We start from the raw sequence: 134,003 nt of genomic DNA on the forward strand, positions 1-134,003 counted from the left end.
AGGGTTTTGGGAAGGACCTGGCACTCCTGACCTGCCAAGGCCCTGCACACCTGCAGATCTCAGCAAAAAGCCAGGCTGGGGGAGGCAAACCAGGGGCTGTCCTTAGCCCTGGGCATCGGGGCACCACGGCCCCAGGGGCACCCTGGGCAGGGACCACCAGAGCCTTCCCTGAGCCCTGCACAGCCCATTCCACCTCCCGCTCCGCACTGGGGATTCACAGATGGGAAACGTCCAACAAACACGACATCCCCTTGGCAGCACGGGGGAGCTGGGCAGGGCTGGCTCCCGGATTTCTGTCACACACACACACACACGCATGCACGGAGCGTGGAAGGCAGGAAAATGTCCTCTGCCTGCGGCTCCGAGCCCCATCCTCCGGCACCGCACGGGAGAGCGGCAGCGGCGCATCCCGGCCCCGTTCCCGAGGAAACTCCCTGCCCGCGGGGCTGGGCAGCGCCCGCCGCACCGGCACCGGCAGCGGCCCCGGCACCGCACCGGCAATGCACCGGCAATGCACCGGCAGCGGCACCGGCAGCGCCCGCCGCACCGGCACCGCACCGGCACCGGCACCGGCAGCGCACCGAGCACCGGGAACGATGCACCGGCTGCGGGCACGATGCACCTGAGCTGCCATCGCCCCGGCACTGCCATCGCCCCGGCACTGCCATCACCCGGGCACTGCCGCCGCGCCGGGCGCTGTCCCCGCACCGGGCGCTGTCCCCGCACGGCCGCTGCCCATCCCCGCGTCCCCGCGGCCGTTCGGCCTTACCCAGGTGGTGACCCGGAGCAGGGTCTGCGGCTGCTTGAGGAATTCCACGGGGTCGATGGCCGCCCCCGCCCGGCCCGCTCCGAAGGACGCTCCTTCCATCTTCCCCCGCTCCGCGCCCAGCCGAGCCCCGCCGCGCGCGCCCCGCGCCGGCCGCGCGCCCGCCCGGCCCCCCCCGCGCCCCTCCCTCGTGGGCTCGTCCGCAGCGCCGCGTGCGGGCGGCGGGAGGAACCACCCGTGGGGTGGGGGGGGGGGGGGGGGGGGGGAGAGGGGGTGGTGGTGGGCACGGGCAGGTGCGCGCGGCCGGCGCGGGGCGCGCTCCCGGGACAGGCACTGTCACCGAGCTGTGGGCACGGGGCAATGTGACAGCGGGACAGGCACTCTCACCGAGCTGTGGGCACTGTGACACTGGCACAGGCACTCTCACCGAGCTGTGGGCACGGGCACTGTGACAGCGGGACAGCCACTGTCACCGAGCTGTGGGCATGGCCACCACAGCAGAGCTGTGAGCACTGTGGATAGCCAGTGTCACTGTGCTGTGGCCATGGTCGCCATGCTGTGGCCGTGTCACTGTGCCATGGCTGGGGACACCACAGAACAGCCAGGACACCTTGCCACTGCCAGGGTCACTGTGCTGTTCCAAGAATTACCATCCTGTGGTCACTGTGCTGCCTCTGGGGATAGCATGCCGTGGGCAGGGGTGGGGTGTCCTTGCACGGGTCCCTGTGCCATGCCAGTGTCACCAGGCAATGGCGAAGGCTCCCTGTGAGCAGCCGGGCTGTTGGCAGGAGGGCGATGCCATGGCCTGGAGCACAGGGAGGTCACCAACGCTGCTCAGCTCACCTCTGCTGTGGGCACTGACCCTAAAATAAACACCCCTGCTGTGCCCAGACCCCCAGAAAGGGCGGCTGTCACCCTTTGGGGACCCTCAGAGGCCCTGCAGCCGGGAGGGCTCTCAGACCTGGCGCTCACCGGGGCCAGGGGCCCAGAGCAGAGGGTGAGGTTTGGCTGGTTTTGCTCTTTGCTGTTGCACATTCAGAGCTGCTGCAAGAAAAGGGAAGTGAAAATGGATGGGGCTGACGACCTCTTGCTTTCCTCACGCACGGAAGGAGCCACCCAGAGCTGCCCTGGGACGGGAGGAGGCCAAGCCCCATCCCTGCTCCCTCCCCATGGAGAGCAGGAAGGAGGAAAAGGAAGAAGCTTAGAGGGAAACCCTCGATCAGTGCGCAGGGAGTTCCCCCCGCGGCTCCAGGCCCGTGTCCCGAGCCGGTTTTGAGCACGGCTGCGATGCTGATCCCGGTTCCATAGATACCGATGCCATGACAACCCTGACATCATCCCTGCCCCGGACGGGAGCCGCAGGGGAAGGCGCAGCCAGGAGGAGCCCGCCCGCCCTGCTGGCACCGGCCTGTGGGGCTGTGGGGGCTTCTCCCGGCCCCACAGAGCTGCCCTGCCCCTCTGCAGCCCCATTCCCGCGGCTGACAGGGACCCTGTCACTGCCACAGCACACGGGGTACCTGCGGGGCAGGTGTGTCACACCCCTCACACACAGGATGCAGCCACAGAGCCAAGGATTCCCGGCTGCTGGATCCTGTCCCCAGCTCCTTTTGGCCTTTTGCTGTTTTGTCAGTGTGTTCTCTCTGGCAGGCTGGAATCAGGATTTAACTGTTGAAGCTCATAATGGTGCCACGCAGTTTTTCTCAATTACAGGTGAGTCATCATCTCTCCAGGTCTATTTCTGACTCCCAGCAGGAAAAGCAAAATTCAGCCCTTCATTCCTCAATGTCACCAGCTCAGGGACCGGCACATTTTTCTAGGCAAAACCGAAATGGCCATGAAGAAAATGACAGGTTGGTCCCTCCTGCTTTCTGCTGGCAGGATGGCTCGTGGAGCTGGCCAGGGATGGAACCCCAGTGCCAAGAGCATCGCTGCCAGCTCATCCCTGAATTGCAGGTCAGGAACAAAGACCAAATTAACTTGAAGGGATTACCCGAGGTGGGGTTTTCAGTCAGCTTCAGCAGTTTAGAAGCAGCTGTTTCAGCATCCTCAAAAATCCTTTTCATGCTTTGGGCACAAACCAAGCCCATCAGCCCAGAGTTCCTGGGATGGCACAGGCTGCCCTGCTCCTCCAGGGTGGCCAGTGCCAGGGAGGCAGCGTGTCCCAGGGATGCTGCACAGGGAATCACCTCTGGGCTCTGCTCCTGGTTTTCTGATAATGTTGGGAAAACCACTTCTTTCTCTCTCTTTCTAACCTGTCTTGCTCAGCTCATCTGTCCCAGCTGGAATTTTTTGGACAATGCAGAGCACAAGGGAGCAGAACACTGCCTGAATCTTTGAGATATTACCCTAGAAAAAATCATGGCCATTTCCAGACAGGTACGGGCTTTATACCCTTCCAGGCATGACCTGCACTGAAATCTCTGCTCCTAAGCTTGTCCTTTCTTTGGGGTTCATCCCCCAACTTCTGCAGTGTGCAGTGTTTATACAAGCATTGCCCACATCGTGGGGTGCCAGTTTTCTCCCCCTGCTCCAGCTCAGATAGAGCACAGGAGGTATCTCCAGCCCACATACAAACTGTCTTTCTGTCTTGCTTCCTATTGCTGCAGATCAACAGATACACAGAGCCAGCCAATAATGGGGAAGGATATTGCACCTGCCATATTTTCCCCATCAAAGGGAGAACAGCAGCGTTTGGAAATGGCACTTCCCAGAGTGTTTGTTTGATTTGAACAAGTTTTGTCTCTATTTATCATTCCCATTAGATTTCAGGGACAGGGAACAAGGACAGGAAGCAAACAGAGCAGCACACAGACAATTGCCCAAGAGCTGCCCATGTCTTTATTTTACATGAGTTTAATTAAAGGTAGTGGAAAACCTCTATTTGCTTTCTGCTTCTTCTGGTCAAGCCAACTTCTTACCTTTGTCTCGATCATAAAAAAAAACCATCAGGTTTTCTCAGGGCTAAGTGTGTGGACATGACAACCTGGAGGAGACAAGATGTGGAGTTTTCTCCTTCTTCAAAACCTGTTCCAGACAGCCCAATACCCTTTAGGTACTGGGAGGGGCTCCAAGGTCTCCTGAGATCCTTCTCTTCTCCAGGCTGGACACCCCCAGCCCTCCCAGCCTGGCTGCAGAGCAGAGGGGCTCCAGCCCTGGGAGCAGTGACCTCAACAGATCCACGTTTTCCTCGTGTGTGGGCCCCCAGAGCTGGACAGAGAGCTCCAGGTGGGAAAAGCAAGGTGAACCTGCCTTGCTCTGGGAGCAGCTGCCCCAGTGTGTGTTTGGAGGGAAGCAATCCCAGCATGCAGGACACAGCCTGGCTGCAGACCCTGGACAAGGGAGCTGGGCAGGCTCCGGGCACAGATTCCAGCCACGACTTCAGCAGCTCCCCGTGGTCTGAGCCGGCCCTGGCAGGGGCGTGGGTGGGAAAACAGCTTGTGCTTCACATTCCCCGGGCAGCAGGCTTGCAGCAGCACTTTGAGAGATGCTTAGCTGTTGCTCTGAAATGCTTTGCTTGCCCTTCATCAGAGCTTGGCTGATGCTGCTTTCAGCCATCCAATGAGAAAATGAAAATGAGAGTTGATGGGAGAATTAAGAAGAACTTAGAAGCCCATAGGGCCCAGGGGCAGAGAGAAGGGGCTTCCTGATGAGCAGTACCTTAGCCCACTGTCACAGAAAGCTCCTCATGCTTTCCACACTAAGAGATCCAAAACTATCTGGAAGATCATTTATTAGCTGGTTACTCATCTGCTTGTGAAATGGTTCTCAGGTGGGATTCAGCACTTACTGTACGTGGATAAACCCAGGATAAGTGTGCCAGAAAAAACTGTGGAAAACTTTGCTGACTGAAATCACTGAGGGAAGGTTGGGATAACAGAGCTCAGTGAGCTGAGGTAGCACTGGTTTTGAGCAGGGCAGTTGGTATCTCAGTGCTTGTGTAAAACCCAAACTGAACCCAGCCCCAAAGGGTTTCAAAACTCCTCTCAGCAGTGCAGCCATGGCCTCAACGGCTCAGGAGGGAACTCAGCCTCTGCTCCTCCAGATACCTCACAGCATGAAAATTTCGGGGCTTTTGGCAAACCAGAATCTAATCTGATCCAGCCGCTGCTCCCCAGCTTGGGGGGAGCTTGGAAAAGGGGAACAAGGTCTCTGCTGTTCCAAACTGGCCTCCCTAGGAGCACACCAGCAGGTCAGACCGCGCTGAGGACGTGCCAACCAACAGCTGACATTGGTGCCTGTCACCTGCAGCTGTGGCACAGGTGAGCAGAGCTGACAGGCACAAGGACATGGGGCAGCTCAAGCCACACTGGACGTGAAGAGCATCCGCAGCTACATCAAGGTTTGCTGCAAAAATACGCTGAAAATAAGAAAAGCTTTGTTTCTTAACCGAACGCAACCCCAACAGGTCCTCAGATTCACGAGCAGGATGCAACCTGATGGAAAAGAGATTTGTGAGATGGATGGAGACGAGGGATTTTATAAGTGTGAACGCTCTCAGGCCCAGGCTTGTGCAGCACAAGCCCATTAAAACACCCTCTCTGAAAGATTTTCATCTAAACAGGAAATACGGGCGAAGGCTGCCCTAACAGATATTTTTACCCCCCTTATGCAGAAGTGAAAGTGGAGCTGCAGAAGATGAAGTGACTTACCTGGTGTCTAGCAAGAAGCTTATGACTAAAAAAGAACTGAATTTTGATCTCTAGAGCCTCCAACCATGTGCTCTGGCCACAAGGGCATTGTCTTTTATTCCTTGTATATATCTTTCACACCATCTAAGCAGCAGCACATGAGGCACAGTCACAGAATCCACTTTCTTTTTTATTTTTTTATGCACACCTGGATGGAAAAGGCAGGGAAGGCCCAGCTTTGCCTAACCATTTCCGGAACTGGTAATGTCTCCATCCAGAGCAAGTCTCCATCCAACAGTGGGACTTGAGCTTAGAACTAAAACTTGGTGTTCTGGGAAACATGGAAAGTTTTAGGGGCTGTATTAAATGCCTGGTGGTACAGACATTAAATTAACTGGAAGCAGCATTTTATTCTGCTTCCAAGTGCAGATTTTAGCTGCAGGCAGAGGAATAACACATCCCTCGTTTTGGTAATTACACAAGAGGCTTGCACACTCGTTTGAAAAGTAACTGAAGGCACCAAAATCTCCTCCCAAAGTCACAGGAAAGGGACGAGGATGAGGTAAAACATTCGGTATCTGGAGCAGTCTTGTTCCAGAGATGGGTAAGAGGTGGAAAAGTCAAGGAAGTGCAAGGAAGTGCAAGGAAATACATGGCAATACAAGGAAATACATGGCAATACATAGAAATACATGGAAATACATGGAAATACATGGCAATACATAGAAATACATGGAAATACATGGAAATACATGGCAATACAAGGAAATACATGGCAATACAAGGAAATACATGGCAATACATAGAAATACATGGAAATACATGGAAATACAAGGAAATACATGGCAATACAAGGAAATACATGGCAATACATAGAAATATATGGCAATACATAGAAATACATGGCACTACAGCCTCTGTTGCCCTCTACTGTTGGCTTGGTCAGATGTGGAGGGAATTTTCCCGTAGCTCTCCGTAGGAAGCACACTGCAGCCAGGAACAGAAGCCAAGGGGAATCACGGGATGTGCTGGATCGGAGGGAAAACTGGGACCAGGATGGGGCTTCTGGATTTGGAGAGCCCGAGAGGAAAAGCATCAGCCTGCACTAGCACAGCACCTTGTGGGTGCTTGTGGGAGTGGAGGGCACCTTTGCATAGGAAGCAAGGGCAGAACTGGGCAGGTCCCAGGGCCAGGGATCCCGTCAGGGTGCCAGCCCGTGCCAGGTGCTGAGCCCAGAGAAATGCCAGCAGAACCTCCTGGGCTGGATCAGCCACCCCTCAGCAGGACTGCCACACGCCAAGGGCAACACGGCTTGGCAAAGGCTGGTGTGGCTCATCAGAGCTGGTCCCTGTGGGTCCCTTCTGACTGAGGATATTCTGTGATTCTACTTGTGGAAATCTTAACAGCAGTTACAAATATTCAGAAATGACAGAAAAATCAGCTCCATCTGGGTTGGGGGTTATTTTACACGCATCAGCACAGAGAAGGGCACCAAACCCCATTTATCCTCAGCAAACAGCCTTTGTTCACAGTTTTGCAGAAGATGCCAACCACCGTCATCCCTCAGCTCCCTGCACTGTGATTAACACCTGAACTGAGGGCTGGCCAGCCTGGAACCAAGCTCTGCTGTTCATCAACACTTCCCTGTGGGACTGACCCAGAGCAGTGCCCCAGCTGGTCCCAAGGCTGACCCTCACCCCCTTGGATTACAATTTAACTGATTTGTCTCTGTGCCATTATTTGTGGTTTGCTTTCCATGTTTCATTACTTTTCCCACTACCCTACAAAATGAAGAGTTGACTTTACATCACCTTGTTGGCTGTGCTTAATCCTGACTTCAAATAATAGTGGACAGCTCCTCTCCATCCTTCAGACAAAAATCCTCAGCAGCCATTCCAGGAATGGCATAAAACCCCAACAAAATCAGGGCTTAGAGGGAAAGGAAAGAAAATCCTAAAAAATCCAAACCCTTCCCTCTCCAAGCCTGTAAAACTCCAACAGGAAGGATCTCCCACACTGCCTGGAACAGACTGAAGCAGAAGACACGAGAAAACAAAGCAACTCTTGGGAATCCTTCTGTAAACAGGATTTTACACCCAACGCACTGCAAAGGAACAGCTAATCCCTGGAAAAATGTCAAAGGCACAGCGCTGCTTCTGCCAGCATCTGCAAGGCTGCCTGCCATCCATGGAACAGATGATTCCCCCAGGGCTCCCTGCTCTTTGCTTTTGGAGAGGGAATAAAAACAAAAAGGGGGGAAAAAGCAAAGTATGGTTTGAATGCAAACCAGCCCATGGAAACAGAGGAATTTGGGAAGCTGCAAGGTTGGTTAGTCAGGTTCCTGTCACACAGCAGCAGCTCTTGAGCAAGGTCCCACAAGCTCCTCAGGCAGCACCTGCTCCTGGCTCTGCTCTTCCTCACAAGGGCTCCTTGCATGGAGAGGAAGCAGCTTCCCCATTCCAGGAAATGGGATTGCAAACGCTGCCCCTCAGGGATGCCTCCCTGCTCCAAACCAGCAAGAGCTGAGCTGCTCCCAGCTCTGATGCTGCCCCTCACGCTGTCAGCAAGTCAAAAAAATCACTGGGGTCCCATAAAATTCCCACTGTTCCTCATATAAAAGCAAATTCTGACGTGACAGGACCTGCTGTACAAATTCCTGCATTTTTGTAGGGCCAACAGAGAACTGCATCAATTCAAGAGCACAAGAGGAAAGGACCAGGAGCAGCCCCACCTTGTCTGATCAATCCACAGAGAATCACACAATGTACCTGAGCCACCAAACTACAATATACACATATATAACTATATTTTTATATATATATATATATATATATATCTTGTTTTATATGTATAACAGTAGCATCTTGGCATGCAGAGGTTAGACCCACCAGCACAGCATGACCCCTTTTCCTAAGATCCCATGCAGTAGGACTGAGCCAGAAGTGAACTCAGTTGCTTTATTATTTTTACATCAACAGGAAATACAATCTGAATACAGAGATTTTTAAAACTAGATTTAATCAAGTGCAATTAGTAAAGAAGTCACAATTTTCTGTACACAAGTATGAGGACCTCCAATGGAAATTCCTTACCCAAGACTAAAACTTGTGGTACAAACGAGCAGCAGAACAAATTCCCCCAATCCTCACATGGTCAAGTCCACAGAGGTGAGGATATGCCTGAGAAACAACTACATCAGAGCTCTTCTGCCAAGCCAAAACAATGAGAGAACAAAGTGCAAGCACAGATTTTATCAAATGGCCACCTGGTAAAGATAGAAACTGCCCTAAAAGCATCCTGGCTACAGCTGGTGGCCTCATTTTTGGGCAGGATTTGCTAAAGACAGACACAGCTTGAAGGCTGTTCCCAAGCCCTGCCAGGACAGGACAGGCTTTTCCTCCTGCACTGCACCACCACCTCCCTGGAGCACACAAAGTGACCAGAGTGTGTTGGATACACCCTCAGCTCCCCCTCTGCACTCAGGGAGTGACCAGGTGTCCCTGCTGGCCCCTGAGCCTGGCCAGGTACAGAGCAGTGCAACACCCCAGGCTGGGCCCCTGGCAGATGAAGGTGACCAAGGATGGGACAGATGTTTCACCAACCTGCTCGTTTACACTGAAACAAAAGAGGGAGAAAATTCATCATCTGCTCTGTGGGCGAGGACACTGTCACACAGAACAGTGGAGGGCAGATTGGAATGGAGGAACACAGAATTCCTGCTTTAGCACAGCCAAACCCACAGGGAGACGCCTGCCCACACGTCCCTCTGCTAAAAGTGTCCTGACAGAACTGAGTCAGATGGGTCCTACCTGCAAAAAAATTGAGGGCTGCCCTTCTGTCGGTCCTCTAGTGGAGCCCAATGGGCTTCGTTTTGGGGGCTGAGTTTATTACCAAACACAAAACTCAAGAGCTGGGGTTTATTTGTTCTAAGAACCTCAACATGCTGATAGGGAAATTTTCTGAGCACTTTTAATAGCCTGAGTGACACCTTCAATCAGACTCTTCATGCAGTACCTTGTTATCAGTTCATTTGGGTTTGTGTTTAGAAATGTTACGACATACAAAGTTCAGAAATCATTAGTCCATAAAAGTCTTACATTCATTTAACACACCTGACTTGAAAGGACTTGACTGTGCCAGAAAATATCAAAATGTGTTTCCAAAGGTGTTCCTGGTTCTCTAACCACTAAGGAGCCCACAGAGTGGTGTGAGGACCAAAGGCTCAGATAAGAGGTGCCTCTGCCCTAATTACAGCAGCACCATTAACCTTTCCAGTCAAAACTTGCCAAAAAAACCCCAAGGGTAAATTCACAGGTGTGCTGTAGGGCACAACATAAGGAAGCTCAATAAAACAGACAAGAAAACCTCAGCAGGAAGCAGGGAAGGAAAAAAAACTGTTGCTGTCAGGGTTTGTGCAAACCTCTCCCAGTCAGGAGTGCAGGAAGGGATGAGATCACCACCTACGTGAAGAACTTGAAATTATTTTGACTCTATTTTGTCCTCTGACGTGTTCAGTTGAAACACAAAACCAAATTGAGAAATCTGGGCTCCATACTTTAGTGTTTAAATTAAATGTACTTGCCCTCAGGACTTTTACCAGAGGAATTGGACACATGAGTAACAACAAATGTTGGACATGCTGGAAAGAGAAATCCAGGGGTACAGACTTGGCACAAAACCCAGCATGAATTTTCTCTTATCAGAACAACAAAAATGAAAGTGGCAATTAATCAGATGCATTTTCTAAGGCATCAGGCAATGCCTTGGAGAACACCACTGTCTTCAGGGAAAATTAGCCACAGAAATAAGCAAATGCCCCCAGAATCAAGAAATGTCATCATGAAATGAGTTTGTCAGTGACCCAATCTCAGAGGTTTCTGGCAGCCTCAACCCCTCAGGTACCGCTACTTATCGAAATATCATTGGGATAGATTTTCAGTTCTCCTTTTGGCATTAGTTCAGCTCTGAATCAGTCCCACACAAACAGAGTTATCGACTCCCTCTGTCCCTGCAGCAACTCCACAGGGACTGCACTGCTGTGCTGGATTCCCAGAGCACTCCCTGTGGGTTAATCACAGCTCCCATCCTTCCAGCCATCCCTCCAGCGCTCATCCACACGGGAGCAGTCGAATTCCGACTTGCCCAGCTTCCTGTTCACTTCGTTGTGGAGCAGACACAGCCACCGGGAGAAGTTTTTCCTGGTGCTCGTGTCGGGTTGGTTTGTCCGTAATCTGCAAACAGGGAATGGGAAACAAATTAGTGGAAACTTCTGAGAAAGGAGCTGAGAACAGAAGGAAAACTTTACCACAGAATCCCAGAATGGTTTGGGTTGGAATGGACTTTGAAGATCATCTCATCCCAAACCAAATCAAACGCCTGAGCCCATTTCAGTCCTTGCCAATACAGGGCATTTTAGAGGGTAGAAGAACACTTGTCTCCTGAAAACCAAACTATCCCAGTCTAATTCCATAACTGTTCACAAGCCCATTTTGAACCAGAAAACTCCAAAATCGCCTCAGGGAAGCCTTGGAGGCAGCACAGAATCCAACAGCATGAGGACAGGTGTTTGTTTTTTGAGTAAGTATATCTGGGATTGATGCAATAATGGAAGAAACCAGTTCAGGTAGCTACAAACTCCAAGTGCAGGAAGAGCTGCTGATATGCAAACTAGCTGCTGCAGCCCAGCACTTCTGGCAAGCCCCTCCAACACAAAGAGCTGCTCAGGTTACTTACCTTTCCCTCAGATCTTCAAAAAACCCACTGAGGAAACTCACCTTTCCCTCAGATCCTCAAAAAACCTGCTGAGGCCACTCACCTGTCCTTCAGAGCCTCAAAAAACCCACTGAGGAAACTCACCTCTCCCCAGATCCTGAAAAAACCCTCTGAGGGTTTTCCCACTCACCTCTCCCTCAGGTCCTCTGCGCAGTGCTTGCAGGGGTAGAACTTGGAGAAGAGGTTGATGAAGTCCCTCATCTCCTTCTGCTGTGTCCCGGAGGGCCGGTCGGGGTAGTAGGCAGCCATGGTGTGCAGGAAGGCCCAGGTGCTGCGGCCCAGCTGCTCGCTGTCCAGGGGACAGTCCTGAGGGGGCTCCTTCGCCTCCTGCAGAGGGACAGAGGGGTGTGAGGGGACACCGGGGTGGGTGGGGACACAGCCCTTTTGTGCTGGCTGGGAAGGTGAGGTGGGGGAACAGGTCCTTCACATCCTTTCTGAGGTCATGGCAGAGCCCCCCACACCTTCTGAGGGGACACGGCAAAGCCTCTCTCACACCTTCTGTGAGACAAGGCAGAGCTCTGCTCATACCGTCTGTAGGTCAAGGCAATGATCATTTCACACCCTCACGGGACATGGCAGAGCCCCCCTTACACCCTCAGCGGGAGCAATGGCAGCGCCCCTCACCCCCAGGGAGAAGATGGGGACTCCCTTCCCATTCCCACCCAAGGGAGCCCTGTCCCCGGCTCCTTCACACCCTGAAGGGAACACGCAGCCTCGTCCCACTTGCGGGGGAAGGACGGAGGACGGAGGGAGCGCTGCAGGGACTGGGGGTCACCGGGGGCTCCAGGGAGGGCTCCCGCCGCGCCTCACCGCGGTGCCCGGGACCGCCTGCTTCCTCTGGTCGCGGAACCAGCTCTTGAAATCCATGCAGGCTCGGCATGGCTTCTTGGGTGTCTCTTCCGCCTCACCCTGCGGGACGGCGAAGGAGAAGGAGCCGCCGTCGGTGCCTGGGAAGGGCTCGTACCCCCGACCCGCACGGCCCTCGCTGGGCGCCGCCATGATGGCGCCGCGGTGCAGGACGGGCCGGGGCGGCGCCATTCCCGGCCGGGCGGCGTGAGGGGGCTGGCACCCGGCACGCGCCCGAGTGCCATTCCTGGTGTATTTTTACCAAAAACAGCAGCAAACTCTGTCTTTAAATGTCGTAGGTGAGGAGAACACGACACTCCCGTCTGTGCATCCTCGATTTTCGCTTCACATCGCCCATGGGGTGTGGTGGAGCTGTGCTCACCCACAGAGGGAGTCTCCCTCTGCTTCCCCTCTGTGTGAGGGGACTCGGCCATGATCCCCCCGAGGGTGTGAGGGGCTCGGGCTCGGCCATGTCCCTTCAGTAGGTGTCAAAGAGCAGTTCCCCTCCTATAACTCTCCCAAATGAGCACAAAAATACGTATAAATACGTGTTTCTATGCGGTCTGGAGTATCTCTTTGATGAGGAGAGACTGCAGGAGCTGGTTAGTCTGGAGAAGGGATCCCATCAATCCATACAAATCCCTCCCAGAGTGTCAGAGGATGGTGCCAGACTCTGTTCGGTGACAGGATGAGGAGCAGTGGCCAGAAACTAAAACACAACAAGTTCCACCCTGACATGAGGAAGAACCTCTTTCCATGATAGAGGAAAGAGCAGAGCCCTGACATGGCAGAGCCCAGGGAGGGTGTGGAGCTTCCCTCAGGAGACATCCCAAACCCACCCGGACATGTTCCTGTGTCACCTGCTCCAGGTGACCCTGCCTGGCCAGGGGCTGCACTGGATGATCTCTTCCAAACTCCACTATTCTGGGATTCTGGGATGTGTAGATAATGTGTGTGGCAGAGCCCATGGCACACAGCAGCTCTCCTTCGTGCCAGAGGTGCTGACGGGAACCTCAGTGTTATCTCCAGCGGACTCATACAATCAACGGGGTGATTTTATGGACAAACAAGTGGATAACTCCATTCATCTCATGCTCCTTTATAGCAACATGCCCATACGAAGTTCTCCGTGTTTTTAACACCTGTCACATGCTTGTAAATCCATACTGAGGGAGTATTTTCCTCTTTCTGGGAGTGTTGGCATGTGTCACACCAGGACAGGCTGGGAGTGACAGCCTGGGAGTGGCTGGGCTCTTTGGGATGATGGAGACCCAGACCTGGTCTCAGGTCCTTGGTCTGGAGTGGACATTTAGCATTTTTTCTTTTATTCCCAAAGAGCCACAGGCTTGTGAGCACATGAGGGTGGTAACCTGGCCAACTGTCCAGCCTGGCATCAGACTTTGGAGCTTGCTCTTTCACCCCTGGGAAATATTAGCTGTGGCATTACAAAACTCTTAATAGAGGTCAGAGAGTGAAAACTTGGAGAGCAGCACAGACTTGCTCTCGTCCTTTTTGGCTTCATTCTGTCATGCTCTTAAAGGTTTGAGAGCCACAAGTCTCCTACCATAAGCAATGTGAATTTTGTATCCAGTTCAAGTTTTCTCAAGTGAAAAATATGACTATTTTGTTTAATGCAAACAAATGTATGTCCAGGATGGAGCTGGACCAAAATGTCACCTTATATAAAAAAAATATATATGTGATTTATTGAACACAGTGTGGTGTAAAATGTGTATTAGAAAAAACATCATTTTAGAGAAATACCTCAAAGACTTGCCCTCAAAAATACTTCAACATTTGGTGTGTTTCATGTGGAAATGGCTGAGCTGTTTCTGCTCTGTGGAGCACTGAGCTGATGGTCTGGATCTCCATTTTGGGGTCTCTATTTACCAGTGCTCCTTTATTTTTATTTATTTGCAATTTCCTGGGAATATTTACTTGCTGATTTTTGTTAGGGAGGGAGAAGAGATGTGAGTAACTGGTAGGAACTGCTGGAATGGCTTTGTTTAAAGTTGTAGACAACTGTAAAGATAAATTTCGCACGTAAAGGAAAGATCAAGTAGGGACAGCGACATTTTTATGTCTGTTTTCCTTGCCCACCAATAAATGTTTTAACTGATGCTCGTGACCTCATTAATTTTTGTAAAGTCAGGAAAAAAGAGAATGAGATACTGAGGGAATTTCCTCTAGAACTTTATTGTTTGGTCTTCAAGCAATTAAACAGGTAGAGAGATGTTTCCAAGTCACAGCAATCTCCTGGTTTGACCGTTAGCAGACTTTGCTTCCTTGATTGTGATTTAATTTATGGATTCAGTTAAAACATCAGCACTTTTATTGAAAAGGAAAAGCCTTGAAGGAGGCTGTTGGTTACAGAGGTTTGTGCTCCACGTTGCTCCCCTTGCCCATTTCCTGCTCAGCTCTAGGAGCAGAGCTGGCTCTTTAGGAAAAGGTCCTCCCAATTTTCTCCACTTGCCTCCAGGTCCAGCATCATCTTGGATTTCAAAGTTTAAAAAATGGAGAAATGCTCCAATTCAAGTCAGAGCAAGGAAATTCAATTTACTGTCTCTAATAGAACCCAAGTGCAGACCCAAATTATTTCCACCCAAAGGAAGGAATGTGGTGCAGAGCCGAGGAAGGATCAGGGAATATTCCCTCCTTCTCCCCTTTGGACAGCCCTAACCCACCCAACCCTCTGCTCCCAGCACTGATTTAGGAGCTGGAGTGTGCTAGAGCCTGTTACCAAACAAACTCCTCACACAAATTCAGTTCTGGGGAGGAATCCTTCCCCGTTAGGGTGGGCAGGCCCTGGCACAGGGTGCCCAGAGCAGCTGTGGCTGTCCCTGGATCCCTGGCAGTGCCCAAGGCCAGGCTGGACAGGGCTTGGAGCAGCCTGGATTGTATTCCTGCAATAGAGCAGGAAGCTGTCTTGTATTTACAGGTAAGAATATGAGCCAAAAGTCTGATAAAGCAGCACCAGGAATTAGTCATAGACTTGTTTGAAAAATTACAGCCCACTAGGAAATAGCAACAGCAACAAAAAAATACATTTATTTCTAGGTAAGTGAATCATATTGATCCTCTCTGCCTGTGCATAAGAACTTTATCACCTGCAAAATTTCCCAAAAGTATGAATTTATCCCCCAGATATCAGGAAGAAGCCTGCAGCCCCCCTGCCTGGGAGTGGGTGAGATGTGTCAGATCAGATCCATCCAGAACTGTTGAAATGTGTTCAGAACAGTCTGAAGTGCAGGACAGCACAAGACACTGCCTTGCTCAAATCTGGGCACCTACACCCGACACTGAGTTTGTTCTTTTAAAGTTGGTGCCATTTTTATGTGTGGATCCTTTTGCTGATTAAAATGAGAATCCATGAGTAATGGTGATGGCAGGGGCAGGGAGAAAACCAAAGTATTTCTGCAGGTTGGTTTAGGTGGCTCTGTTTGTGTCATGCTCCAATCTATCTCCTCCTTCCCAGACCCACCCCGAGCATCCCTGGAATCAGTTCATCCATTCTGAGGATAAACACAGCAAAACTGGGGGTTCCTTTTGTGCTCTTGAAAAACAAAGTCTTCAGTGAGCAGCTCCTGTTCTCTTGGCTTTGCAAAAGGAGAGTGGCCCCTGATTTGGGATTATTCCTTTTTTCCAGAAGAAGGTCAAAGGAATTCTACAGGAAGTCTCCTTCAGTGGAAGAGGTTTTCCTCAGGTAACAGTTGCTATGTTTGGACTCATTGAGAATCAAACATAAATGAAAGAACAATTCCTTCCACATTACTCTTCTCCCCCCAGGCTTTTGAGTGAAGATTAGATCTGGTTTTCCCTGAAGGGGCCAAGGAACACAAGTTGCAGTCTTTGCTCTGAAATACAGGTGGACTTTTAGCCAGAGCTCCTGGTGCTGGTGAAATCCCCAGGAGAGATAAGGCTTTGTATACTCTGCTCCTCGATGGCCGTGGGGAATGAGGAAAGAGTGGGATGAGCATCTCTGACTAATCTGGAAGGAACACAACAGTCTTGTCTCCGATCAATTTACTATATTTAGCATGATGCAAGAACAGATTTTCCCCAAGTGAAAACAGTATTTCTCCATGTTCACTCGTGCTTGCTGCCCTTGCTGTTGGCTGTACTGGTGTTGCTGGGATTTTCTCTCACCGGATTTCGGAATGTGTAGAGCAGGCTGAGCACTGCAGAGCCTCAAACCTCCTTGGAAACTCCACCCTGCTTTTCTTCTGCCTTCACATCTCATGCCTGGGTCACAGCACATCCACAAAGCTCTGGTCTCATGCTATGCACTCATCAAACACTGCTTTTTCCTGAGAAAATAATTCAGGGAACCTCCTCTTGTTGAAGCAGCTTAAGTTACATTCTCACCCTTTCTGGAAGATTCCTTCTTGAATCGTGCTTTTGTATTTTGCATAACTGTAGGAAACCATGTCACTTTTATGAAAGAACTATGAAATTATTTCAACAAGTGCTTGGTAAACAAGAGCCCGTCCGCTGTGCGTGCCCCAGGCAGCCAGCAAAGCTCCTGGGACGGGCAGAGCTCTCCCTGGGCTGGGCGGGGCCATCCCAAGGGCTTTGCAAAGAAAATGACGCCTCGGGAGTTTGATGCGATGCTGTGATTTTGGATCCTATATATAATAATATATAATAATAAATAAAGCTGCTGTGAGGAGTGAGTGAGCCCCTGCACTGAAGAGGGACAAGCACCTTGGGAAGCTCCTGTGATGGAGTGAAAAAGGCTGAGCTGCTCCCTGGGCTCAGAGAGTCCCTGAATTGGGTCTGCCACAGAGAAATGCTTTAGTGCCTGCAGCAGCTGCTGGAATTAGGATAAAATGAAATACTTTCTTCTGGATTAGTTACTGCAAAATCTCTCATCCCAGCCTGTGTGAAAGTTCAACTGCTCCCTTTGTTCATGATGTGAAGGAGACTTTTGTCAACTCCAGTGTCTGGGTTTTCATTATTCTTTTTAAATAAAGGTCTTTTTCTCTATTTATTAAAAGTCTAAAACCTCTTTGTACTTTTAAAATCGGCTTTTAGCATCTGGGCTTTTCATTAAAGGTGCTGATAGGTCATGTGTCATCACAGGTGACCTTCAAGAACAGTGAAGGGCAGGTTTTGATCCTGAAGGTGAGCAAAGGAAAGATGAAGCTTTTCCACCAGCTTTGTTCCAGGCCCCCCTTGGCTGTGCCCACAGCTCCTTTCTGTATCTCTTCCTTGCAGCTGCAGTGTCCTGAGGGTGGTTTGAAGACTTTTCCTCTCTTTGCCTCTCCTGTGCCGGCCACAGAAGGAGAAATCCCTGATGCACAGTCCCACACATCGTCAGCCATGAGGGGCACAGGTCACTCAGCAGCCCAGACACAACCTGTGTATGTGTGAAAGTTGTTCAGGACACAGCTGCTCCTCTCCAAGCATTTGGGACGAGGCTGTTTCTTGTTGGACCTGGAGAATGGCTCAGGAGGAGCTGGAGAGGAGCTGCCTTTGGCTGCCCCTGAGCATCTGTGCACTCAGATTCTGCTTCTACTGAAGTTACTCCTCATCCACCCTGAAATGAATAGAAAAGCAGAGCATCAGTGTTTATTTGTCATGGAAGAGAGGCTGATCAGTGGGACAGCCCTGGTGACTCTGGGACCTTCCTCTGGAGCCTCTGGGTGACCTCCTTCATCTTCCCAGCATGGGCAGTCTGGGGCAGGCAGCCTGGTGTGACTCCCTGTGACACTGCCTTAGTCACCTACTGTGACATAAACATGTTTCTGTCCCCAGAGGAGCACTTTGTGGCTGGAGTGATGCTCCTTGAGTGGCAGAGCTGCACCTTGGTGGGGTGCAGGGGGCTCTCTTGGAGCAGACTGCAAAATTATGGGAGTCATTATGGAAAAATCCGTGTTTCCTGTATCTTGGCAAAGCTGGGGAGGGCAGTCCTGCATATTGCCTGTTAATTTATGATCTCTTTGGTACCTTGTAAAACAACAAAAGGAGAATTAACTGCTGCCCTCAGAGCTGTGTAAATAAATATCAATGATGAAACAGCAGCATCCAGTAATTCCTGCTGAGTATCACTTTTTCTGAGCAGACCCTCCTCCCCTCCCCTGCCATTAATTATTACTCATGAGAGGCACTGATTTATGGCAAGATGACATGGAAACTGTAGAGGACACAAAGTAAACTTGATAATGCTGGAAAAAACAATGTTTGCCTTGTTTTTTATGAGTCCAAATGCATCCAGCAGAGCAGTGGAGTTATGGCCTCTGCTGGTGGCTGACCCATCCTTGCCAACAGCAATGGCCCTGCCATGGCTGGGAGTTGTGGAGAGCTTTGAGGAGCACTGTGCCCATCCAAGGGTCATCTGGCCCAGCCTCCTTGCAGTTTCGTAGGCGCTGTCACTGCAGAGGTGAGGTGGCTCCTGAGGTCATTCTGGAGCTGACAGTTTCGTGACATCACACTTGACACCACTGGGACACTGATACCGCTGTGGCAGCTGCAGAGCTGGAGCTGAGCCCTGCAGGTGACTCCAGAGGTGTTGGTGTCTCAGAGGAGTGGCAGGCTTTTCCCCTCCCTCCCTGCACCTCAGTTCTGGGTCACAGAGACCTTCACTTGCACAAAACATTTTCTCAATAGGCAATTATTGAGTTTTGAGCAGTTTTGCTCATATTTGGATTTACACAACACCGCAGTCCCCAGCAAGCTCCCAGTCAGTCCAATCTTTTCCAGAAGATCAGCTCTCCAAGCTACAGGGCTGGTCCTTCTGCCTCGGGTGACTTGTAAACCCCTGTGGAGCTTCACCTTCCTGTTGTAACATTCCATTAGATGTTTTCCACACCCCCTTTCTGCTTGAATTCTCTGAGAATGATGAAACGCAGCAAAACCAAGGCTATTTCCTACTCTTCTGGTTTTTATGGCATCCTCAGATCAAGGTGCTCTCTGAGCCTCCCCAGCTGCCTCCTCGTCCTGCAGCTCCTCCAGGGCTTTCCTTGTCTTTGGCTTTTCCCAGTCAGGATAAACACGTTTGAACCTTTGTGTTCTTGGAAATACATCATGGTTTGTGTTTGCTCTGGGACAGGAAACCAAGCCAAGGTTGGTTTCACCGGGAGTCTTGGTCCCAGATATTTCCAGGAGCCACTTAACGGAGCCATGTGAGGGTGAGCTTGGCCCTGGCTGGGCTGCCAAGGAGAAGCCAAGGAGTGCAGGTTTGAGGACATGGAGTGAGCAAGGGGTTTTGGCACCTCAGAGACTAGAACTTTCTAAATAAATCTGCTGGATGAAGTGATTTCCTCTCACTCCATAAAATCTTCACTCTTTGATCCAGGGAGATTTACCAGCACATGGTTTGGCTGGAGGATTTGTAACAAAGGATGGAGGGTCTCATTCCAGGGCTGTGGAGGGCAGGGAGCTGCTCCAGATCCCTTTTCCACAGGGCAGGTCCTGTGCAGCTTCCTGAGCCAGGAAATGCCTTGGAGATGCTGTGGGAGAGATTTTCTCTCCAAAATCCACACCGAACCAAAGTGCTCTTTGGATAACTTTCCCTTTTTAATGCAGGACAGATATCCAGCAGCAATAAATCCAACTGCAATAAACCTGCTTTCTTTGTCTCCAGAAACTGCTGCCCTGCTGAGTGGGAGCAGCCTCCCTTGCTCATGGATCACAAACCAAGACCCTCCTGACTGTATTTTACAAAAGGAATCTGGTTTGGCTCCCTGATCCACTTCTGGGGGATTTTTGGTAGATGAAAAATCACCTGCAGCCATTGCTGAGGATGTGAGGCACCAGGTGTAGCTGAGAAATGAAAGGGAGGCACGGCTGAGCCTCTCAGTTTGGGTTCCAATAATGATAATGATAAAGATAATTATAGTGATAATGGTTCAACTGAGGCTTTATCAAAGGAGAGGCGCTTTGATCACTCGGTGCCCATCAGCCCTGAGGTTCAGGGGAAGGACAGGCTGGCCAAGGCTGGAATTATCTCTGCTGCTGAGCCTCTGGGCAATGGAGCTGCTCCTTAGGAAGAGCTGCTGGCTGCCCTGGGAGGGTGTGGACACCTGGCTGGACACAGGGCAGAGCACTCAGAGCTGAATTTCCATCGCATATTTACACCTGAGGAGCTTTCAGTCTCTTAGTTCCATCCTGGGGATGTGTCTGTTCACTACATCGGTATCTCATTGGAGATGCTGATAAAAGTGTCAGGATCTATTTAAAGTAACTCGGCGGGTGGGACAAAGCAGGAAAAAAATATTTGCCACAAATATTACTCACGTTTAATGGTGACTGATCTGTGTTTTACAACCCACGCTCTAAATGAGCCTTTGGGGCTGGAGTGAGCTCAGCCCGAGCTGCAGTTCGTGTAATGCAGCCATAAAAACCTCACCTGCCTCCCGGAACCATCCGGGGCAGGTGCTGCAGCCCCTGACCTACTCTAACCCAGCGCTGGCAAACAGCCCCGCTCCCTTCCCTTCCTTCCCGACACCGGCTCGTAAGGATGTGATAAAAGAGCGTGCTTTGCCTCCCGGCTACCTGAACTATGCCCCGCCTGCCCCCGGCAGCATTTGCATGTTAAAAGCGGGGCGAAAGGGAAAAGGCACGCGGCACTTTAGCAAATCGCGGAATTTCTGCCCGGGCGCTGGGCGGAGGAGGAAGCTCGGGAACACCTCTGCCCTGCCTCCTGCTCCTGGCATTTAAATTCGGCAGTCGGGCTGGAGCTGCACCTCTGCTCCTCCAGCTCTCATCCCTCCAGCTCCCATCCTTCCCTCTCCCATCCTTGTGGCTCCCTGCGAAGGAGGAGCAGCAGCCGTGGGGAGGATGAGCTGTGACAGGTATCCCGTGGATGTGAAGGCTGTTGGCTTCATGCAGTGCAGAAAACAGAAGGTACTTTATTTTTTATTCTTTTTTTTTTTTTTTTTTTGGCTTTGTTTTCTTCCTTAAATATAATTTACAAACTGGCAGACCTAGAGGATTTTGAGTTACTCTTCCAGGGATATGTTTGCTTATTCCCCATAGTATTGGGATTGGAGCCTAGGGGTCTGGATAAGGGGACTTGGTTTTTAATGAGCTTTATATCTTGGGGTTTGCTCTCTTTTTGTCACAGCACCATAAAATTCTCCTGGCTTCAGCAATCATTACCCATTTGGGACTATGAAATTAAAAACATATTTTTGTAGGTTTAATGCTTTATTTATTTTTTTAATGTGGCATTAAAAGCCTCAACTAAACCACAGCAAATGCTGATTGCCTGGAAGCATCCAAAATTGAACATTGTGATTAAACTGCTTTTCTTTTCCCTTTTCTTTTCCCAGAACTACATGATGTTTGTGTCCTGGTCAGATCAGAACAACATTCTCATTTACAGGACGTTTGAAGACTTTAAGAAATTCCATGTAAGTGAATTTTCAATTCCTTAAATGTCAAGGTTCCTGTCCTGCGGAGGGGAAGGAGCCTGGCCATGTGTCAGCTGTGAGAAATCACTGTTCTCTCCTTCTCCTTGATTTTAGAAAGAGCTGAAGAGAAAATTCCCCACTGAGAGTGGGTCACTGAGGAGTTTACCCAGGTTTAAAGGTAAGGACAAATCTCTGATGGACCAACAAACCCAAGAGTGATCAGGGACAGCCATAACCCATGACAGAGACTCAAGTCTCTGAGCCTGACCTCCTCTGGAACTGATCAGGGGCTCACTCCTGCTCCTGCCATGGCACCACTGGCTCACATCATCACGTTTGAGTCTAGTACAGACTTCAAATGAACCAGAACAGCTTTGTAAATAGAGAGCTCCGCTTGGCAAATTAATGCTACACTTCAAATATTGACCTAGAGCTTCTTGAAACTTTATATGTGAAAAAAAAAAGAGAAATTTTACATGTTAAAAAATCCTATCAGGAACTGTTAAAAATGACAGTTTGGGCTTGGGCAGGAAGGGTGGTGGCTGAGGGCACCCACTGTTCAGGGAAAAGATGCTGCTCCCAGGGATCCAGATCCATTGCTGTCCTATCCCAGCTGTGCCCTTGTTATTTTGAAGGAATAACTATGCAGCAGAGGAAGGGTGGGAAGCTGAACAGGTGCCTGGAGATCCTGAAACTGCTGGAAACATATTCCCGGGAGCTGCTGAAAACAGATGTGAAAATCTCCCGGGGTGAAGAGGTGAATCAGTTTTTCAAGGCACAGACTCAAGACCTTGATCCCTCCTTCCCTGAAAACAGGTGTGAAATATGAATTGTATTTTTTTGTTTGTTGGTGAAACAGAAATGTCATGGGATATGGGTAGAAGGGAAACACCAGTTACACTCTAGGGCAGCTTAGCTGGGTGCTTTTAATTTTCTTTCTGATGCCTGAAGCTTTTCTCAGCCTACTGCAGAAATGATTTTACTAAAATCAATACTAAACTCAACGTTTCACGTGAGTTTTTGACGTGCACCTTCCCTTTCCAGTGCTGTGATCATGCCATCAGTATTCAGAAGGGAGAAGAGCCCCCAGCCCCTGTCCATCACCCTCCCTCAGGCGTCGCAGAGCTACCGCTGCCTCGAGGCCTTTGAAACCAAAGACACAAAGAACAAACCCTTCACAGTGGCTCAGAAGGAGATTGTGGAAGTGCTCATCAAGGACATGACTGGTAGGTCTGAGAGGATTCAGTGCTGGGCTGGATTGGCAGATGGATTCATAGCTAGGCAAATGCTGAGGTAGTGTCAGGGGTTCAGGTGTTTGCACTTGTGTGCTTACCTGGGGGGGCAGTGAATGTCCCTCCTGTCCCTCGTGTCCCCTACCCAGGGATTATTGTCTTGTCTTGACTTGCAGGCTGTTAAAATCCAGGTATTTTTCCTCTTTGTAGGCTGGTGGCTGGTGGAAAATGCAGACAAACAGATAGCCTGGTTCCCAGCCTCATACCTGGAAGAGCTTGATGCCTGTGAGGACATCCAGCATGCCTTCAGCTCAGACGAGGAGGGTGAGTCTGTTCCTCCTTCAAAACATGAGTTCTGCAAACCCCCACCACTTTACCACTGCCTGGAGTCCCTGCCTGGACTCTGACCTACCTCTGACTCTTCTGGTTGGCTCTGCCACCACCTGTGGGTCATGGAACCATGGAGTGGTTTGTGTTGGGAGCTTAAAGCCCATCCAGTGCCACCCCTGCCATGGCAGGGACACCTTCCACTGTCCCAGGCTGCTCCAAGGCCTGTCCAGCCTGGCCTTAGACACTTGCAGGGATCCAGGGGCAGCCACAGCTTCTCTGGGCAACCTCTTCCAGGGCCTCCACACCCTTTTTGTGAAAAACTTCTTCTTTATATTTAATTAAATGGATCAGATGGGGGTCCCTGAGCAAACCAGTCACTCTCAGGGACAGCTGCCCTGCAGCTGGGCTGGTCTCTCACAGGGAGCAGAGCATTTTCTCCACAAGGCAAATCCAACTGTCCCTCTCTCTGCAGGCAGCCTGTACTTTGTGGTGCAGGCCTACGAGGCTCAGAAGGCAGACGAGCTCTCGCTGAACCAGGGGGTGGTCGTGGAGGTGCTCAGGACATCCCACAATGGCTGGTGGCTGATCCGGTGAGGAGGCTTTCCCTGAGCCCTGGCTCCCCGAGGGAGCTGCTTGCTGTTCCTCCCGTGTGGGATGCACAGGAGCCCCCAGAGCTGGATGTCCTTGGCTGGGGATGCTCTCCCTGTCCTCACACCCCGTGTACAGCACTGACCTGCTCCCTAAGTGCTCCCTCCCCTTGGCCCGAGGTGCTGGAAGGGTTTGCTCAGTGTTCTTTCCATCCCTGCCCTCAGGTACAACGGCTGCACTGGCTACATGCCCTCGCTGTGCCTCCGGCCCTACCAGAACCCTCACCACAAGCTCCAGAGCATCCTGAGCTGCAGCCTGCACGCCTGCACCCCGAGCCTCAGCTCCCGGGAGGAGCACAGCAGCTCTGCCAGGAGCAGATCCCACTCTCTGCCCCAGGCCAGCTCCACCCCACAGCTGGGGTTGGGGTTGGACAGCTCCTCGCTGAGCTCGGGCAGCAGCAGCGCTGGGGCCACCCGGCTGGCCTGGAAACCCGAATTATCTCGGTCCCTGCCCGAGGTGAAGCCGGCCAGGAGCTCTCCTGGCCTGAGCCACGAGCTGGCCACGCACAGCAGCAAATCCCCACAGCTCAGTGCCAGGGACAGGAACGACTCCGGCTTCGTGGAGTCCTGTGCAGCCGAGCTGCCCCTTGCTGCCCCTGAGCCGGCCGCGGGTGTCCCCAAGGTGCCAGCCCGGCCCTCAGCCCAGGAGATCCTGCAGCGCTGCAGCACCGTCACCAAGCGCGCCGTGCAGCACTCGGCCCCCCGGCCGGCCCTCCCGGACCCCTGCCAGCAGTAGTGGCCCTGGGCAGGGGACACGGGGACAGCCCTGACAGCCTGGAGTCCCCTGGGAGCCATGAGCAGCGGCTCCGGAGCAGCAGGGCTTGGGACTGTCCCCTCCCGAGGGACACGCACACCTCTATCACCCCTGGAGTGCCAGGGCTTGGGACTGTCCCCTCCCGAGGGACACACGCACATCCATCACCCCAGGAGTGTCAGGGCTTGGGAATGTCCCCTCCCGAGGGACACGCACACCTCCATCACCCCTGGAGTGCCAGGGCTTGGGAATGTCCCCTCCCGAGGGACACACACACATCCGTCAGGGGAGTCACAGCTTGTGTCCCACCTGGGAATGGAAAAAGAGGTCACCTTTATGGACAGAACATTCCTCTTTCCAGGGGACTGGCGGGTTACTGAGACTCACAACAATTCTAATCCTCAACTCATTTGCTAGAAATGAGTTAGAAAAAGAGTTACAGGAAAATCAAGACTTTTCTCTACACTAATGGCTTTAATTGTACTTATTCTCCCAGGTATCTGTTAATATTTTTATAATGAAGTGTGTGTTTTTGTGAGGTGTTTGTGTTGTTTGAATTTTATACTTTTTTTTTTCCTATGAAATAAAATACATGTAAATGTCTCTGAAGCCTGCTTGTGTTTTATGCTTTAAAAATTTGCTATTTGGGGAATTTAAATTGTGCTTCTCTTCCTCCTAGGTGCTCAATTTTGGGTGGGCACAGGTGAGACCCCTGCTTGGTCCAGGCTGCTTTGCCCAAGAAAGATCTCAGCCCCATCAACCCTTTAAATCCCAACTGCTTGTTGGGATTCTGCCTTTTTTAATCCCAAACTGCCTGCTCTTTGTGAAAATTCAGGGTGTGAGAACACAAACCCCAGCTTGGCCAAAGAAACGACCTTTTCCTTTCATTCATCCCTGAGGAGACTGGATGTTAGACTTGGTTTAGAAATGAAAACATTTATTATAAAATACAGGAACTAAAAATCCTGGTGGGAAAGAGCAAGTGGTGGGAGGAGGGGGTTCACAGAGTCCCCTGGTCCTGCTGGGCCACATCTGCCAGCCTCATGTTGTGCCACATGAACTCGATGAAGGTGGAGGCCTGGAGCAGGCGGCTCAGCCTCTGGAAGTGGCGCTCTGCAAGGAGGGCAGGGCTCAGGGCACAGGGAAACCAGGCTGGGAGAGCTGGGAATGCCCAGCCTGGAGAAGGGAACACTCCAGGGAGACCTCCAGGGCCTGAAGGGGCTCCAGGAGAGCTGCAGAGGGACTGGGACAAGGGATGGAGGGACAGGACACAGGGAATGGCTCCCAGTGCCAGAGGGCAGGGCTGGATGGGAGATTGGGAATGAGGAATTGTTCCCTGGCAGGGTGGGCAGGCCCTGGAACAGGGTGCCCAGAGCAGCTGGGGCTGCCCCTGCATCCCTGGCAGTGCCCCAGGCCAGGCTGGACACTGGGGCTTGGGATGGGGATCCCACCCTGGGATGGTGGCCTGGGATGGAGATCGCACCCTGGGATGGTGGCCTGGGATGGGGATCCCACCCTGGGATGGTGGCCTGGGATGGAGATCCCACCCTGGGATGGTGGCCTGGGATGGAGATCCCACCCTGGGATGGTGGCCTGGGATGGGGATCCCACCCTGGGATGGTGGCCTGGGATGGGGATCCCACCCTGGGATGGTGGGAGGTGTCCCTGCCATGGCAGAGGTGGATTACCTGACCCACCCCTTCCACCCCAAACCATTCCATGATCCCTGACCCAAGCCAGCCCCTCCTGCCCCCACAGGGCCTCACCCGTGTAGGGCAGCAGGGACTCCACGGCAGATTTGATTCCTGAGAACTGCAGGAGGGTGTCGGGGGCCTCGTGCCTCAGGAGCGTCTCCAGGACAGCCTGGGCCTCGTGGCAGTTGCGGGAGTTGGTGTTCCACGTCACCAGGAACGCCAGCACGGCCTCTGTGGGGAACAAAGCCTGGCCAGGCTGGCACACAGCACAGCCCACGCTGGAAAACACCCCTGGGCTCTCACTGAGGTTCAGGTCCTACACGGGGACGCTCCCCATCCCTGCAATTGCACAAAACCAAGTCCTGGTCTACTCCCTGCCCATGGCAAAAAGGTAAAACTGAACACTCTCCCAGCCCGAACCATTCAGGATTGTAGGATTCCAATTTCAGTGACAAAAAAGCCTCTGCCCTGGAAGCTTTCAGCACTTGAGTTGTGCCACAAACCTTTCTGATCCTTGCGGAGCCAAACAATGTTCTCGTCCAGGTGCCTCCTCCCCTCGGGCTCCCTGAGGATGGCTGGGGAGAGAAACCACAGCAGGGACACCCTGGGTGATGGCACTCAGGGAAAACTCAGGCTTTCAGACTAATTCTTGGACTTTGAAGCCTTGAACGAGCTGGAAGAGGTGTCCAGGAAAGGAGGGAGGGCAGGAAATGCCCTCAGAGCACGCTCTGGACTCACCCTTGACCACGGTCAACACCGTGTGCGGCCGGTCCAGGGAGATGGCCAGGCGCAGAGCTTTGAGGTACCTTTTCTCATGGAGAAGGTTAGAAAGCTCTTGCTCTCTGGAAAACAAATCAGGGGCGAGAGTGAGACAAATCCTCGGGTGCTGAAAAAAATAAAACTACAGAAAAAGCAGCAGATTTGGCAATAACAGTTAAGGAGTTTGTGGTGCTCGTCAATAAATGCCCTCACTCCAATATTGGGATCAGGTGGAGCTGGATGGCTCCAGGTGTGGACAGCTCCACTGCACAGTTTGCCTTTCTCTGCTCTTTATGGCAACTCACTTCATAATCTGCTCCTCCTGTTTAGCCTGTGCTTCTTTCTCCTCAATTTCAGTTACATCCTATAAAAGAAAACAGGTTAAACCTTTATCAAATCCTGCTTTAATACAGAAGGGTTTTGATTTGGCCATCAAGTGATAAGGAGACCCATTTCTGCAGAAAAATTTGGGGTCAAGTAATTTAAATGTTAAATTTCCAACTTCCCTCCAAAGCTCCGGTGCTGGAGCCCATCTCCTGCTCTGGGGACATACAGAATGGCCAAAAAATACCCCCAAACCCTAAGGTCAGCCTTGCTGACCTAATTTCAAACTGCAGACAAGGAAAACACATGAAAAACAAGCCACTGAGACCCTGAGCTCTCCAATTACCCTGATTATTAACCCAGGGAGGAAGCAGCCCCCTGCTGTACCTGCCACAGGGTGATGCAGGAGTCGCTGGAGGCTGTCACGACCATGTCATCTTTCTTGTTGGAGTGAAGGCCCCAGATTTTATCCTCATGACCATCTAATGTTTTCACACACTCGTTTGTTTTAATTGTCCAGAGTTTTAAGAGACCATCAGATCCACTTTTGGAAGAGAAACACAACAGAAAGAATCACTGGACAGATCCATTCTTGCTCTGTCCCACCTCAAATATCACCTTGAATGAATTGAACAAATATCCCAATTCCTTCGAAACAGGAGCAGAGTTAACCAAAAATGTGGAGGGCAAGATGCACCCTTAGCCTTGTCTACTGTGTTTATCCCAACCCAGCAATGCCAATGCAGCCACATGGAATTCATGGGACACCTGGAGAGAAGGAAGATTAAAATAACCTCTACAGAAAGCCTGGCCTAAACATGGCATCTTCCTATAAACCTGTCCAAAGATTCTTTGGACACAAGAGTGTTTCCTCTTGGTGCTGCTGATGAGCTCACACATTCCCTGAACTCTGGAATCAGGCACAAACCTGCTGAGCAGCTGAGCCCCTCGGCTCACAAAGATGATCTTCAGCACTGAGGCATCGTGGCCTTCAAAGGTCTGCAAAACAGAAAGGAAGCTCAGCACTGCCAGGCCTCAGGAGAGACCCCAAAGGATCCCATTTACTCCCAAAGCCCAAAGGAGTAAGCCCCCAGTTTTGGAAGGATCCTTCAGGAACCCCAAGGTTTTACCCAGGGCAAGAGGCAAAGCTCTCATCACCTTCAGACAGCTGAAATCCCGAAGTCCCCAAAGCTTCAGGGTCCCATCAGCCGAGGAGGTGGCCAGGACCTGGTCCACAGGGGAGAACTGCACACACCAGATTCCACGTTTGTGGCCAGAGAAAACCCCCAGGAGGGAGCAGTCGGAGCAGGACCAGAGCTTGGCCAGCCGGTCCTGCGAGCCTGTGGCCAGCAGCTTGTCATTGGGGGACACTGCCACGCTGTTGATGTCCTGGGGAAGCCACAAGAGGAGGAGGAGGAGGAAGAGGGTCAGGCCTGGCTCTGGCTGTGGGACACTGAATAAGGCTGAAGCACTGAAAGATCAGGTGGAGCTGTACCTTGTTATGGCCCCTCTCAGTGACCCTGGCATGGAGGGGCTTTGGACTGGAGATCAAGGCTGCTTTTGCTTTGGAAGTGAGGGATTCCGGGATGTTCCAGATCTTGATGGTGCAGTCCTGGCTGCTGGTCACTACAAAGCTTTCCTTCAGCCTGAGAGCAGTGAAACCATCAAGGGCAGGGAAACAATTCTGTGGTTTCTCCTCCCTGACTGGGATCCCCACACTCAGCCACTGCTGGGCATGGAAAAGTGGTTTCATGGCTTCCCAAACTCTTTCAGAGGGACTCCCCCATCCATCCCTGGGAGTATCCAGGGCCAGGCTGGACAGGAGCAGTGTCCCTGCCCATGGCAGGGGGTGGCAGGGGATGACACCTGAGGCCCCTTCCCACCCAAACCATCCCATGACCCCTTCCCACTCAGGCACCAGGAGAAGATGGGAGCAGGGGTGAGAAGCAGCACAGCTGGGAGGGGGGCAGCACCCAGCAGGACATTCCCCTCCCTCAGTCAGCGTTACCTGGAGCAGGCGACAGCGCCCACGCCGTGGGCATGGCCCAGGCCCTGTGCCACACAGGTGACCCTGCCAGCCCTGCCCATGCGCCACAGCCGCACGCTCCTGTCCTGGGGGAGGACAGAAATGCCTCAGCTGCCTGGCCATCAGCAGCTCCCTGTGCTTTCCCCACACCCCTGAGCCCCACTGGTCTCTGCTGTTCCAGCCTGAACCTTCCTCTCTGTCACAGCAAAATCAGCCCCCACTCGGGAGCTCCAGCAGGGAGGGTTATTTCTGGTTGTTTCAGAGCTTTGGTTTTGGGTCTGTTAGGGCTCTTGGGACCTTTTCCCTCATCAGTCTCACACTAACAGCCTTTCTGAACTCTTAACACCAGACTAGGATGTTTGGAGAAGGAAATATCTCCTTCAGGCCAATAAAATACAACCAATTTTCCCAGGGACAATGTTAAAAAGGGATACTGGGAGAAACTATTTGGGTCATGCAGCAGACAGGGATTATATGAACAAAAAGCTCTTTCTGGAGTTCCAAAAGTAACAATTTTGCCCACAAGGATCACTGGGAATAAAGAGTTTCATGAAATGGAGAACAGTGACACACCTTGGCACAGGTGACAAACATCCGGCCTTTCCTGAAGACGTCCAAAGCCAGGATTGTTTCTAAACAAAAGGAATAAAAGCTGGTGGGTGCAGAGCAATGCTGAGATGGGACAACAGAAAGGGAGGAGTTAATGAGCCCAGTGCTTAATGAGCCCAGTTAAGGAGCCAGGGGACAGGTCTGGGACACGACTGGTCCCTGAGGACTGAGCCTGTCACACACCTGCCCCTTCAGCTCCAGTTTAAACTGATCTCACTGCCAGGGACAGGGACAAAGGGACACATCTTCTCTCCACACCACTCCCAAACCTGCTGTGGTGCTGCTCCACCAAGAACTCAAGGACTGGTCTGCACCAGAGCTCCAGGAGAAGCTGGATCAAGGCAGAGCTGCCCAGCTCCCCCAGGCAGGGCTGTCACCCACCTGTGTGCCCATACAGGATCTGGCAGTGGGACGTTGCCAGCTCAAACACTTTCAGCTGGGGGCTGTTGGTGGCCACCACAATGTGAGAGTCACCAGGGCCCAGGAACTTCACATCCAGCACCTCCTCATTGTATCCTGCAAGCTGCAGTGGAAACAGCCCAAGAGGGAAATGGAGCTGAAGGAGAGCTGGGAGTGACTGGTTTTCATGTCATACTGGGTGTAATTTCTACACACAGGAGGCATTTCTGGCTAAGTCTGTTCTGCTTTCTCCTTCCTGAGCTGGTCTCTGGGCAACATTCCCCCAAAGCAGTGGAATTCCCTGGCCCATGGAACAATCCCAGAACAGGCTGGAGCCAAGGGCGCCCTTGGTGCCTCTTCCAGGAGCAGAGCTGGTCCTGGAGCACGGACAGAGGGACAGGGAGGCTGGGGGCTGTCACCTGCTTCCTGAGCTGCAGGCTTTGAGCATCATAGAAGAGGATGTTGTGCTCCATGGACACGGTGAGGATCTCGTTCCTGGCGGGCACAAACTGGCACTGGGAGAGGCTGCGCTCGCTCGGCTCCTCCTGCAGCGCGAAGGGCACGGCCTGGCTGTGCACACAGGCAGCTGTGGCCACCTCCCACACCCTCAGGATGCCTGGGAAACACCAGAAACCATGGCAGAGCCACTGCTTCACACAGGGAACAGCCTGGCTGTGCACACAGGCAGCTGTGGCCACCTCCCACACCCTCAGGATGCCTGGGAAACACCAGAAACCATGGCAGAGCCACTGCTTCCCACAGTGGATGTCCAGGGAACATCACCCAAAGCACAGTGGGAAAAGCCACACAGCTCCAAGGCAAGACTGGGCAGGATGCAGTGGCTGGAAAAGCCTCAAGGTTTTGGTATTTCACTCAAACTCATCGAGTTTGAAAACAGAGATAAATGTGTTTGAGTAGTAAATGGATCTGTGCCCGTTCCATCCTGCTCATCCACCCTGCCCAAGGAACTCGGGAGCAGGCTCTGGTCTCCACCCAAGGCTCCTGCAATGGAGAACACACAGCCCAGGAATAACAGCAGTGAAGTGACTCAAGTGCCACCCTTCAGTGACACTCACCTTTGCTGCCAGCTGTGACAAAGTGCAGCCCTTGTTTCTTCACACCCAGCTGAGAGAAATCTCCCTCCTTAGGCAACAGCACAGCCGCTTCCACAGTCTGAAAGAGTCAGAGAGGCACAGACTGAGCTGAAAACCCCTGGGAAGGGGGAGAAACCTGATTTCACAACAGGCAGACCCTAAAGAGGGAGACCATGGCCTAGAACTCCAGAGGGCCTCAAAGGAAGGAACAAAAAGCAGTTTCACCTCGTAGACAGGGACAGTTCGTTTGCTCTGCCTGGTCTCCAGGTCCCAGACCATGCAGATCTTGTCACGGCCAGAGCTGCAAAGGAAAAGCTCAGTTTTAGTGCTAAACCTGTTCAGCTTGGCTCTGGGTGCAAATTTAGCACTGTGGGAGCTTAACACCTCTCTGGAGAGGCCATGGGAGAGAGCAGCAGCATTCCCTGTGCCATCACAGGATATTCCCAGGAACAAAGGCAGGTGGGATGGGGCTTGGAGCACCCTGGCACAGTGGAAGGTGTCCCTGCCCATGGCAGGGTGGCACTGAATGGGCTTTAAGGTCCCTTCCAACCCAAACCATTCCATTATTCCAATGCACACCCACTGAGCACTTGCACCACTCCTTTCCCTCACAGCAGAACCCTCCAGAGCCTCCAGGAGGTGAAAGGATGGAGGTGCAAGCCCTGCCAGGAGCTACCTGAGGAGGCTGTTCCCATCTGCAAAGGCCAGTGAGGTGACAGCACTGAAGTGTCCCTCCAGCACTGCCACGCACTTGCTGGAGCGCAGGTCCCAGATGCGGATCTTGTAATCGATGGAGGAGGAGAAGAGCTGCAGGCGGGAGGTGTCGGGGTGGAACTCCACCAGGCTGGGCAGGAGCAGAGAACAGCACAGGAATCAACCCCCAGCCTGTAAATAATGCACATCCCACAGCAGCACAGCTTGGGTGGGCCCAGAGCATCCTGGCCTACTGGGAGGTGTCCCTGCCCAACAATTCTGGGATTCCATGAAAATTCTTGACCAAACAGTTTCCTCTCTGGGCAGAGTCAGCCATAACCCTGCTCTCAAACAGCAGGAAGAGCCCAGAACCTGCTGGGAATGGACCTTCCCTGTTCCATTAACTCCAGAATTGCACCTCAGTTGCAATATCCCAGCACAGCAGGGACTGACAAACAGCACTGGTCCTTACTGTACTACTCCAGAGGATCCTTTCAGGTTGTGTGTGCAGTAGTGTTTGATCATATCCCAGACCTTGATGGTGCTGTCACAGCCACCTGGGAAGAGAAGGACACCTGAGCTCTGGAGGAGAGAGCCAGAGGAGAGAGCCGTGGGAGCTGCAGCAAAAACCAGGCTGGACACAGCTCTGAGCCTCTGCTGCCCTGCCCCAGGAGGCTCCCCAGGAGCAGGACACCCCCTGTGACAGGGGTGGCTCGTACCTGTGGCCAGCAGAGTGGCCGTGGGGTCAAAGGCCATGGTGGCCACGGGCGCGGTGTGCACGGCTCGCCAGCTGCGCTCACAGCTGGGCTCCCTCCAGCGCCAGCAGCGCAGCAGCAGCGCCCTGCTGCCTGTCACCAACACCTGGGGACATGGGGACAGCCTGAGCCACGGGTAACAGAGCCCTGCTGCCTGTCACCAGCACCTGGAGACATGGGGACAGCCTGAGCCACGGGTAACAGAGCCCTGCTGCCTATCACCAGCACCTGGGGACATGGGGACAGCCTGAGCCACGGGTAACAGAGCCCTGCTGCCTGTCACCAGCACCTGGGGACATGGGGACAGCCTAAACCACGGGTAACAGCGCCCTGCTGCCTGTCACCAGCACCTGGGGACATGGGGACAGCCTAAACCATGGGTAACAGAGCCCTGCTGCCTGTCACCAGCACCTGGGGACATGGGGACAGCCTAAACCACAGGTAACAGCGCCCTGCTGCCTGTCACCAGCACCTGGGGACATGGGGACAGCCTGAGCCACGGGTAACAGAGCCCTGCTGCCTGTCACCAGCACCTGGGGACATGGGGACAGCCTAAACCACAGGTAACAGTGCCCTGCTGCCTGTCACCAGCACCTGGGGACATGGGGACAGCCTAAACCATGGGTAACAGAGCCCTGCTGCCTGTCACCAGCACCTGGGGACATGGGGACAGCCTAAACCACGGGTAACAGAGCCCTGCTGCCTGTCACCAGCACCTGGGGACATGGGGACAGCCTAAACCACGGGTAACAGAGCCCTGCTGCCTGTCACCAGCACCTGGGGACATAGGGACAGCCTGAGCCACAGGTAACAGCGCCCTGCTGCCTATCACCAGCACCTGGGGACATGGGGACAGCCTGAGCCACGGGTAACAGCGCCCTGCTGCCTATCACCAGCACCTGGGGACATGGGGACAGCCTGAACCACGGGTAACAGCGCCCTGCTGCCTGTCACCAGCACCTGGGGACATGGGGACAGCCTGAGCCACGGGTAACAGCGCCCTGCTGCCTATCACCAGCACCTGGGGACATGGGGACAGCCTGAGCACAGGCTGGGTTTGGGCTCCTGTCAGTGCCACATGGCACAGGGAGCTGCTGGGGAGCTCAGGCTCTGGGCAGTGCTGAGTGTGAGCCACAGGTGTGAGTGTGAGCCAGGGCTCTGACTGTGACCCACGGCCTCCAGGAGATCTCAGGAAGCACACAGAGCATGGAATGGAACCATGGAACATCCCCAGCAGGAAGGGATGCACAAGGATCATCGAGTCCAAGCCCTGGCCCTGCATGGACATCCTAGAATTCCCCCCATTCCTGGCTCAGCCTGTCCCAGGCTGCTCACAGCCCCCAGCACAAACCCACCTCGTCATCAGGGCTCAGCACGAATGCTGTGACATCCTCTTCCTCATCCTGGGAAAACAGAGGAGAAATGCCACAGTTAAACCATCCCTGCAGAGCTCCCTTCTCCAAGGGCTCTGCTGACCCCGAGCACAGCTCGGGACCACCCAAAACCTGTGTTTGGTTCGTTCCCACCCTCCCTGCACTCCTCACTCCCGGGAGCTTTGTATCCACAGCGAGAAACCCCCCCCGGGAGCCTCGCAAACCGCTCAGGAGAGGCCGATCCTGGTCACCTGCTGGAGGCTGTGCAGCACCGCTCCCGTTTCCACATCGATGACGTTGACTTTGCTCCCACAGGGGCAGAACATGAACTTCCCATCCCGGCTGATCTGGAGAAAGGGATCGGGAACGTTAGAGCCGGGAGGCGCGGCATTCCCAGCTGTCCCTCCAGAGCCGGGATTACCTGGATTCTCCCTCCTTTATAGAACGGCTCGATCTTCCGCGTCGCAGCGTAGCTGGAAGGGAAAGAGACGCGCCGGGAGGCTCCGTTAAAGCGGAGCGGCGGCGGCCCGGGGGCTCCGGTCCCAGCCCGACCCGGCCCGGCCCCTGACTCGCCCTCGCAGCCCCAGCCCAGTCCGGTCCCGCGCGTTCCTCACTTGCTCTTGAAGCGCACGGGAGCGGCGGCGGCGGCGGCCGGGTCCGAGTCCGCCATGGCCGCGGCCCACGTGCTTCCGGCTGCTACTTCCGGGAAGTGAGGGAGCACTTCCGGCCCCCTCCAGTGACGCAAGCGAGGGGCGCCACCGGCACCACGCGGGGATCGCTCCGGAGAACGGGATAATTCCCCGTTGCCCCGGGCCAGCGGCCACAGCCCGGCCCCGAGCGGCCCCTGCGGTGCATTTCTCCGCCATCCGGAGCGTTCTCCAGCACAACCACCCCTCCCCGCCCCTAAGAAGCGTAAAGTAGAACTCCCTGACCACAGCCTAAAGTAGAACTTTTGACAATTAGAAAGAAGAGAGACGCTCCATCTTTTCATCATTTCATTTTTTATTGCACATCAAAATACAAAACCGAATCGCTCCCTGCTGTGACTCCCGTGTCGCCGTCCATCACGGCAACCCCGCGCTCTTCACAGCTCCTCCGGGGACGGGATCGCCGCGAAACGCCAGCCCAGCCCATGGCGGGGCCGCGCTCCCAGCGGCCAGGAACGGCACCTGGAACAGAGAACAAAACTCAGAAACAGCCCCACAATCCCTCCGTGCCGGTACCCACCGGGCACAGGGCTTATGGGAACATGGGTTTCATTCCCCACACACAACCGTGGGCAATAAGCTTAATGTTCCCGATGCTCTGGGCGCCGTTATCTCACCCGGGGCCACCGCAGACCCCGAATGATTTTCAGACCGCGCCGGGCGCTACCGCGGCCCCCGGAGCGCCTTCCCGGGCCGCTCCCTGCCCCCGGCCGGCTGGGCTGCGGCTCGGGCAGCACCATACCCATTTCCCAGCAGAGTTTTACAGAGGCTGAAGGCGCAGGGGAGGAGGGAGGTGCGGCAGTGCCCTCCTGCCCGCCCGCACCCACAGCTCCTCACCTCCGGCCGCCGCGCCGCACTGTGCGCGCTCCGCCCGTGCGCGCCCCTAGACCCCGGGAGCCGCGCCCGCCCCGCGCTCTGTATAAATAACAACAAACCGCCCATTCCAGCCCGCGGTTATTCCTCATCCAGCGCGCAGGGCTGGTTGGCGCGGCTCTCGCGAGATGCCCGCGCCCTATAAATAGCGCGCGGTGCCACGGCGCGGCCTTCTACGCTGAGGGATCACGTAAGTATGGCGGGAGCGGCGGCGGCGGCACCGGGCGGCCCGGCCCGGCCATCCGGCCCCATCCGCGCCCGCCGCCGCCCGCCTGATGTCCCGCTTTGTTCCAGCAAATGGCGGACGACGCCGGTGCTGCGGGAGGAGCGGGAGCGGCCCGCGGGGGCTTCCGCGGTGGATTCGGGACCGGGCTGCGGGGCCGCGGGCGCGGCCGCGGGAGGGGCCGCGGGAGAGGCCGCGGAGCCCGCGGAGGGAAAGCCGAGGATAAGGAGGTGAGTGGGGAGCGGGGACGGAGGCGCTGCCAGCCCCCGGGATGGGGCAGCAGAGCTCGGTCCCGGCCGGCGCTGGCTCCTGGTGACTCTTGCCCCTGGGTTTCTCTTACCAGTGGATTCCTGTCACCAAACTCGGTCGCCTGGTCAAGGATATGAAGATCAAGTCTCTTGAGGAGATTTATCTCTTCTCGCTTCCCATCAAGGTGAGCTGCTGCGGACATGGAAGTGATGGGTCAGGGAGATGCTCCAAGGGGAGGAGCCAGGCACGGAGAGCAGGGGTTGCTCATCTGGGGAAGGGAAGGCAAGGCTCCGGGGGCACCTCAGAGCCTAAAGGGGCTCCAGGAGAGCTGGAGAAGGGCTTGGGATGGGATACTGGGAAGGAATTGTTCCCCATAAAGATGGTGAGGCCGTGGCACAGATTCCTAGAGAAGCCGTGGCTGCCCCTGGTTCCCTGGAAGTGTCCAAGGCCAGGCTGGATGGGGCTTGGAGCACCCTGGGACATTAGAAGTCCCTGCCCTTGGGAGGGGGTTGGATTCGCTGACCTTTGACGTCCCTGTCAGCCCAGACCATCCCAGGATTCTGTGATTCCTGTGTGCTCAGTGCTGACTCTTGCAGGAGTCGGAGATCATCGATTTCTTCCTGGGCTCCTCGCTGAAGGATGAGGTGCTGAAGATTATGCCTGTGCAGAAACAAACCCGTGCTGGGCAGCGCACCAGGTTCAAGGTAATCCCCTTTTTCTGGAGCCTCCTGCTCACAACTTCCCTTGCGGCACTTTTAGTGTCATTTTAATCACTCCAAATCTCTTTTACTGTCACATCTAGTAAATAAGTATTTTGCTGTGAGGACCAGTAGTAGTTTGTTAAGTGTATTAACTTTAAAGTGTCAGTGATGTGTGTAGATGTTCCTTGAAGCAGCACTGGCCCAAAAGTTGGGCTGCAAGACTTTCAAACTTCTTTTTAAGAAAACTTTTCTGACACTGCAAAATTCAGTTGTTCTTGCACAGCAGCGTTGGGTTTTTAGGGAGAAGTTTTGGGTATAATGAGAGCTGTGTGTAAGGTTTGGGGGTGAGCTGTGAGTTCCTGCTGAGCACACGCGACCATGGCATAGCCCTGGCTGGAGCAGTGAAAACTCCTCCTCTGCTGCAGGCCTTTGTCGCCATCGGGGACTACAACGGCCACGTGGGGCTGGGGGTGAAGTGCTCCAAGGAGGTGGCCACGGCCATCCGCGGGGCCATCATCCTGGCCAAGCTGTCCATCGTGCCCGTGCGACGCGGCTACTGGGGCAACAAGATCGGCAAGCCACACACGGTGCCCTGCAAGGTGAGCTGAGCGTCCTGCCGGCCTGGCCCTGGGGCTGCTCGGGGCTGTGCTCTGGGGCTGACCCCGCTGTGTCCCTGTGCTCTGGGGCCGACCCCGCTGTGTCCCCCTGCTCTGGGGCTGCCCCTGCTGTGTCCCTGTGCTCTGGGGCCGACCCCGCTGTGTCCCCCTGCTCTGGGGCTGCCGCTGCTGTGTCCCTGTGCTTCAGGGCTGACCCTGCTGTGTCCCTGTGCTCCGGGCTGACCCCACTGTGTCCCTGTGCTCTGGGGCTGACCCACTGTGTCCCTATGCTCGGGACTGACCCCACTGTGTCCCTGTGCGCTGGGGCTGACCCCGCTGTGTCCCTGTGCTCTGGGGCTGACCCGCTGTGTCCCTGTGCTCTGGGGCTGACCCCACTGTGTCCCTGTGCTCCGGGCTGACCCGCTGTGTCCCTGTGCTCTGGGGCTGACCCCACTGTGTCCCTGTGCTCCGGGCTGACCCCACTGTGTCCCTGTGCTCTGGGCTGACCCCACTGTGTCCCCCTGCTCTGGGACTGACCCCACTGTGTCCCTGTGCGCTGGGGCTGACCCCGCTGTGTCCCTGCAGGTCACCGGGCGCTGTGGCTCCGTGCTGGTGCGCCTGATCCCGGCCCCCCGTGGCACTGGGATCGTGTCCGCCCCTGTCCCCAAGAAGCTGCTGATGATGGCCGGCATCGATGACTGCTACACGTCAGCGCGGGGCTGCACGGCCACCCTCGGCAACTTCGGTGAGCTCTGGGGCCGCCACGGGGCTCGGGGACAGTTCTGTCACTGATGGGGCACAGCAGCTCCGTTTTACAGCAGTTTGTGCTGACAGAGCAGTCAGTCCTGCTGCAGGTTCTGTCAGAGTTAGTGACACAAATGTGGGGTTCAACACTCCTGGATCTCCCAATCTGCGCGATTGCACTTGTGTACCGTGGTGTAATCGTCGTAACTGGAGAGAGAGAGCAACCTGAGCTTTGTGGGTTCATCAGAGAGGCCCTTCCTGGTCTCCCTGGTCCTTTCAAAATTCTACATTTTTGTAACTGGGGGTATTTTGGAGCTGTGGGTTGATGAGCAGGCTGGTTCTGCAGCCATTGGCGGGCCCTGTGTGACAGTGTGTGACATCTCTGCAGCTAAAGCCACCTTCGATGCCATCTCCAAAACCTACAGCTACCTGACTCCTGACCTCTGGAAAGAGACTGTCTTCACCAAGTCTCCCTACCAGGTAAGAGCCTTATGGTAACTCACAACTCAAAATTGCCCCTAAAATTCAGATTTCTGGACCCAAAGGTTTGGTAGCTGTAAAGCTGAGCCACCCCAGCCCCAGTGCCACGAGGGATGGGAGTGGTGCTGAGGAACCCGTGAGGGCTTTGGGGGAATAACCCCGTTGGTGTTTCTTGCAGGAGTTCACTGATCATCTGGCCAAGACCCACACCAGAGTGTCGGTGCAGAGGACCCAGGCAGCCGCTGTGGCCACCACCTAAGGGGTTTTGTAGGACAATAAAGTGATCAGAGAACCAGGAATCTGCTTGGTGTGATTGGGGTTGGGGCAGGTGGGTTAAACCACGGAATGGGGTGGGTTGGGAAGGGCCTGGAAGCTCATCCAGTTCCACCTTCCAGCAAACAACGCTGCTCCAAGCTCTGTCCAGCCTGGCCTTGGGCACTTCATCTTCATCCAATGAGGGAATTCAGAGCCAGGGCAGGGCAGCACACACAGGAGGCTCATGAAGGAGAGGAAAAAGTCCAGAGGGCAAACCCCAACAGTGGCAGCAGCCCCAAGTGCCTGGAGCTGAGGGCTTGCAGAGCTCTTCAAAGAATGAATACAGAGCCCAACTGTACAGATGTCTGTTTATTGTGGAGGCCAAGGAAGCAACATGCACTTGGATACCAGCACCATGGAGGGAGGAACTGTTTCAGCTCTACTGATTTTCTTGTGCTGCTTTCCTCTCCTCCATCATCCTGTGCTTCTGCTTCATCAGGCATGTCCGTGCATTGCCATGGAAACCCAGATCACCGTCTGAAAAAGAAAGGAGATGCCTGAGCAGTGCCTCCCACGAGCCTGTGTTCCATGTTGAATGTGGGATGTGATTTCAGAGCCGGTGCCCTGTGTGCTGCTGCCACACTCACATCTGTCCTGGTAGGCCTTGGTGACCTGTGCCAGCAGCTCCATCTCCTTGGCACAGTTCTGGAACTGGTTGGGCCCCTCCCTCTGCTTGCACGCAGCCATCCTTTCCCGGACTATCTCCACGATCTCCTGATCAACCATCCTGCGGGAACACAGACAGAAGAGCTGAACCAAGGGCTGAGGATACCCTGTGGAATGTCAGCTCTGGGATTTTCAGCGTCCTGGTCCCTAACACCACCATGCCCACAAGTGCAGCAGGCACAGCAGGACACAGATGTGTAAAGGGTGGGCTGGAGGTGGTGCCTCAGCACCCCAGCATCCCCAAAATGCTGCAGGTCCCAGAGCTGTGTGCTCTGCTGTGAGCTGGCCTGGGGACAGCCCAGGGGCAGCCATACCTGTCCCTCCTCCACTGAGCCTCGGCCTCGTAGTAGCACAGGTAGTCACCCTCCAGGCACTGGCTCAGGTCGGGCACACGGCGGAACTTCTGGTGGTAGTAGTAGAACTTGTTCCTGTTCTGCCACCGCTCGATCCAGTCTGCAGGGACAGCCCGGTCACACACCCGGCCCAGCTCCGAGGGCAGCACAGCCCACACAGGGCTGGCACTGCCCGGTGCCACCTTCCCCAGCAGCAGCAGTGGGTCCACACTGTGTCCAGCTCGTGCCCAGCTGTGTGTCTGCCCCTCTGTCCTGTGTCCTGTGTCACTGTGTCCCTGTATCCCCTGCACTCTCCCAGTGTCCGAGCCGTGTCCTGATGTCCCTGTATCTGTCACAGTGTCCACACTGTCTCTCATGTCCCTGTCCCACTACCAATATTGTGCTCTTGTCTGTCCCATGTTCCCATGTCTGTGCAGTGTCCCATGTCCCTGTGTCCATGCTGTGTTCTACTGCGTCCCTTGTCCATGTCTGCCCGTGTCCATGTTGTGTCTCGTGTCCCTCTGTCCAGGCCATGTATTTATCTGTGTCCCTGTGTCCATGCTGTGTTCTTGTCAATGTCCCGTGTCCCAGTGTCCTGTGGCTCTGCCCGTGCCGGTACTGTCAGGACCAGTATCCCTGTGTCCTTGCGCGTGCCCTTTGCCTGTCCAGGTGCCCGTGTCCTCACGCCTTTGCCCCGTTCCCCTGTGTGCCCATCCCGGTGTCCCCATCCCCGAGCCGCTGCTCGACTCCCACGGGAAAGGGGACGGGGATGAGGGGAGGATGTCCTGTCCCGCCGCTACCTCGGATGAAGGTGACGGGCGCGTCGAGGACATAGTTGAAGGCGCTCTGGAAGTAGTCAACGGGATTGGGCACCGAGGTGGTCCTCTCGGAGACGGGGGTGCGGGTCGGCGGCACCTTGTAGGCCTCCCAGTCGTGATCCTCCGGCATCGCGGCGACGGCGGCAGCGAAAGATGGCGGCGACCCCTGAGGGGGCGGGAACGCGGGAACATGGCGGCGACCCCGAGGGGCTGGGCACGGGAATATGGCGGCGGCCCCGGGGCACGCCGGGAGTTGTAGTGCGGGTGTGCCTGCTCCGTGAGGGGAGCCCGGCATGGGACGGGCCGGCAGAGCCCACAGCGTGTCCCGACTGTCCCCTCACTGCTCCCTGCTCCCAGAGCCATCCCAACTGTCCCATCCCTGCTCCCAGGGCCATCCCGACTGTCTCCATCCCTGCTCCCAGGGCCATCCCGACTGTCCTGCTTACTGTTCACAGGGCCATCCCAACTGTCCCCATCCCTGCTCACAGGGCCATCCCTTCTGTCCCCATCCCTGCTCCCTGCTCACAGGATCATCCCCACTGTCCCCTCCCTGCTCACAGGGCCATCCCTTCTGTCCCCATCCCTGCTCACAGGGCCGTCCCGACTGTCCCCCTCTATGAAAAATGTGTATTTTATGATTGCCTTTTTGCAAATATTAAAATGAATATTATATGTGTTATGTTAGAAAGTTATGCTGTATTAATTTTCTTAAGTAGTGTGTTAAATATAGTTTTAGGTTATAACATAATGTTAAAATAGAAACTATGCTATGTAGGATACTTTTTTTTAAGAAAGAACTCACACTGAGAGAGCAGCCACAGGACACCTAAATCTTTCAGAGAAAAATAATTTATTGCCCCATTATCAGAAGAAACGAATTTCTTCCTGCCTCGCTCAGCCCGCTGAAGACACCGTCAGGATTCAGAGGAAGAAGCTGACACTGCCCAGCCAGAATCCTGTGTTTGAATGGAATTTATGCATCATGTATGAGATGTATGAATATGCAACAGGCTGTTGCTTTTAAGGGTTAATCCTCTGTTAACGTGAGTCCTTTTTCAGGCTTATTTTGCCCAGAAAAGGTAACCGGACTGTCTGTAACTCTTTGTTTTTATTGTCTCATATTGCCCTAATCCTAATTGTCCAAATTTTTATTACTCTAATTATATTACTATTTTAATAACCATTTTATTACTATTAAACTTTTAAAAGTCTAAAAACAAGTGATTGGCGTTTTTCACAGGGAGCCTCCACACTCTCTGTGGGATCTGTGCTCGGTCACTGCACAGGGATAAAGCTCTGCCTCGTGTCCAGGCAGAACTGCCTGGGATCAGCTCCTGCCTGTGATTCTGGTGCCATTGCCACTGGGTCCCTGCTCTGCCCTCCCTGCACACAGGGACACCTGGGCTGAGAGCCCCTCTCAGCCATGGAAGGTGTCCCACCCATGGCAGGAGTTGGCACTGGATGATTTTTAAGGTCCTTTCCAATCCAAACTGCTCTGTGATTCTGAGATGTATTGTCTCAATCTCTTTTCCAGCCAGGATCACAATCCTGGGCTGACAGATTCTCAGCCTGTGCTGGGGGTTCCTGGTGCAGGTGTTCACAGCTCTGGGTGTGTGGTACCCCTTTTGGAAACTGCCCTAATTCAGGAAACTGCCCCAATTCCTGCCATTCACATCAGAGCTGTTCAGGAGGGAGAAGTGTAAACTGAGCCAGCAGCAAGTGACCTTTATCACACCACAACTGTCGTGTCCAACCTGCCAGGAATGAAATGAATATCGCGGCGGGTGAAGCGAGCGGCTAAATTTGTGTCTTCAGACCCATTCCCATCTCAAGTATTAATCCGGGGAGGCACCTCCTGACAGCCTCTCTCTGCTGCTGCCCCGGCCTGAAGACGTGCTATGGTTGGTACAGCTCTGCTGTGTGTGCGAGGGTCGGCGAGCAGGGCTGGGTTGTGCTCCTGGCGGTGCCACAGGAATGGGGGCAGAATCCTCAGAGCCCCACTGAGGCTGGAAAAGGAGCTTGGTGGAAAGCACAGCCGGGCACTGGGACTGATCTGAGCTAGGAAGGAGCTGCAGTGGGTGCAGGACTAACCCTTTGCTGCTTGTGGTTGAGGTTTATGTGTTTATCTCTTCTCACCTGGCTTTCAAGGGGCCTTTAGAACCTGTGCATGTCCCTGTTGCCCATTCCTCTGGGCATTCTTCCCCCTGTTTTCCCAGTCCTTGGCTTTGCTTGTTTTGTGCCATTTGCCTTGATGACACGAAGCCCAGGAATTCCAAGCAGGCCTTTTTGGTGCTACAGGATACAAAATAATTTGTTATAACTAAGAGCACAGAAAGACAGACCTAGTAAAGAATGTATTTCTTCTTCAAAGTCCTTCAGAAGAAGCTGGAGGAGGGAGATGATGTTAAGTTTTTTATTTAAGTGGCATCATTTGTCCAGAAATTTAGTAAATTCACAATGACAGGCAGTAGATTTAGAATGGGTGTTAGGAAGAAATCCTTTCCCTGTGAGGTGAGTAGGCCCTGGCACAGGTGCCCAGATCAGCTGTGGCTGCCCCTGGATCCCTGGCAGTGCCCAAGGCCAGGCTGGATGGGGCTTGGAGCCCCCTGGGACAGTGGAAGTGTCCCTGCCATGGCAGAGGTGGCACTGGATGGGCCTTAAGGTCCCTTCCACCCCAAACCAATCCAGGACTCTATGCCATTTTCCATGTCCGCAACAGAAGCTTGAACAAAACCCTGCCCTGTTAGGACTCAGTGCAGAGCCCTCTGTGGCATTCCCATCTGAAAGGAGGGCATTTTTGTTGTGTTTTTGCCATGTTTCCCATCTCCCCATTTCCCTGGGCTGAGAGTGCAGCTCCCTTTGTGGTTCCCTCCGCAGTCCCACCGCAAGTTCTCGGCTCCCAGGCACGGCCACCTGGGCTTCCTGCCCCACAAGCGCAGCCGCCGGCACCGGGGCAAGGTGAAGGCCTGGCCCAAGGATGACCCCAGCAAACCAGTGCACCTGACAGCTTTCCTGGGCTACAAGGCTGGCATGACCCACACCGTGCGCGAGGTGCACCGGCCCGGGCTCAGTAAGGCTGGGCTGCACGGGGAGGCAAAGGAAAAGGGGGAGTGGGCTCCTGGGGAAAGAAAGGCTCTTTATGGAAAGGGTGGTGGAGTGTGGTGGTTTTTGCAGGGGTCCCAGGACAAGAGAAGAGAATCTTGACTCCATGTTTCAGAAGGCTAATTTATTGTTTTATGATATATATAATATATTGTATTAAAATATATTAAAATATTAAATATATAAAATATATTATAAATATATTAAAATATATCATATAAAATTATATAAAAATATATAACATAAATTGATATATTATATATATTAAGTATATATAGTATATTATGTTAAATGTATTATATTAAAAGAAAATTATATATTAAAACTATACTAAAAGAATAGAAGAAAGGATTTCATCAGAAGGCTAGCAAGGAATAGAAAGAAAGGAATAATAATAAAATCTTGTGACTGACCATATTATTATTTTATGATATATATAATATATTTTAATATATTAAAATATATATTATTATATAGTATTATATATTATTAATATAAAATATATTATTTTATATTTTTATATATTAAATATATATTAAAATATAAATATATATTATAATATAATAATATATTATATTAAAAGAAAATTATATATTAAAACTATACTAAAATAATAGAAGAAAGGATTTCATCAGAAGGCTAGCAAGGAACAGAAAGGAAAGGAATAATAATAAAATCTTGTGACTGACCAGAGAGTCCAAGCCAGCTGACTGTGATTGGCCATTAATTAAAAACAACTACCTGAGACCAATCACAGATCCACCTGTTGCATTCCACAGCAGCAGATAATCATTGTTTGCATTTCGTTTCTGAGGCCCCTCGGCTTCTCAGGAGAAAAAATCCCAGCAAAAGGATTTTTCTTAAAATATGTCCTTGACAGTGGAGCCCACAGCTCTGGGTTAAATCCTGGCTGTCCACATCTTGGATGGTCAAAGGCCAGCTCAGCATGGGCTGAGTGTGGAACTCTCCCCGCTGGGATGGTGAGTTTGGGAGGTGGGGAGGCTGTGGCTGGCTGACATCAAACACAACCTGGCCGCCAGCACTCCCTGTGACAGCTGGAATCCTCCAGGGAATGATCCCAGAGGGTGCCAGGCACCCCTTCCCTTTGCTGCCTTGCAGAGGTGTCCAAGCGGGAGGAGGTGGAGGCCGTGACCATCATCGAGACGCCCCCGATGGTGGTGGTGGGGGTCGTGGGCTACATCGAGACCCCCAAGGGCCTGAGGAATTTCAAGACTGTTTTTGCTGAGCACATCAGCGATGAGTGCCGCCGGCGCTTCTACAAGAACTGGTACGGGCTCCCAAAAAGGGTCACCAAACACTGGGGCTGCCCTGGGAGGGGGTAGAGGTGTCCAAGGCAGCCCTGGATGTGGCACTCAGCGCCCTGGGCTGGGGGATGAGGTGGGGATCACTCACAGGTTGGACTGGATGATCTGGGAGGGCTTTTCCATCCTAGGATCCCCAGAGTGGGGGTCTCCTGGGGGGCTGCCTGTGAGGGATCCCTGGCAGGAATTCCACAGGCTCTCCAGGATGCCCAAACAGCTCAGCTCCTGTGGACTGAAACTGCTGCCTATTTAGTCATGCACAGGGACACTGCAGACAGCGCAGTGCTGGGGAGCAGCATTTGCATATGTAAATTTATTCTAATAGCTGAACCAAGTTAGCTCTCTCCACAATATCGTGTGGCAGGTTCCTTTTCCCTCCTGTAGCTCGGGCTCCTCAGCTCCCCACTTAACCAGAATCCTTGAGCTGGACTGAAACCAGATTTGCCAGGGGGGAAATTGATGCAGAATGTGGCCCCAGACCCTCATAAATATCAACACCCCCTCAGCAGAGAGGGAAGCTGGAACACGAATTTCCTCGTTGTGGGAATTGCGTCTCCTGTCACAGCGCCATGGAGAGCCACCCACCCACCACAGCCTCTGGTCCCTGTTTGCTCCTGTCAGCCCTTTTCATGGCTTATCCCTCTTCCCACCCGAGCCCCTGGCAGTCAGGTGAGGCTCAGGTACCCACAGGTAGCCGGGAAATGATTTCCTGGCTGCAGGAATCCCCTGTAAGTGCCATGAAGACGCACCCACCCCAAGGCTCTGATCCCTGCTTTCTCCTGCCTCTGATTTTGCGCCTGTTCTGACGGTGCTGAGTCAGTCAGTGACAGACAGCTGCATTCCTCATGCAGAAAGGTTTGAATTACCCTTGAAGGAGACCTTTTCACGGCTCGTTATCCACCTCCCTCTTCCCACCTCAAGGTCCTGACAGTCAGGTGAGGCTCAGGTATCCACAGGTTCCTTGTGCCTCGGAGAAGGTGGCTGCCAGGGTGACCTGTCCCCTCTCTGTGCTGTCACCAGCCCTTTATCAGCTCTGATGGGTGTTCAACCACTGCTGTCCCTAGGCACAAGAGCAAGAAGAAGGCGTTCACCAAGTACTGCAAAAAATGGCAGGATGAGGCTGGGAAAAGGCAGCTGGAGAAGGATTTTGCAGCCATGAAGAAGTACTGCAAGGTCATCCGTGTCATTATGCACACACAGGTCAGAGCCTCCCCCTGGCATGGGCAGGGGGCTCGGGGGCTTCCTCAGCCTCGGGGGATCCCTGGGGAGCCCCCACACCCCAATGGGAACCCACACACCCCATGGAGGAGAGCAGGAGCAGGGCAGAGCCCGGGCAGGTCCTGAGTCCTGTGTCAGCAAGGGACCTCATGATCACCTCAAATTAGCAACTGGTGTCAAATGTTTTTGGCAAAAATAACCCCACGGGCAGGCACAGTTTTGCCAGATGCTGATTGCTGGATACACGTGGGGCCCATTTTAATGCTGATCCCTGGAGTTAAGGGCTGCTTTGGGGTCTTGGGGAGAGCTAAGCTGGCTCGAGGCCAGGCAGGGTCTCTGGGCTCAAGGACAAGGAGTTGGCTCCATAAAATCCCAGATATAAAGAGCTGCTGACCCAGGGCTGCTATGAAAGGGGGCAACTGTGGCAGAGAGGTGAAGCAGTGGCTCTGCTCACCCCTGTGCCCCTCACAAATTGTGAGGGACCCATCCCTGCTGCACCCTCCTGTCTGTGGGGTGAGGAGCCACCCTTAAAGCACAGTGTGCTGCAGATGAGGCTGCTCCCCCTGAGGCAGAAGAAGGCCCACATCATGGAGATCCAGCTGAATGGGGGCACAGTGGCTGAGAAGGTCGACTGGGTGCGGGAGAGGCTGGAGAAGCAGATCTCTGTGCACAGTGTCTTCAGCCAGAACGAGATGATCGATGTCATCGGTGTCACCAAGGGCCACGGCATGAAAGGTACAGGGCTCAGGGGCTGTGCTCCTCACAGGTGCTTTTGGGGTAGGAGAGTGTTCACCACGCTGGGAACCCCTAACTTTCTGTGGAGGGAGTAGCAAAAAGCCTCAGGATCTTAAGCATGACATCCAGTTCTGTTGTGGCAGGGCTCGGTTTCCTTAATCTCAGGGATTCCAGCAAGGGAAAAATTCGACAGGGGCACCTCTGGTGTAGATACAGAGGAGCTGACAAGGTAATCTCTGTTGGAAAGATTTTCCCTGAGATTAAGGCCAGTGAAGGCCTCCTCCCAGGAGGCTCAGAGGCACTGTGAGTACATATAGCAACCAGGTCTAATGGGAGGTATCCCTGCCCATGGCAGGGGCTGGAACTGGAAAGTCTTTATGGTCCCTTCCAATCCAAACCATTCTGTGATGGTGTGAATGTCTCAAACCCCACATGTGCAGGGGTGTGGGCGTCCCATGTAGACACCTCCTGGTCTGATCAGAGCCCTGGGAAGTGAGAACAGCTCCTGATCTCCTCCCAATAAGGCCTCCTCTGAGAACTGCAGGAGAGCCATGGGACTGTCCCTCAGGAGAGCCATGGGATTGTCCTTCAGGGAATGTCCTTCAGGAGAGCCAGGGAACTGTCCCTCATGAACTATCCCTTAGGAAATCCATGGGACTGTCCCTCAGGGACTGTCCTTCCCCAGCCCCAGCTGGCCCTGCTGACTGTCCCCACGCTCCCAGGGGTGACCAGCCGCTGGCACACCAAGAAGCTGCCCAGGAAGACGCACAAGGGCCTGCGGAAGGTGGCCTGCATCGGGGCCTGGCACCCAGCCCGCGTGGGCTACTCCATCGCCCGGGCCGGCCAGAAGGGCTACCACCACCGCACCGAGATCAACAAGAAGGTATGGCCAGGGGGCTCCCCAGGCCTCCCATCCCGTCACACCCTCCTCCCCACGCTGCCCTCAGCTCCCTGCATCCTCATGGATGCTCCCCTGGACATCTCCATGTCCTTCCTGGTGATTTTCTGCTGCTCGAGGGCATGCCGTGGTGAAAACCTGTAGGGGAATTCAGTATGGGTAAATGAAGGTGGTATAGAAGGTAATCTTATCCCCTAAAGAGTTGTAGCTGAACCAATTATTGAAGGTTAGGAGCAGGCCTGATGTTAACAGGCCACACCTGTAGCCAATAAGAACCGTCTTATAAAAGAGTGGATTGGTTGGTTGAGGGGGAACTGAGAACTGGAGTTAGTTGGCTGCTGTGAGGACAAGGCAGAGTTAGTGCCCAGAGGAGCTGCCTACAAGAAACATCAAGGAGGTGTGAAATTCTAGCAATATGGAACCCTTGCAATGTTCTGATAATAGAACTTCTGCAATATAATGATAACAAAAACTATGTGATTCTGTGGGGGATTCTGGCACCCTGTAAGGCTCCTCAGCAAGGGGCAGGAGAATCTCCACCCCCCTGCCTGTGTGTTCCCAGATTTACCGCATTGGCCACGGGATCCACGTGGAGGATGGCAAAGTGGTGAGGAACAACGCCTCGACGCACTACGACATCACTGAGAAAACCATCACGCCCATGGTGAGGGCTGACAGGGCTGTGCCCCCCTGACCCTCCCAGCCAGCTCTCCTGCCCACCAACCTCTCTGCTCTCCCCACAGGGTGGTTTCCCTCACTATGGGGAGGTCAACAATGATTTCCTCATGCTGAAGGGCTGCGTGGTGGGCACCAGGAAGCGCGTGCTCACCCTGCGCAAGGTAAGAGCATCTGGGATGGGCTGCAGCTCCCCAGGAGCTTATTCCCCACATGGAGAACTCTCCAAGTGCTGGGCAGGGACGCTGGCTGGGTCCTTGGTGCAGTGGATGGAGCTGGAGAGCTTCAGAGCTCTGAGGGCTGTGGTTCATTTCAGAAACGAAACCTTGGGTTGTCACAGAAAGGTGAGTGGGCACTGGAATGGGCTGCCCAGGGATGGGGTGGTGGAGTCCCTGCTGTTTAAGGACAGACTGGATGTGGCACTCGGTGCCATGGTCTGGGTGGCAAGGTGGTGTCAGGTCATAGGTTGGACTTGGTGATCTCAGAGGTCTTTTCCAGCCTGGTTGATTCTGTGCAATGCTGAGCAAAGAGCAGCTCTGCAAGCTCTCCACCACCTGAGCCCCAGGGTGTCGCTCTGAGAACACAGATTTCTGAGGGGATATTTGTTTAGAGGATATTCCAGCCCTGCTTCCATGAGCCCAGCTGTTCTGTGATGATTCCCCTGCTGTTGTGGCTGTTCTTTCCCAGTCCCTCCTGGTGCACACGAGCCGCCGGGCCCACGAAGCCATCGAGCTCAAATTCATTGATACCACTTCCAAATTCGGCCACGGCCGCTTCCAGACAGCTCAGGAGAAGAGAGCTTTCATGGTGAGTTCCTTGGGCTGCCACAGCAACTGTCTGACTCCAGCCAAGCACCTTCCATGGGCAGGGAGGTGGAACTGGATGAGTTTTGTGTCCCTTCCGACCCAAACCATCCCAGGATCCTACGATTCCATGATTCTGTGGTGTGTTCCTTGATACAACAACAGCCAAGAGCCAATGTTTGAGGCTCTCTTGCCTAAAGGCAGCCATGAATTAGGTTCACACAGCAGAAATGATGCTAAGGAAGAACAGGATGGTTGTGTGAGTGATCCAAGACAACTCAACCAGCAAATAAAAGACCATATGCACAACCAGTTCCCATTCACCATGGGAAGTTTTAAGCCAGCAGTTAACTTGGCAGGCACTGTCTTGGCCATATGGTGCCTTTCACTCGGAATTGTGCACTGCTTTGATTTGTTTGGAATGATTTATAGCTTTAATGTACTCAGAGGAAAAAAAGTTTGGGTCAAATTCAGATGCAGATTTGTGGTGCTTTTGTCAGAAGCTTTCAAGAAGGCCAAGCAGTGTATTTTTCTTAAACCCGGGGCAAAAAATAATATAATTAAATAATCCAAACACAGCAGTTTCCTGAATAGCTTTGCAGCCTTCACCAGGCTGGTGTGAGTCTGAGTCTGAAGCGGAGGAAGCACTGAGTAAACCAGGAGAAGGAAAAGGGAAAGAAACAAGTGCCTGTGTCCCACGCAGACGTAAACTGGGTCTGGATCTGGCCTGTCAGCCAGAAATGCCATGTGAAGCTGGCTAAGCCTCCTTAGTGCTGGCAGGGGGATTGGTGAGGCACTGCCTTTGCAGGGCTCTTTAGAGGTTAAGCTGATTGCCTTCAGCTCAGTGTCAGGAGCCTGTTGTGTCACTGCCAGCCCTGAGCTGCTGTGATGAGGAGCACGGTGACAGGAGGAGGAGGCCTGACCTGGCTGCAGCTCTTTTCTTTGCCATTTTGCCCCATGGATTCTGTGGTAAAACATGACATTTGTCTGGAAGTTGAGGGACATAAGTAATTCCTGCCACCAACTCCCATAGGATTGATTTGCTGTGGGATAACCCCATTTGTCAGTTGCTGGCCCGAGCTGCCTTTCTTTCAGACACAGCCGTGCAGGCCAGGTCTGTGTGTCCCTAAATCCAAATCTCCTCTCTGCTCTCTTCCAGGGCCCTCAGAAGAAACATTTGGTGAAGGAGAAGCCAGGTGTGCAGGAAGAGCTCTAAGGACAGAGATCCAACCTGCCTGACTGGGCACTTGCAATAAAGGGGCTCCAAGCCATGCTTGCTCCTCTCTCCTTCTGGAGGGGTCTCTTGCCTGTTCTCAGGCTCCTCAGCAGGTGGGGATGGGAAAAGTGGCATTTGGGACTGGCCCATGTGGACAGGGACTAACTGGGGCAGCCAAGTGTCTGCTCTGCCCTCTGGATCCTCCCTTTCCTTTCCTCCCAGTGAATTTTTCCCTCTCACCCAAATCACCACGAGGTCTCTCCCCCCTCTCATCCAGCAGAGAACCTTCCAGCACTTCTGCACCAGTTTCCACTGGGAATACTGGGCCAGCCCATGGCCTGCCTCTGCCCAGGATCCCTGCCTGTCCCCTCATGCCTCTCCCACACACTCCAGCACCGCTTTTGCTGTGCTGAAAGTGCAACCTGGGGGCTTTTCCCTGCTCAAAGCCCCCTGATCCTGGCAGGGACCCTGGCAGAGGTGGGAATTTGTGCACAACAAGAGGGCTGCCAGGCAGGGCTGGGCAGAGATGGATTTATTCTCCTGGGAGCCTTTCCCACCCATGCTGTCCTTGCAGCCCAGCTGCCTGTGGGGAGGGGGGATGCCCCAGAGCTGGGAATTCTGGATCAGCAATGATCCCAACTCCTTCAGTGCCGTGATCCAGGTGTCCTGCACCCTCTTTGGAAGCAGACAGTGGGAAGCCCAGCCCTCCACTGCCCAGAGCTGCCTGCTTGACCAGGAGTCCTGGAGCGTGGCTGTGGAATCCCTGGGTCTCCAGCAGCCTGGCTGGGCCCTGAATGTGTGCTTGCAGGATCTGAGGAGGCTCATCTGCACAAGCAGAGCATGAGGATGAATCCAGGCACAGCCCTGGCTGCAGGCAGCGGCCAGGCCCGGCTGTCCCACGTCCCAGCAAGGTCCCTGAGCTCTGGGCAGTGTCCCTGCCCCTGGGTTGTGCTTCAGAGCCTCCTGTCCCCCGTGGCTGGTGGGTCCTGGGGCAGTCCCGTGCTGCGGGGCCAAGGATCCAGGCCAGAGCACATGATGGGCATGATGAGATCGTCCATGTTTGGCATCACCAGAATTTTCTACAAAGAGGAAGCCAGAGTAACAAATCAGTGGGTTTGAACACCATGGGGACACTCCTGGAGGTGGCTTGGCAGGAGGTATGTGGGGATAAACTGGAGGTTCTGGGCTCCCACCCCCACAGCAGCAGCCCCAGGAGGGTCCCAGCTCTGGATATCAGGGTGGGCACAAGCAGGGACAGTTTTTCTTTGCCCTGGCCACCTCAATGACTGCAGGGGTGGTCACAGCAGAGGGGAGGGACCAGCATTTTGAAACCATCCACAATGGGTGGCTTTTGGGAGACCCTAACTATCTGTGGGGACATTTCTGCTCTTTGAGCAGAGGTGAGAGGCTGAACACAAACCCTTAGGAAGGCAAATCTCCCAAACATCCCCAAACCAGAATGGACAGGTGGATTCATCTCTTCTGGGGCTGAACCCTCCCTGCTTGGGGCAGGGCTGCAAATGATGGGAGGAAATCACTTTTCCTCAGCCCTTGAGCTCATTATTTGGGTTCTGTATCTTCACTGCTCCAAGCTGGCCAGACCAGACCGGTGCTGGCTTTTTGCAGAAACAACTGCCCTGAACTGAGGCTGCCTCTCCCTGATGGCAGCAACGCCCAAGGCCCAGCAGGGTTTGCTGAGGCCCTGAACAGCAGCCCAGGCACCTGGAACTCGTGCTTCAGCTTCTTCTCGATCCACTCTGTGACGTGCAGGAATGTCACCTCCCGCTCGCCCAGCTTGGGGCGCACCTTCAGCTCCAGCTGCGGGGGCACTCGGAAGCTGTACCTGGGAGGGGAAAGGAAACGGGCAGAAAGCATCACCTGCCACAGGTGTGGCACAGGCCAGGCAGCCTCACTGAAGGGTTTTAGGGAGGAGGTGACAGCTCAGGGTGCCCAGATCTGTGCTGGCCTGGGTGCAGACTCAGAGGAATAAGCCTGAGGTCTGTGAGCCCCTTTGGGGAGCAGCCTGGGGCTGTTGGTGCCAAGATGAGCCCAGGGCCCTGGGGTTGGCTCCTTGCAGGGAGCAAGGGGTGCTGGCAGTGGGATGTGAGCCCCTTTGCGGAGCAGCCTGGGGCTGTTGGTGCCAAGATGAGCCCAGAGCCCTGGGGCTGGCTCCTTGCAGGGAGCAAGGGGTGCTGGCAGTGGGATGTGATGTGGGGGAAGGAGAGCTGGTACCAGACACGGTCGGTGGGTGGCGGGGGGATGTTCACAGCCAGGGTTCCTGCCAGCTCCTGCACCTCCACCGTCAGCAGCAGTGGCGTGTTGGACACCTCCTCCATCTTCTTCTTGATGAACTCGTTCTCCGTGGCCTTCTGGAAGTACTTGGACTTGGCGATCTTATCCACGAAGCGCAGGATCTTCCTGCTTGTGCTGTTCCCACTGACGTGCCTAAAGCAGGAGGGGCCCCAGCTCAGCCCTGCTGGCTTTGGGGGTCCCCCAGCCCTCTGCCACAGCACAGAGAAGGACAGAGGACAGGGACAGAGTCCCCTTTGGAAGCTGCCACGATGAGCTGTGTGTGTTCTGCCAGGGACACCGTCCCCATGCCCCTGTGCTGCTGTGGCACTGTGTGCCCCCATCCCTTCCCCGTGCCCCCCGTGGCACAGACAGACCCCCAGCACCCCCGTACCCCTCGGTGCCGGGTGGGGGGAGCCGCTCCCCTGGGGCTCCCACGGGCTCTGCACTGGTGGCATCGTCCTCGTCGGAGGAGCCGGCGCTGGAGGACTCGGCGTCGCTGTCTGCCAGCAGGATCAGCCGCGGCCGGGCCCTGCCAGCCCAGGAGGTCACAGCCTGCTCGGGGACAGCGGCCTCGCCTCGCCGGGGCAGGAGGAGCAGAATGAGCCCCTCCATGGGCAGGTTCCTTACCCCTCTCTGCCTGCCTCTGCAGGGCCGCTCTCCTCTGCAGAGCTCTCCTTCCCCAGCTTGCTGAGGTTCATCTTTGTCTCCAGTGTCATCTGCAAGGAGCCGCTGTAGGTGACCTCCATGTCCACCCAGAGCCCTGCCAGGGAGAGGGACAGGGCAGATCAGGTCAGCACCACAGGGGTCAGAGCTGCTTGTGTACTGCCAAGCCCTCCCAGCTCTGGGCTGGCAGCTCTGTAAAGCCATCCTGGAGGCAGCATTGGGATCCCTGTGCCTCTGTGGGGCTCTTACCTCGCTCGTTGATGGTGGGGCTGGAGGCACTGAGCACTGAGGGGATGGATGTGCCCATGTCCAGCTCTGTCAGCGTCAGCTCGTTCATGAAATACGGGAGCTGATGGAGGAAAACCCCCATGGGGACAGTCACCACTCACCATGGGGCCTTGGGAACAGGGCTTCCCCGAGTGATGCTCCTGCCTCTCACCTTGATCTTGCTCAGCTTCTTCTGGATCTTGTTGGACACCTGCTCTGCCCAGTACTGCTCCCTCAGGAAGTCCCAGAAGATGCGTCCCACCAGGGCGTTCATCCAGGCCATGCTGGCCGTGTCCTCCTGGGGGGGGACAGCAGCCACCAGCCCCTGCAGCGAGGTGGCTCTGTGAGCAGTGGCACCTGCTGTCTGTGCTCCCTGCCCCAGGGCCTGGCTGCTCAAACAAGCCACACCCTGGAAGCGTGGCTCCATCAGCCTCCAGCCCCACTCCCAGTGCTGGGTTTGTCCCTCTCACCTTTGTGGGTGTGGGGCTGCCCAGAGCTCCGTGAGAGGGGCTCCTCTCCGGGCTGGCTGCCCCCTGTGCTGGCACAAATCGGGCCATGTAGGTGCTGTAGTCCAGGTAAATCTCCTCAGTGCTTCCTGACACATCCCTGGAGGGATCCGTGGATGGGATGTCCTCAGTGCTGTCCCCGCTGCTGCTGCCGCTGCTCTGCGGGGCCCATCCCGTGCCTGGGGATGTGGAATCACAGAATCCCTGAGCTTGGAAAACCCCTCTAATGTCATCAATCTACTCCCCAGCACCACCCAGGCCAGCACCAACCCGTGTCCCCAAGTGCCACATCCGCATGGCTTTAACCCCCTTCAGGGATGGGCACTCCACCCCTGCCCTGGGCCTAGACAGCCCTTGCAGTGAAAGAATTGTTCCCAATATCCAATATTCACTAATATCCAATATTCCTAATATCCAGTCTGTTCACTCAGGATGGCATCAGCTGTGACATGATGCCTGTCCGTGACACCAGTGACATGCCCCCCACCTGAACCCTCCTGGCTACACTTTGGGCTCCTCCACATCCCTCCACGCTCCCTGCTGCCCACCAAGGCATTGTGTTCCTGCCCCTCACCTGCCCTGGTGTCACCGTGGCCGCTGGCTGTCCCACGGGAGGCTTGCACGAGGTGCTGGTACCACTCCTCCTTCTCCCGCCCCGTCCTCCCAAACAGGTACAGGCACCTGTCCCTGCTGTCCCCCGGGGCGTCCTGCCCAGCCAGGGGCCCCCTCCTGCTGCCCTCCTCCCCCTGCGGCTCTGTGTCCTGCTGCTCCTCGCTGCCCTCTCCCTCGGCCGGCTCGGGGAGCAGCACGCAGATGGGATATTTCTTGTTCCACGTCCGCTTTCGGGCCAGGCTGGGGGGGCACAGGAACACCTGCAGCACCGAGAGTGGGGTGAGCCCAAACCAGACTGGGGGGCTCAGGAACACCTGCAGCACCGAGAGTGGGGTGAGCCCGGGCCTGGCTGGGGGGGGGTCCCCGTGGGAGGGAGGCTCCTGGGGACCCCCGGGCCCACCTTGGCATCTGTCAGGTCATAGCAGCGGTGGCTGACAAACACGGCGTCCAGGATCTCCTCCTCGAAGGTGGCTCGGCGCGGGATGTTGCTCTTGGGGTAGGACAGCTTGAGGGTGGCCCCGTCCAGCACGGCGAGCACCGAGTGCGTGAGCGAAGGGTGGAAGAGCTCGGGGTCGTACACGTGCAACTGGTTCATCCAGCCCTGGAGAACGGGGAGGAGGGAGCCGGCTGCTTCCACTCCCCACGGACACCTCCGGCCCCTCATCCCGGAGCACCCCGCTCCTACCTGCAGGTGGGGGGCTTCCCGCGGCTCCCCCGGGAGCAGCTTGGGGCGCAGGCGGCCCCAGGGTCCCCGAGCGGCCGGCGGAGCCTTGGGCACGAGGAGGAGGATGGCGAGGAAGCCCAGCAGCAGCCCGCAGAGCAGCCCCAGGCAGAGCCCGGCGGCGTAGGGCGGCAGCGGCAGCACCAGGTAGCCGTAGGCCACGAGGGCGATGCCGGCGAGAGCCCGGCCCGGCACGGAGCCCCCGGGCCGCGCCGCCGGCGCCTCCTCGGCCGCTGGGACCGGCGGGGGCTCCGTGTCCCTCTGCGCCACCTCCACCACCTGGATCACGTCCCCGTAGGAGCAGATCTCGTAGCGGCAGTTCTGGGTGGGCTCCCAGGGCGTCCAGTCCCGCAGCCGGCGGCCCCCGGCCCCGCGGCCGCCCCCGGGGCTGCCCCCCGGCTCCTTGGGGCCGCTCTCCTCGGCCATCAGGCGGCTCAGGCGGCTCAGGGGCTCCTGCACGGCCTCCGACAGCCGCCTCCTCGTGTCCTCCAGCCTGGCGTCGCGCAGCCGGAGCAGCGCGGCTCGGCTCTCCGATGGTGACACGCTGGGCGACGGCGGAGCCGTGCGAGACCGGGCTGGGCTCAGCCGGGGCTGGGGGGCCCGCGGGAGCTCGGCCAGGAGCATCCCCTCGGGCTGGGGCGAGGGGGGACGCTTCGTGTCCCCGTCGGCCGTGGGAAGGAGCCCGCAGCCGTCCCGGCCGCCTCCGTCCTCCCCGGTGCCGCCGGCGTGCGGCGTCGGTGCCTCCATGTCCCCGGGCCGAGGGGAGCCCGGGCACGGTGCCAGGGCTGGAGAGGCGTCTGCTGCCACCGCAGCCGGGTCTGCCATCGCTCGCATCGCCGACGGCGCTGCCGAGGGGCAGGGGAGCGGCTGTCAGAGCTGGAAGGGTCCGTGTCACCGCGGGGCACAGAACATCCAGCCCTGCTCCGCTCCTGCCTCCCCCGGCCCTCACACCGGGCTGGGCCCCTGCCAGCCTGTTCCCCCAAAGGCTGCGTGTGGGAACCCGCTCGGCCGAGGAGGATAAACCCCAGCCAGGCAATTATCCACGGGGCTGGGAGAGCCAGGAGCTGCCAGCCAGGGCTGCAGCCAAACAGGGGGATTTTCCACACCAGGATATTCCACTGCTCCCAGCGCCAGCCCAGGGCTGCCGGGCCAGCGGGAAGGACTCCCTGACTCCTCTGAAAGTTGTTCATGGTTTGGCCCCTGCTTCGAGCACCGCATGGATCCAAACTGGAGCCAGCCCAAGCTGCAGCCCCGGTGCCCAGTCAGCAACCTCTGCCTTTACTGGGGGTGCAGAGGACAAAAGTTTTTCTGACACGAAGTTTCCATTGTCCTGAGGGGGCCCATGGCCTCAGGGAAGGGCTGTCCTGTCCCCACCACCCCTCACTGCTGCTCTCCACGGGCTGGCCTCCCTGAGCCGTGTCCCCTCGGTGATTTTGGGAGGGAGAAGGGATCTGCAGGACGGGCTCTGCAGGGCCACCGCGGTGCTGAGTCAGCTCCCAGCGGGTCCCTGGAGTGCTCGGCCCCTCCCTGCCCCTTTCCCCTCACAGCAGCCCTGCAGCAGCAGCAGCAGGAACGCATCCCAGGGACCCTGGGGCTGCCTCATCCTCACACTGCACCGCCCTGGATCTTCAGAGCTCCTCGGTGCCAGGAATTAATCATAGCCTGTGCCGCAGCTGCCTCCAGCCCCCTTTATATAATCTCAGCTCTTGCTTTGCTTCTCCTTTGCAGGAGCCACTTGTTAACCCCAGATCATCCACGGGTGATTGTCCTGCTGGTCCCAGCTCCCGGCAGAGCCTGGAGGGTGCTGGTGGCACTGCTGGCACCTCTGGCAAGGCACCAAAACAGCCAAATGAGGAGTGAGCAGGGCAAATGAGCAGTGGGGCTGGGCTGAGAGGGGCCCTGCTCTAGGGAAGGTGCCCCTGTCCATGGCAGGAATGGCCTTTAAGGTCCCTTCCCTCTTAAAGTCCCATCTAGCCCAAAGCATTCTATGGTTCTGTGGTTCCAAGGGATCCCTGCCCTGACCCTGCCCTGTCTCCTTCCCACCCAGCACTGCTGCCCCCTGCCCTCACCATGCAGGGCTCTCATGGGCCCATCCCAGCCACTCCCAGTATGCCCAGTATGCCCAGTGCTGCCCACCACCCCTGGCTGCTCCTACCAGAACACCCCTGGGCTGGTCCCTGGAGGGTCCTGGCCGGTCCCTGCTCCGTGTCCCTGCCAGGTCAGGGGACAGTGTCTCCCTGTGCTGGCCTCGGTGCTCCTTGTGCTCACTCCACCGTGCCCAGCTCTCCGTTCCCACCGCTCCCGTACTCGTGGGTTTCAAAAGCTAAAGAAAAAAAAAAAAAAAGAAGTCTGTTTCCTGAGAGACCATTAGCACGGTGGAAGACAGAGATAATAATAGCCTGGGTTTGTATGGGAGCTCTCCTCTGGCAGGGAGGGTGAGTACAGAGGGGGCTACGCTGCTGCTGCTGCTGCAGCCAGCTCTGGGGAGGGTTGGGGCAGCAGGACAGACCCTGCTGGGTGTCCTGGCTGCACCAGCAGCACCCCAGAGGGAGGTACAGCCCTGGGGGAGGCTTTGCTGCTGCCTCAGGCTCCAGAGAGCCAGCACTGAGTGTGGAGGTGCCCCAGCACTGGCCCCCTCCCAGCCTGCAGCTCATCCCCAGGCTGTGGCCCTGCAGGATCAGGGGGATCTTTGTGCTCTTTGCAGGATAAATTGGACATGAAGGTCCTTGCAGGGGTTGTCATGGGGGCAGCTGGGTGGGCTCATGGGGTCACAGGGCAGTGGGGTGATGGTGGCTTTGGAGGTGCCAGCAAACAGCTCCTGGGGTGATCCCACCCCTTCCAGGACATCCCTGAGAAGGCTGGGGCTGAGGGGGATGTCTGCTGAGTGGGACACCCAGCCCAGGATGGTCACACCGTGCAGGGCAGGGACACAAGACCCCTAATGACAGTGTCCCCCCTCGCTGTGTGAGGGCACACCAAGGCCATGACATCAGTGAGCCTCTCCCTGGATTCCAGCCCCAAAATTCCACCCCTTGCTCCCAGCTTTGGTTCAAATGCAGGGCCTGACAGAGACAGGCTGTGGCCCAGCTTGGGCTGGTGTCCTGGAGTGTGTCCCCCTGCAACACTCCCTGACGTGGCCAGGGCAGCAGAGGTGTCCTGGCACAGCCTGGCAGGGTGGCAGCTCCGGGTGGGCACCGCCTGCTTGGTGTTTGCTCTGGCTGTAGGATCAGGGAGTTAATTGAAATATCAACTTCATTAACTTCCCTCAGTCCTCTGTGGTTAATTAGGGTGGCAGTGGCGCTGCTGGCGGGGACGTGGCACCACAGCAGCGCTTTCCTCACGCAGCCAAAGGAGCTGGAAATCCCTCTCTGATTATCTGCACAAAGCACCGTGACAGAGCCCGGCTGTCCCTGCATTATCCCGGGATCAGGGAGCACTGGGGTGCCTCTGAGGGAATTCTGCAAGCTCAGAGGTAACTTTGGCCAGCAGGCTGGGCAGTGTGGGATCCCAGCTCCATCCCCTGCCCCCAGTTCCACATCACATCGCTGCTTCTCAGGGGTTTTACTGGAGGATACTGGGGTGGGTTTTGTGCTGCTGGGGGGAGCAAGGAGCCAGGTGGGCTTTGGAATGCCTGAGAGCCTGCCAGCCCCAGGATCCACTCCCAAAGCGTCTCCAGCACCCTGGGCATCCCAGGGCTGGAGCCTGGCCCTGCCTCTCTCTGGGCTCTGCCTCACTCCTGGGTCTCAGCCATTCATTCCCAATTTCCACTGGTCTTCCTGAGCTGCGTGGCCCCTGCAGCTCCCAGGGGCTCTCAGCCGCGGGGAAGGATCCAGCCGCTTCCCACATCCATCCCATTCCCGCCGGCACAGCCTCGCCGCAGGAATTGCAGGGAGCAATTATCCGACGGATGATGCTGCCGGGAGCTTCTGGCAGCTGCAGCTCCTTCCACCGCCTGCAGATCCACATCGCTGAGGTGTGCGGGGCCCTGGAGTCTATTTGGAGCTTTCCCTGACATCCCGCTCCTCTGATCTCGGTGGATCTTACGGGCTGCGCTTTCAAAGCAGCGCATCCCCCTCCTCCCTCCCTCCATCCCTCCCTGCCTCCCTCCCTCCCTGCCGTGCGGTGCCGGTGAGGCTGCGCGTCCCCGCTCCCCGCCGTGCCGAGCCCCTTCCTCCCCCTGCCCGGGCTCCTGCCACATGGAGCCATCAATGCCCGGGGCTGCGGCGGGAGCCCAGCCCGCCCGGGATGGATCAAGCCTGACCTAATTCCGAGCGGCAGCACCCACAGGGGCAGCGGCCCCACGCCGGGGTCCCGCAACCCCCGGCCGCGTCCCTTGGCCTTTGGGAGCGGGGATCCATCCCCCGCAGGGCCGGGGCAGCGGAGCCAGAGCCGCGTTTTGGCCAAAAGGCACCAAAATTTCTTCTTCTTGCGCCAAGGAAGGCGCCGCTCCCAGCAGAGCCCAAGCCCGGGGACTCACCCCGGTGAGCGGTTTTGGATGAAGTCCCCGAGCAGGGATTTGTGCTGCTGATCTCTGGAAGGAGAAGGAAGCCGCAGCAGCTCAGCCCCTTTGGAACCTGCCCAGGTTCACCTTCAGAGCCCTCACCTTGCCACTCGCCGGGCTGTCACCTCCTCCTCCCGGGATCCCCGCGCCCACCACGGGCCCCGGTCAGAGCCCGCATGCCCCGGGGGCCCCGCTCTGCGCTCCCGGGACGGGGTGGTCCCTGCTGTGCCCGCACCAATCCCGGGACGGGGTGGTCCCTGCTGTTCCCGCACCATCCCCAGAACCCGGGAGCGCCTGAGGGACCCCCGGTCCCAACCGCCCCCAGCCCTGCTGGGGAAACCGGGGCTGCCCGGCCCCGCCACCCGCCCCGGGCCCCGCAGCGCCGGTACCTGCGGCAAGGGGGGGCCCGGGGAGCCGGGAAGGGTCGGTCGGTGCCGGTGGAGGACAAGGACGAGCAGTGCCGGGGAATCGGAGTGGTCCCAGTGCCGGGGGAGGATAACGAGGGTCAGTCCCGGTGCCGGGGACACCGGACCTTGTGCCGGGGAGGAAGAGCCGGTGCCGGTGTCAGTGACGGTGCCGGTGTCAGTGACGGTGCCGGTGTCAGTGACGGTGCCGGTGTCAGCGAGGCCGCTCGGTCCTGGTGCCGGGATCCAAGGACTGATGCCGGTGCCGGGATAGCAGGGCCGGAGCGCTGCCGGTACCGGTGGCGGTACCGCCGTTGAACAGCCGGTACCGGCGGCTCCGTCGCGGTCCCGCTGCCCGTTACAGAAGCCCAGAGCCGGGCTGGCGCCCGCCCCGCTGCCACCGGCGGTGCCGGACGGAGCATCCGCAGCCCCGAGCGGGCTCCGCGCTCCGCCCCGCGCCCCCCCGCGCCCCCGCCGGGGCTGCCCCCGCTCCGCCGCCGCCACGGGGACCCCGCGCGGGGGCTGCGGGCCGGGCCGGGGCTCCCGGGGGATGAACGGGGGCTTCGGAGCGGGGTCCCCCCGCTACCGGGAGCACCCCGGGACCGCCCCGGGACCGCCGGGCCCGCAGCGCCCTCTGCGGGCGGCGGGGCGGGGCCTCAGGGGCGGGACCGGGGAGGGACCGGGGGTGGCACCGAGAGGGGAGGGACACGGGGGTGGCACGGGGAGGGCCAGACACGGGGGTGGCTCGGAGAGGGGAGGGACGGGGGGGGGGGGGGTGGCCCAGAGAGGGGCGTGGCGGGGGCGCGGCCGGGCCAGCGGAACGGAACAGAACAGAACGGAACAGAACGGAACGGAACGGGCCGGGCAGCGGGCGCAGCCATGTCCTTCTGCTCCTTCCTGGGGGGAGAGGTGTTCAAGGACCACTTCCAGCCGGGTGAGGGCGGCTCCCCGCGGGCTCCGGGGGTGCGGCCGGGGGGTCCCAGCGGGGCGGGCAGGGGGGGTCACCCGGCAAGGCGGAACCCCCCCGGAGGAGCGGTTTGAGGGGGTTTGGGGGTTTCCTTCTGCGGAGCATCGTGGGTCCGGGCGGGGGTCCCGCCTCCGCGGTCCTTGTTGGGGTGGGGGAATCCTCCCCGATGGGGAAGGGGGTCCCGACAGGGACTCGGGGGTTCCGTCCCTGGTGGGGATCCTGCCCTGGGGGTCCCCTGGGGGTTCCCTGGGGGTGTCCTGGGGGTTCCCTGGGGATGCCCTGGAGATGCCCTGGGGGTGCCCTGGGGGTGTCCTGGGAGTGCCCTGGGGATGCCCTGGGGGTGTCCTGGGAGTGCCCTGGGGGTTCCCTGGGGGTGCCCTGGGGGTGCCCTGGGGGTTCCCGGGGTCCGGCAGCCGCAGCTGTCAATGCCCCGCTTGGGCAGAGCCCCGCGGCTGTCCCGTGTCCCCTCGCTGACCTGTCCCCGCGCTGTCCCTGCCGTGCCCTCCCCGCAGGTATTTACGTGTGTGCCAAGTGTGGCCATGAGCTGTTCTCCAGCCGTGCCAAGTACGAGCACTCATCGCCGTGGCCGGCGTTCACCGAGACCCTGCGGGGGGACAGCGTGGCCAAGCGCGAGGAGCGCCCGGGGGCGTTAAAGGTGCGGAGCCCAAACCCTCGGGGTGTGACCAAAGCACCCCCGAACACGCACTCTCCGTGAGCCCCAGATTGCTGCCAACCCCTCCTTTGCTTCCCCAGGTGACCTGTGGCAAGTGTGGCAACGGGCTGGGCCACGAGTTCCTCAACGATGGCCCCAAGAGGGGCCAGTCCCGCTTCTGAATATTCAGCAGCTCACTGAAGTTCCTCCCCAAAGGTACCGGCGTGGCTTTGGCCCCTGGCCCAGCCCAGGGAGTTGTTCTTGGGCTGGGCACGCTGTGAGTGCTGCACTGCTTGCAGCAGGGTGGCTCTGGCTGTGCTGATAAGGCCAGGGAGCTGCTCCTGGGGTAAATCTGGATCACTCTGCTCAGCCTGAGGCACCCTGAGCTCAGCTGGAGCTCCTGGCTCTCACCAGCACCAAGGGACTCTGTGGCTTTGAGGAGTGGTTGAGATTTGGGAGGTTTCTCTGGGGCTGCAAAGGCAGCAGGGTGGCTCTGGCTGTACTGATAAGCTCAGGGAGCTGCTCCTGGGGTAAATCTGGATCACTCTGCCCAGCCCAAGGCTCCTCGAGCTCATCTGGAGCTCCTGGCTCTGACCAGCACCCAGGGACTCTGTGGCTTTGAGGAGTGGTTGAGTTTTGGGGGTTTCCCTGGGGGTGCAAAGCGAGGGCAGGGAGCCTCTGTGCTGGCACTGAGGGGCTGGGGGAGTTTGCTGGGCACTCCCTGGTGAAGCCGTCAAGGGAAAAAGTGTTGAGGAAAGGCCTCAGCACAGCCATGAGCTGCTGTCCTGCTGGTCAGGCTGTGGTGGTCGGGATGCTGTGTAGCAAAACCCCCAAATAAAAAGGGCTGCTGGTTCTGGAGGAAGAAACACAAGCCCTCATTGCTCCTCCCCTGTTTTTAGGTAAAGCTGACCTGAAGGAGAAGTAAGTGAGCTGCTGCACCTGCCACTGCCCTGGGCAATCCTGCCTCCACTCTTTGGGATGCACTGACCTGCCAAGGGGACCCACAGCAGGAGCAACCCCAAGGAAGCTCCTGCTCCGAGTTTCCCCTGATTTCCTCGTCACGATTTCCCCTTGATTTCCCTGTCAAGGTTTTATTCCCTGATTTCCTGGTTACAGTTTCCCCTTGATATCCCTGTCAAGGTTTTAGTCCCTGATTTCCCTGTCAGTTTTCCCTGTTGTTGTTCCCCTAGATTTCTCTGTCACGGTTCCCCCTGGTTTCCCTGTTCTGGTTCTCTCCTGGTTTCCCTGTCCTGGTTCCCCCCTGGTTTCCCTGTCCTGGTTCTCTCCTGGTTTCCCTGTCCTGGTTCCCCCCTGGTTTCCCAGTCCTGGTTCCCCCTGGTTTCCCTGTCCTGGTTCTCTCCTGGTTTCCCTCTCACTGTTCCCCCTGGTTTCCCTGGCCCCATTCCCCCTGGGGCTGTTCCAGCTCCATCCCAGGAGCTGCTGTGCCTGTGCTGAGCTCTGGATCTTTGCTCTGACAGTGTCCAGAGCCAGGCAGGCACTGCTGCAGCCCAGGCAGGCTCTGCTGGCACTCCCAGGCACTCAGGCAGGATTAGCTGGGCTCAGGCTCGGGGTTAATCCCTGGAGCTATTCTGGGATCATGCTATGAAGTGCCCCATATAAACCCTGCCAGGGTGCTGGGGCAGGGATGTTTGATGGTCCCACTGGCAGCATCCAGGTGTTTTCCCCCCTGCCCACCTCCCACCCTGCAGGGACGCTTCCACAGCGCTGTCCTCGACCCTGCCCTGGCCTTACCCCTGACTCAGCACTGTGCAATCAGTTCCAGGGGCACTCAGGGTCCTGCTGGCCCTGCCCTGAGGGAGGCAGCTGGAATTGGGCCCAGGGGCTGCCCTTGGCACTGCTCAGGCTCTGGGAATCGTGGCTGCGCCGCCTCAGTGCTTCCAAGGGCTGCCACACTCATTCTCCTGAATCCAGTGCCTCATTCCTGGCCTCCCCTGCCTGTCCCAGGAGCCAGATCCTCCTCTGGAATGGATCCACCAGGATCTTTGATGAGGGAAGGGGCTGCTGCTGACCCCTGGGGTTTAGGGGGCCGCACTGTGGGTGCAGCTGCACTCGGGGACACCTTGGGGCCTTTTCTCTCCCCGTGTTTTCCCTCAATCCCACAGATCTGAGGGCACCAGGGGAGGTTTGCCACCCCAGCTCATTCCCTGGAGCTCACTGCTGGACCTCTCCATGCTGAAATAAAGCACTGATTCACTGTGTTGGAGTGTTGAACACGCTGGGAATGGCGTCCCAGAGCCCTGGGTTCCTCCTCTGCCCCCTGGCTGGGGGCTGGGGAGCCTGTGGGGGTGGGAGGTGTGTGCTTTTACCTGGAATCTCTTCCCATTTCCCAGGTCTGCCATTGGAAAGGGGGTCGGGGCATTCCCAGAGCCAAAGCTGCCCTGGGAAGGTTTCATTTCACTCCTCTTAGCACTTTTCCCCAAATGAAGCCAGTTTGAGCTTGTTCCAAGGGTGTTCTTGGTACTTCCTGGGCTGTCAGGATTTTCTGGGCCGAGTTTCTCACCAGAACTTCCCTGCACAAAGTCTGCAGGACTGGAAGCCACAACCCTGAGTCTCACAGGGGATCTTCACCCCTTTGGAGCTGGATCCTGGATCCCTGGAGGCTTGAGCTGGGCTTTGCTAGGCTCCAGTTCCCTGCTCCAAGGGGGTGAAGTCCCCTCTGGAGCTCAGGAGCCAGCGCCAGCTCTGCCCACATTGCCCTCAGCTCGGGTCAACCTCCAGCTCTAATTATTCACCAGGTTCCAGTCTGAAGGTTCAGTCTGCCTGGTTGATTAATCAGGATTGATTAATCCTTGGATTTTCGGGCATTTAGGGGGAATTCTTCCCTGGGAAGCCCTGGCACAGGTGCCCAGAGCAGCTGTGGCTGCCCCTGGATCCCTGGCAGTGTCCCAGGCCAGGCTGGACAGGGCTTGGGGCACCCTGGGACAGTGGGAGGTGTCCCTGCCATGGCAGGGGTGGCACTGGATGGGCTCTGAGGTCCCTTCCAACCCAAACCATCCCAGGATTCTCCAGGTCAGGTGACATCACCTGAGCCCTGGAAGGGTGGCAGGAAGGGATTTTTGGATGCTGCAGTGGGAGGAAACCTTGGGAGTGCCAGTGATGAGGGGATGGCAGAGCTCCCTCCCCACCGTGGGCAGCTCTGCCAGGGGGATCCAGCAGGGATTGTTCCATCCCATCCATCCCTGCCCTGCAGCTCTGCCAGGGATCCAGCCGGGATTGCTCCATCCCATCCATCCCATCCTGCAGCTCTGCCAGGGATCCAGCCGGGATTGCTCCATCCCTGCCCTGCAGCTCTGCCAGGGGATCCAGCAGGGATTGCTCCATCCCTGCCCTGCCCGCAGCAGATCCAGCCGGGATTGCTCCATCCCTGCCCTGCCCACAGCGGATCCAGCAGGGATTGCTCCATCCCTGCCCTGCCCACAGCGGATCCAGCAGGGATTGCTCCATCCCTGCCCTGCCCGCAGCGGATCCAGCAGGGATTCCAGGCTGCCTTGCAGTTTGTGGATGCGGGCACGGGAGGGTGCCAGTGCCTTTCCCAACCCTTCCAGGAGGGCAGGGAAGGAGGAGGATGCTCCTGTGGGATCCCTGCATCCACCCCTGCAGCAACAAGGAAATATCCCCGGAGCCAGCCCCCGCTCCCCCGGGGATGGTTTAAATAGCGGTGGGGCATTGTCATGGAAATCTGGCTGGAGATGGGATTTTAGCAGGAATCTTGAAGTCCTGAGGGTGGAGAGCTCCAGGCAGCGCCTGGTGCTGAGGATTCAGGATGCAATCCCGCAGGAGGGATCCCATCCATCCCATCATCCCATTATCCCACCCCATTATCCCATCCCATCTCCCCGATCTCCCTCAGCCCTGGGCACACACTGGGTCCCCTCCCGGGACCCCGGGGCACTCGGAATTCCGCTTTTCCCCCCTCACTCCACGGCCCGGACATTCCCCGTGCCGTTCCCCCTCCTTTCATTATCCCACTAATGACAATTGTGCCTTATCGAGAGGATTTTCCTTGGTCGGGCGCAGCCGCCCCAGCCCGGCTTTAACGACACAAATTAAATTACGCTTCCAGGCCGACGCAAACTTCCCTGATTGTTTAAGAAATCGCTCATTTCCTCCCCCGTAGCCTCCAGCTGACCTCCCTTTGGAGTTTTGCCGCTTTTTCCCCCCGCATGCCACGCACGGGACCTGCCCCTGACCCTCCCCGGGACGGCTCCAGCCGCCGGCGCAGCATCCAGAGCCGAGATTTAGATTAATTCTCTAATAAGACAACGAGCCCCATGGAAATGATGTTATCCGAGGAAAAGGCAGATGACCTGGAGGCACTCGGAAGCTCCAATTACCGCTGCTCCTTGGAGCCGGTGCCTGGCAGCTCCCGCTCCTCCTGCACCCCTGGAACTCTCAGCCCTGATCCCAGAAGGGATGGCTCCTTCCATATTTCTGTGATTTGATTTCATTTTCTTTGTTAATTTATTTTATCTTTATTTTATTGGTTATTTTATTTATGATTTTATTTTATTTATTTATTTTATTTATTTATTATTTTATATTTATCTTTATTAGTTATTTTATTTATGAATTTATTTTATTTTATTTATTATTTATTTTGCTTAATTTTATTTATTATTTTATATTTATCTTTATTTTATTAGTTATTTTATTTATTATTTTATTTTATTTGTTTATTATTTATTTTACTTTATTTTATTTATCATTTTATCTTTATCTTATTTTATTAGTTATTTTACTTATTTTATTTTATTTATTTATTAGTTATTTTACTTTATTTTATTTATTATTTTATTTTTATCTTTATTAGTTTTTTATTTATTATTTTATTTTATTTATTATTTATTTATTTTACTTTATTTTATTTATTATTTTATATTTATCTTTATTAGTTTTTTTATTTATTATTTTATTTTACTTGTTTAATAGTTATTTTACTTTATTTTATTTATCATTTTATATTTATCTTTATTGATTTCATTTTATTTATCCTCTGATCCACGGGTTTTCCTGCTCCAAAAGACCAGGACCCCAAAGCAGCACTCTTGGGGGGTTACACATCCTTGTGGACAGGAGCACAGCCTGATTTGGGATGCTCTGGCACCATCATTCCCAGCAGACATTGCCTTCATGCCAAGCTGTGCCAGCTCCCACCCCTTTGGTGGCCTTTGGCACCAGTTTGCTTCAGAGGGATTATCTGGGTTCTTTCTGGGGCTGTGAAAATGCAGGTGCTGTGATAATTATGGGAAATAAAGGGATGGAAATTAAAAAATATCCTACCCCATCATGATTTCCTGGGGCTGGCAGGAGGAGAGGAGCCTCCCCTCACCTCACCTGTCCCAGCACCTCCAGCTGCAGAGAATCCAGGGTGTATTTATTCCAGTTTATTCCAGTTTATTCCCCCTCGCTGGCCCTGTCCGATCCCTTCCCCAGGTCTGGTTAATCCGACTGAACCTCCCAGAGCCACAAGGTGGGGAAATTTATTTGTTTGGGCTCTGTGGCGTGTGTTAATTAGGGAGATAACGACTGGAGACACCCAGAGCGAGTCTGAGCACGCCGCAAAAATGTTTAGCCCGAGGAAAATTTTAATCCTTTTTTTTTTCCCTTCCCTGGCTGTTGAGATGTGACTTTTTAAGGCAATTAGTGAGGGTTTAGCTGTTAATCAGTCATGCTTCGACACTTGCTTTGGGGTTTTATCTCCTGCTCCCAAGTGAGCATCTCCTGGAATCACCAGCTTCATTTTTGATGTGGGAAATACCTGTCCCAGGTGGGAAATACCTGTCCCAGGTGGGAAATACCTGTCCCAGGCGTGTTCCTGTGCTCGGCACCGCCTGCACAGGGCAGCACAGGGAGCTTTAGGTGGGATCAGAGGAAAAACTTTTCTGTGGAAAAGATTTTAAAGCCCTGGAACTGGCTGGGGAGTCAGCGGCCCCGGAGGAGTTGGAGTGAGCTGTGAGCACGGTGGTGCTGCTGGTTGGACTCGATGAGTTTCAGGTTCCTTTCCAACCTTACCAATTCCATGATTCCATGCCTGGAGAGCCGTGCCCACCACAGGCTCCCTGCTCATCCCAAGCCATCCCAGGTTTTTGGGGGAGGCTCCCTTGTGGGTGTCCCAGGAGCTGCCTGGGGTGGCCCTGACCCCCCTGTGCCATGGGACAGAGCCAGCACGGGGCTGTCACAGCTCTGCTGCCCTCCCTGCTCCAGCCTGGAGCTGGGGGACCCCAAACCACCTCAGCCCATGGCCCTGGAGGGGCTCAGCAGGCTCAGAGAATATCCTGCTGATATTCTCAGTTTAGCTGAAGAAGGAACAGAGATCATTCCTCTCAGGCCTTAAAGAAAATAATTAAACCAATTATTATATCTCTTTTTGTAATTGTTGTTTATAGATAGGATTTCTTAGAGTGTGTTATTCATAATTCACTAACAGTGTGAGAAGTTTTTACTTTGAGACTAATCAAGTCTCAGTTTAGCGAGATGCATTACAAAAAGATGTGTTACTCTCTATTAAATGTTTTTATTCACTTTCTGAAGACTGAAGTTTCTTTCCATCCCTGACTCAACAGTGACAGAGAATGTTCCAGGCTGTGCCAGCATCACTCCAGCCCTGGGAGTGCTGGGTCAGGCTTGTGCCAGCATCACTCCAGCCCTGCCAGCACCAATCCAGTCTTGAGAGCATCACTCCAGCCCTGCCAATATGAATCCAGCCCTGTGAGCCCCATCCCAGCCCTGTGAGCCCATCCCAGCCCCACATCAGCCCCATCCCAGCCCTGCCAGCCCCATCCCAGCCCTGTGAGCCCCATCCCAGCCCCATGAGCTCCATCCCAGCCCCATGAGCCCCATTCCAGCCCCGTGAGCCCCATCCCAGCCCCACATCAGCCCCATCCTAGCCCCATGAGCCCCATCCCAGCCCTGTGAGCCCCATCCCAGCCCTGTGAGCCCCATCCCAGCCCCGTGAGCCCCATCCCAGCCCTGTGAGCCCCATCCCAGCCCCACATCAGCCCCATCCCAGCCCCATGAGCCCCATCCCAGCCCCACATCAGCCCCATCCCAGCCCTGCCAGCCCCATCCCAGCCCTGTGAGCCCCATCCCAGCCCTGCCAGCCCCATCCCAGCCCTGTGAGACCCATCCCAGCCCCGTGAGCCCCATCCCAGCCCCACATCAGCCCCATCCCAGCCCCACATCAGCCCCATCCCAGCCCTGCCAGCCCCATCCCACCCCCTGAGCACCATCCCAGCCCCATGAGCCCCATCCCAGCCCCACATCAGCCCCATCCCAGCTCCATGAGCCCCATCCCAGCCCCACATCAGCCCCATCCCAGCCCCATGAGCCCCATCCCAGCCCCACATCAGTCCCATCCCAGCCCCGTGAGCCCCATCCCAGCCCCGTGAGCCCCATCCCAGCCCTGTGAGCCCCATCCCAGCCCTGTGAGCCCCATCCCAGCCCCATGAGCACCATCCCAGCCCCGTGAGCACCATCCCAGCCCCGTGAGCCCCATCCCAGCCCTGTGAGCCCCATCCCAGCCCCACATCAGCCCCATCCCAGCCCCATGAGCACCATCCCAGCCCCATGAGCCCCATCCCAGCTCTGTGAGCTCCATCCCAGCCCCGTGAGCCCCATCCCAGCCCCATGAGCCCCATCCCAGCCCCACATCAGCCCCATCCCAGCCCCGTGAGCCCCATCCCAGCCCCACATCAGCCCCATCCCAGCCTGTGGCCGCTCCCGTGGCCACCCCGGTGTGCCACCACCCCAAACCCCCTCTGGGGAGGGCGCTGCCCTCCGGGGCTCCCTCCCCACGTGCTGCTCGTTCAAACGATCCCCCGGACTGTCTGCAGCAATGATTTGTTGCTTGTAAAGCCGCCGTGATTAAGTACAGTTTAGCCTCCCGGTTTCATGTCTTATCATGTTTCATCTCGCACAAAAGACATTTACAGTCTATTTTCGACTTCAAAGCCAGTGCTCCTCGCGTGACCATCGGGGCAGGAGGATCTTTAAGCAGAACCTGCACGGCATTAGCGTCTCTTGATGTTCCCTGCTGAGTGAGGATGGATGGCTGCCCCAAAAGGCAGCTTTTTCCTATTGTTTTATGCAGCAGTGATTAATATTTCATGTTCCCACTGTTGCAGATTTGCTGGCTGGCACTGGCCTGCCCTAACAGTGCTTTCTGCATGTCTTACATGTCCAGCTTTTGTGCTCTTGGACACGGGGAGTGCGGCTTTTGGCAGGGTCCTCTGGGCTTATTGGAGCCTCCTGCCCGAAGCTTTTGGATTAATTTTGTCGTGATGACATCAGGGAGGGTGGGGTGCTCTCCTTCCCCACCCACCCCTCTGTCCTGGCCCTCATGGAGCCCCCTTGGCTGGGCCGGATTTTGGGGGTGCTGTGCCCTCCCTCCCTCCTGGCTGTGCCCCCACGGGATGGGGACAGCAGGGATGGCACCAAGGAATGGATCCTGCACTCTCGGGTTGCTGTTTGATAATTGCTGCCCTGAGATGTGCAGGATGTCCCTGCTTCTGTCTCTGCTTCTGTCTCTGCTTCAGCCCGCGCGGCTGAAAAACGAGTCTGGATCTTCACTTTTCGCTCTTGAGGTTGTTTATTAATTCTTATCTATAAAATTTTCTTTCTGCCCAGCCGAGATCTGCTCAGCAGGGCAGCCACAGGCACTCTAACTGCCCCTGAGGTGGTGTTGTCCTTTTATACTACAAACTACATAGAACATATTGACACTGAATTCCCAATACCCATCACCTGTGTTAGACAGTGCACTTCTACTCTAAACCAACCCCAAAGTGCCAACATCACAGCAGAAAATGGAGAACAACAAGAAGAAGAAAGAAGGACTAGACATGCCCAGATTGCTCCATCTTGTCCCCACAACCCCCATACCAAAAATCCTAAAATCTGCATTTTCACCCTGTGATTATTCTGTTATTACACCATTCAAACCTGGGTGACTTTCAGGTCCTCATACAAAGCTGGTAACTCGCTCCAGGGGTCACAATCAAATCCCCAGGTGCCCTGGGCTGTGTGCCAGGGTCTCTGAGCCCCCTGATGAGGTCCTTGGTGACTCTGGACACCCGGAGGGATGTGCTGAGTTCTGGCACTCTCCAGCAGGCAGAGGTGAGGCTGGGTCCTGCCCTGCACAGGGAGGCTGCTGCTGTGCCTGGTGCCACCCCCTGTGACACTGGTGTCACCCTGGGCACCGCCACCCCAGCCTGGCACTGCCCCAGCCCCATGGGGCTCTGCCCCCCAGCTCCAGAGGGAGCCTTTGCACTGGATCCACCACCCCTTCCACACCACCATTCCCAAAACCCCCAGGGAATTCCCACCCAAGTAAAATGAAATAATAAAAATAAAATAAAAACCACTTTGTAGAATAAAAACCGTTTAATAGAGAGTAACATTCCCAAAATGTTATAGGAATAAAAACCATTTAATAGAGAGTAATATTCCCAAAATGTTATAGGAATAAAAACCATTTAATAGAGAGTAACATTCCCAAAATTTTGTAGGAATAAAAACCATTTAATGGAGAGTAACATTCCCAAAATTTTACAGGAATGAAAACCATTTAATGGAGAGTAACATTCCCAAAATTTTACAGGAATAAAAACCATTTAATAGAGAGTAACATTCCCAAAAACCCCACAGAATTCCCACCCAGGGCAGGTGGAAACAGCCCAGGGCCCAGCTGCTCTGATGGAAGCCCTGCTGGAGTTTGCCAGAAGGATAAATGAGAATAAACCCAGGGGCTGTGAGGGCAGGCTCTGCTTCTCCTCCAGCCTGGAGTTCATCTAATTCAATTAGCCTGAGCACAGATAGAGGACAGTGGAGGCTGATGATTGGGCTTGGATGGGTCATATGGCTATGGATAACATTATGCTCTCCTATATGGATAATATTATTCAAACAGCCCCGTTTGAATTCAGATGCAGGGGCTCTGTTGTGGTTTGATGCTCTCATTTCAGGAGCAGGGGAGCTGTGGGAAGCCTGCCAGGAATCCCTGCAGAGCCCACGTCTGCTCTGGGGGCTCAGAGCTCATCCAAGTTATGTTTGGGATGAGGTGGGAGCTTCCCAGAGCACCTGGGAAGGTGCAGGGAGTTTAAACTGCGTCATTGTTAGGTGGAAAATAAAGACTTGAAAGGCACCAGGAGGGAATGCGGTGGAGTTTATTTAAAGAGGAAAAGCTGCACTTGGGAGCGATGATGGGGCCATGTGTCTGCAGGGCTGTGCTCATTCCTCCCAGATTATTTTAAATTTGAGCATCTTTTCTGCATCACAGTCTATCTTTGTTCCCCTCTGACGTCTTGGGATTTTATGGCCGGGGCTGTTGCTGCCAGCTCTGCTGGAAATCAACTTCCCTGCTTTGAACCCAACCCTGCAGCATCCCGCCCAAAGCTGGGCTCCAAATCAGTTAATCTCGGATTAATTTCAACTGCTGGCCCCGCTGGGTGGAGCACCGAGGCTCTGGCAGGGGTGTGAGCCAGGCAGGAGGTGCTGCCCCTCTCTGTCTGTCTGTCTGTCTGTCTGTCTGTCCGTCCAGGCATGGGGTGCTGGCCCCACAGCTCCTGCTGCCTGCCGGGGTGAGCTAAACCTGGGACAGAGCTGAGCTGGTTTCCTGGGAATTGTGGCTGGAAAGGGGCAGGGTTTGTGTGTAAGAGCTGAAATGAGAGATGCAGGACTCCAGGGGCTCTCCAAAATGCAGTTTATCGTATCCAAAATGCAGTTTATTGCATCCAAAATGCAGTTTATTCCATCCAAGGTGTCACAGCAGTCCAGGCCTGTGGGTGACAGAGCTGTGCCCACAGCTGTCAGCTCCAGCTGCAGGCAGGCCTGGAGACCCTTTGGGTTTGGTTACAGTGCATTCTAGGCTTTTATTTTGATTAGAATGCATTCTATACTTTTATTTTGGTTACAATGCATTATATACTTTTATTTTGGTTACAATGCATTATATACTTTTATTTTGGTTACAGTGCATTCTAGACTTTTCTTTTGGTTACAGTGCATTCTAGACTTTTCTTTCGGTTACAATGCATTCTATACTTTTCTTTCCTGAGCATCTTCATACAGTAGAACCAATCTATACCTTAACTATTATCTCTAGCCTCTCATAACTACTGTAATTCCCATATTCATGTTACTGTTCTCCAATCACTAACAGTCAGTACATCACATTTAAGCCAGAAGTTGTTTTTCAGGTTTCTTGCAGTAGAAAATTCTGAGACCTTTTTTCCTACTTGCAGCTTTGCTTGGGACATCTTCCTGCTTGGTAAAAACATCTTGTTTGGGGTGGGTTTATCCTTTGCTCTGAGCCATAAAAACCCCTTCTAACCAACACACCCTTTGCCTCCTCGGTTATCCAGCCAGACTGGCTCAGCAATTCTTTTCATCTACATCAAAACTTGCCTTCATTCCCATTCTTCTTCACATTCTACATTCAAAAAATCTTTCTGCCGAGCACAAATATCTGTGAGACTTCCTTGTCAAACCTTCGTCCTTCCCAACAGCGTGGGCCCAGGTGTGAGGGGTCAGGGGCTGCGCCAGCCGGGCAGGGGCGGCGCCGGGCGGGACGAACCGGGGCCGAGCAGGGGCTGGGATTTGCCAATTCCCGCCGAGGGGCGAGACGGATCCTGCCTTCAATCGCGGCTGCTCACGTGTGTGAGTCGCCCAAATATGTCAGGTATTTGATTCCATGTCAGGTATTTGTTTCCATGTCAGGCATTTGTTTCATTTCTCCCTTTGAGGCCAGAGCCGGGTGCTGATGCTTATCAAACCTGGGGCTTGGACCGAGGCTCCGGGGAGGAGCTGTGCTCTCCTGGTAACCTAAGGTAGCGTTTAAATCCCCAAATTTGGCTCAAATGGATCTTCTCTGTGGGTCGCTGGTAGGGCAGGATTGTTTTCACCCAGGTTTGTGCAGCGTGGTGGGGAACGGGGGGGATATTCTGGAGCGTCCAAAGGGAGCTGAGAGCACCTGAGCTCAGCCTCGGCCAGGCTGTGAGTGCCCTCCCAGGCTGTTCCCAGCGTCAGACAGAGGAGTTCCTTTATCTGAGCTCTTTGCATCCCTTGGTCTTCTCTGGTATTGTCCTTTATGCAAGAAGCTTCAGAAATTTGCATTTTCCGATGCCCTCTGTACCATGGCAGAGGTTTCTTACGTAAAAAGGTTAAAATTCAACACAATGTTCTACAGGCTAAACTTCAAACGCTTCGTTCATCTTGCTAATTCCAGTGAAGTCCAAAAATCTCCATTTCACTGGGGCAACAGCTCGGCTGGCACCGGGGTCCTGCTCTGCCGCAGCCCCCGGGGAAGCTCCAGTGACCGCAAACCATAAATCAGGCTGTAAAATTAGCGGCTAATTAGCAGAGACTGCGGGGTACCGCGGGCCGGCTGCGCTGCCCGTGCGCCCCTGCTCCGGAGCCGCCACCTCGGAATGGCAAAATTCGGGCAAAACGAGGGGATGGATGCTACGAGGAGAGGGAAACACCGCCCAGAGGAGCTCTGGCAAGGCCACATCTCCCTCCGGGCGGGCTGCAGCAGGGTCTGGTGTCGCCTGCCACCAAATCCATTGTGCCCCGCTGGGCACGGAGGGACGGGCACAGCCCCCAGAACAGGGAGAGGGATGGAACGGCAAATAACCAACCAAAAAAACCCTTGGAACGGCAAATAACCAACCAAAAAAACCCTTGGAACGGCAAATAACCAACCAAAAAAAACCTTGGAACGGCAAATAACCAACCAAAAAAACCCCTTGGAACGGCAAATAACCAACCAAAAAAACCCCTTAGAACGGCAAATAACCAACAAAAAACCCCCACGGAACGAGAAATAACCAACCAAAAAAACCATTGGAACGGCAAATAACCAACCAAAAAAAACCTTGGAACGGCAAATAACCAACCAAAAAAAAACCCTTGGAACGGCAAATAACCAACAAAAAACCCCCACGGAACGACAAATAACCCCTGGAGATGTGTTACTGCTGGTGACTGTGCGGGGCTGGGGTTTTCCCTCCCCGCCGCTCCGAGCCGGGCAGAGCCCAGGGGCCGAGGACTGCAAAGCATTTGCTGCAGAATCTGAAGAATTCGGAGTGAAACCCCCAAAGAAATTAAGGACAGATGGGTTTAGAGGGGAGGGAAAAAGAAACCCAAATTCCTCCTGCTGCTCGGTGCTTGCCTCCAGGGCACTGCCTGGTCCCTGCTGGGCTGTGCTGAGGGATGGATGGACGGATGGATGGACGGACAGATGGATGGACGGACATCCTTCGTGCCAGGCAAACACCGTGAGCACACCAGAACAGTGCCCAGGGCCTGATGCTCCTGCAGCACCCAGGGCCGGCCCCGCTCTGCCCCCGGGGATCCCCGGTTCCCATCCCGCCCTGGAGCCGCTCCCCCAGCGCAGCAAAGCGAGGCACACGGGAGGAAAACGAACTTTTCCTCTCCCAACCGACAGCTCCAGGGCCGGGCCGAGCGCGGGGGCTGCCCGGGGTGGGAGCCCCATCCCCAGCCCGTGTTTATCGCAGTAATCACCGGGATTAGGGGTTTTCTGCTCGGGCTGGCGCTGGCAGAGTCACCCAACACCTGCGTGCTGACTTCAGCACCTCAAATATTTCTGATACAATTCCTTTTATTCCCCTCCTAAAGCAAACGCGATGTGTTAATGGGTAAGAAACGAAGCATAATTGCTCCTTTGTGCGAAATCAGTCGGGGGAAATCGCAGCGGTTCGGTTGCAAAACTGGGGCTGCAAACAGGTTTGGGGTGGGACCCGCCTGGGCTTGGGGTGGCCGGGAGAGGGAACCTCCCGTGGGGTTCATGGGATGGGAAATTGCCGGGATCTCTTGTTGCTCACAGTGACCCCGAGAAAAGTTCCAAAGTCTCTTTTCCCAGCCCGGCGCTCGAAGGAGGAGTCAGAGCTCTTCATTTCTCGGTCTCAAGGTCATTTATTTTATCTTATCTATAAAAAATTTTCTCCTGGCCTGCCGAGGTCAGCTCAGCAGGACAGACAGAGGCACTCTGCCTGCCCCTGGGGTGGTGTTATGTCTTTATACTAAAAACTACGTATATAATATTTACCATAACTTCCCAATTCCTATCACCTGTGTTAGACACTGAGCTTCTACTCTAAACCAATCCAAAAGTGCCACCATCCCAGCAGAAGATGGAGGCCAAGAAGAAGGAGAAAGGCTGGACACACCCAGATTCCTCCATCTTGCCTCCTAAACCCCAAAATCTCCTTTTCCACCCCGTGATAACTTCACTATTATTCTACCTAAACTGTTTTGGCCTGCTGATCTTCATACAAGGTTGGTAATTTGCTCCACGGGTCATAATCCAAACCACAGGGGCATCCTGGGCTCTGTGCCAGGGTCTCTGAGCCCCCTGGCAGGCTCTGGGCTGCTCAGGACAGCCAGAGGGATGTGCTGGGTCCTGATGGGCAATGGGCATCTCCTCCTCTCCGAGGGGCAGGGCTGGGGGCCAGGGCTCCTTCTCAGGCCGCGTTTGATGCGTTCCCGTGTGCCAGGCTGGGGGAAAGCACCTCCAGATGAAGGCAGCGCTGGCAGCGCCGGGGCCGGGGCCGTTTGCGGCTCCAGATGTGAACAATGAGGCCAGCGGGTCTTGATTTCATCTGTCGAGTAATTGGGCTGGAAGTCTGTGATGCTAATGACTCCACATCAAGCGCTCAGATGTGACCCATCCCCGGCCGGGGGCGGCCCGCGGTGGCCGTGATGAATGTCCCCCAGATGTTCTGCCCCAGATGTTGTCCCTCCAGGGGAGGCCAGACCCACACGTGTGCTGTTAATAACGCCGAAGATCTGAGGTTAGGAATGGCCGAGGGGGGCTGGGGACGCTGGTCCCGCTCTGTGCTCGGGGCTGCCTGGGGTGGGGACACTCCTGGCTCTGAGGAGCCCCCTGAGACCCCACCGGGCAGCCCTGGGTGCTCTGGGGAGGAGGAGGAGGATCTGACAGCCACGGGAGGCAAAGATGGGGCTGGCACAAGGGACAGGGATGCTCTGGGGAGGCACAGGATGCTCCGAGGAGCTCCGACAGCCATGAGAGGCAAAGATGGGGCTGGCACAAGGGACAGGGATGTTCTGGGAGGGTTGCTGGAACACGAGGAATTGCCCCGGGGCAGATCCCCATGGTGTGCGGGCAATCCCAGATTGCTGGAACGGGAGGAATTGCCCCGGGGCAGATCCCGATGGTGTGTGGGCAATCCCAGATTGCTGGAACACGAGGAATTGCCCCGGGGCAGATCCCGATGGTGTGTGGGCAATCCCAGATCGCTGGAACGGGAGGAATTGACCCGGGGCAGATCCCCATGGTGTTTGGGCAATCCCAGATTGCTGGAACGGGAGGAATTGACCCGGGGCAGATCCCCATGGTGTTTGGGCAATCCCGGGCTGCTGGAACACGAGGAATTGCAGCCCCGGGCTGTGGAGCCGAGCGTGCCCCGCGCCCTCCCGGCTCCGGAGCCGTCCCAGCCCTGCCCTGTGCCGGCTCCTGCATGTGCACCGCAGATGATGAGAGATGAGCGGGGCTGGGTGCGGCTCTGCTGCGCTGGGGCCGGCCCTGCCCGAGCTCCTCTCTGCTCCTGCTGCCCGGGACAGCCGGGGTTTTGCTGAAAACAGGGGGTTTTTCACCCAGAATGTGGGTGCTGGCTCCAGCAGGACCTGCTGCCCCCAGCCCCGGTTGGGCAGCTCAGGCTGCATCCAGTGATGGGGAGGTGAGGGCCACAGGGTCCTGGGCTGCTTTGGGTTGGGTTAAATCCCATCCAGGGACACCTCCCACTGTCCCAGGCTGCTCCAAGCCTGTCCAGCCCAGCCTTGGGCAGTGCCAGGGATGGGAGCTCAGGGAGTGGCACCGTCCCTGAATGGGGAGGGTGAAAATTCAGGATTCTGGCCTGGCTTGGGAGCCTGATTCTGCTGCTACTGCTGAAATTCGGGTTTTAACTCATTAACCTCTGGAATCTGTGTTGCCCACAGAGGAGGTTTGGCTGGGGGTGCAGCTGGCCCAGGTTTGATCCAGTGCTGGGCTTTGTGCCCCTCTCTGACCCCACATTTTTTCCTGTTCCCCAACCCCAGCAGCACCTGAAAGAAGGACACTGGGAGCCTCCTTTGTGCTTCTGCTTCCCGTTGGAATCCCCCTTTCCCCCTCCATCCCTCTGAGATGTTCTCCTTCAAACCTCACCTTGTGTTTCACTGTGCTTGGCTCCGCTCCAGGTGTTCCAATCCTCAATCCCACACCTTTCCCTCCCTTTGGCCACTGGATATTTGCCTGAACCTGAGCCAGAAGAAAGCTCCCCCCCACCTGTGCATGGAATTAGCATGGGGGGCATGCCAGACCTCCACAGACTCCTAAATGTGGCCATCTGCACCTGGCAACAGGATTTTTTAATGGCAAACAAGGAAAACACCTCCAGCTCCTAAATGGGTTGAGGGTTTTTTCTCTCTGGAAAAAAATAGGGGAAAAAAAAAAAAGGAGGAAATTTGTAAATGATTTGCTTGGAAAAAGCCATTTCCCACCGAGATTGGGCACGGCCACGGGGAGCTCGTGGCTGTGACTCAGGGGAAGGAGGATGAGGAGTCCCAGCTGCTCTCTGCTGGGTTGGGAACAGCTCTGCCTGGGTCCTGCCTGCTCTGGGCACGGTTTGGGACAGGATTCTGCAGCCCTGCCCTGCCAGGTGATGAGCAGGGCCTGCCTTAGGGCACAGAGCCAGTCCTGCCTCTTCCCCTGCCTTCCCCAAAGCATCCCTGGGGCTGCACCCCTGCTCTGCCATCCTCCCTCACCTCAGGGGCTGCTGCTGCCCCTTCCAGGCTCCCCAGTCCCACACTGGCCCTGTCCCAGCGCCTCTGGCACAGCCCCCAGCCCTGCACCAGGGAAACAGGCCCCAGGGGCACGGTTTGGGGCTGAAAAAGTGCAATTAAACCATGCAGTGACCCTGGTGGTAGCCTGTTGTGGATGTATTTGAAACAAGAATTTAGAGAATCGGGAATTCCCTGAGTGGTTTGGGCTGCAAGGGAACCTCAAAGCCCATCCAGTGCCACCCTTGCCATGGGCAGGGACACCTCCCACCACCCCAGGGTGCTCCAAGCCCTGCCCAAGCCTGGATCTCACCTGCTGTGGCCAGGAGAGGTTGCCTGGTGTTCCCTGGCGCTGAGCTGGTGCCCCATTCCCCCACCCCAAATGCCATTCTTGCCTAGGACCTCATTCCCCCTCCCCAAATACCATTCTTGCTCAGGACCTCATTCCCCCTCCCCAAATGCCATTCTTGCTCAGGAGCCTGCAGTGGGAGCAGCAGCAGGAGGAATTCCTGCACTCCCCTCCCCACTGCTGGGCTGCTCCAGCCCTCCTTGGGAGGCTTCCAGGCTCATTAGGGAGATGTCTGTTTGCTGTGTAATTAACTCTAAATGAGATCAGCAGTGAACACAAATGCCATTAAAGGCTCCAGGGCTCCCTGGGCTGGTGAGGAGCTTCAGGACAGCCCTGGCTGGGCACCGAGGCTCTTGGGGATGGGACAGGGGTTGATGAGGGGGAGCCCTGGCCCAGGAGGGACAGAGGTGGCTCCAGTGACTCCTCAGGGACTGAACCTTCCTCTGTCATCCCCCAGGGCATTGGAGCCACTCTGGAATTCCCATTCCAGCTGTGGCCTGCAGCTGGACAGGCTCCAGGCCTCACCTTTGGCTGCATCCCTCACCCACTGCCAGCCCTGATCCTGCTCTGTTCCATCCCCTGGCTGCTCCCAAAGGGGACTTTTCCCACTGGGAATGCCCTTGGCTGCTCCACATCCAGCCAGGACAGACAAATCCCTCTGGTTCCTCACACCTGTGTGCCCAGTGCCTGGGTTACAGCAAATTAAACACACAGAAAAGAGCCACTTTTGTGCCTCCTCCCGTCCCTGTAATTTTGTCACTCCCAGGATGATGTGAAACCTGTGTCACCCCTGTGTCCCCACCCAGGAGGGCACCTCTGAGGGAATGACTGCTCCCAGTTTGTGTCAGATGGGCAGTGAGGAGGGGACTGGGCTGTGCCAGAGCCCCAGGGATGAGGTTTGCCCTGAGCTCTGTGCCTCTGCCTGCCCCAATAAAAATTGCACATTTCATCTATGTTATTTTTTAAATTGAAGCTTAAAGAAAAAAAAAAAACCCAAAAAACAACCCCCAAACCAGTGGGTTCTGGCTGCCTTATCCCCTTATTGGGATGATTTAAATCAAAAGCAGGAATTGGGGGGAGGCTCCTTTTGTGGCTGCAGCTGGGTGGGAGCCAGCCCTGGCTCTGCAGCCACGGGGTGCCCGTGCTCCTGCAGCTCCCAAATCCCCAAATAATCCCACGGGGACAGGAGCACACAGCTGCTGCACCCACGTCCTTTCTGGGCTGCTGGAGATCCCCAGCCAGAATCCTCCTCCCTGGGATGCTGCTGCCTTTCCAAGCCAGGGGAATGAATGGGTTTGTCCTGTCCACGCAGGCTCTGCCCCCAAATCCCCGGAGCTGAGGTGGCCAAAGCTCCTGCTGGGGCCGGGGACAGCTGGAATTGGGGGTGTCCTGCTCCTCCTCCCCGCTCAGGGCTGTCTGCAGCTCCCCACAGTCTCTGTACCCACGGGCAATTCTCTGTGCTGGAGTTTTGCAAAACCATATTAAGCAAAAATCTCGCCCTGGCGCTGCTGGCTCTGCTCCAGGCTGGAAATTGCATTCCCCTGCTTGAAATTCCTCCCGGAGTTTCAGATGGAGAATGTACAACTTCACTTTCCATCTTGAGCTGCTGTCACACATTTTAATAACAGGGCTGGGCTCCACCCCAGCCGTGGCTGCGTGCCAGGGCTCTGGAGCCAGCCCTCGGAGCTGCTGCTGGAGCTGGGGCTCAGCCCCACAGCCCAGCTCAGCCTCCTGCAGCCAGGCTGGGCTCTGTGGCTTGGTTTTAATCCCTGCTGATGAGGTCTGGGTGTCCCCTTTGGTGATGGGGACGGGGTTTGGAGGGGATCAGCTCCGTGTGCTGCGATCCCAGTGAGGAGATGTGATCCACCCCCCCTCCTTGCTCCTATCCTGATTCTGTGATCAGCTTTGGGGAGCTCTGGCACAGCCCTGGTGGGGCTTTTCCCCTCTCCATCCTGCCTTCCCCACTGCAGGACCGGGAGAAATCCCCCTGTACCCTGACACTGATGATGGTTCTTCCCCAGATTCCAGCAGATAAACCTCAGATCTTGGGGAAAAGCCTTTGCTGAGACCCTGGATGGGACAGCAGCAGGGGGGTGGCACTGCCAGAGCTGCTGGGGACATCCCTGTGTGGGTGACCCCAGGTGGGGACAGCGAGGAGTGACCTGGCAGGGCTGTGTGGCTTTGGGGACATCCCTGGGGATGGGGATCCCTCTCCCCGAGCCGCCTTTTCCGGGCTGCTCTTTGAACCCGAGCAGTTGTGCTCTATTTGTCCAACAGCGGCTGCAATCAGGGAAACAGCCGCGCTAATTGGATTGGGCCGGCGGCGCTAATTGGCCGCGCTAATTGGCTGTTTGGAGCAGCCGCTCCCAATCAAGCTGTGCGAGCCTTTCAGAGCCCTGCGAGCCTTTACCAGCCTGGCAAAGCGCTCCGTGGAGGGCACCTGCGGAACCATCCCCGTGCTCCTAAAGCCCTTTTCATCCCTGCTGATCCCCCCGGCCCTTTTCTTTCTTTCTCTGTAACAACAAATTGGGGGAAATCCTAGAAATCCCCGAGCAGCTCCTGCCTGGGGTGGCCTGGAGGAGGTGACAGTGCTGGGGGGGACCCGTGGGGTGGCAGGGGTCCCACCCTGCTGGGTTTGGGATGGGGCAGAGGGTGGGGCACGGAGCTCAGGTGTGCTCAGAACTGTGCTGGTGCTGCTGGGTTTGGCCCTGGTGGCAATTGTCATTGTCCTGGATCAGGCAGGACAGTCCCCTGCTGCAGGACAGGGTTTGGGGGGAGAGCTGATCCCATTGCTCTCACCAGGGAGCTGATCCCACTGCTCTGAGCAGGGTTTGGGGGGAGAGCTGATCCCAGTGCTCTGAGCAAGGTTTGTGTGGAGAGCTGATCCCACTGTTCTGAGCAGGGTTTGTGTGAGGAGCTGATCCCACTGCAGGACAGGGTTTTGTGAAGGGCTGATCCCACTGTTCTGAGCAGGGTTTTGTGAAGAGCTGATCCCACTGCTCTGAGCAGGGTTTTGTGAAGAGCTGATGCCACTGCAGGACAGGGTTTGGGGGGAGAGCTGACCCCACTGTTCTGAGCAGGGTTGTGTGAAGAGCTGATCCCACTGCAGGACAGGGTTTTGTGAAGAGCTGATCACACTGCTCTGAGCAGGGTTTGTGGGGAGAGCTGATCCCACTGCAGGACAGGGTTTGGATGAAGAGCTGATCCCACTGCTCTGAGCAGGGTTGTGTGAAGAGCTGATGCCACTGCAGGACAGGGTTTGCTCACACTCCTCCATGCAGCATCTCCCTCCCAGGGAGCTCCTGAGCCACCAGCCCGGCCCTGGGGCTGCCCAAGGGCTGCTCACTCCTGCCAGGACCCAGGGAGGGAAAACCACCCCTGGCTGTGCTTCAGTGGGGACCACTGAGGGTGGTGAGGCCCTGGCACAGCCACCCCTGGGACACCAAACACGGGGAGAACGTTGCAGAACTCATTTATTTCACCCAAAATGCCCTGATTTTGCTAAAAACCTGCACATGAGCTGCTCACCCTCCACGGCCTGGGCTGCATCCAGGGACCCTCCTGCAGGGCCCCCCAGCTCCCCCAGACACGGGGCTGGGGTGACCTTGGGCCCATCCCAAGCCCTCGGCGCCGGGCCCTGACCGCAGACTCGTGTTTTCAGCCTTTTTCCCAAATTTTGGAGGTGAGAAAGGAAGGCTCTGACTGCTCTGCGGGGAGCTGGCGGTGCCAAGAGGCCCCGTGGCACCAGCCCTGGCAGCCCCCAGGCCGAGGGTGAGGAGGGGGAGTTTCCTGCTCCCCCTGCACCCTCGCGGAGTCTCCCTGGCTGCTCTGGGACAGGAGTTTGTCAGGATCTGCTCCTGCCAAACGTTCCCATTTTGACAAACTGGCATTTTCCAAGAGCAACATTGGCCCTCCCAAGCCAAACAGGGAGCTGGAGCAGCTCCTGCTTCCAAAGGCTCAGGGAAAGGCAGCCAGGGCTGGCCAGGGGCAGGGTTTGGATGGGTTTGTGCTGATGGAACTGCTCTGATAGTGGTGAGCTAGAACAGAGCCTTGGCAGAGTTCAAGGATAAAGCAGGGATTTATTAAAAGGCCTCAGTAGATACACCTTGGGCAGTGCAAGAGCCTGGCTGTGGCTACACCCAAGATGAACCAAAATGGTCACAAAATGGATGAGGTCTCACATTTTTATAAGTTTTGGTCCATTTCCATATTGGGGTTAATTGTCCAATTACAGCTTTAGGTTGTGAAGTTCCATCCTTCCTGTTTTTCTCTCTTTAATTCCCTGTTGTTTGCACTTTTTGGGCCTGGAGCTGCCGTGGTGTCCTTGGTTCTGGGGCTGGAAAAGGAAAAGGATTGTTCTGTGTGACTGAGCTGTGAGGAGAACTGCTGACACTTTCTATGGAGTTCAGAGTCATGGACCAATGCAGTGCAGAATCTGGGAAATAGGAAATAAACCAAGGCACCACCAGCAGCAGCAGCAGCAGCAGCTGCCCTCCCTCGGTGCCATCGCTCCCTCCCGGCCCTGGGAGCTCGGGGCTGGGGCTGGGAGGGGTCTCGGGCTGTCCCACCCCTCTGAGAGCTCCGGCGGGCGCCAGCCACGAGAGGGCACAAAGCCCTGGCCCTGCAGCCCTGTGACCGTGTCACCGTGTCACCCTGCAGCCCTGTCACCGTGTCACCCTGCAGCCCTGTGACACTGTCACCGTGTCACCCTGCAGCCCTGTCACCCTGTCACTGTGTCCCCCTGCCATCCTGTCCCTGTGTCCCCCTGCAGCCCTGTCCCCGTGTCACCCTGCAGCCCTGTCACTGTGTCACTGTGTCCCCCTGCAGCCCTGTCACTGTGTCACCCTGCCACCCTGAACCCGTGTCACCCTGCAGCCCTGTCACCCTGTCACTGTGTCCCCTGCCATCCTGTCCCTGTGTCACCCTGCAGCCCTGTCCCCGTGTCACTGTGTCCCCTGCCATCCTGTCCCCGTGTCCCCCTGCAGCCCTGTCCCCGTGTCACCCTGCAGCCCTGTCCCCGTGTCCACTGTGTCCCCCTGCCATCCTGTCCCTGTGTCACCCTGCAGTTTTGTCCTCCTGCAGCTTTGTCACCCCTCAGCCCTGTCCCTGTGTCCCCTTGCAGCTTTGTCACCCCACAAGTCCCCACTGGTGCCACTGTGGCCCTACAGGACCCTCACTGACCCCATCCCAGGCCATGGATCCCCACCAGCCCCCAGCTCTTGAAAAACCTGGGGATTAATTCAACAGAGTTAATTACATGAATAGGCTAATTAAGACACCAGCCTGGGATCCTGCTCTGGTGCTGGAGTGGGGCCCTTCCCAGAAACAGCCCCGGGAATGGTGAGAGGAGGAGGGAACACGGGCAAGAAGAAAAATGGATGGGAAAATGGTGGTGAAGTACGGAGAAATGATGTGGGAAATCATGGGAAACGTGTGAGAACACAGGGAAATGTGGGAAGCGTGTGAAAACATGGGGAAGCGTGGTAAAAATATGGAAAAAACATAGGAAAATAGGGAAAAATGTGGGGAAATAGGGGGAAAATTGGGGAAAAGTGAAAACACGGAGTAACACAGGGAAACGTGGGGTAACATGGAAAAACAACCAGAAATATGGGGAAAAAAAAGGAAAATACAGGGAAAATATGTGAGAACACAGGGAAATGTGGGAAGCGTGTGAAAACATGGGGAAGCGTGGTAGAAATATGGAAAAAACATAGGAAAATGTGGGAAAATGTGTGGAAATGTGGCAAAATAGGGGAAAATGTGGGAAAAAAATGAAAGCATGGAGTAACACAGGGAAATGTGGGGTAACATGGAAAAACAAGCAGAAATATGGGGGAAAAAAAGGAAAATACAGGGAAAACATGTGAGAGCACAGGGAAATGTGGAAAGCGTGGTAAAAATATGGGAAAATGTGGGAAAAAATGAAAGCATGGAGTAACACAGGGGAATGTGGGGTAACATGGAAAAACAAGCAGAAATATGGGGGAAAAAAGGAAAATACAGGGAAAACATGTGAGAGCACAGGGAAATGTGGAAAGCGTGTGAAAAATATGGGAAAATGTGGGAAAATAGGGGAAAATGTGGGAAAAAATGAAAGCATGGAGTAAGACAGGGAAATGTGGGATAACATGGAAAACCAAGCAGAAATATGGGCGAAAAAAGGAAAATACAGGGAAAAGGCGTGAGAGCACAGGGAAATGCGGGCAGAGGAGTCCCGTGCGCGGCAGGGCCGGGGCCGGGAGCGCTGCCCCAGGCAGGGGCTGCCCCGTCCGGCTGTGCCAGCCACGCGTGGGCGGCCCCGTCCCCGCAGGGACCCCGCGTGTGCCGCGCCCCCTCCCCGTTCCCAATCCCCTCCCCATCCCTTCCCCTCCCCGGGCCGTCACCGCCCCACGCGCGTGTCCTCGCCCTCCCCCGCCCCGCGTGGGGGCGGCGCGGCCGGGCCGGGCCCGGGGGGAGCTCGGGGGGCTCCGGGGCCGGGCGGGGGGCGCGGCGGCGGCGGCGGTGGCGGTGCGGGATGCGCGGCCCCCGATGGGATGTAGCGGGCGGCTGCTGGGAGCCGCCGGGGGCCGCCGCGCCTCGCTGCTCCTCACCATGATCCTGTTCTTCACCTACTTCTTCTCCTGCCTGCCCGGGCCCTGCGAGCCGCTGCCGCCCGCGCTGCTGCTGCCGCCGCCCGCCGCGCTGCCCGCGGGCCCGGGGGAGGCGGCGGCGGGCGCGGGGGGCGCGGGGGGCGGCAGCCGCCGCTTCCCCCAGGCCATCATCGTGGGCGTGAAGAAGGGCGGGACGCGGGCGCTGCTCGAGTTCCTGCGGGCGCACCCCGGGGTGCGGGCGGTGGGCGCCGAGCCCCACTTCTTCGACAGGTGCTACGAGAAGGGGCTGCGCTGGTACAGGTGAGGCTGCGGCAGTGAGGGGGTCGGTAATTAGCGCACAGCAGTTAATTGCTGCCCGGGCTGGGATGCGGCGGCTCCGCAACAGGCGGGTCCCGGGAGGGAAAGGGGGTCCGGGGGTCTCCGGCGGGACCGAGCCTCGCCCGGGCTGGGAAGGGGCTGGCGGCTGCTTTTGCGGGGCTGCTGCGGTGTGAAAAGCGATGTCCTTGTCCCCGTGTCCCTCCCTGTCCCCGCGCCTCCCATCCCGCATCCCGCCCGGCCAGGGACGAAGGCGGTAGCAGAAATGCGCTCGTTTCGCTCCGCAGGCTTTGAGGTTTGAACCTTTAGCGCTTTATCCCCAGCCGTGCCCCCGTTTCCCCACCGGGCTCCTTTAGGAATTGTTTTATTCGTGTGGTTTCTTAAAAAAACACAGAAACGAGCGAGGACCTCGTGCTTGATCCTGAGCCGGGCTCGGGGCGAATCCGTGGGATCCTCGGTGGGCAAAGGGCAGAGCGGGAGTGATCCAAGGTTTTGTTTTTTGAGGGTTTCCATGGGATCGGGCTCTTCGGGCGATAAAGCGTTCGGAAGAGCAGCTACTGTGCATGTGGAGTGGATTAAACTCTGTCTCCCGGCCAGCTCCAGAGCGCTGGGCCAAGGGAGTCGGGAGCGATAAGTCCCTTGAAGCCGGGGGTGGAATCTGCCCCGTTATTCTGAAGGCAATCCAAATGTGCCGATGTATGAAAGCGCCGCGGTGTTCTCGGGGAAACATCTGAAAATAATCAAAGGAGCAGCTCTCGCTGTCCTTCCTGCCTCTCCATCCCCTTCTCCCCGAACACCGCGTTCCTCCCCATCCTTCGGGGGAGGCTGCAGCTTCCCAAGCCTCGCCGAAGTAACAACCTGTGAAAAATCAGCGTGTTTAATGGAAAGAGTAATTTCAGCGGTAATTTTACCCGCAGACTTTCAGCTCTCTGAGCCCACATCTGGGCTGTAAAGTTACGACTTAACACACCTTCAAAACCCAGTAAGTAGCGGCGCTCGTTTTTACGGCTGCATGAATATTGCCGTGATTTATGAGCTCATTCCTCAGCTCCGTTCGGGTCCGCGCCGCTCCAGGAGCAATAATGATGATCACTAATCTTTTTGGGGTGAGGACTGCGAGCTGGCTCCCGCTCGGCAGAATGGGGCTTTAATGACTGCGAGCACATCATTAAAGCGGGGAAGATCGAGCGCTTTCATATCGCTCGGCGGAGCCCGGCGAGGCTCGCAGGACGGAGCGCAGAGAAGGAGCAGAAATAAATCTGAGTTTGGATGGCTCTGCTGCGGGTTTTTAGTGCTGGAAGTGCTTGCAGGGAGCCTGGCCTGACACCAGCTTCGAGATGATCCCGCATGTGGTTGTGGTAAATTTGGGGAAATAGAGCGGGGAAGGTTTTCTGGGCTGGGGAAAATCCGCATCCTCCGGGGCGAGGCAAAAAATCAGGAGATGTTTTACTTAACTCTGCATAAAGTGTGGTTTTAATCACACACACACACACAGAGCCATTTCCCTTCGCTTCCTCTCCTCTCTGCCTCTTGTTTTGTCTTCTCACAAGACCTCGCAGTGCCCAGGGATCTTATCCCCGGCAAAGCCAGACAGAACTAAATGTTTAAAGCTGGGATGTGCTGGAGTGGAGGGGAAGAGGAGTTGGACAGAAACTCGGGTTTTTCCTATGGATATCTCAAAAGTGGCGTAAACATTTTTAAAATGTTTGAACTTGCTAGGAAACCGAAATTACACCAACTGCTTCTCACGCCAAGATATTTGGCCCGAAGGCACCTGTAGGTTGTTGCTTGTTTTGAGTAAATGTGGAAAAAGAATTCCCTTGGAAATATCACTCCAGAATTATTTTGTTCTTTCTTAGCAGCTCTGTCCCGTAGTGATTTCCCTGCTCTGGCAGGAGCATCTCTTCGTGGGTGATGAGTAGTTTGTTGTAAGTTACTGACTGAAATAATTTATTCTTACTGGTTTGTTTTATTTAATTTAAATTTGAAATTGGCCCAAAGCCCCCCCTTTTTTTTTGGAGTAATAGTGGAAAGAAAATGTTCTGCAAAAGCATCTCCTACAGAATTCCTTGAGTTACTACAGCTTTAGCTAATTCTGAGGAGATTAAACACCTTTTTGAGGCTGCAGCATAAATGATTTAATGGCTGATCCAAGCACGATGGGATGCTTTCTCCTCAAGCAAAACACAATTTGAATTCTTTTGGCACTCAGTGCTGCTTGAAGGAAACCTAAATAAAAAGAAGAGAGGATGCTGGGGTGTCTGCTGCCAGTTTGGGGTGTGGGGGTTCCCTGTGGGAGCCTGGAACTCTCTGTGCCTGTTTTGTGGGAATGTAGGCGAGGACAAATGGGAAAAACTGAATTGAATCCGAGCAGTTTGGGGTGAGATTCAGAAACCCATTGCAAAACTTGGAGCACCTGTGAAGGTGTGGGGCCAGGTCCTGCCTTTGCCTGTGGGGATGGAGGAAAACAACATTAGTGGGGTGAAGGGGTTTGGGGGCTGGAACCCCCTCGGTGAGAGGGGAGCAGGTTTGGGCTCACAGGGCACAGCTGGGACGTGTTCACCCCTTGCATGGCGGGGCTGGGGCTCTCCTGTGTCACTCTCTGCTCCACTGGGGACGTTTTGGGGGCGTAGCAGAATCCTTGCCTGGGGTTGTTCCCTTTTGGGAGGCCAGAGCTGCTCCTGTTCCCACGCAGAGCTCCCGGCTGCTCCCCCTGCCTCGCACCCACCTCGGGGCTCTGGGGGAAAGGGGCAGGAGAGGAGGGGAACAGCAGCTCTGGGGAGCTGGAGAGGGGCCTGGCTTGTGAGAAAGGGAGTTCAGCTCTGAGGGAATTGTGTGGAAAGCTCTGAGCTCATCCAAAGAGGTCTCCCTGTCCCCATCTGCCAGAACTCGGTGGCAGGATCGGCTCAGTATGAATGGGCTTTTCCCCTGGCCCGGGTTTCCCTGCGTGATCTGGGATCCCTATCCCTCTCCTCCTTCCTGTCCTCCTGCTTTTCCCAAGGGCCAGAGGAAGGTTTGGGCAGGAATGGTGCTGGGCCAGGGCTCCCTGCACCCCGTGTGTCCCTGGGATTGCACACACCCGACCTGTAGGAACTGTAAAGAATCCCCTATTTTCACGCAGTTCACACCAGAAGCATTAAAAAGTACTCTGGGATGTCTGGTGATTGTCCCTCTGCAGCCAGAGGCACACGAGGGGCTGCAATCCCCGCCGAGCATCCTCAGGCCCTGCAGAGCCAGCCCAGAGCTCCGAGACTCCGAGGCCAAATTTAACTTTTCATTGTCGTTTTCCCACCCCATCCAACACGAAGGCTGGCACGAGGGGCCAGGAACTCTCCCGGGGGTTCCTCATCCCTCTGTGCTCCTGCTGGGCTGTCCCAGCTCGGGAGCACCTCCGGGAAGGTGCAGGGGGAGCGGGGAGCCCTTCCCTGGCCCGTGGGGTTTGCCCCCTCCCCTTCCCCAGCCCCATTCACAGCAGCTAATAACGCTCTTGAAAGGCTTCCAGGATTTCTTGAGCCAGACTTTGTTATCTCGGAACCTCGCAACCCCGACGCCTTTGAGCGACAGGGGAAGGACGCGGCTGCGGCGCTGCTCTTTTGACTTTTGCCGGGAGTGTTATTGGCAGCTGAAAAGTGCAGCTAAGTAGGTGCCTGGAGGGGTTTTTGTGTGTGTTGTGATTGTACAGACAGATCGAGACACTCTATAGCCCGAGCTGCTGAATGGGACCGGCTCCTCCGGAGCCACCAGGCTGCGTTTTGGCACCGCTCTGCGGCCCCTTCCAGGGCGAGCTTTGCTTTCCTCGGGGAAGCGCAAAGGTGGGGACAGACAAAGGAATCCGGGCTGGCGATGCTCGGAGCTGCTCCGGGACGTTATCTTTATTCATTGGCACCGCTAATCTCCCCTCCTGATGGACTCGATTGCAGGCTCAGAGCGGCCCTTGTTCTCCCGGGCCGCTCGCAGCCGCTCAGCCCCGCAGATTCTCGCCTCTGTTTCTTTGCAATCTTTTCTCTGCCATTCACAAGTGAGACCTTTCTGTCTCAGCTTCCCGGATCCTCACCCCCGTGTTTGGGAAATGAAACCTCGAGCACAAAGAAAACATGCGGGAAACCTGAGAAAAAGCTGATTTTAACTAAGAATAAGATACACCAAAGCTTTTACTGAAGGCGTAGTGTTTTGGATCGGCTTTTATGCGCTGTTTTAGCGCCAGCCCTACTCTTAGGACCAGGCTTAAGTGCTGGGTCTCCCTGATGATGTGCCCCTGCTTTCTGCTCCCTAACTTGGGAAGCAATCCATAATTCGTGCAAAGTTTGGGTTTCTGCAAACTGCTTTCACGTGGGATTAAAAATAGCTTTTACTGCCACGACGAGGAATTAACATTTGAAACCATTTAAAGAGCTCCCAGGCAGGGGTTGCTGCGGGTGGGGAGGGACAGGGGCTGTGCCTGTCCTGATCTGGGGGGTCGGGGATGGGGTGAGGAGCTCAGCTCAACCCTCCTGCCCCCCATTTTCACGCTGTTACTCCCTTATTTCCACCCGGCCGCGTTTTCTTCCCGACCCCATCAAGTGCTTCTTGCTGACCCAAGCAGGTTTGGGAGCCTGAATTTGAGCCTGAATTTGAGCCTGGCTCAGCCTCCAGGCGAAATGAAGTCGGGTTGTTCCTTGTGCTGCTGCTGAGATCGTGTCAGGCTCGAGCGATTGGAGCTGCGTGTTAATGTTGGCTGGGATTTTGGGGATAAAAGCTGCGACTTGCAGGGTGGAAGGTGCTCATCCCGCCTCAGGAATGCTCTCCCTGTCTCTGGCTCTGTTAAATGAATGGGGGGATTACACCCGGGCTGGGCAGGGGGTGTGCAGGAGTAACCCGAGTTCCTAAAGGATTTCAGATCTGCCAGGATTTCCATCCCAGGCTGCTCAAACACACCCAGAAATCACAGGGCTAGTTTTAAAAAAATAACATTAAGGGAATGAATACCTTTGGAAAAGGCTTCTTCATTCCTGTCCTTTCTCTTGTTGTAACTTCAGGGGGTAGAAATTGAAATATTGAAACTTTTCTTTTTTTTTTTTTTTTTCGGCCCATGTAACTCCAGGGAAGTTTTGAAAAATGTCAAATATTGCCAAAAAATCCACCAAGAGCCGGGAAAGCCGCAAGGCTTCTGTAAGTGGAATTACTGAAGGCTTGGAGAAATAATCACAGCAGTGTAAAGGAAAGTTTGGGAGTTTCTCCTTCAAGGCATTAGGGGGATTTTTTTCCCCTGGATTTTTTCTTGATAGTGACAGAAGGTGGAAAAGGCCGGTGGATTTAGAGGGTGCTTTCATGCAAGGAGAGACAATTACTTAAGAGAGTTCAAAGCTTATTTATAAAACAGTAATTACCTTCCCCTGGGATGGAGACGGGCAGCTCTGGCAGTGGGGAGGGGGTTCCAGCACTTAATTGGCAAAGATGCTTAAAAGCTTCCTCCTGACCTTTTCAAAAACTTTCTGCTGCAACAGGCTCGGGCAGAGATTGAAAACCTGCCCGAGGAAAGGCCAGGTTTAATACCGAGACTTAGCTCTAAATGGCTTTTCAAAGGGCTGTGGAAATCCTCCTGCTTAGGGAGCTGGGGGTGTCAGAGAGAGGGAGGATGAGGGATGGATGGATGGATGGACAGGGATGAATGGGTGAGGGTTGCATTAGGGATGGGAATGATGGATGGACGGATGAGGGATGGATGGATGGACACAGGGATGCTCCTTGTCTACAGGACAGAGCTCTGGGACCTGAGCCTGGCAGTTCCCTCCCCGCATCCTGGCTCTTGGGATGGCCAAAATATTGAAGTGAGGAGCACAGGGATGTTCTGAGAGGCTTCTGTGGGGCTTGGTTAAAGCCAGGTCTGGGGGGTGAAGGCAGCCAGGGCTGGTCCCTGCTGGGCACGTCAGGGCAGTGGTTTAAGATGAGTCTTCCCTTTCCTGTGGGAACTCATGGAATCATGGAATGGTTTGTGTTGGAAGGCACCTCAAAGGTCAGCTCATCCCACCCCTGCCATGGCAGGGACACCTCCCACTGTCCCAGGCTGCTCCAAGCCCCAGTGCCCAGCCTGGCCTGGGGCACTGCCAAGGGATCCACAGCTGCTCTGGGCACCTGTGCCAGGGCCTCCCCAAATTCACCCCACACAAAGAACAGCCCAGACCCCCCAGTCCCACCATGACAAACTCGTGGTGGTTGCAGCCCTGAGCTTTCCCCATGACAGGGCTGAGATCTTGGCTCAGGATTTACACGCTCACCTTTGGTGGTGATGCTCCTGGGTGGAAAATTCACAGCAGCTCCTTGGACTTCCCCTCCTTCTCCCTCTGCTCAGAGACAGCTCAGATCACAGCAATCTCAAAATTATTCCTGCATCCCTGCAGTGAGTCACTCTGACTGGTTTGAGATGCCAGTGTGGATGTGGCACTGGGGTGGTGAGGGGGCACAGGGGAGCAGTGGGGTCCTGCAGGTCACCCCAGCACTCAGGGCCAGCGTGTGCCAGCTCTGGGTGTGGCTCCAGGGCCAGAGCAGAGCCGGGGTTTGCATGGCTGAGATGGTGCAGAGCCATGGAGAGCATCCCTGCTCCACCAGGTGCTGTGCATGGACTGCCCTGACCTGGAGCACGTGGAGTGCTGGTCCCAGGCTGAAATGTAGGAGGGAATGGCTGAAATTCAAAAAAATTCACCATCTGGGCTGTTAGAGCCCCAGCACGGGATGTTTTAGGCAGCCTGGGATAACAGCAGCACTTTGGGAGTGGGATGAGCTGCCAGGCTCCTCCTCTGAGTGACTCTGGCGTGCTCCACCAAGGAAATCTGGTGGCAGGCAGGGACACAGGGAAGGAACTCCTCTCTCCCCGCCAGCAGCTCACAGCGAGGGGGTGGCAGGAGCCTCCCACGCCCCCGGGGCTGCTCTGCATCTTAGCCCACAAAATTGATCAGGAGCAGGAGGGAATTACATTAATACAGTCACTTGTCACTGAGGTCTTATTAGGAATCTGCGCTCATTAGTGTGGAGAGAACAAAGCTGTGACCTTGTTAAGGTCCTCGGGCAGGGAAAGGCTGATTGACCACTTTGCTGCTGATTTATCGCCGGGCCCCTGAGCTGTGTGTGGCACCCCTGGCCCTGGGCACACCTGGAGGGCTTTTCTGTAGCTGGAGTGAAGAATTGGCGTCCCCTCCCTGCCCCATCCGCACCCTCCAGGCTGATTCAGCCGGGAATTCGCAGCCGCGTTATGCAAATAAATAAAAAAATAAATCAAAGCAGGCGGGGGCGGTGATTGATGGGAAGGGCCAAGGAAAGTGACAGGTCCGGTCCCCAGGGGCCACATCCCGGCTCTGCTCGGCGGGGGCTCCTGCCTGGTGCAACTTCCCAGCTGCTCCAGAGCCGCCGCATCCCAAACCTGTCCCAAAGCCATCCCAAACCCATCCCAAAACCATCCCAAAGCCATCCCAAAGCCATCCCCTGCCTGTCCCAAAACCATCCCAAAACCATCCCAAAGCCATCCCATACCTGTCCCAAAGCCATCCCAAAACCATCCCAAAGCCATCCCATACCTGTCCCAAAGCCATCCCAAACCTGTCCCAAAGCCATCCCAAAGCCATCCCAAACTTGTCCCAAAACCATCCCAAAGCCATCCCATACCTGTCCCAAAGCCATCCCAAACCCCGGGGCTGGGGGAGCTGCCCCCCGTCCCCCTCTGCTCCCGACATCAGCCCCAGCCCAAGGCGGGACAGACCCGCTGGGGGTGCAGGAGGGGTGGGCTCAGCTCTGGGGACAGATTTGGGCATGGCAGGAAGGACATGGAGGGGCTGGAGTGTGGCCAGGGAAGGGAACGGGGCTGGGGAAGGGGCTGGAGAATCCCTGAGGGAGCTGGGCAGGGGCTGCAGAATCCCTGAGGGAGCTGGGCAGGGGCTGCAGAATCCCTGAGGGAGCCGGGCAGGGGCTGCAGAATCCCTGAGGGAGCTGGGCAGGGGCTGCAGAATCCCTGAGGGAGCCGGGCAGGGGCTGCAGAATCCCTGAGGGAGCTGGGCAGGGGCTCAGCCTGGAGCAAAGGAGGCTCAGGGGCCCTTGTGGCTCTGCACAGCTCCTGCCAGGAGGGCACAGCCGGGGGGGCCAGGCTCTGCTCCAGGGAACAGGGACAGGAGCAGAGGGAACGGCCTCAGGCTGGGCCAGGGGAGCCCAGGGTGGGATTTTAGGGAAAATTCCTTCCTGGAAACGCTGCCCAGCCCTGGCACAGCTGCCCAGGGCAGGGGTGGAGTCCCCATCCCTGAGGGGATTTATCAGCCCTGTGGATCTTTGGACTGGATGATCTTTTCCAGCCATGATTCCACAACTCCATAATTCCTTCTGGGGGTGAAATCAAGCCCCCATCAGGGCAGGATCCCGAAATGCCTCTGCCATCTCCACAGATTATTTAATTCCATTTTATTTTCCCTTTTCTGGAGGCTTCTGTAGGCGCTGCTTGCACCCGAGTCTTTCTCTGTCCCCACCTGCCCTGAGTCCCTGGTAATTCCAAGTGACAAATGTCCCCTCCAGGGCCACCCTGCCGGGCAGGAAATGTCCCTTAAGTGGCAGCCAAAGAAATCCTGCAGTTCCCGGAGGGGCTTGGTCGGAGGGGCTTGGTCAGTGCCATCGATCGGCCACTTGTCATTGTCAGCGTGATCGCTCAGCGCTGCTGCCGGTGCCTGGGGACAGGGAGGGGACACTGCTGTCCTGGAGGGACATTGCTGTCCAAGGGGATGTGACACGGCTGTCCCTAGGGGACACTGCTGTCCAAAGGGACACTGCTGTCTTGGAGGGACACTGCTGTCCCCAGGGGACATTGCTGTCCTGGGGGGGGGGGGGGGGGGGGGGGGGGACATTGCTGTCCCAGGGGATGTGACACTGCTGTACCAGGGGATGTGACACTGCTGTCCCCAGGGGATGTGACAGTGCTGTCCTAGAGAGGGGACACTGCTGTCCCCAGGGGATGTGACATTGCTGTCCCAGGGGACACTGCTGTCCTGGAGAGGGGGACACTGCTGTCCCAGGGGATGTGACACTGCTGTCCCAGGGGATGTGACACTGCTGTCCCCACGGTCCCTGGCGTGCCGCAGCCTCTCCAGGGCTGTCCCCCCTTTTCCTGCGAGCGCCAGCCCGGCGGGACAGGGGAGGGGGGGGTTTTATTCTGGGTTTATTCTTCCTCCGTCACTTCTCTGCTTCCCAAAGTCATCCCCCAGAGCCACACAAGCCTGAGAAAAATTTCGAGGGGCCGCTGCCAAGGACTTTGAGCCGAGGTTTGGGTTTTGTTGAGGGCAGGCAGGGTTTGTGTGCATGAAAAGCCGGGTTTGGGGGGAGGGCCCGGCAGCGCGTCCCCCCGCGGTGCCCGAGCCCCAAGCGTGACAAACCCGCATCCGCCCGGGCACAAAGGAGCCGTGAAAGGGGCTGGGATGGGATGGGCTGGGATGGGATGGGATGGGCTGGGATGCTGCCAGAGGGACAGGGACACAGCCCAGAGGGACAGGGACACAGCCCAGAGGGACAGGGACACAGCCCATGGGACAGGGACGCAGCCCATGGGACAGGGGGCATAGCCCAGCGGGACAGGGACACAGCCCATAGGGACAGGGACACAGCCCGAGGGACACAGCCCATGGGACAGGGACACAGCCCATAGGGACAGGGACACAGCCCAGAGGGACAGGGACACAGCCCATGGGATACAGCCCAGAGGGACAGGGACACAGCCCATAGGACAGTGACACAGCCCAGAGGGACAGGGACACAGCCCATGGGACACAGCCCAGAGGGACAGGGACACAGCCCATAGGACAGGGACACAGCCCAGAGGGGCAGGGACACAGCCCATGGGACAGGGGACAGACAGCTCAGCAGGACAGTGACACAGCCCATAGGGACAGAGGACACAGGTGTCCCCATCCTGCTCTGTGGGGTGGGACACAGGGCTGGGATCAGCCCAGGAAGGGTCCTGCAGGATTGGAGCTCTGGGAACTGGGATTTTTAGATTTCTGTGCTGACAGACTCTGACTCCCAGGAGGGCACTGAGTTTGTCCTGAGGCCATGGAGAATATTCCAGAATAGATGAATAACACCAGGATAGCACGTGTGCAGTGGGGTAGAAGTGTCAAGAACCTAAAGTTTTAGAATATAGTAATATATAGAGACTTGAGATACAATTTTAAGACAATAACTAATCCTTCTTCTTCACTATCTTCATTTTCTTCTTCATAGGTTTGAGTGGTGTTGGGTTAGGGTTGGGGATTTCACCTGCTGTGCTCAGGCACTGTCCTGCCCTGGCCTCCTGGGGTTTTTTGGGATCCTGGCTGCCCCTGGCTTTGGGGTTTGTTTGGAGCTGGTGTGAGGCAGGAGGTCTGCAGGGAGTTTGGGGAGCTCAGAGCTCATTTTGGATGATGTGGAAGGGATGGATGGACGGACGGATGGATGGACGGATGGACGGATGGACGGACGGACGGACGGACGGATGGATGGATGGATGGATGAGGGATGGATGGATGAGGGATGGATGGATGGATGGATGGATGGATGGATGGATGGATGGATGGAGGGATGGATGGAGGGATGGATGGAGGGATGGATGGAAGCAAGCTGGGTTCTGGTTCTGTCGCTGTTCCAGGCTGGTGTCACCCCTGGCAGGTGGCTCTGGGTCTGGGGTGTCCCCAGGGCTGTGGCTGTGTCCCTCTGGGTGTTTGGGTCACATCCCTCACTCTCTCCCAGTCCCCAGCCCCCCCAAATCCCTGGGCTGCTTTAGGGAGCCACCAGGGAGGGTCACCCCAACCTCCCCCACCAGGGAGGGTCACCCCAACCTCCCCCACCAGGGAGGGTCACCCCAACCTCGCCAGCCCCTGGGGGTGGTGGCAGTGGGGACATTGCTGAGCTCAGGGTCACAGAATGTCCCAAACTGGGACAGCCCCATTGCTCCAACTCATCCCTGGCGTTGAGTCCAGCCCAGGGGGAGCTGAGGTGGCCCCAGAGCCCCCAGCCCAGGGCAGGGGACAGGGCAGGGACCCCCAGTGGGTCACCCTCGTTAGCCTGGGTGTGACATGCTGGTTAATTGCCCCCTGTGCCATCAGAGGGGCCGTGTGGGGCTGGTGTCACTCTGCCACCGCTCCGTGTTTGATCCCCGTCTCGTCACAAGGCAGATAATGAGGGACAGCCTTGCTCTGGTCCTGGTGTGAATATTAAAAATGCATCTTTGGCTGCTTTGAGGGGGATCAGGAGCGTGTGAGGGTGCCCTGCACCCACGGGGCTGAGCAGGGATCACACCCAGGCCTCGCTCATGTTAGAGCTCATAAAACTTGAATTATTGAGCAGACACTGGGCAGGGGAGATTCCTTTCAGCATTAATCACTCTGCTGGTGCAAGACCTTTTCAAAAATTTTTTTTTTTCTGGGCAGAATGCCTTTAAATAAAGGCTCAGAGGTTCAGTGAGCACCTAACTCCAGCTGTGCCCAGCTGTGTGAGCCTCATGTCAGCGCCACAACCAAACAAATTCCTGCCAGTGTCAGCACACACCTGGTTGCTGGGGGTTTCTGGTTTCCTGACACCCAGGGCTGATGAGTTCCACGCTCAGCTGTGTGTGTGTGATGTACCCAGCTGTGACCCCACTTCTGATGGGTGCAGAGCAGGGCTGGGCAGGGCTCTGTGGAAGGAAACCCGGCTGTGAGAGCCCCTGGGCTGGGCTGGGAAGCTCCCAGGGACAGATCTCAGTCTTTGCATGCAGCTGGAGAGAAATTAAAGCACGATCTGGGTGGAGGACAGGGTGGGAACTCCTCTGATTTAATTCGGAATCCCCAGAGATTTGATGATTTTTGAGTCACGGAGCCTTGGCACGGGGGGAGTTTCAGTTCTTGCTCGAAGCCAGCGTGTCCTGAAGACAAGAAAACTGTCCCAAGGACAGGAGAGCCACAGCCCATGTGAATGTGCAAAGCTGTGCATGAACACAATCCCAGTCTGGGCTGGAGGTGTGTCACTGTCACATCTTCTGGAAAAATCCCCTTGCCCAGGATTCTTCTTCTCCTGGGAAGCTGAGAAGCCTCAGAGAAAAGGGAAAACAATCATGATCTGATTTGCTTCTCCTGTGTTTTGCTGCTTTGGAATGTGGTTTGGAGATTGTTCCATTGGATTCTGGAGTGAGTGTTTTCACTCTTTGGCCAATTACATCGAGCTGTGTCAGACTCCTGAAGAGAGAGTCACGAGTTTTGCTTTATTGTCTTTTAGCCTTCTGTAAGTATCCTTTCTCTATTCTTTAGTATAGTTCAGTACAGCATTCTTTAATATGATACAGTATCTTAAAATAAGAAATGAGCCTTCTGAGAATGTGGAATCAGATGCATCATTCCTTCCTGCCATCTAAGAGAGGTGGTTCATGATCCTCTCACCTGCAGAAAAACTTCAGCAACAGAGGTTAGGAAGCCATTTGGACATGTAAACATCTCCCAGGCCACAAAAGCCCAAAACCACCTCCCTGGCCATAAAAAAAAAAAAAAAAACCCAAGCCATCTCCTAGGCCAAAAACCTCCCCAAACCATCTCCTAGGCCATAAGAACCCCAAACCACCTCCCAGACCACAAAAACCCCCCAAACCATCTCCCAGGCTACAAAACCCCCAAATCATCTCCTAAGCCATAAAACCCCCCAAACCATCTCCCAGGCTATAAGAACCCCCAAACCATCTCCCAAGCCATAAGAACCCCCAAACCATCTCCCAGACCACAAAAACCCCCAAGCCATGCTGGCAGCCCAGTGAGGAATGGTGGCTGCTGTGGTTTGAGGGGCTCAGCGGATGAGATGAAGGCAGGGGGGAGCAGCAGGAGGTGGGAGGTGCTGCCTGGTGCCCCCACAGCCAGGCAGGTTTGCCCAGCCCAGCCCAGGGTGAGCCCCACACGTGCTGTCACCGTGCAGGACAGAGGAGAGCAGCTCTCAAAGAACAAGGAGAGCTGTTGCCACTTCAAAACCCGCCTGGGAATTGATGCCAGGCCTCCAACAGACTGATGCTCCTTTCTTCTCCCCTTAATTAATTCCTGTGCCTGCAGTGAATTTCCATCTTTTATTTGTGTGGCAATCAAAGGCTGCGAGCAGCGAGGCTCACATTAGGAACAGACCCATCCAAACCTTTTTTTTCCCCTCTTCCTGTATCACTCCTGGCCCTCTCCTCGGGCTGCCAGGCTGCAGCTGAGGCACAGATGCCAGGAGATGGCTTGGCTGGAGCAGGGAGGGGCACGCAGAGCCCCGGGGTTGGCTCCCTGCAGGTCCCCTTGGCTGTGGGGAGGAGCAGAACGGGGCTGGGTTTGCTCAGAGACACAAGTGGGCAGTGAGGGGCTCACCTGAGGAGTGCCTGGTGATTCCCAGCCTCCTTAAAAGGGGACGGGAAAAGCAGGGAAGGTTTGTGGCATCTGCATGGAAACCCCTGGGCCTGACCCTCACACCCCAGAGAGAGAGAGAGAGAGAGAGAGAGAGAGATTAAATATCCAGGGATGGCTTTGGGAGAGCCCTGCACATCTGGGCCTGGCTTTGGAGGAGAGCCCTGCACATCTGGGCATGGCTTTGGCTCTGGGGGAGAGCCCTGCACATCTGGGATGGCTTTGGGAGAGCCCTGCACATCTGGGCATGGCTTTGGCTTTGGGAGAGCCCAGCACATCTGGGCATGGCTTTGGGAGAGCCCAGCACATCTGGGCATGGCTTTGGGAGAGAGCCCTGCACATCTGGGCATGGCTTTGGCTTTGGGAGAGCCCTGCACATCTGGGCATGGCTTTGGGAGAGCCCTGCACATCTGGGCCTGTCTTTGGCTTTGAGGGAGAGCCCTGCACATCTGGGCGTGGCTTTGGGAGAGCCCTGCACATCTGGGCATGGCTTTGGCTTTGGGAGAGAGCCCTGCACATCTGGGCATGGCTTTGGCTTTGGGGGAGAGCCCTGCACATCTGGGCATGGCTCTGAGAGAGAGCCCTGCACATCTGGGCATGGCTTTGGCTCTGGGGGAGAGCCCTGCACATCTGGGCATGGCTTTGGGAGAGAGCCCAGCACATCTGGGCATGGCTTTAGGAGAGAGCCCTGCACATCTGGGCATGGCTTTGGGAGAGCCCTGCACATCTGGGCATGGCTTTGGGAGAGAGCCCAGCACATCTGGGCATGGCTTTGGGAGAGCCCTGCACATCTGGGCATGGCTTTGGGAGAGAGCCCTGCACATCTGGGCCTGGCTTTGGCTTTGGGAGAGAGCCCTGCACATCTGGGCATGGCTTTGGGAGAGAGCCCTGCACATCTGGGCATGGCTTTGGCTTTGAGAGAGCCCTGCACATCTGGTTGTGCTTGGGCTGACACCAAAGGCCCCGGACCTTCCATGTCCTGGAATCAGGGAATTCCAGACTGGATTGGCTGGGAGGGCCCTTAAAGCTCCATCTCCCACCATCCCAGACTGCTCCAAGCCCTGGCTTTGGACATCCCAGGGATCCAGGGGCAGCCACAGCTGCTCTGCAGATCCAGCCCTGTCCCTCCCCACCCTCCCAGCCAGGAATTCCTCCCCAATATCCCACCCAAATTCCCCTTTTCCAGTCTGAAGCCATTCCCTGGCTCCTGTCCCTCCCTCCCTTGTCCCCAGTCCCTCTCCAGCTCTCCTGGAGCCCCTTTGGGCCCTGGAAGGGCTCTGAGCTCTCCCTGGAGCTTTCCCTTCCCCAGGCTGAAAAAGGAGATTTGTGGTTTAGGGGAAATATAAAAATTGTATTTTTTAGGTGACTTTAAAGTAAAAAATATCCCAGCCAAAAGTACCTGTGAGGTCAAAGGCATGGTAGAAGCAGAAACTGCAGTTGCATCAAGCTGGAAATCCTAAATAATCCAAAAATAACCCAGGCTGCAGGTTTGGAAGTTGCCTCCTTTCCTTGTTTGAGGAAAGGGAGAAAAAATTAAACCTGTGTCTAAAGCCTGTTGCAAGGAAATGAATTGCAAATAAGAAAAACAAATTGGAGTTAATTCCTCTCTTCCAGCATGGCTCCATTCAGTGTTCTGGGAGCCAGGGGATTTAGGGATCTGGAGATAGCTCAGTGTTTTTGGGTAACAAGTACAAACTGTAGCAGCTTTTAAGGCTTCAGAAGCTGTTTTTGATTAGGATCTTTTCTTTTGACAACTTTTTTTTCTTTTCAGGAAAGGAAAAAAAAGAAGGAGGGGGGAGGAGGAAAAGGCTTTTTGTAACACAGTTGGGTTAGAGATGAGGGAAAATCTGTTTGAAATATGCAGGGACCTGAAAGCAAATCTTGAGTGAATAATAAGTTTAACTGACCTTAAAATATCCCATTGCCATGAGGGATTTGAGAGTAATACTTCAAATGGATTTTTGATGAGGCTCTGCAGGCTGTGGGGAATTGAATATTTTTACCCAACACGTTTTCTTATCTAAAATTTTCACAACAACTGGGGGGCGGGGGGGGGAGAGAGAAAAAAACTATTTGGGAATGCCCAAAGAAGGGTTGGGGCTGTGTTGTTTTACTCTAAAGCTGCTGCTGGGCAGGGAAAAACCAATTTGCTGCAAGGTCACTTTTCAGAAGGACTTTAATTCCCCAATATTTGAATTTAATCCTGGAGCAGGTTCCTGGGTGGAACCCTTGGCATTCCTGATCCCAGAGGGTTTTCCTCACTGGGAACATGGATTTACCTGATCCTGGGGTGTTTTCCCCACTGGGAACATGGATTTACCTGATCCTGGGGTGTTTTCCTCACTGGGAACATGGATTTATCTGATCCTGGGGTGTTTTCCTCACTGGGAACATGGATTTACCTGATCCCAAGTGGTTTTCCTCATTGGGAACATGGATTTACCTGATCCTGGGTGTTTTCCTCATTGGGAACATGGATTTACCTGATCCTGGGGTGTATTTCTCATTGGGAACATGGATTTACCTGATCCCAAGTGGTTTTCCTCATTGGGAACATGGATTGACCTGATCCTGGGGTGTATTTCTCATTGGGAACATGGATTTACCTGATCCTGGGGTGTTTTCCTCATTGGGAACGTGGATTTGCCTGATCCTGGGGTGTTTTCCTCACGAGGTCCTGGCCACCACTCAGCTGCAGCTTTCCATGGAAATGTGCAAGAATTCCTATTTTTGATCCTCAAATCCAGCTGGAACGGGCCGGTGGGATCTGACGGGGCAGACAGTTGGACAGACAGACAGACAGACAGAGCGTGTGATTGCTCCAGCCACACTTCCTTAGGAAACCAGGCTAAAAATAAGCAAAATCCAGTTCTTTCCCACAAATGGCTCCAGTTGCCACAAAGTGCAGCTTTCCCAGTGGAAAGAAGGGTTTTGTTAGAGAATCCCCAGTTGTTCCTTCTGGAGCAAGGAGAGAGGGAGGGAGGGAGCCCTGACAGGACAGATGGAGCCCCCATCTCCATCACCTGGGGCTCAGCCAGAGCTCTGGGAGCTGCAGAAAATTCAGGATATCCTGGAATTCCAGAGTGGTTTGGGTTGGAGGGACCTTGAAGCCCATCCAGAGCCAAGGGCAGGGACATTTTCCACTGTCCCAGGCTGCTCCAAGCCCTGTCCAGCCTCTCCTGGGACATTCCTGAGCCTTCCCAGCACCTCCACAGCCCCTTTGGCCATGGCTGGAGGAACAGCTTTCCTCTTTTTTGTGCAGCAAAGTGCGGAATCCAGCCCAGCTCCCTCCTCAGGGGGGATTTCCTTCACCTGGGGACCAGCTGGGCAGGAGAGGGGGCTCCCAGCAGCATCCCCACATTCCCAAAGCTCCCACGTGCTCCAGGCTTGGCTGCGTTTGTGGGGCTGCTCCTTCACCTGTGCAGGCAGCAGCTGTGGGGCAGGGTGAGGGGCTGAGCAGGTTTTGGACACCAGAACCATTTGCTCCATGCTGGGGCTCCTCTCCCAGCTCCCTCCCACTGGGATGGGATGGCACAGAGAAGTTTGGGAATGGTGGCTCCCATCCCTGCCAGGCTGTGGGTGAAGCTCTTTGCCAGGAAATGAGGCTTTTTCTGATAGTCCAAAAAAAAAAAAAAAAAGCTGAATTTGTTTCTCATCTTCCCCTCAGGCTGGATTACAAATTTGACCCAGATGGGGAATCTGTGTTGTTTCTGTGGAAAACTGGATGCATTTTCCTTTTCCATCCCAAGGAGAGCAGTGTGACAGCATCAGGCTGAGACAAACACCATAAAAAAGAAATCAGCTCTGGGGTTTGGAGGAGGGGGCACAGAGGAGCTCCTGCAGCCTGAGCTGGGTGGGACACGGGTGGGATGTGGCTGAGAGAGGCACAACGTGCCCTGGGGGGACACAGCAGCTGCTGGCCAGCACAGGGGGTTTGGGGTGGCACTTTCCCTGCGAGCCCCCAGGCTGAGGGGAGCACGGGGTGCAGGTTTGGGGTGAGGCAAAGTAGAAATTTCCCAGGGTATAGAATATACAGGTGCCCAGAAAGCACCAAGTGCTCGTTTTTGTCCTTTGGAAAGGAGACACTGGATAAATGACTTGAAACCATTGGAACGGGGCATGTTAGGAATTGTGGGGCTGGGGGGATCTTTTCTATTCCCTGAAAGTTGTTGGGGAGCCCCTTCCTGCTCCCCCTGGCTGTGCAGGAGGAGGGTGAGGAGCAGGGCGAGGGAGGGGACAGCCAGGGCACGGCCAGCCCTGCCCATGGTGGCCTCGGAGCCATCTGGAGAGCCCGGCTGCCCCTTCCCGCGGCTCCTCCGGGCTCGGCCCCATCCCGAGATCAAATAAACACAAACAGCCTGAAATTATTCATGGCTCTGGGGACTTGTCTGCTGCCCATCAGCAGCTGCTGAGCAAATCAGGGCAGCTGTCAATTGGGCAGCGGGAGGGGCTGGCTCTGGCTGACATGTGGGGGTAATTCCTCCTCCTCCTCCTCCTTCCTTCCTTCCTTCCTTCCTCCCTGCCGGGCTCCCGCTGCTCCCGCACCTGCGGCACCGGGAGGGGCAGGAATTCTGGGGGTGCCCCTCGGCTGCACCCCGGGATTGGGACACGGAGGGACCCCTGGGAGCCACGGCCACAGAGGGGATGCAGGTCCTGCCCTGGTTAATTAGGCTGGGCTAATTAGCTGGGAGTTGTGGCTCGGGGAGCAGCGGCCGTGGGATGGATGGATGGATGGATGGATGGATGGATGGATGGATGGGGGATGGATGGATGGATGGATGGATGGATGGATGGATGGATGGATGGATGATGGATGAGGGATGGATGGATGGATGGATGGATGGATGGATGGATGGATGGGGGATGGATGGATGGATGGATGGATGGGGGATGGATGGATGATGGATGGATGGATGGATGGATGGATGGATGGATGGATGGATGGATGGAGGGATGGATGGAGGGATGGATGGATGGATGGATGGATGGATGGATGGATGGATGGATGGATGGATGGATGGATGGATGAGGGATGGATGGATGGATGGATGGATGGATGGATGGATGGATGGATGGATGGGGGATGGATGAGGGATGGATGGATGGATGATGGATGGATGGATGATGGATGGATGGATGGATGGATATGGGATGGATGGGATTTTGGGAATAAATCCCTCCCTGAAGGGTGGGCAGGCCCTGGCACAGGTGCCCAGAGCAGCTGTGGCTGCCCCTGGATCCCTGGCAGTGCCCCAGGCCAGGCTGGAGGAATCTGGGATAGTGGAAAGGGTCCCTCCCTTCCTTTTCCTTCTGCTCAGCCACGCATCAGGAGGTGGGAGAATTCCTGTTTCTGCTGTCTGTGTAACTGCAAACCTGGAAACCCCAGTGATTTTTGTGACCTTTTTATGCCTCCCCTCTCCTCCATCAAGGTGGGAAACCAGGCAGGACCAGCCTGTTGCTGTGAGGGGATAATTTAGTGACAACTAATGAGTGTAATTTTAAAATTTGTAATTGAAACCAAGATCTTTAAACAGAGTGGTCTCAGGGATTTTTTTCTGCTTTTTTTAAAGAAACCTTGGGCTAGTCAGGGTGAGTGGGGTCCCCTTTCCTCCCCAGCAGCTCCAAGAGCAATTTTCCCTTATTTATCGGTGCTCCCAAGGACCCCAGTTCCCAGGGGGATCAAATCTGTCACCAGTGTCTGTGCTGCAGGTTCAGAGGAGGGTAATTTGTGTTTCCCCCTGCTCAGACAGCAGGTCAGGTCATAAAGCACCAGATCCACGGGGAGGGGAGAGGCTCTGTAAAGGCTGCCCGTGCTGAAAGGTGCAATAATCCACCGGATTACTTGCCGGGGGAGCTGCAGGGAAAAAATTTACTGCCTTGCAAAGGGATTATCCCAGCGCCACTGCCAGCGGGTTTCTTCCCTTTCTTTCCTCAGAGGAAGGAAGTTTTTCATTGAATTCCTGCTGCTGGAGCCAGCGGGAGCCATGAAACTGGGGCTGGGCTGGGATTGAGCTGCTGGAGGGGTCGAGATTGCTGCAGAGGGATAAAACAGGAGGAGGGATAACCAGGAGGAGGATTAAAGGGGAGAAGGGATAACCAGGATGAGTGATAACCAGGAGGAATAACCAGGAGGAGGAATAACCAGGAGGAGAGATAACCAGGATGAGGAATAAAAAGGAGAAGGGATAACCAGGAAAAGGGACAACCACGAGGAGGAATAACCAGGATGAGGAATAAAGAGGAGAAGGGATAACCAGGATGAGTGATAACCAGGAGGAATAACCAGGAGGAGAGATAACCAGGAGGGACAAAGAGGAAAAGGGATAACCAGGAGAAGAGATAAAGAGGAGAAGGGATAACCAGGATGAGAGATAACCAGGATGAGGAATAAAAAGGAGAAGGGATAACCAGGAAAAGGAATAACCAGGATGAGGAATAAAATGGAGAAGGGATAACCAGGAAAAGGAATAAACAGGACGAGGAATAAAAAGGAGAAGGGATAACCAGGAAAAGGGATAACCAGGATGAGGAATAAAGAGGAGAAGGGATAACCAGGAAAAGGAATAACCAGGATGAGGAATAAAATGAAGAAAGGATAACCAGGAAAAGGAATAACCAGGATGAGGAATAAAATGAAGAAAGGATAACCAGGAAAAGGAATAACCAGGATGAGGAATAAAATGAAGAAGGGATAACCAGGAAAAGGGATAACCAGGATGAGGAATAAAGAGGAGAAGGGATAACCAGGATGAAGGATAACCAGCAGGAGGAATGAATCCTCTGCAGTGCAGCTCCAGCTGCAGGAACAGCTTTTCCCCAGCAGCCACGAGCACTCCAACCCCGAGCATCCCCTCCTGTGAACAGGGACCAAACCCAAGGGCTCCATCCCCCATCCCGAGCAGAGGATGGAGCTGGAGCAGCTTCCCAGGCTGGAGCTGGAGCCCAGGGCCACTGCTGAGCTCCTGAGTCCTTCAGCAGAGCCCCCCGGGGTTGGGGAGGGTTGGTTTTGTTTGATTTCCTTCCCCTGGAAGGCAGGAGCGGGGGCTGGGGCAGCCAAGGCCTTTAATTGTGTGCAATGAAGGCTGACAGTGCCGAGGCACAGCCTTTAAAAGGGGTACTGAACCTTTAATTCCTGAATAAATCATCTCCAGTCTGTTGCTCCTTCATCTGCAAGCTGTTTGAGGGGACACACGGGCACTGCTGGGAAGGGTCACCGGGAGATCAGAGCCCAGGGCCGGCCCGGGTCACAGGCAGGACACCTGCCACAGGCTGTCCCCTCCCTCGGGCCCTCAAAGGGACACTCAGAGGGGAGGAGAGGACATTCCTGACCGCTGCCAGGCCGAAGGGCTTCATTCCAGAGGGATGGAGAGCTGCCAGTGCAGCCCTGTCCTCACCGGGCACAGCCCCGGCCTAGGGTCACAGCAGGCTGGGCACGTGCCAGGCCCCCTGTTCTGAGGGGGTTTTTGGGGATTCAGTGCCCCATCTGAAGGGTTTTTGGGAATTCAGTGCCCCATCATAGTTGGGCACCTTCCAGCCCCCATTTTCTGAGGGGTTTTTGGGGATTCAGTGCCCCATCATAGTTGGGCACCTTCCAGGCCCCATGCTCTGAGGGCGTTTTTAGGAATTCAGTGCCCCATCATGGCTGGGCACATGCCAGCCCAACCATCTGAAAGGTTTTTAGGAATTCAGTGCCCTATCATGGCTGGGCACCTTCCAGCCCCCATTTTCTGAGGGTTTTTTGGGGATTCAGTGCCCCACCAAGCTGGCAGCCTTCCAACCACATTTTCTGAGGGGTTTTTTGGGGATTCAGTGCCCCATCATGGCTGGGCACCTTCCAGCCCCCATTTTCTGAGGGTTTTTTAGGGATTCATGGAGCTGTTCTGTTTCCCACCTGTTTTTACCCAAGCGGTGGCTTCAGCTGTGTTTTCACTCACAGTTATTCAAACTCCAGTCACAGTTATTCAAACTCCATCAGAGAGGAGGCCCTGGGGGCTCATTTTGGACCCCATAAGAGAGGAGGAGCTCCTGGGGGCTCTTTAGGCCCCATCAGGGACAGCCCCAGCAGTGCTGGCTGTGAGGGGTTCCTGGCAGTGTCACTGTGGAGCTCAGGTGGCATTTTTGGGGTGACCCCAAATCTTGTAGCTGCTCCACAATGGAGAAGGGTGAGGAGGGGTCATCCCAAACCCCATTTAGAGACCAAAGAGCCTCTTCTGCAGTGTGGGGAAGGAGCTGTGCCCTGCTTGAGGCTGATTCCTGCTCTCCACAATCCACCTTTCACCCTAAGGATCCAGCTGGAATAACCAGGCAAGGAAAGCACCCTCCAGGGCCTGGAGCTGCCCATAACTGCAGCCTCTGGCCATGCACATGGGCAGGAAATGCCATGGAAATTCTGGGTTTTGGGAACTGAACTGAATGTGGGGACTGCAGGGCTGGGGGGACACGGCCTTTTCCACACCTTCCTGCTGGGAATCCTGGGATCCCAGGGCGTTTGGGAGATTTTCTGGGTGGGAAAAGCAGAAAAGCTGGGTTCACCAGCCCTGGTTCTTGTGGGGGTTAATGATGGTGTTGGGTGGTGCTGGGAGCAGCCCTGCCATTAGAAATGCAAATGTTGCCTCTGGATTCTCCCCTTGCCTTTATTGCACATCTCCAGGTCCGGGTGCCACGTCCAGCCCTGAGCCCCCCACAGTCCCCAGGGCAGCCCCCTGTGCCCTGCAGCCCCTCGGGGAGCGCTGGGGGGCTCACACCCCCTTCCCCTCCTCCTCTGGGACTCTTCATCCACCCGAACCCAGCCCAGGGACCCCGTGGGGTGGCACTGGGAGAGCTCGGGGTCCCTTGTGTGTGCTGGGGACCCCCCAGCCGTGGGGTGAGGGGGGAATTTGGGGCTTCTGGGGGGCAGGAGGAGCCCCTGGGGATGCTCCAGCCGGGAGCACGACCCGCCAGAGCCCCTGGCTGTGTGATGTATCAAACGGTAATTAGGAGCAAAGGGCAGAGGGGCGCAAAGGAGCATTAATAAATTATCTGCTTGCTTGTTAATTGACGCGTCTCAGCCAGCCCGTGGTGGAGCCCGGGGCTCGGCTCCCCTTGCAGGCGCATCGCAGCCTTGTTACTGCCCTCATTAGCATATTCAGGGCTCCCTGCTTAAAGGCAATTAGCTCCCGGCCAGGCCTGATTGGGAAGCCGCGGCCTCATTTGCACATTTTTGAATCGGTGAAAGAATCAAAAATAATGGGGGCAGCTCGGGGGTGGGGAGCGCTGGGGGGGCACTGCCAGGACCTGCCGGGGAAGGCGAGGGGGAGCAGCTCAGTAATGAGGGTAAAGAGGAACGCGGGCTAATTTGGTCCCGGGCGGCTTGGGGAGCTCATCCCTCCCGGTTCATCCTTCCAGGTTCATCCTTCCCAGCTCATCCCTCCCGGTTCATCCCTTCCAGTTCATCCTTCCCAGCTCATCCCTCCCAGTTCATCCCTTCCAGTTCTTCCCTCCTGGTTCAACCTTCCCAGCTCATCCCTCCCGGTTCATCCTTCCCAGCTCAGCCTTCCCAGTTCATCCCTCCTGGTTCATCCCTTCCCAGCTCATCCCTCCCAGTTCTTTCCTGTGTCCATGTGGAAATTCCTCCTCCCTGGCATTTCCAGGGGATGAGCAGCAGACAGAGCCTGTGCTGCTCCCCTGCTTTGGGCTGGGACAGAGTTCATTTCCTGCTGGAGCTGCCCTGGGTGATAACTCAGGGATGCTTTGGGCTGGAGACTTGTTTATCTCCTGGGAGTGCATCCCCTGCTCTCTCAGCTCGGTGCTGGGAGGAGTTCTGCTCCAAAAATTCATCGGGAATCGTGAAGCAATTAACTCTGGAAAGTTCTGTTGGCCCAGTTTTTGAAGTCTGCTTTGATTCCCTGCCTGCTGTGGCTGTTAATCACTATTTAATGCAGCTCTCTGCATTTTTATCATCATTTTATCTGCTGTAATTTATTGTGTGTTACCTTAGCCGAGGAAGCATTTTCATGTGTTGAATGTCTCCATGTAGGAACTCCCAGCTCCGATGCCTCTCAAGTGCCAGTTCTTTTATTAATTAAAAACAAACATTTATCAGCTTAATAGAGAGGCAGAAGGGTTTTTTATCCTCCCCCTGGGCACACAGTCTCCTCTGGAAATCCCAGCTCCTCCCAAGGCTCCCCCAGTGCCGTGTCCTGAACCTGCAGGCACTGCTTGGCATTCCCAGGGTGCTCTCTTAGGTCAAGAAGAATTAACTGTAAATTTAATTAACATTCCTAATGCTTGGGTTAAAGTGGAGCCCAGCAAAGCCGGCTCTGCTCTTTGCCAGTTTAAGCCAGAGCTGGAGGGAGCTGGGTGTTATCAATAATTAACCGGCTCATTTAGGGGAAGTATTCGGGCATTAATGAAACTGTGAAATGTTTAATTACTGTGCCAGGAGCTGGGGCTGCTGAGGAAGAGGAGGAGTGGCACCATTCATTGCTGCTCCTGAGGGAATCCCGGGATGTCCCTGGGATGGGGAAATTCAGGGACTGAAGGTCCCCGCACCCATCACAGCCACAGGAGCCGCTGGGAGACCCCATCCAAGCCGGTCTATCATTAAAACTTCTGTTAATTACGCGGTAATTAAGGTGTGGGTGGTGTGATGGCCCTGGGAGGCTCAGCCTGGCCGGGATGTCCCTGTGCAGGACAGGGAGGGATAGGAGGGGTTTTCCAGAGGGGCTGTGCCTGCCCCATCCCTGGAAGGGTCCAGGGCCGGGCTGAGGTTTAGTGGGGCCTCTCCAGGTGCCCATCCCGGGTTTGCTGTGGGTAATAAACAATTTATTGCCCACTGAGGAGCGGGGCTCGGTCAGACCCTGAGCCCAGGTTTGCTGTGTGGGCTGGGTGCAGTGAGGATGAGGATGGAGCCGTTCAGAAATCCCAAGGAAACACAGAATGGATGCCTCAGGAAGGTGCCAGGAGAGGCTGGTGAAGCAGCCTGGAAAGCCCTGCGGCGTTTTCTGCATGGAGCTGAAGTTCAGGATGCTCGGCTCATCGGGAAGCCCCACAGGAGGGTGGTGGAGCTGTGCTGTGCTCCCAGTGAATCCCAATCCCCATCCCTTGGGTTTTCCTGGGCTCTGGGACAGGGATGGGTCTAATCCCTGTTGGGAAGGGGATTCCCAGCAGGAGCTCTGTCAGTCAGCCTCTGGTAGGTGCAGTTAAACAGCCGTGGCTGCCCTGGGGTCCATGGATCCCTGAATGCACCCATGGTGCCAAATGGGGGCTGTGCTGCCAGGTGAGGGCACCAGGGACAGGAAATGCCTCTGAAAACGCTGGCACTGTGCAAAAATTAAAATAAAAGTGGTGGAGGGGGAGAAAAGCCACAAATGGCTTCTGCTCTTGTTCGGGGGAGGGAGCTGTGGGGGCCCAGCGTCGCTCACAAATGCTTTTAATAAAATGTTCTTTCCTGAGTCCAGGGGAAAAATCCCAGAAACCTCAAGCTTTCCCCATGACATAAGGAGCAGATGCTGCTGGGCACAGCCCTGTCCCTGTCCCCAGCTCCCTGCCAGGCACAGCCCCAGCACTGGGATGCAATTCCCAGAGAATCCCTGGCTGTCCCTGGCAGTGCCCAGGGCCAGGATGGGGCTTGGGGCACCCGGGGACAGCAGAAGGGGTCCCTGCCCTGGAAGGGGTGGCATCTGTGAGCTCCCTTCCTGTTGGGGAAGATGAAACAGGAAAGCCTTATCAATATGATTGCCTGGCAAAAGATTTTGAGAATATGGAAACTATAAGTGAGATTGAAATGAAAGCAAGCTTTGAGATACCTCAGTTACTGAACAACTGGAAAACAATGGTGTGGCCACTGAAGGTAATCCCCTTTTGATGGAACAACACCCTCTGCTTGCAGACAGGCCCAAGGGTCAGAGCAGACCCTACAGCTTGGCAGAAGGGCCCAAAGAGGAGTTTTTAGGGTTTAAAATGTAACACAGTGTGGTAATGTAGTGATTCTTATAGGCTGTATGTAAATGCTATAGGATTTGTATCTTGGACTAGATTGGTTAGTGAGAATTAGAATATTCAACACAGAAGAAGATTTATTGTATTGGAACGGGAACCTCGTGCTTTTAGCTCTTGCCTCTTAGCTCTTACTTTTCTATGCTCTTACCCCTTTTACTCTCTTGTGCTTTTACTCTCTCACCCTCTCATCCTCTCTCCCCCTCTCTTCTCTGGGGCCTGCTCTGAGCTGTGGCTGGCAGCTCCCAGCAGGGCCCTGCACTTGGCCCTTTGCAATAAACCCCAAGTTCCAAAAGGCCCCTGCACCCAATAAACCCCAAGTTCCCAGCCCTGGCTGCAGAGATCTCTCGTCTCCATCCGTCCCGACCGTGCTACCCCCGACGCTCCTACCCCTTCCCAAACATTCCAGGATTTTGTGGGAGGGTGTGCGGGGCAGGTGCCTGTGCTGGTGGCAGGGAGGACCCGTTCTGTCGCACGGGGTGACACGGCTGGGTAATTTCTGCAATTAATGCCTCATTAAAGTGCACGAGGGAACAATCAGAGCAGTGAATTTTACCCAGCACAATAGCTGGGCCCTCAGGGTTTTTTTCCTGCCTTTCTTTTGAAAAGGAAACAGTCTTTTTCTGGCTTTAACTGCTCCCTGTCTGGAGGCAGAGGAGGAGGGAGCCTTGGTGGGCATCTCCGTTCCCAGCTGGTGCTTGGGCATCACCCCCGTGATGGGATTTTCCGGGATTTTCCTCTGCAATCCCACGGGGCCAGCTGAAACCTCCAGGACGTGAAATCTGACTGGAGGCAGGGATGAACACCAGCCCTGTCCCAAAATGTTTGTGCTGAGATGTCCCTCACCCACTGCAGCTGCGGGCTGGGATTTCCAGGGCTGGGAAAGGATTCCAAGGGGGAGCAGCAGCCTGCAGGTGCTCTGTGGATGCTGCTGGGGGGACAGGGGACAGGGAGCTCCTGCCTGGGGACACTGGGGGGGACAAAGGGAATGCTGAGATGGGCAGAGAGGCTGGAGCTCCTAGGAAGGTTTTGAGGATGAGAAATGACCAGAGGGGTGTGACAAGGTGGGGCAGGAGGAAAGGGGAGATGTGGCTGTAGGTTGAGTGTGGAAGTTTGCAGGCAGCCCTGACATGGGAAGAGATGAGAATCTGACTCCATGTTTCAGAAGGCTGAATTATTATTTTATTATATATATATATTATATTAAATGTAAATGATATATTAAAAGTATACTAAACGAATAGAAGAAAAGGATTTCATCAGAAAGCTTGCAAGCAATAGAAAAAGAATGAATGATAATAAAATCTTGTGATTGACCAGACAGTCAGAGACAGCTGGGCTGTGATTGGCCATTAATTAGAAACAACCACATGAGACCAATCAAAGATGCACCTGTTGCATTCCACAGCAGCAGATAATCATTGGTTACATTTCGTTTCTGAGGCTTCTCAGCTTCTCAGGAGAAAAAATCCTGGCAAAAGGATTTTTCAGAAAATATCATGGCTACAGCTGGGAAGCCCCTGAGCCTTTCTGGCCAGGTTTTGGGCTTTGTTCCCACCCATTGTCCCATCAGTGGGAGCAGCTGAGACCTGACCGTGTCTGTCTGTCCTCAGGAGCCTGATGCCACGGACCCTGGACGGACAGATCACCATGGAGAAGACCCCCAGCTACTTTGTGACCAAGGAGGCCCCGCGGCGCATCCACAGCATGTCCCGGGACACGAAGCTGATCGTGGTGGTGCGCGACCCCGTCACCCGCGCCATCTCGGACTACACACAGACCCTGTCCAAAAACCCCTCCATCCCCAGCTTCCAGGCCCTGGCCTTCAAAAACCTCAGCACGGGACTGATCGACACCAGCTGGAGCGCGGTGAGGATCGGCATCTACGCCAAGCACCTGGAGAACTGGCTGCAGTTCTTCCCCCTCTCCAGGTTCCTCTTCGTCAGCGGGGAGAGGCTGGTCAGCGACCCCGCTGGGGAGATGGGCCGTGTCCAGGACTTCCTGGGGCTCCAGAGGCTGGTGACAGACAGACATTTCTACTTTAACGAGACCAAGGGCTTTCCCTGCCTGAAGAAGCCGGAGGGGGGGAGCAAACCCCGCTGCCTGGGCAAGTCCAAGGGGCGGCCGCACCCCACCATCGACGGGCAGGTGGTGCAGCGCCTGCGCGAGTTCTACAGACCCTTCAACATGAAGTTCTACCAGATGACAGGGCAGGATTTTGGGTGGGACTGAGCCCATCCCCAGGGCACGCTGCCGGGCTGGCACCTGCGCTGCCAGGACTGTGGTCCAGGGATGCCCGTGGGCATCCTTGGCCAGGGATGTCTGTGGTAATAATTGTCCAGGGATGCCCATGGTCATTGTCCAGGGATGCCCGTGGTCATCGTGGCCCAGGGATGCCTGTGGTCACTGTGATCTAGGGATGCCCATGGTCATTGTCCAGGGATGCCCGTGGGCATCGTGGTCCAAGGATGGCCATGGTCATTGTGGCCCAGGGATGCCCATGGTCATTGTCCAGGGATGCCTGTGGTCATCATGGTCCAAGGATGCCCATGGTCATTGTCCAGGGTCATCGTGGTCCAAGGATGGCCATGGTCATTGTGGCCCAGGGATGCCCATGGTCATTGTCCAGGGATGCCTGTGGTCATCATCGTCCAAGGATGCCCATGGTCATTGTCCAGGGTCATCATGGTACAAGGATGGCCATGGTCATTGTGGCCCAGGGATGCCCGTGGTCATCATGGTCCAGGGATGTCCATGGTCATCATGATCCAGGGATGCCCGTGGTCACTGTGGTCAATGGATGCCTGTGGTCATCGTGATCCAGGGATGTCCATGGTCATTGTCCAGGGATGCCTGTGGTCATCATAATCTGGGGATGCCCATGGTCATCATGGTCCAGGGATGCCTGTGGTCACTGTGATCAAGGGATGTCTGTGGTCACTGTGATCTAGGGATGTCCATGGTCATTTTCCAGGGATGCCTGTGGTCATTGTGGTCCAGGGATGCCCATGGTCATTTTCCAGGGATGCCTGTGGTCATCATGATCCAGGGATGTCCATGGTCACTGTGGCCCAGGGATGCCCGTGGCCACCCCACCAGCACCCTCCTCCCTTTGTTCTAATTTATATCGGACCTTTTCTGACAAGAAATGGACTTTTCTGGAGTAGAGAGAAATATTTAATAAAACCTCAGATGAGCCCTCTCCCCTCCCTGAGCAGATTAAATATTCTTCCATATAAACCTTGCTGATCTCCATTCACTGGGAGGGTTCTGGGTGGGACTGTGGGTTTGCGTGCACAGGGATTGTGGATCCATCCAGAATGAAACCTTTGGAGAACTCTGGGCCACACAGCTGAGGGTTCTGGGGGTGACACAGTCCCTGGTGGCCAGGGGAGGGCTGGGCAGCAAACCCCAGTCCTGGGAGATGTTTTGGAGATGGAAAAGAGTCTGCAGGAATTTCCCAGCTGAGCAGAACAATGAACAGCAGCAGTTCTGAATAAATGCCAGGTCCTGGCTTAGGGAGCTGTGGATCACCTTCCCATGTTCCTTGAGTGGCCCAGCTGGTAGGGCAGGGCCTTTCTAACCCTTAGCAGGAAAATTCCAGCTTCTCCACAATTTACCCAGCTCTGCCCTTTCAGTTCAATAATCTCAATAGTTTTTCAAATCTGCAGCCATCGAGGGTCATCATGGGAGGCTGCAGAAATTACTTTAATCTCTACTAACTAGTTTTCCCTTAATTAAAGATGGGGAAAACATTTAATTAACCTCTATGATCTTATTAGTGACTTGTATTTTTCTGTTTAATGAGCTAATTATGAGTTTTGGAGGGCCCTCAGGCCCTGCATTATTTGCAGATCTGCTTTGGCTGTGGTTCTTTCCATCATGCAGCATCCCAAGGCTGCTGAGGTGCCTCCTGTCGCTGCTGCTGCTGCTGCCTGGGCAGGAGGAGGGAGGCAGGTCCCACTTCTGGGATGTTCAAGGGGCCTCACCCCTTCTCCTCCCCTGTCCAGGGTGGTTTCACAGCCACACCTGGAATTTCATCCCACACAGCTCTCTCTGCTCCAGGTCCTGGCACGTCCCTGGAGTGAGGTTTGTCTCCTGTCCCATGCTCCAGGTGCAGGTGAGGTTGGGCAGGTTCCTGTCCGTTCCCAGGACAAATGACACCTGCTTTAGGTGATGCTGGAGAGAACAGCAAGCAGCTGCCAGCTGCTGTGTGGATTGGGCCATCGAGGAGGTGACAGCCCCCAGGGCTTTGTCACGGGGTAAAGCAGGATACTGCCAAGGCAGAGTGAGAGGAGATGAAGCCAGGGCTGGTTGAAATCCCAAAGTCCTGGAGTGATGCAGCTGTTCTGGGATGGACTCTGGGATGGACCCCCTGACCTGGCTGGGACCCCCCAGGCTATGACCTCCAGCTGTCAACCAGCACAGCTGGGATGGGCTCAGCATCTCCTGCCCAGTGCAGGGTCCCCAGGTTGTGACCCCCGGCCGTGTCCCCCTGGCTGTGACCCCCAGCCACAGCCCCTCCAGGGTGGGATGGGCTCAGCATCCCCCGCCCTGGCTGTGTCCTCCAGGCTGTGACCCCAGGCCATCAATGTGTCCCCCCAGGCTGTGACCCCAGGCCATCAATGTCCCTCCCGGCCATGTCCCCAGGCTGTGACCACCGGTTGTGACCTCCAGCCATGTCCCAGCCATCAATGTCCTCCCCAGGCTGTGACCCCCGGCCATCAACCAGCACAGGTGGGATGGGTTCAGCATCCCCTGCCCTGGCTGTATCTCCCCTGTCTGTGACCCCACGCCATCAATGTCCCCCCCAGGCCGTGTCCCCCCTGTCTGTGACCCCCAGCCATGTCCCCCAGGCTGTGACCCGGGGCCATCAATGTCCCCCCTAGACTGTGTCCCCAGGCTGTGTCCCCCAGCCCTGTCCCAGCCCTCGATGTCCCCCCCAGGCTGTGTCCCCCGGCTGTGACCCCCGGCCGTGTCCCCTCCAGGGCGGGATGTCGCAGCGGCTGGAGCCCCTTGTCAGCCTGGCTGGCAGCTCCGCATGATGGACTGCGCTCTGCTTGTTTAGGTTTTGTTTCCAGCGACGACATTCGACCAAATTATTCTCCGCGAAGGGCTTTAAAGTTTCCCAAGTGCCTGTGAAAGGCTGGAAACGCTGATAGTGATCCTATTTCCCAGCTGAGTGACTGCATTCAGCCCCAGCCGTATTGATATGCAAAACGTTAAGGGTCCCGGCTCTAAAGATGGTTTCTGTCTGCCCTGTGAAAGGGAACCATACTTTTTTAAAGCCCGGCCCTTTCTAAAGCCGCACAATACCATATAGACTATGCCATTTAAAGCATCTGAAGCGACCCAAAATGTATTGAAAGCTCGCTTTGCAGACTCATTAAGACTACTCAATGCGCTCTGGCAAATACCGTGCCAGGGCTGACCGCACGGATTAAGACTTTTGAAGTGTTACACAAACCCCCTGCTTAAACTAATTGCTGCCCCGCAGCTCACGAGGTCAAGTATTTGTATTCATTGCCTCCGAGAGGAGCCACTTATGGCTCTGTCCAGGTGAAGTCTGCACTTCATTAGATCAAGACAATAAAAGCAGCTTTGGTAGGAAGGGGATGAAATCTCCCGGCTCCTGCTCTCCGAGCCAAGCACGGGTTTAAGTCCACCTCGGTGGAGTTTGTTGTGCTTTCAGGAGCCCCAGTGGAGCGATGTGCTTCCCAAAAAAGTGTGTCATTGGGGATGGGGACAGCAGCACTGTGCCACTCGTGCCGTCCTGGAGGGTTCGGCCTGAGCGGAGATTCCTTGGAATTCCCAGTGCTCACTGAGCTCCACTGGGACACTTCGTTCTCCAGGGTCATGGAATCCTGGTTTGGGTTGGAGAGACCCTAAATCCCATCCAGTGCCACCCCTGCCATGGCAGGGACATCTCCCACTGTCCCAGGGTGCCCCAAGCCCCATCCAGCCTGGCCTGGGACAGGGATGCAGGAGCAGCCCCAGCTCCTCCAGGAGGAATTGCTGTGAAACTCCCACAGAGGCTCAGGGACAGGTGCCACTGCTGGATCTCCCTGCTCAAAACCTCTGGGAATAAAGTTTTTTATAAAGTTATAACGAGAGGCTGCTGAGCTGTGCTGGTGTTTTCTGGGACTCAGGGAGTTGGGGCAGCTGCTTGCTCAGGGGATGATGGCAAACACCCTGTGCTGATGGAACTGGAAAAATGGCTCAGGTTAATTGGGGCAGTGCCAAAACAAGAGGATGATGAAGATCCAGCTTTGCAGCCAAGTATGAAATGAAGTTTTCATCCCCATCTCAGTTAACCAAAGTTTCCATTTCTAGACCCAATTTTGTTTTGAAAATCCAGCTATCCAAAGTTTTGTGGTTCCTGTGCTCTGGGCCTCCCTCTCCATTCCACTCCATAAGCCAGGAAGAGCAAGGCTGGAAGAGCTTTCCAAAATTCTTTATTTACTCCTTTTTCTGTTATACCAGATTTAGGAGGACAGAAGGGAAAGAACAAAAATAGGGAAGAAAGAAAAAAAAAAAAAAAAAAACAAAAAAAAAAACCCTCCAAAAGCAAGAAGTTAAAACTTCCCTGCTTTTGCGTGGGTCTGGAGATGAGGAGAGCAGCAGGGCTGATTTTCAGTCCCACATTTCATCTGGAATGTTTGTAACCTGTGACAGGGAGATCATGACCTTCCCTAGAAATGCCCATCAATCCCCATTCCCTGCTGCCACACCTGTCCCACCCCACACTGCCCAGGTGAGGCTGGTGCTGCCAGGCACCTGTGGGCTATAAAAGCTGCGAGGAGGCACCAGAGCCTCCCCCAGGATTTCCCCCAGGGTGCAGAGGCTGTCCTGGCCCAGGGAGCAGGAGCTGGCACTGCCTGGTAAGTGGGGGCAGTGCCAGGGCTGTTGGGCATCCTCCCTGCTGGTTTTGGGGGCTGCAGCAGTGTGATGTGTGCAGCCATCAGGTGGAAATGCCAAATTTATGCTCTGATTTGGAAGAGCGAGGTGTTGCCTTGCTTGATGAATTTCTATCATGTGAAAGAATAAATTGATGCCTTTCTAGCAGGAGGTGAGCCCCAGGCCCTGACCATGGCCCCCTCATGGCTGTGGGGTGGATGGGGCACTGCCCCCACTGCCCCTTCCCCAGGGAATGGGCACACGTGGGATGGGCAGGAGGAGGGGATGGCCGGAGCCTTTGGGGCTGACTCATGGCGATGCCACAGCTGGGGTTGGAGGAGAGGCTGGAGCTGAAAGGGCTGATCCAGCCCCATTTTTCCCAGTTTACGTGGCTGGGAGTGCTGGTGCAGGTCACGAAGCAGTGATGGGAAGGACCAGGCTGGCACACCAGCTCTGTGCCAGCACTGCCATCCAGGCTGGCAGCCACGCCTGCAAATCCACAGCGAGGGAATGAGGGAATTTCCCCCCCTTTTTTTTCCCCCCTTTTACTCTGAGTTTAAACTTCCATCTGATGGCTGATTGCTGAAGACCCCCCCTGGCAGCCACAGCACGCTGCTGGCAGATGCCAGAGGGAAGGAAAGTGTGAGGGATGGAGGGCAGCAGGAGAGAGGCCGGGAAACTGGGAAAAAACACTCCTGGTGGGGATGGGAAAGGGGCCTGTGCAACAGCCAGCCTTTAATTAAGGGTCTTTAAAGAGCTTTCCCAGCTGGTTAACATTGCCTTGCCATATTGGAGTGGTTTAGAAGCAATGCTCCTCTGGAGTGGCTCCCTTCCTGTCAGCCCTGTGTGTGTGAGATGGGTCCTGGTCCCTCACAACCTCTGCAAAAATGGGGCAGAGAAAAACGGGTCCATGCCTGGCTGGAGAGGACAGGGAGAGCCCTCCACCCTCCCAGGGGAGAAGTTGTGTTTTCTGTGCTGGTTGCTACACACAAATGTCTTTAAAGCAGCTCAGCAAATGCTGGATTGGGGATCCTGAGCCAGCCCTGGTGGGCAAAGCTCCACCTGAAGTGCAGGAGCCCTGTGTGGCAGCTGTGGGATCCTGAGGGTGCCATGGGACACCCAGACCTCCCTGGAGCTGGTGCCCCTGTCCTGCTTCTCCTGCTGCAATGATCTCTGCAGTGACAGCACTGCCCTCCTGCCAGCTGGGCACAGGCCCTGCTGTGCACATAAACCTGCTGGGACTTCCTGGGGACTCATCCCATCCCTTCTGGCTTTATGTCTCATCCCAGTCCTCCCAGAGCCCTTCCTTCCTGCATCCCATGCTGGAATTGCCCTGGGCAAAATCCTCTTGGAGGCAAAAGCAGAGCTGCCCCTGGGATGGGGGCTCTGGGGTGCTGTCCCTGTTTCAGCAGGAGCTTTATGGGTGCCCAAAACCTCCTGCTGAGGTTTCAGCCTCCAGCTGCCCTTGCAAAGGAGAAGGTGATGCAAAGCAGCTCCAAGTGTGCTGAGAGTGTTTTGCTGCCCCTTTTCCAGAAAAGCATCCCCTGACACTGGAGCATCCCTGCAGCTTGCTCTGCTGCTCCCTTCATCCAGGCTGGGGCTGAGGGATGCACAGCTGAGCACCATCCTCTTCCTCCTCCTCCTCCTCCTCTGCATGTCCCAGCCTCACCACAGCATTCCCAGCTTGAGGTTCCCCACTCTGTCAGCTCCAAGGACATGGATATTGCTGGGGCTCCCTCTGCTCCCACAGCCTGCTTTTATCTCTGGAAAAAATCCTAATAAAAGCCAAAAGGCAACTTTAATAGTGTAATATTAGAGAGGGCTGGGAGGGAAAGGCTCCTGCCTGGGGCCATGGCACAGCTGGGGTCCCAAGCACGGATCCACGCTTCCATTTAGGGATGCATGGGGGAAAATGGGGGAAAAACCAAATTAAATCAATGTTTGCTAGGCTGGGCTGTGCTCAGGCAGGGGAGGACAGGGAGGCAGAGCCAAGGCTGAGCCTCCTGTTACCTTCAGGACAGGTATTGGGGTTGTTCTGTCTGAGGAAAGCCCAGCTGTGACCCTGCCTGTGGAAGGGGAGATCCTGGAGCAGCCTGCCCAGGCGTGGGCATCCCTCAGCAAGGGGCACAAGCAGGCAGCAGAATGCAGGCAGGGCTGAAGGAACCGGTGTGGAAAACATTCCAAGTCCAGAGAGGCTTCGCAATAATTTCCACATTCCGTAATTTTTCTCAAGAGGGGAAGAGAGGCAAGCCTGGAATAATTACCCACACAAGCAGCCATTGAAACGTTCTGTGCTGTGAGTACTGATCACTTACTGTACTTAACAAGACAATTTTGGCTCTCAGCACATAAAAGCAAGCAGTGATTAAAGCTCTTGTTTGCAGGATCCCTGAGCCAAAGCACAAAAGTCTGTAGCTCGATCCAAATGTGGGCTTGGCAAGCGGCTCCTGCGTGGGGAGGGAGCCAAGGTGCAGTGGCTGTGCTGGGGATCCGTGGGGCTGCGGTGCTGCTCCCCCCTCCTGCCAGCTCCAGGGCTGGGGGTCACCTGTGCCCCAGCCCCAGGGATGCTCTGCAGGGACTGCAAGGTGTGGAACTCCTCTCTTCGGGGCTGGGAGAGGCTGGAAATGGCTCAGGGGCGTCTGCTGCTGTCTGCCCGTGGAGCTGGGGAAGGTAAAAGGCCCTGGTGTGGAGGATGGGAAGGTAAAAGGCCCTGGTGTGGAGGATGGGAAGGTAAAAGGCCCTGGTGTGGAGGATGGGAAGGTAAAAGGCCCTGGTGTGTGCAGGCAGTGCTGCAAAGTGAGGGGCTTGGCTGGAGGCAGAGCCTCTGGCACCTCATGCTGCCTGGATTTGGGGATTCTGGGTTTGCAGGGTGTCTCCAGCTAAACTGAAGGATCTGTTCCCTGTTGGGATATCAGGATTGGCCACGGGTAAAAGTGCTGAAAGTGTCCTTTGTGCTGTGCTGGGCACCACCCTGCTGGGAAATGCTGCCCTGAGATGAACTGGGAGCAGCAGGGCTAGAGCTCCCCGCAGCCCTGGGGGTGCTGTCTCTTGGAATCCCTGATCAGGGCCTTTCTCCCAGCCTGGCTTTGTGGCTGACATAGGTTTGATGAAGGTTATCCCCTCTGGGCAGTGATATTTTGGCAGCAAAGCCCAGAGGAGTTGGCTGTGAGCTCCAGTCAGTCTCACAGGTACCCTGTGGTGTTGAGCTCTGCCCCAAACCCAGGCACTGCAGGGATGGGCAGCCCTGGCACAGCCAGGGCAGGGTTTGCTGCAGCACAGCCCTGTCTGAAGGGCTTTATTTTACCCTGAGGGTCTTCATGCTGCTGATTTCAGTGCTGCAATGCCTGGTGTGAGTGTCCCAGGGTGGGATCTGAGTGCTGCTGTCCCTTCATGGCTCTGCCTGGGGGGCAGAGGGAGCTGGGAATGGGTTGGGACCAGGACATCGGCATAAATCAGCCCTGTTTGGTTCAGAGCAGCTGTGTGATTGAGATCAGGTCAAGATCTGGTTCAGATCTTCCTCTGTGCTTGTTAAGCTCCTGTCCTTGAGGACAGTGTGGGCTCACCTCGGAGGGAAGATGAACGAGTCCCAGTGTAGCAGCACTAAATCTGTCTGGCCTTGTGCTGGGCTTTCCAGGGCTCTCAGTGCTGCAGGACAGGGAAAGCACCCAGGGAAATCCTTGGGATGGCTGAGAGACCCAGCTCTGCGTGGAAGCAGCATGCAGAGTCCCCTCTGGCCTTTCCCCTGGACAAAAAGCAAGAATTCAGATGCTGAATAAATTCTAGTGCCGTTACCTATGCTAAATGAGCAAGTGCTTCACAGGGCTGTTACTGCTGCCTTTGCCTCAACCATCAAACCAGATCAGGTCCTTGCAGGGAGGTTTTATTTCCAGCAGTGACCTCCTGGCTGTCCTGGAGCACTGCTGGTGCTGTGGAGGTCCAGCTCCTGGGGTGGCTGTGTCCCTTGGGTGCCCCTGCTCCAGCTTGGATGCAGCTGAGCAGTTGTTTTCTGTAAAAGTCCTCCTGGCATGAACTGGGAACATGCCATGGTGGGCAAAGGTGTCCTGAGGGATGTCCCTGCAGCACTGACCATCCTGCCAGCCCAGGGCACAGCTGCCACCAGGACCCACTTGGGAGCTGCACTTGGCTTTCTTGGCTGCATTTTAGATGGAAAAGAGCATTTCTGGGGCAGATCTGGCAGCGCTGGAAGGGCCCTGGCAGATGGGCAGCCTTCATCCATGGCCCTGCTCTCTTGGATGAGTTGTGCTTGTTGGAATTATTTACTGCATTGGTCGATAAATGCTCTGGGCACTGGGCTGTATTTCATGAGCACCACTCTCTCCATGTGCCTGCTGTTATATTTCAAGAGCATAAATAACAGCAGGGCAGCAGCAGAAATTAAAACCAAACACACACAACGATTTACACCCCGAATTTTTCAACACAGAAAGGAAGGAAAAAAACCCAGCCCAGGGCTGTGCCCCTCACTTAAACCTTGCTCCTGCCTTTCCTGGGGTGCCTGTGCCTCTGGCTTTGCTCCTGCCTCCCGCTGGGGGGGTTTGGGTTTTGGCTGGGAAGGGGATATTATTTCTGGGCAGCCACCTGCTTTGCCCACATCCCCTCGTGTGTGGGGACACAGTGCCAGGCTGGTGCCACCATTTGAGAGCCCCCCTTGGCACATCCCGCCTGCCATCGGGGCGCAGCCACCCTGGTGTTTGTTTGCCTAGGGAGGGAAACATCCAGCAGCATGTGCTGCAGCCTCCAGGTTGTTTGTTTTCCTTTAAAATGCAATAGAGCTCTAATGAGATGAAAACAAACTCGGGGTTCCTCCGAGCAGGCAGCCAGGGCCGGTTCCCTTCCCTCTGGTAGCGTTTAAGCGTTTCCCCCGCGCGGGTGACGCAGCCGTTCCCCATAAATCAGCCGAGGTAGGAGCACATTTGCTCCCCTGGCTTTGAAGAGGCGTCAGATCTCCGAACAGAGGCTTCTTGCTGGGTGATCCTCCGGGGCTGGTTCTCATTTCCTTGTAGGAGGTGGGTCTGGAGCCCATTTTGTGCATTTGGGAAGGCTGGCGGGGGGGAAGGGGGAGGGAAACGAATGACTTTGCTTCGTTGACAAAAAAAAAATGTTAAAAAACCCTCGACACCACGAGCACTGTGCCCCATTAACGTCCCACTGACACAATTATTCACCAGGAAGGCGCAGATATTGATTTGGCAGGAACTGCACGTGCCAGGGCTGAGGCTGAATGGATCCATAAACTGAGAGTGGGATCCCTGCAAACCTGGGGCTGAGTGTGACCCTGCCTGGGCCAAGGCCACACCATCTGAGACACTGCTGTGGTTTTCACCCCTCTGGTATTGAGTGCCATTTGAGGTACTGCTGTGGTTTTCACCCCTCTGGTATTGAGTGCCATTGAGGTACTGCTGTGCCTTTCACCCCTCTGGTATTTGAGTACCATCTGAGGTACTGCTGTGCCTTTCACCCCTCTGCTGTCACTGCTGGCTTTGCCATGTGCCCAGAGCCATGGGGTGGTGGCACTGAGGGCTGTGCTGCTGTTGGTGCTGGGGAAGGGCCTCTGGCAGTCAGCTTTTGGGGAGCCACCTCCCAGGGGATGGGGATGGATGGGGGTACTGTGAAGGGCAGTTCCTGCGGCCAAGGAATTGAATTTGTGCATTTTAATAGATGGAAAACTGCCAAGGTGAGGTGTTGAGTGCCCCAAACATGGAGGTTTCCTGTTCAGTTCTGCCCAGCTTTTATGCCTTGAAGAGAAGGTGTTAATGCACACCAGTAGCATAAGGCATCCATTGCTGTCCCAGCCATGCTCATACCCTTCCCAAATCTCTCCTGTGCCTGCATGATCTGGGAAGGGCTCAGAGATATGTCCCTGAAGAAGCTTCAGCTCTGTGTTAGGGTCAGCTTGCTTTAAAATGAGGCATTTTCCTCCCCTCTGGGTGTGCCTGGGCTCTGAGGAGCTGGGCACTAAGGCTGGGCACCCTCTGGATGTGGCCTGGCGTGGCAGGCTGCAGCCAGGCTCATCCAGGCAGCAAGAAACTCCTGGGAAGGATTTGAAGGCATTCATCTGGCAGGTTTGGAAAGGTAATGGCCATGCCAAGGTGGAGCTGGAACATTTCTGCTGCTCTGGGCTGTTTGCAGTGAGAGGAGCTGGCAGCAGGCGAGCTGCTGAGTGAGGAGCCGGCGCTGCCATATGGAGCTGCTCGCTCATGGAGAGATCAGCGGGGCCAGGGCTTGGCAGCCCTGCTGCACAGAGCCCCTGGGTGGGGATAGATGTTACTGCTTGCACAGAGCCCCTGGTTTGGGGATAGATGTTACTCCTTGCACAGAGCCCCTGGGAGGGGTAAATAAATGTTACTCCTTGCACAGAGCCCCTGGTTTGGGGGTAAATAAATGTTACTCCTTGCACAGAGCCCCTGGGTGGGGTAAATAAATGTTACTCCTTGCACAGAGCCCCTGGGTTGGGGATAGATAAATGTTACTCCTTGCACAGAGCCCCTGGGTTGGGGATAGATGTTACTCCTTGCACAGAGCCCCTGAGTAGGGATGAATGTTACTCCTTGCACAGAGCCCCTGGGTAGGGTAAATAAATATTACTCCTCAGGGTACTCAGGGTTGCAGGATCCACTTGCAGGCAGAGAGAGCCGTGATTTGGCCCCGCTGCAGGGGAGCAGCACAGGAGTCACTCCCCAGCTGAAATCTTGTGCTTAAACTCGCTCTCTGCTGGGTCTGAGCTTTCTTCTGGCTTGATTTTTGTGCCTTGGATTAACCTTGGCTTTCCCAGTGGAGGCGGCCTCCTGTGCTCCATGGAGTCTGCCTGAGGCAGGAGGTTTGTGGAGGGGAATTTGGGGTTTGCTGAGGAAGGTGGCAATGGGGAGGCTGAAACAGGCTGGCAGGGCTGTGTTTTATTTCTGGTGATAAGAGCAGGGAAGGGGGAGGAAGAAACTGGCTGGAATTGGAATATTGGGCATTTCAGAATGGTAAAGTAAAAAAAGCTCAACCAAAACCGATTTTAAGCAGAAAAAGTCTGTGGGAGTTCATAGTCTCAAGATCCTCCAGAATCTGAGCATGGGAGATGAGATGAGGAAAGCATGAGGTGCAGGACTGAAGTCACTCTGCTGCTGTTAGGTGGGAGATGCATTGGAAGGGAACCAGAATTGAAGTCTGGAAGTCCCAAACCGACCCCTTGCATCCCAGCCCTGTTCCCTGCTGCCTCTTTTGAACCATGGGTTTGTGGCTGCCCCTGGATCCCTGGCAGTGTCCCAGGCCAGGCTGGACAGGGCTTGGAGCAGCCTGGGACAGTGGAAGGTGTCCCTGCCATGGCAGGAGGGATAGGACTTTGTGAGCTTTAAGATCCCTTGCAAGCCAACCCATTCCAGGGTTTATCCATGAGATGGGATCCTGACCTGCCTGCTCTGGGCTTGCACCTGCACGGCCCTGGCTGCTCCTCTGCTCCTGCCCTGATCCTTAATCGAAGCTGAACTGCACTGGAGCTCCATCAGGGGCACCTTTGGCCTCCAGCCTCCTCACACAAAGCTGATTGCCCCTTTCCTCCCACAAACAGGGAGCTCAGGGCACCAGGGAGCCCCGTGATGGGACAGGGACTGTGTGGGAGAGCTCCAGAAAAGAAACGCTAATGGGGAGTGAGACAAGAGCAAATCCAAAGGAACAGAGGAAACCCTTGTTAGATCGGGCCGAGCCAGGGGGCCTGGAGGTGGTGAGAGCTGTACAGAACACAGCAGTCTGTAATATTTTATTCCAGGGATGTATATTTCCGGGACAAGTTGTTAGATTGACCTCTAGTGTTCATTTTCTTAAGGCAGAATTCCGTGATCCGGTCCCGTTTTGATCAAGCCTCGTACCTTTGCACTTTGAACAGGCTTTGAGGGGAGGTTTTGTTTTTCCAGTGGATAAACCCTCCAAATGTCAGTGTGGGTCTGCAGGAGTTTTCTAACGAGCTGCCTGACAGGCGGCCAGGAGGGCTGTGGAAATGTTGACACACGATTCCCTCGGAAGGAAGGGCTGGATGCAGTCCTGGCTCTCCCTGCAGTGGGAGCTCTGCCACCACCGGGCTGGGCCAAACGCTCAGCCAGGAGATCAAAGGTGGATTTGTGCTGGAAAGTTTAGCTTGGATGGACCTTTTGGATTTCTCTGGTGCTCCCTTCACTGAATTCTGTGGTGAGGAAAAATTTGATTTATTCTAAGGTCCCAGTCTTCTTTTACAGCCACCCCCATATGTCTTTGGGAATTATATCCTAAGGTTTCCTCCTTGTGAACTGCTCATGTAGGGATCAAGTTTTAGGCCTTGGTTGGAAACTGGAGCAACTGGAGGTTGGAAGGTTTTTTCCCAGTATTGTCACTGGGAGATGCTCATCCCATGTGTCCTAATTGGTGCTGCTCAGTCTCATCTGTCTCCAGCTGAAATCCAGATATAATTTGGGTTTGGTTTCATGGATTTGAATGGCTGGAAGTGTCTGAATAGCAGCCAACAATGCTAAATATCTTCTTTTCTTCCCCCCTCAACGCATTCTTCCTCTGTGTCAGGGAGCTGTCACTAAAACTATTTTTAATTGTTGTGTGCTTTAATTCATGATGTTTTGTTGGAAAATATTCATCACTTGTTTGCTCAGAGAGGGAGGAGGAAATTCTGGTCTTGGGGAAAGTGATGAAAATCCAAGTCATTTCACTGAGCTCACATTATTTTGGAATTATGTGCAGGAAAAGTTATTCTCTATAGCCTGAAGGCTCTAAAAAGAAGAATTTTGAATTTCTGTAGTCTCAGTCAAGTTAAATAGCAGACTGAGGGCTTTAAATCTTGGGCAATCAAAGCCTGAGCTTCAGAAAAGGAGAAAATGGAAGAAAAAAGGTCCTGTTTCAAGCAGTGAGCTCCTATATGGGCATCTTATTCTGCCTTTTTGGTAGGAAAACTACACAGGTTAGTTCAGGGATAAGTTTATTTGCTAATGATACAGTGAAAATAAGCTGACTGCTTAGTGATGATCCAGAAGGTCTCAGATGTCAGCTGTGGTGTTTCTATCGGGCTGTGGCTCTGCCCTGGCACCTGAGGGGAGCTGATTTTGGGGCAGGGGCTGGTGCAGATGGCTCCCGTTCCTCCCCGGGATGTGCCACATCCTTTCCGTGACATTCCTGCTCCACCACTGCTGCAGAAGGGATTAATTAGTGATGGAATCATGAGGAGCTGAGCTCACTGCTGAGCAGACATCATGAGCCTGGGAGGGAGAGGAGCAATGCCGTGCCAGGCTCCAGCCCTGGCAATGCCATTCCCCCCCTGCCCATGGGCACAGCAGCTACATGGCCCACAGGGATTTACACCTCAGAAAAAAAGCTTTTTTATTTTGGTCTTTGCCAGAAATAGAGCTTTTCTTGTGCAGAGAGAGCTGTTGGCATTCCTAGCAGAGCCCCTGGCCTGTGGTTCTGTTTGCTCATGCCTCTGTTGGGGTCTGAGCTCCCTGCAGGCTCGTGCTGCTGCCACGTGCATGCACCAGCCTCAGGTCCTGGCGTCTCCCTGGCCCCAAGAAGGCAGAATTGACCCAGGTGAGGTGGGAACCAACCATGGGTCGTGTTAATTTTACAACAAGGCTCTGGGTTGTTGTTTTTCCATGCTGCAGGTGGTGGTGGTGCAGCTCCCACTGAAACAGCACCAGGATGGTTCCAGTGCTGGGGGGGAGAACCAGGCTGGAGTGAGAGCTGAACAAAGACTTGGAGAAATTGAGATTAAATATCCCTAAACACACACTGAGCACCTGTTGGCTCCATCAGCACCTGCACTGCTGCTGCTGAAGATGTCCATCCTTACTCCATCAGTGCTCCCGAGGCTCTGCCAGTTCAGGTATCAGCCAAAACCACTGAACACTGAGCACCTTTAATGGTTTGCTGCTTTTAATGCATTCAGTCAGGCCAATTACATAAAATTACATGTCTGCCCTCTCCATTTTACCAGTTCTTTTGGTCTTAAGGATGTATAAATATTCAATGAGCCCTCTCAGTAAACGCTGTGGGCAGTGGAAAAATGCACAGAGCAAATATTTTTATATTGCTCTAGGTTTGGAAATGATTTCTGAAATGTCCCTGCTAGTGCTGGACTTTCTTCCCCTGATCTCAAAGTGTACTGATGGTCACGTAACAAATTGCTAAAGTGAATTACGAAATGGCATTTGCACTGCTCGGCCATGCCAATGAGTGTAATTTAAATAAATCTATTCATGAAGGCTAATTAGCAGGGACTGGGCAATTTGCAGTCTAGTGTACGGGAAGGCCCTGCCAATCACAGGAGGACTCGGCAGAGCACTAAGTGCCGCTGAAGTGCTGCAGAGTTCAAATCACTCGGAGCTTTCAGGGATCAAGCGCTAGATCAGAAAAGCACTGAATTAACACTGGTGCTGGAGAGGGGAGCTGGTTCTGTGTGGCACATGGATTGTAGGAAACCTCTTCTGGCCTTTCTGTCGCCTCTGTTTTCCCAGTTGTCAGAGGGAGATAACGATGCTGATTTCTTTTTGAGGCCACTTGGAGGTCAGCTGAGGAGGAAAGGCTGAGTAAAGTGGGATACAAGTTGAATAACATTTGTTTTTACAGATGCTCTCCAGTGTTTGTATTGAAAATTCCTGACTGGGAGAATCAGCTGGCATTGTAAATCAGTGGGATAAAGGCAGGTTAGACATTTGTGGGTTACAAACACCAAAAAAGGTGTTATTTGTTTGCAGTAACCACAGAAGTCCCTGGCTGTCCCTGAGGTGCCATGTGCTGTGTGAATGGCAGAATTGTCAGTGTCACCTGAGACAGGTACGGGCATCAAACGAGTCCTTGACTCAGTATCTGCAAGGCAGAAATTCAGCATCTAATCAGACATCTCAGAGGGAAAGAGCCGGGTCTCACTTTGTCCCCTGCCTTTGTGCCTCCTGTCACGATGGCCCTGATAACGTCTTCCCAGCAGGAGCTATCCTGGGAAAGTTAAAAAGCAACTTTTTTTTTCCCCCCCAAATGTACACTGAAAATAGGAGTGGAAGTGGCCCACAAAGCAAACCCTGCCAGTGATTATGGGGAGCCGAGCAGAGGCACAACAGCACCCTTGTTCTGGTGGCTTTGAAATGGAAAAAAGGCCTGGAGGGGACATGGCAGGGTCGGGTTTCACCTGCCCTTTGTGCCTGTGGGAGAAAAGCAGCTCCACCTGGACAAAACCCCCTGGAACTGGGGACCTGCCCATGCACAGGATCCCTGCAAGGCTCCATGCCGCAGGGATGGTGCTCGTGTCCCACCAAAACCTTGCTGAGATGCTGAGCCCAGCTCAGCTCCTGCGAGCCCCTGGGCTGTGGTGCTGGTTTGTCACCTTCTGCAGCAGTGGGCACCCCACAGGTCTCATTTCAGGGATTATTTTTCCTGTTTTGCATTGCAGTCGTGGCTGTAAGAATGAGACTTGTGCCTTTGCCAGCATTTCCCAGCCAGTGTCCAGGTTCTCGTTCCCATTCCACTGGGATCCTATCACCAGGCTCATTACCTTCTGCTTGTTCATTAGCTTGAGGTAATGAAAACAACAGAACTGACAGAAAAAAATCCATGTTCTGTTTAGTGGAGACATCAAACCTACAAAACAAAATTAGATCCATGGATCATACTGTATAAAAGGTGACCTAAAAAGGAAAAAAAAACCCCACCCAGGCTGTCAGTTCCCTGGCATCCTGTTTGTCATCAGCACGGGATAATTATTGTGGATTTTTGTGACACAATAAATACAAGAGCACAGGTGGGATCCATTTTCAGCTGTTTAATTGAAGAAATGAAAGATCCTGTAAGACAGAGTCAACACAGAGAATTTGTCAGGCTGTGCTGAAAACTTCCAATAGCTGAGACCTTGGGGTTATAAAATTACTCATCAGGAGTAAAGTTTTTTATGATGCAGAAGTGAAGGGTATTGATTTTATGAAATATAATTTTATATTCAATATAAATGGAGAAAACGGCTCAAGCCAGCCTTCTGCAGAGCCTGAAAATATAGGACTATTGGGTGTAAATCAATACAAATAATATCTTTAAACCAGAAATTTTGATTAATTTATAAAATACAGGCTGCGACTTTTTTTTTCCCTTATAACCAACATTAAAAAAAAAGGAAGTAGGGAATGGTTTCTCCAGAGATTTCTGCAACTTGCTTTGTCTTGCTGGTGCATTGTGTGTTTATATTTGTAGAATGAACCTGACTTTTAATTCCTGATCTTGTAAGTCATGGAATCACAGGATTGTTTGGGCTGGGGGGACCTTAAAAACCATCCAGCTCCATGGGCAGGGACCCTTCCATTACCCCAGGGTGCTCCAGCCTGGCCTTGGGCACTGCCAGGGATCCAGGGGCAGCCACAGCAGTGCCAGGGCCTGCCCACCCTCACTGGGTACAATTCCAGCCCAAAATCCCATCTAACCCTGTTGTTACCTCCTCAAAAGCAGCCACTCCAGGCCTGCTGGAGATCCCACTGAGCTGTGGGGATGGGAGAGCGTCTCCCCTCAGCCCTGAGGGACGAGGGGGCGCGGGGCCCTTTTCCCGCCACCGCGCCGGCGCCATCTTGTCTCCCTCACGAACTGAGGGGCACCTGAGGGCCTGAAGGGTCCAGGAGGAGGCTGAAGGGTCAGTGAGGGGAACCTGAAGAGTTCAGGAGGAGGTTGAAGGGTCAGTGAGGGGTTGAAGGGTCCAGGAGGAGGTTGAAGGGTCAGTGAGGGGAGCCTGAAGAGTCCAGGAGGAGGTTGAAGGGTCAGTGAGGGGAACCTGAAGAGTTCAGGAGGATGCTGAAGGGTCAGTGAGGGGAGCCTGAAGAGTCCAGGAGGAGGTTGATGGGTCAGTGAGGGGAACCTGAAGAGTTCAGGAGGAGGTTGAAGGGTCAGTGAGGGGTTGAAGGGTCCAGGAGGAGGTTGATGGGTCAGTGAGGGGAACCTGAAGAGTTCAGGAGGAGGTTGAAGGATCAGTGAGGGGCGCCTGAGCGGAATGGTGGATGTGTGAGGAGATCCGTGATGGGTTGAGCAGCACCTAAGGAGGTTGATGGGTCCCTGAGGGGGGGAGCTCTGCTCCAGCTCTCAGAACCCAGATAATTTAAAATCCTAAATGACCATTTTAATATTCCTCTGATACAGGTGTTCCAGTGTTGGTTCCTTTGACACGACCCAGCTGGTGTGAGGTAAAGCAGGTAACAATATTTAACTACTTCTGAGGTGAGAATATTACCCTGCCTTGGAGGGATGCTGAGCTAATTTTCCTACAGAAGGAAACATAAATTCTTCCATCTAATGGGATGGGAACAGGTTTGAGGGCCCCATTGTTCAGTGGTTTCTGTAAGGCAAATTTGGGCTGTCTCTCTGTGAGAGTGTAGTTTGAAATGCTCTTTTAGAAAAATCACTTGGTTCTCAGATAACTGCTTATTTTTCTTCAAAATGTAGGCTTATTTGTTCTCTAGCTCAACAGACCTTTATCCTAATGCCTGATGAAATGGTTAACAATTCTCACATGAGGTTCCAGGTATAAAGACTGTGAAAGCCATTCAGGATTTTGTTCTAAAGATTGAACAGGCATCCTCTGAAAAATGTCAGCAGTTCTCTCCTATTAAAGGTTATTAAGATTTGGACAATGCCAGAATTCCTTTTACAACAAAAACCAGAATCTGACAACCATTTGTTAAGTATCTAAATGTCTCTGAGGAACCCATGAAATAATAAGAGGCATTCAGAAGGTCTGAAAAAGTAACTATGGCCCCACTTAGGCACCTCTAGAGAGAATCTGGGTGCTCTCAGGGCTGGGCAGTAAATGCTACGTTTGGCAGCCTGGAAAGAACTGGTTTTCACAAATTTTATTTTAATAAATTCACAGTTTTTGTATTTTGAGGAAGGAATAAACTCACATTTTAAAGTAGTTTAATATTTAGTCCAAACCCTCAATTAAAGGTGCTTTGCAGTCCAACACTTCTCTTTCCTCACATATAAATTGCCTTTTAAATATGAGCTGCCTCATTAAATTCAGTTGGCTTCCCAGAGAGAAGGAGGGTAAATATTTTTCAGAGCCTGGTGCTAATGGAGTCATTTAATGATGAATAATAAATAAAAATTACAGGCCTTTATTTGAGAAGCTTAGGTAGAGCTGTCACAGTAAAATTCATAACTTCCACCGCCAAATGCAAACAATATAGAATTGTCTACTTCAGATGGCTTGAAATGCCTCTTATTGAAAACAGATGCTATTAGGTCAAAACATTTATGTTAAAAAATAACTTGTTATTCTCACTGTGAATGGTCCTAAGTGATTTGTTTGGATATTTACAAAATCTAAGTCAGCTTCCTTCAGTTTCAGATAAAGAATGGCTCATTCTCCTTCAGCACAGAACTTTGTTGCACTTTCAGATCTGCATCCAAACCTTGCTCGTCCTGTAAGTCTCAAAGCCTTTTGTTCCCAGATGAAATTGCATCTGACTGTCTTATATTACTGCAAAATTATGTAATTGATGTGTATTTAGGTACTGATAGCATTAGTGCAATTGTTGGGTAGAAAGGACCTTCCCTTCTTTGTGTGCAAAGCAGCAAAATGAAAATTGATGCTGTAGTTGTCCTCAGCCTGTGGGTACCACAGGCACAGATATTGACTGGACAATTCCATGTATCAGAGGCTCCTTTGTAGCCCTTGAAATGGATGCTGAATTAGTGAAGACATTATTGAGGACATGACAGAGTCAGCATTATGCAGCCACAATCATCTGGGACCTCAGCAGTGTCTCAGGCACGCTGGGAAGGCAGGGTAAAAACCTCACAGTTCCATGGCAGGGCTGGTTCTGTTTCTTTGGGATGAAAATTGGGTTTGCATAGGATCACAGGTTGGTTTGGGGGTGGAAGGGAGCCTAAAGCCCATCCAGTGCCACCCCTGCCATGGCAGGGACACCTTCCACTGTCCCAGGCTGCTCCAAGCCCAGCCTGGCCTTGGGCACTGCCAGGGATGCAGGGGCAGCCCCAGCTGCTCTGGGCACCCTGTGCCAGGGCCTGCCCTCCCTCACAGGGAAGGATTCATCCCCAATATCCTAAGCCTACTCTCTGAGTCCTGTCACTCCATCCCTCTCTCGTGTTTCTTGTCAGCTCCTTCAGCCCCTGGAAGGCCACAATAGGTGACCCTAAAGCTTCTCTTTTCCAGGATGAGCAATCCCAATTCTTTCAGCCTTTCCAGTCACTCTGGAGCCTCCTCTGGACTCACCCCAACAGCTCCACGTGCTCCCTGTGCTGGGACCCCAGGGCTGGAGGCAGCTCTGCAGGTGGGGTCTCACCTGAGTAGGGGCAGCATCCCCCCTCCCCTGCCCCAGAGAAGCTCTGTTGTTCCTGGAAAGAGTGA

The 134,003-nt window shown here is 55.0% G+C and overlaps 10 protein-coding genes and 2 non-coding genes across 15 annotated transcripts in view; 6 read left to right on the forward strand and 6 right to left on the reverse strand.

Annotated features, from left to right (window-relative positions):
- Positions 1–927, reverse strand: part of SYNGR3 (synaptogyrin 3) — a 19,951-nt gene extending 19,024 nt beyond the window's left edge. Inside the window, exon 1 of the mRNA XM_054643318.2 lies at positions 770–927. Within this exon, the coding sequence (XP_054499293.1) occupies positions 770–868 (99 nt within the window). The 5' untranslated portion in view covers positions 869–927. The remainder of the gene's footprint in view (positions 1–769) is intronic.
- A 7,410-nt stretch (positions 928–8,337) lies between these two features.
- On the reverse strand, positions 8,338–12,214 carry GFER (growth factor, augmenter of liver regeneration). The gene is made up of 3 exons (XM_054643734.2): positions 11,977–12,214; positions 11,297–11,493; positions 8,338–10,625 (listed from the first exon to the last, which is right to left on the reverse strand). The coding sequence occupies exons 1-3, from the start codon at positions 12,202–12,204 to the stop codon at positions 10,463–10,465; spliced, it is 588 nt and encodes a 195-aa protein (XP_054499709.2). The 5' UTR covers positions 12,205–12,214; the 3' UTR covers positions 8,338–10,462.
- An 8,522-nt stretch (positions 12,215–20,736) lies between these two features.
- On the forward strand, positions 20,737–24,451 carry NOXO1 (NADPH oxidase organizer 1). The gene is made up of 8 exons (XM_054643912.2): positions 20,737–20,859; positions 21,288–21,368; positions 21,483–21,546; positions 22,004–22,184; positions 22,413–22,594; positions 22,811–22,924; positions 23,403–23,520; positions 23,743–24,451. The coding sequence occupies exons 1-8, from the start codon at positions 20,794–20,796 to the stop codon at positions 24,311–24,313; spliced, it is 1,377 nt and encodes a 458-aa protein (XP_054499887.2). The 5' UTR covers positions 20,737–20,793; the 3' UTR covers positions 24,314–24,451.
- Positions 24,452–25,247: 796 nt separating this feature from the next.
- Positions 25,248–34,775, reverse strand: TBL3 (transducin beta like 3). Its single transcript, XM_077186955.1, has 22 exons — positions 34,672–34,775; positions 34,479–34,530; positions 34,309–34,404; positions 34,040–34,087; positions 32,649–32,790; positions 32,402–32,486; positions 31,913–32,080; positions 31,462–31,537; positions 31,219–31,315; positions 30,562–30,758; positions 30,125–30,266; positions 29,708–29,766; positions 29,117–29,220; positions 28,604–28,754; positions 28,267–28,497; positions 28,037–28,107; positions 27,496–27,652; positions 27,090–27,148; positions 26,764–26,867; positions 26,529–26,600; positions 26,098–26,256; positions 25,248–25,444 (listed from the first exon to the last, which is right to left on the reverse strand). The coding sequence occupies exons 1-22, from the start codon at positions 34,725–34,727 to the stop codon at positions 25,332–25,334; spliced, it is 2,439 nt and encodes an 812-aa protein (XP_077043070.1). The 5' UTR covers positions 34,728–34,775; the 3' UTR covers positions 25,248–25,331.
- A 519-nt stretch (positions 34,776–35,294) lies between these two features.
- On the reverse strand, positions 35,295–35,419 carry LOC129127474 (small nucleolar RNA ACA64). The gene has a single exon (XR_008535186.2). It is a non-coding gene; the product is annotated as a small nucleolar RNA ACA64 (small nucleolar RNA).
- A 272-nt stretch (positions 35,420–35,691) lies between these two features.
- RPS2 (ribosomal protein S2) lies at positions 35,692–38,929 on the forward strand. The gene is made up of 8 exons (XM_054643572.2): positions 35,692–35,827; positions 35,932–36,090; positions 36,204–36,293; positions 36,706–36,813; positions 37,236–37,409; positions 37,992–38,151; positions 38,539–38,630; positions 38,809–38,929. Exons 2-8 carry the CDS (start codon positions 35,935–35,937, stop codon positions 38,887–38,889), a joined length of 861 nt encoding a protein of 286 aa, XP_054499547.1. The 5' UTR covers positions 35,692–35,827; positions 35,932–35,934; the 3' UTR covers positions 38,890–38,929.
- LOC129127471 (small nucleolar RNA SNORA64/SNORA10 family) lies at positions 38,306–38,442 on the forward strand. Its single transcript, XR_008535184.2, has one exon. It is a non-coding gene; the product is annotated as a small nucleolar RNA SNORA64/SNORA10 family (small nucleolar RNA).
- Positions 38,930–39,239: 310 nt separating the features above from the next.
- NDUFB10 (NADH:ubiquinone oxidoreductase subunit B10) lies at positions 39,240–40,950 on the reverse strand. Its single transcript, XM_054643757.2, has 4 exons — positions 40,744–40,950; positions 39,926–40,064; positions 39,533–39,672; positions 39,240–39,422 (listed from the first exon to the last, which is right to left on the reverse strand). Exons 1-4 carry the CDS (start codon positions 40,889–40,891, stop codon positions 39,325–39,327), a joined length of 525 nt encoding a protein of 174 aa, XP_054499732.2. The 5' UTR covers positions 40,892–40,950; the 3' UTR covers positions 39,240–39,324.
- On the forward strand, positions 40,915–50,769 carry RPL3L (ribosomal protein L3 like). The gene is made up of 10 exons (XM_054643899.2): positions 40,915–41,025; positions 43,639–43,831; positions 44,983–45,151; positions 46,250–46,385; positions 46,952–47,138; positions 47,861–48,021; positions 48,599–48,700; positions 48,780–48,875; positions 49,399–49,518; positions 50,674–50,769. The coding sequence occupies exons 1-10, from the start codon at positions 40,915–40,917 to the stop codon at positions 50,728–50,730; spliced, it is 1,332 nt and encodes a 443-aa protein (XP_054499874.2). The 3' UTR covers positions 50,731–50,769.
- A 478-nt stretch (positions 50,770–51,247) lies between these two features.
- Positions 51,248–61,365, reverse strand: LOC129127296 (testis-expressed protein 2-like). 4 transcript variants are annotated; one of them, XM_077186834.1, is made up of 13 exons: positions 60,682–61,361; positions 57,947–58,114; positions 55,756–56,636; positions 55,471–55,671; positions 55,033–55,330; positions 54,423–54,637; positions 54,125–54,277; positions 53,935–54,034; positions 53,650–53,782; positions 53,414–53,551; positions 52,963–53,175; positions 52,453–52,573; positions 51,248–51,809 (listed from the first exon to the last, which is right to left on the reverse strand). In XM_077186834.1, the coding sequence occupies exons 3-13, from the start codon at positions 56,623–56,625 to the stop codon at positions 51,684–51,686; spliced, it is 2,568 nt and encodes an 855-aa protein (XP_077042949.1). In that variant the 5' UTR covers positions 56,626–56,636; positions 57,947–58,114; positions 60,682–61,361; the 3' UTR covers positions 51,248–51,683. The 4 variants fall into 4 exon arrangements, with proteins under 4 accessions (XP_077042949.1, XP_077042950.1, XP_077042948.1 ...); XM_077186835.1 differs by lacking the exons at positions 51,248–51,809; positions 52,453–52,573 and adding an exon at positions 52,581–52,753 and having other exon boundaries at positions 52,856–53,175; positions 60,682–61,363; XM_077186833.1 differs by lacking the exons at positions 51,248–51,809; positions 52,453–52,573 and having other exon boundaries at positions 52,581–53,175; positions 54,125–54,250; positions 60,682–61,365.
- A 111-nt stretch (positions 61,366–61,476) lies between these two features.
- Positions 61,477–64,534, forward strand: MSRB1 (methionine sulfoxide reductase B1). Its single transcript, XM_054643773.2, has 4 exons — positions 61,477–61,630; positions 62,176–62,318; positions 62,417–62,531; positions 63,215–64,534. Exons 1-4 carry the CDS (start codon positions 61,576–61,578, stop codon positions 63,238–63,240), a joined length of 339 nt encoding a protein of 112 aa, XP_054499748.1. The 5' UTR covers positions 61,477–61,575; the 3' UTR covers positions 63,241–64,534.
- A 21,441-nt stretch (positions 64,535–85,975) lies between these two features.
- HS3ST6 (heparan sulfate-glucosamine 3-sulfotransferase 6) lies at positions 85,976–115,066 on the forward strand. Its single transcript, XM_054643882.2, has 2 exons — positions 85,976–86,372; positions 113,350–115,066. The coding sequence occupies exons 1-2, from the start codon at positions 86,011–86,013 to the stop codon at positions 113,966–113,968; spliced, it is 981 nt and encodes a 326-aa protein (XP_054499857.1). The 5' UTR covers positions 85,976–86,010; the 3' UTR covers positions 113,969–115,066.
- Positions 115,067–134,003: the final 18,937 nt, after the last annotated feature.

This window comes from Agelaius phoeniceus, chromosome 16, assembly GCF_051311805.1.
Source record: "Agelaius phoeniceus isolate bAgePho1 chromosome 16, bAgePho1.hap1, whole genome shotgun sequence".
Classification (NCBI taxonomy): domain Eukaryota; kingdom Metazoa; phylum Chordata; class Aves; order Passeriformes; family Icteridae; genus Agelaius; species Agelaius phoeniceus.

Bases quoted from the DNA above. Each gene is read 5' to 3' on its own strand.
- GFER (XM_054643734.2), bottom strand. From the start codon at position 12,204: ATGGCGCCGCCCCGGCCCGTCCTGCACCGCGGCGCCATCATGGCGGCG. The intron at 11,494-11,976 runs GTGAGGCGCGGC...GTCCCTCTGCAG, and splicing joins AGGCGGTCCCGGGCACCGCG to GAGGCGAAGGAGCCCCCTCA. The intron at 10,626-11,296 runs GTGAGTGGGAAA...CCCTGTTTGCAG, and splicing joins GCAGAGGACCTGAGGGAGAG to ATTACGGACAAACCAACCCG.
- NOXO1 (XM_054643912.2), top strand. From the start codon at position 20,794: ATGAGCTGTGACAGGTATCCCGTGGATGTGAAGGCTGTTGGCTTCATG. The intron at 20,860-21,287 runs GTACTTTATTTT...TTCTTTTCCCAG, and splicing joins TGCAGTGCAGAAAACAGAAG to AACTACATGATGTTTGTGTC. The intron at 21,369-21,482 runs GTAAGTGAATTT...CCTTGATTTTAG, and splicing joins AAGACTTTAAGAAATTCCAT to AAAGAGCTGAAGAGAAAATT.
- TBL3 (XM_077186955.1), bottom strand. From the start codon at position 34,727: ATGGCGGACTCGGACCCGGCCGCCGCCGCCGCCGCTCCCGTGCGCTTC. The intron at 34,088-34,308 runs GTGACCAGGATC...CTGTTTTCCCAG, and splicing joins TGCTGCACAGCCTCCAGCAG to GATGAGGAAGAGGATGTCAC. The intron at 28,108-28,266 runs GTGATGAGAGCT...TCTGTTTTGCAG, and splicing joins GGGATTTCAGCTGTCTGAAG to ACCTTTGAAGGCCACGATGC.
- RPS2 (XM_054643572.2), top strand. From the start codon at position 35,935: ATGGCGGACGACGCCGGTGCTGCGGGAGGAGCGGGAGCGGCCCGCGGG. The intron at 36,814-37,235 runs GTAATCCCCTTT...CCTCTGCTGCAG, and splicing joins GGCAGCGCACCAGGTTCAAG to GCCTTTGTCGCCATCGGGGA. The intron at 38,152-38,538 runs GTGAGCTCTGGG...ACATCTCTGCAG, and splicing joins GGCCACCCTCGGCAACTTCG to CTAAAGCCACCTTCGATGCC.
- NDUFB10 (XM_054643757.2), bottom strand. From the start codon at position 40,891: ATGCCGGAGGATCACGACTGGGAGGCCTACAAGGTGCCGCCGACCCGC. The intron at 40,065-40,743 runs GTAGCGGCGGGA...CTGTCCCTGCAG, and splicing joins GCCCGTCACCTTCATCCGAG to ACTGGATCGAGCGGTGGCAG. The intron at 39,673-39,925 runs GTATGGCTGCCC...GTGTTCCCGCAG, and splicing joins GCTCAGTGGAGGAGGGACAG to GATGGTTGATCAGGAGATCG.
- RPL3L (XM_054643899.2), top strand. From the start codon at position 40,915: ATGGCGGCGACCCCTGAGGGGGCGGGAACGCGGGAACATGGCGGCGAC. The intron at 41,026-43,638 runs GTGTGCCTGCTC...TTCCCTCCGCAG, and splicing joins CGCCGGGAGTTGTAGTGCGG to TCCCACCGCAAGTTCTCGGC. The intron at 48,022-48,598 runs GTATGGCCAGGG...GTGTGTTCCCAG, and splicing joins GCACCGAGATCAACAAGAAG to ATTTACCGCATTGGCCACGG.
- LOC129127296 (XM_077186832.1), bottom strand. From the start codon at position 56,625: ATGCGAGCGATGGCAGACCCGGCTGCGGTGGCAGCAGACGCCTCTCCA. The intron at 54,278-54,422 runs GTGAGAGGGACA...ACCTCGCTGCAG, and splicing joins GCAGCCCCACACCCACAAAG to GGGCTGGTGGCTGCTGTCCC. The intron at 53,176-53,413 runs GTACGGGGGTGC...CTCCTGCTTTAG, and splicing joins CCCCCACCCGGCACCGAGGG to GCACGTCAGTGGGAACAGCA.
- HS3ST6 (XM_054643882.2), top strand. From the start codon at position 86,011: ATGGGATGTAGCGGGCGGCTGCTGGGAGCCGCCGGGGGCCGCCGCGCC. The intron at 86,373-113,349 runs GTGAGGCTGCGG...GTCTGTCCTCAG, and splicing joins AAGGGGCTGCGCTGGTACAG to GAGCCTGATGCCACGGACCC.